The 128,815-nt window shown below is 35.2% G+C and overlaps 11 protein-coding genes across 13 annotated transcripts; 6 read left to right on the top strand and 5 right to left on the bottom strand.

The window, feature by feature from the left end:
- Positions 1–40,311: 40,311 nt before the first annotated feature.
- Positions 40,312–42,386, top strand: LOC141673016 (WAT1-related protein At1g44800-like). The gene is made up of 7 exons (XM_074479747.1): positions 40,312–40,618; positions 40,718–40,780; positions 40,933–41,049; positions 41,141–41,381; positions 41,510–41,671; positions 41,774–41,925; positions 42,042–42,386. The coding sequence occupies exons 1-7, from the start codon at positions 40,407–40,409 to the stop codon at positions 42,256–42,258; spliced, it is 1,164 nt and encodes a 387-aa protein (XP_074335848.1). The 5' UTR covers positions 40,312–40,406; the 3' UTR covers positions 42,259–42,386.
- A 10,954-nt stretch (positions 42,387–53,340) lies between these two features.
- On the top strand, positions 53,341–62,525 carry LOC141670915 (uncharacterized). 3 transcript variants are annotated; one of them, XR_012554818.1, is made up of 9 exons: positions 53,341–53,591; positions 53,929–54,067; positions 55,120–55,221; positions 56,209–56,333; positions 57,450–57,739; positions 57,827–57,917; positions 58,874–59,282; positions 61,133–61,480; positions 61,667–62,525. XR_012554818.1 is itself a non-coding variant. In XM_074476971.1 (8 exons), exons 1-7 carry the CDS (start codon positions 53,478–53,480, stop codon positions 59,255–59,257), a joined length of 1,245 nt encoding a protein of 414 aa, XP_074333072.1. In that variant the 5' UTR covers positions 53,341–53,477; the 3' UTR covers positions 59,258–59,282; positions 60,497–60,635. The 3 variants fall into 3 exon arrangements, 2 of the variants coding, with proteins under 2 accessions (XP_074333072.1, XP_074333071.1); XM_074476971.1 differs by lacking the exons at positions 61,133–61,480; positions 61,667–62,525 and adding an exon at positions 60,497–60,635; XM_074476970.1 differs by lacking the exon at positions 61,133–61,480 and having other exon boundaries at positions 53,342–53,591.
- LOC141670917 (flavonol synthase/flavanone 3-hydroxylase-like) lies at positions 60,361–62,333 on the bottom strand. The gene is made up of 3 exons (XM_074476973.1): positions 61,852–62,333; positions 61,172–61,499; positions 60,361–60,681 (listed from the first exon to the last, which is right to left on the bottom strand). Exons 1-3 carry the CDS (start codon positions 62,331–62,333, stop codon positions 60,469–60,471), a joined length of 1,023 nt encoding a protein of 340 aa, XP_074333074.1. The 3' UTR covers positions 60,361–60,468.
- A 578-nt stretch (positions 62,526–63,103) lies between the features above and the next one.
- Positions 63,104–68,414, top strand: LOC141670916 (putative aldo-keto reductase 2). The gene is made up of 5 exons (XM_074476972.1): positions 63,104–63,483; positions 65,393–65,593; positions 66,960–67,132; positions 67,221–67,323; positions 67,905–68,414. Exons 1-5 carry the CDS (start codon positions 63,259–63,261, stop codon positions 68,232–68,234), a joined length of 1,032 nt encoding a protein of 343 aa, XP_074333073.1. The 5' UTR covers positions 63,104–63,258; the 3' UTR covers positions 68,235–68,414.
- Positions 68,415–74,808: 6,394 nt separating this feature from the next.
- LOC141674632 (uncharacterized) lies at positions 74,809–76,109 on the bottom strand. The gene is made up of 2 exons (XM_074481342.1): positions 75,501–76,109; positions 74,809–75,372 (listed from the first exon to the last, which is right to left on the bottom strand). The coding sequence occupies exons 1-2, from the start codon at positions 76,107–76,109 to the stop codon at positions 74,809–74,811; spliced, it is 1,173 nt and encodes a 390-aa protein (XP_074337443.1).
- A 1,970-nt stretch (positions 76,110–78,079) lies between these two features.
- LOC141670918 (putative aldo-keto reductase 2) lies at positions 78,080–81,125 on the top strand. The gene is made up of 4 exons (XM_074476974.1): positions 78,080–78,306; positions 79,671–79,843; positions 79,932–80,034; positions 80,616–81,125. Exons 2-4 carry the CDS (start codon positions 79,671–79,673, stop codon positions 80,943–80,945), a joined length of 606 nt encoding a protein of 201 aa, XP_074333075.1. The 5' UTR covers positions 78,080–78,306; the 3' UTR covers positions 80,946–81,125.
- A 6,391-nt stretch (positions 81,126–87,516) lies between these two features.
- On the bottom strand, positions 87,517–88,817 carry LOC141674633 (uncharacterized). The gene is made up of 2 exons (XM_074481344.1): positions 88,209–88,817; positions 87,517–88,080 (listed from the first exon to the last, which is right to left on the bottom strand). Exons 1-2 carry the CDS (start codon positions 88,815–88,817, stop codon positions 87,517–87,519), a joined length of 1,173 nt encoding a protein of 390 aa, XP_074337445.1.
- Positions 88,818–90,786: 1,969 nt separating this feature from the next.
- LOC141671223 (putative aldo-keto reductase 2) lies at positions 90,787–93,833 on the top strand. The gene is made up of 4 exons (XM_074477378.1): positions 90,787–91,013; positions 92,379–92,551; positions 92,640–92,742; positions 93,324–93,833. The coding sequence occupies exons 2-4, from the start codon at positions 92,379–92,381 to the stop codon at positions 93,651–93,653; spliced, it is 606 nt and encodes a 201-aa protein (XP_074333479.1). The 5' UTR covers positions 90,787–91,013; the 3' UTR covers positions 93,654–93,833.
- Positions 93,834–100,227: 6,394 nt separating this feature from the next.
- Positions 100,228–101,528, bottom strand: LOC141674634 (uncharacterized). The gene is made up of 2 exons (XM_074481345.1): positions 100,920–101,528; positions 100,228–100,791 (listed from the first exon to the last, which is right to left on the bottom strand). Exons 1-2 carry the CDS (start codon positions 101,526–101,528, stop codon positions 100,228–100,230), a joined length of 1,173 nt encoding a protein of 390 aa, XP_074337446.1.
- Positions 101,529–103,500: 1,972 nt separating this feature from the next.
- Positions 103,501–106,545, top strand: LOC141671224 (putative aldo-keto reductase 2). Its single transcript, XM_074477379.1, has 4 exons — positions 103,501–103,726; positions 105,091–105,263; positions 105,352–105,454; positions 106,036–106,545. The coding sequence occupies exons 2-4, from the start codon at positions 105,091–105,093 to the stop codon at positions 106,363–106,365; spliced, it is 606 nt and encodes a 201-aa protein (XP_074333480.1). The 5' UTR covers positions 103,501–103,726; the 3' UTR covers positions 106,366–106,545.
- Positions 106,546–113,041: 6,496 nt separating this feature from the next.
- LOC141674635 (uncharacterized) lies at positions 113,042–114,342 on the bottom strand. The gene is made up of 2 exons (XM_074481346.1): positions 113,455–114,342; positions 113,042–113,410 (listed from the first exon to the last, which is right to left on the bottom strand). Exons 1-2 carry the CDS (start codon positions 114,340–114,342, stop codon positions 113,042–113,044), a joined length of 1,257 nt encoding a protein of 418 aa, XP_074337447.1.
- Positions 114,343–128,815: the final 14,473 nt, after the last annotated feature.

Below are 128,815 nucleotides of genomic sequence, written 5' to 3' on the forward strand. Positions count from 1 at the left end.
AAGTAGGACTCTTGAGGAAGAGGAGGTGATTCTACTGATGGGAAATGGAGCAAGAGTTGCTGCTGTAGATGTAGAATCATTTCATTTACATAGGCCTACGGGCAAGACTATTGTTTGAAATAATTGTTATTTTGTTCCCTCGATTGTGAGGAATATTATTCCCATGTTAGACTTGGCTGGATTTTCATTTATTATTGAGAATAATGAATGTTTTATTCTTAGAGATAATATTCTTTATGGACGTGGTACTTTAAATAATGGTCTTTATAAATGTGACATAATTTACTTCAGATTGAACAAACTAATAAAAGAAAAGGGATGATGAAAATCTCACTTTATAGTGGCACTGCAGTCTCCATTTAGTAGACATGGAGAGAGGGCTGCAAATTTGCTAGAAATGGTACACACAGATGTATGTGGACCAATGTCTACGCAAGCCATGGGTGGATTTTCATACTTCATTACTTTTATAGATGATAGATCTGGATTCGGATATGTGTTTGATGAAACACAAGTCTGAGGCCTTTGAAAAGTTCAAAGAATATAAGTATGAAGTGGAGAAACAACCAAACATAGTATTATAACTCTTCGATCAGATCGAGGTGGTGAATACTTTAATGGAATGTTTCTAGATTATCTCAAAGTAAATGGTATAGTCTCCCAGTGGACGCCTCCAGATTGGTATCTGAAAGGAGAAATCGAACTTTGTTAGACATAGTTCGGTCCGTGATGAGCTATGCAAATCTTCCAGTATTCCTATGGGTTATGCATTGGAAACCTCAGCATATTTACTGAATAAGGTGCCTTCCAAATCTGTTCCTCAAACTTCGTATGAGATATGGAAAGAAAGGAAACCGAGTCTTAAACACGTTAAGATTTGGGGATATCCAGCTTATGTCAAGTAAGTTGACCCAGATAAGCTGGAATATCGATCCGTAAAATGTAGTTTTGTGGGATATCCTAAAGAGACTTTAGGGTATTACTTTTGCACCGATCATCGGGTGTTTGTCTCCAGACATGCTACCTTCTTGGAAAAGGAGTTTATCCTTGAAGGAAACAGTGGGAGCAAAATTGAACTTGATGAAGTTCAATAAGCACAAACTACTACGGATCAAGTGGAAACACCTGTTCTGACTGAACAACCTTTTGTGGAACAGCCCATTCATAGATCAGGGAGAGTGTCTCACCAACCTGAGAGGTATTATGGCCTTGTCATTAAGAATGACAATGAGTTGTCGATCATTGATGATGACGACCCTGTTACCTATAATGAGGCTATGAGTAGTGTTGACTCAGAGAAATGGCATAGTGCCATGAAATCCAGAATGGAATCTATGTATACGGTATACAAAAGATAGATTATAGCAGATGGCCAGGTGGAGACCTATAAGGCCAGGCTTGTGGCAAAAGGATTCAAACAAAGGCAATGGATTGACTTTGATGAAATCTTTTACCTGTAGCCCTGTTAAAATCAGTTCGTATTTTGCTTGCGATTACTGCTTACTACTACTATGAGATCTGGCAAATGGCCAGATGGTTTTCTTTCCAAGGGAAATGAAAACCTAGTGTGTAAGCTGCTGTGAACCACATGTGGTTTAAAGCAAGCTTCTCGAAAGATGGAACATTCGTTTTGATGAGACAATCAAAGAGTTTGATTTTATCAAAAACGCAGATGAACCATGCGTCTACAAAAGGGTTAGTGGGAGCACGATAACATTTCTTATATTGTATTGAATTAGAGTTGACACACATAACAACATAGCAGACCCACTCACAAAGCTACTTTTTGAAAGTCACTTTGATCGTCATAAATATGAGATGGGTACTAGATACCAGAGTGATTGGCTTTAGTACAAGTGGGAGATTGAAAGGAATATGTCCTAAGTCCAATCATGTATTAGGATTTAGGAATAACTTTTCAATATCTGTTTTGATTTCATTGATAATTAATAAAAGACTTGTTTTGATTTTATTACGGGCTCTATCTATTTAAGTGTTTAAATAAGATATACCATAGTTTGGAGTAAAGCTTTTTATGGATTATGATGAGATCATAATAGTGAGACCTAAAAGATGATAACTCTAAACTTAAATAGTTTCTGGTCGTAGGATTACTAACTGGTAATTAATAATCCGCAAAGATCGGTACATACTATGCTTGCTTCATTATGAAGGATGTCTGTTCTCATAGACATTTTTGTGTTGACACTATAGCTAGTATGTAGGTGCTTATTATAGAATAAGTTCACTGAACATGACTCGCCCAGCTGAACAACTGATGGAGTTCACTCACGTGTCAGCAGTTGTTCGCTTAGTGATAGTTGTACAAGTATCCTTAGACTTGAGGTCATCATAGTCATCTTGTGTACACTGAACTATGCTTTGGTTTAGTTTTTAGTCTCCGGGGATAATTATTAGGGCTCTTCTGGGTATAGGAATTTGTACACAAAGATAGTGTATGATCAATAAAGGATCTACCCCTTTCAGTGAAGGAAGCGAATGTTCAAGGCTGATCCACTTATGCTAGTTCAGGAATCTCTTGCCAGAGTGAATGAAATTAGAAAGGAGTTTCTAATTTGCATAGAACTACGCATAGTAAATGGTAAGCAAGTGATTGAATTAGATAGGCTTGACACGAGATCCATGCCTTGTATTTAATCGGAACATTGTAGGGTAGAAGGAGTTTATTGTACGGTAACTATTCACTGACAGGTTCTTGGTATTCTAAGCAGTGAATTCATATTATCCGGATAGTCGCGATATGTTGAGAAGCATCACTCACGATGTAGAATAAATGTGATTAATTAATTAATCATATTTAATAAATTAGAGAATTTATATAAATAATGATAAAATAGTTTTATTATTATTTATTTCTACTACCGGCTTAATATTGAACCTACAGGGTCACACCATAAAAAGAGAATGATTTATTGGTGGAGGAATTAATTAATAATGGCTAATAATTATTTATTTGTGAAATAAATAATTATTTGGCAAATTTAATAATTGATTAAATGAGATTTAATTGATTATAAATTAATTAAGAAAAGTTCTTAATATTATTAATTAAGGATTTAATTTTTAGAAATTAAATCAAGAGAGAGAATTATTTCTAAAGTGTTTAGAAAAAGGATTAATGATTAAAAGGTGTTTTAATTATTAATGAGAATAATAAATGGGATAATAATAATAATAATATTTATGGGAAAATTTCAGCTGAAAATTTTGCCTATAAATACACTATTATAGACCCTATTTTTATTCCAACCCCAAAACCCAAAAAGTTTTAGAAAACCAAATTCTCTCCACCTCCTCCTCCTCCTAAAAGTCGTTTTCTTGGTGGATACCGGTGGAGTGCTTCACACTTGAGGAGAAACTGCTAAGGATCTCTGATCGTTGTCTCCGAATTATTTTAAAAGGTTAGATTCGATCCCTCGAATTTTTATTCACGATTTATATGCTTTTATTTGGATTTTGTATGTGTAAAAGTGTTTTGCCATGACCCCGCTGCGTTAAAAATCCTACACTATGTGCTACGTGTTATCTGATTAATGTGGTATATGCCTATGTGGTTATTGTTTGACCATTTTGGTCATAACTTTCAATCCGTAAATTGGATTTGGGTAAAACGAAGGGTAGATAAAAGTTTATGACGTCTATGTGACAATTAGAATATTATGAGATTGAGTATTGATAGATGATTGTGATGCCTAGCAGAGTAAGCGAGGCATAGAAAGAGAAAGTAAATGATCCGTAGATAGAATTGAAGCATAAAAAGAGAAGGCAAGTGATTGACGAATAGAAGCAAGGCATAGAAAAAGAAGAAAAGTGATTGATGAGTAAAACTGTTAGATGAGTATAATTAAAGTTGGAAATCATCGATGATAAGGCAAGTCTTTTTGAACCTTTCTTCGAGATATATTGCGAATATTTCTGAAATTTCTCATAACATGTTGCTATTATTCAAAATAAATCTTGTTTTATATTGCAAGCATTTTAAATTATTCAACCTTAAACCCTGATTCTTATTGATCTTGAGCTATAAGCCTTATTCTTCATAAACCATTAATTGTTGAATTCTCAGATACGAGCCAGACATATACGATGCTACTCCACAAATACATACACACCATAAACCAAGTATTTCAACAGAATTTCTTGAGTACGTAAAAACTTATACACCCTGGAATACCCTAACACATCAAAGGTCAATACCCTTTATTATCTTTGAACCATTGTTCTTCCGATACTTGATTTTTCATCAAGCTTAAAGTCGTTCTTCATATTTACACCTTGACATATCCTGGTGATACCTGTGAAATATTTTATGTACTGAGATAAATGTTTTATCAATGTTGATTATGATTCTGTTTTATTGAATTGCAATGGTATTTCCATGGGATTGTTTTAGAATTGGATGGTTTTATAAATGTGGACCAGATTCGTGGTCAGACCAGATTCGTGGTCATATTAGGCCAATACGTGCCTTGGATCCAGTATATAGAGCAAAGCCGGGAGCCTTGCTCGGGGTTAGTGCGTGACTGATTAGTAGCCTAACCTTTATTTTTTTAAAATGAAAAGGATATCCAATTCTATTCATTGCTTATCCAGAAACTTGATTCTTATGAATCATTTCAACTGATCATTGTTGAACCTCAGTTATTGCTATTATGACTTGCTGAGCTAGTTAGCTCACTCTTACAAATATGTCATGTTATTTTATAGTTAAAAAGAAAATGGTTGATAATGAGGATTCCCAGTCCAGTGTGCGAGCTAGGATTCCAGGATAAGATGGACCGAGTTAGCAGGAGTTTTATAATGTAGATGAGATATGTAAGATTGTAAGAATGATGTCATTATCAGTTGTAAGTGGAACTAGTTGGGATTTGTTAAGATGTAATAAAAGTTAAGGTTGTGGCTTGTTTTCATACTTTAACCTGTTACGATCCATGGTTATGGTAATAAGGGTCTTTGCATATATCACTTTCATAAGCAGGTATTTATATATATTGAGTGTGTGTGTGTTGTGAACCCCAAACCTCTGACCCGGGTTTGGAGGGCGTCACAAGTATGGAATCACTAAATTCCCTCAAGTGTTTCACCTCGACGCTTCAAGCTAACTCCATTCCTGCCAGGAGGGCTTCGTAATCTGCTTCATTATTGGTGAGGGCGAAGTCGAACAGTATAGCTTGACATATTTCAAACCGTCGGGGCTGGAGAGGATTAAGCCAACCCCACACTTTTTCCTGGAGACCGATCTATCCACAAAGAGCTTCCATTTACCCGGTGTCTAAATGAGTTGTTCCTCCGGTGTAAGGTCCATCGGTCCGGAGAATGTGCATTCGATCATAAAGTCAACCAAGGCTTGGGCTTTGATCGCCGTTCGGGGGACGAGCTCGAGGTCATATTCTCCTAGCTCGATGGACAAAGCTACAACCCTACCTGAAGCTTCTGACTTTGTTAGAATTTTCTTCAACGGCTGATCAATGACGATCTGAACTGTTCGGCCTTGAAAATAATGTCACAATTTTCGGGAGGCCATGACCAACCTATATGCGAATTTCTCGGCGTTATGGTACCTTGTTTCTGTATCCTTAAGCATATGGGATATGTAGAAGAAAGGATGTTGGTTCCCCTCATGATTTTTTACAAGTAGCGCCCCTAGTGTTCGGTCGGACACAGCCAAGTAGAGCTGAAGGGTTTTCTTCATATCGGGGCTCATTAAGAGTGGTGCCCTAGTGAGATACTCTTTCACTTCTTCAAATTCCTTTTGACACTCAGGACCCCACTCAAAATTCTTTGACTTCTTAAGCACGGAGAAGAAAGGGAGCGCTTTTTCGACTGATTTGGAGATGATCGCCGAAGGGCTGCCAGTCGGCCGATCAACTTTTGGATATCCCTAATACATTTAAGAGCTTCCATGTTAATAACTGCTTCAATATTTTGCCCGAATACCCAGCATATAGCTCAACTTTTTCGACTTCGGCGGCTGGCTCGGCAATCGAACTTGAAAGATCCGCCCCGAATTTTTCCAACTCGATGTTCAATGTCTCTCTACTTCCACCGGGTTAGGCCTTGACTCTTTTTCTTTTTCCAATTTCATCTTGCTTTCGTAGGCCTGATCTTTTTCAAAGTCCTCTAACATGATTATTCGGGCGGTTTGTTGATTGCCTTTTCATCTCTTCTACCCCTTTCTCAGTCGGGAACTTAAGCTTGGGGTGGGGTATAGACTCTACCGCCTCGAAGGTTGACAGGAACGACCTTCCCAAAATGGCATTGTACGAACTCTCAGCCTGAACCACGTAGAACTTTACTGGCTTTTCAACAGTGTATGTTAATTTACCCAAAAGGACGGGGAGAGTGATCGTATCTTTAAACTGTATTGGGTGTCCTCCGAAGGCGTAGAAAGGTGCTTCATTGTAGGGCTCTAGTTGTTCGGCCGCCAGGTTCATCTTACAAAAGGTTTTTTGAAATAGGATATTGGCCGAGCTACCAGTATCCACAAGCACCTTCCAGATTTTATTTTGCCTAATGAGAGAATTGATGATAAGGGGGTCTAATGACATCCTCATAATCTTCTATACTGAAAGTCATGAGCATATGGGGCTTCTCCTGGATGAACTAATAGAAGTTGTACACTTTTTGGGCATACTTCTTCTTTGCCGTCTTGCTAACTTTGTCCAGCACACTACCCCTAGAAATTGTCTTCACCTCACCCCTTATCCTGTCCCTTCATTCGGGATCCTCAGCTTCTGGTTCTTCTTGATTATCCTTCGGCCCCAATCTACCCCTCAGATCTCGGATGAATTGATTGAGTTCGCCTTCTTTGATCATTCGTTCAATAAGCTTCTTGAGATGGTAGCATTCATCAGTATTATGCCCCTTATCTCTGTGAAACTCACAGTACTTGTCGGGGTTCTTCTTGTGGTCCAGGACCTTCATTTTGGCTGGACGAACGAAACCAGAATTTCCCTTGATTTAATGGAGAATCTTGGAGATTGGTGCATTCAAAGGGATGAATACAGCCGAATCTCTATCTCGGCGTCGTTCGACCCCACGGTCGGTTTTCTTTCTTCATTCTTTCCTACTATCCCTTCGGTCACCCCGAATATTGAGCTATCATATCTTTCTGCTCCCTTTGACCGGTCATCCCTTCGGGAATCTTTATAACCCCCAATACTTTCCATCTTCCTCCGAATATTCTCTCCCCTTACATATATATCATTTAGGGACTTGGGGGGAAATCGTAAAGAGAGGAGGGAAGTTTTTTACCTTTATAGGGGTCCATCCCCGCCGTAAGGAAGCCCATCACCTTGACTTTATCCAGATTTGTAACCATTCCAGCTTCCTCCTTGAATCGGGCCAAGTAATCCCCAAGTTCCTCATTTGCCCTTTGTTTACAGTGGACCAAGGCCTCAATATCCTTCGCCTTTCGGCATAGGTGAGAATAATACATCAGGAACTTTCTTTTCAACTGTTCACACGACTCGATGGACCTAGGTTTGAGGGACTTGTACCACATCGAAGCCGATCCCTTTAGGTAGGTCTTGAACATTTTACAGAGCATGATGTCATTATGACCCATCCCAATCATCAGCAATTCGTATTTTTCACAATAGTCCTCTGGATCGCCTTTTCCATTAAACTCGCTCATCTTCGGCAACTATCTCTCTTCGCCCGGGGAGGTCGGTATTGCTCGATCTCTTCCGTCATAATCGGTTCTCGATCGACCCTTCTATCGCCGAACATGGATTTTTTCAAGCGAGTTAGTCTGATTTGGGACCCATCCAGTTCTTCGTCTGAATCAGATGAAAAGTGTTGCTTCATTCGCTTCCTCCCGGGGTGCGAATCAGAGTCAGACTCGTCTTCTTCGTCATACCCCCTTCGTTTTTTTCTTGGTTTGGTGGTTTTCTCTGGCTCATCATCTTGCATTACTTTACGCAGTGCTTTCTCCTGTAGCTCAATTTCTTCCTTCTAGAGCTGCAAGGCTTTCAGTCGTAATGATCTCCCTCTTTTCGCTGCGCCCGGGCCTCCGCTTCTTTCTTGTCTTGGTCATCTTTTGCTTTACCCTTCTCCGCGGCTAACTTTTCTGCACGGATCTTGAGGAGCAAAGCTTCCTCTTCGGGAGTTAACTTGTTGACTCCATCGGCATCCACCAAGTAAGATGTCTGTCCCCCGTCATGAGGAGTGAAACTAGGTGGTGGTGAGTGTTCATGAACTGTGTTTGTCATTTTCTCAGTATCTCGTTTGCGATCCTTGTAATTCCCACAGACGACGCCGAATGTTACGCCCAGATCTCCTTCGTACTTCAAAAACGGCCTTCGATTTCTACTTGAATAGGAAGAGAATCTGAGGGATTGTCCCCCCGATTCACCTCCGGAGTGAGAATAAGAATCTGGATGTAGGGTGGGTTTTGGGAATACAAGAATGTAGAGAGTAAGTGGGAGAATGAGTGCACTACGCTATAACTGGGCTATTGTAATGCCTAAATGGTATTATAATAGGCCCCAAAAGCGTTACAATAAGTCTATTGTAACACCAGGGGGCGTTACGTATACGAGCATTACAATAGATACCCTAATGTAACACTTCACTGATCTATTGTAACAGAGAGGAAAATGTTACAATAGGCACATACTGTAACACTAAAAGGCCCAAATATAACACAAAATGAGTGATACAATAGCTTGATCAATATTGCATAAGTGGGACCCACAAGGTTGGGTCCTACAACCTATTGTAATAGTTGTTTTATCTATTGTAACACCAATTTTTTATAATTAAGCAACACTACCATATGTAATATAACACTATATGTAAACATATATTACACTAGAATAGTCAAATATAACAATCCCATATATAATTAATAAAATATCAAATTTGCATACATGAGTCTCAATTTTTCGAACCAAACTATTAAATAATAGTCTCATTCTCCAAACCATACCACTATATAAGTGTCTCATCTCTAACACCAATAACTACAATATAACATCCAAGCTATCCTTGGATAAAAAAACTACTCTTCGACTATCCTTGGATATGAAATTATACAAAATAACCCAAGTAGAGAAGTACTTTTTCCCTTCTACACGTTCCTGATCTGGATACAAAATAACCACGTATAGAACTACTTATTCTCCCTCATTCCCCATTCCTTGCTCCTGTACACGGGTCACACCAAATTTCATAAGAATCAATACAAAATGCATTTTGGACTTAGACAGGGAAAATGAAGATTTTGTAATAGATGCTAGCTAAGCGAATAATATACTAAAAGAAAAATAAGTAAGAATCACACACAAAACTGAGGACTTAGACAGGGGCAAGGTGTGCATTTAGATTTCCTATGGTATATTCTCCCATCTGCTTCTACTGACAACGCCATAGGATAGTCCTTAATCCCTTGAATTTGTATCCTTTGTTTGTGGAAGATATATAATGTACAATAAACAAGGTGTTATTCCCAGTGAACTAACAATGAGATTTACAGAAGGGGGGTTGAATGTAAATCTCAAAACTTTTTCAAGTTTTGAGCAGTTTCTAGTCTATATATTTTGATGAGCAAGTGTGTGTGAATTGCTTTGAGCTAATGCAGACAGATATATATTCAAACACAAATGTAAAGAACACAACAGACTTAAAAACTTTTTTGGTGGATTTGTTGTTCCACCAGAGATGTGTTATTTCAGAAAATCTGTCATTCAAAGAATTAAATCACAGCTGCTTCCTAGTATAACTAGATGATTTTCTCTCTGGATTTTTCTAAATAGCTCTGGAAAATTCACGTCTAATTACTAGTTGCTACTTGGTTTATATATCACCAAGTTTACAAGTGAAGACAAAACTGTAAAATACAATTAAAAGATTCTTCACATGTTTCTTCTTCATTTCTCTATCCAATGCAATTTAGGTTTAGCTGTGAATCTTTGAATACTTCCTTGTTTGTACCAGAATGGAAATGCTGCATTTTCTTGATTCCTCCTAGAGGCTGCCACATTCCAGTTTATCTCTGTCAACCCATGTGCCTCTGTCAGCTTATGAATTGTCACTATCAACTGCTATTTGAACTAAACATCCATTGAAGCTTTTATTTGTTGATGACTTTATCCGTTGAAGCACTCATCCGTTGAAGCTTTATCCGTTGATGCATTAGCAGTTGAAGCATTATCCGTTGAATCACTCATCCGTTGATGGATGTTATTCGTTGAAGCTTTAGAGACATCCGTTGAAGCTTTGTTTCTCATCCGTTGAAGGCCTTTAATATCAGTTGATACTACTTCACTTATACAAAATTACAAGGCATGAAATATTTACAATTAGCCCTCCTATTTGTATATCCACTAGTAATCAACATGACTGATAACTTCCCACAACGTCTAAGAATTACAACCTAAATACAGAGAATAAAATGTGCTACAATACTAAACTTATTTCTAAGTAAAGCTACTCCTTCAACGGATAACCAAAATGGTCTTATCCGTTGAGGCTACAAACACTAGATTTCTACTTAAGTGTTTTGTTTAACTTATCATCAAACTAATGCACATATTCCTAACAATCACCCCCTATTTATGTCTACTAGAACTGTAGGCATAAATTTGGGTTTAATTTGATGATAACAAAACACTTAATAAACATATGAACTGAAATAAAGCAGAAATTCAAAAGTGCTGCAAAAGTGTGTATACCGAGATAGAATTGAAGAATTACATTATTTCCAAGGGTGCTCCTTTAGCCTGAGCAGATTAATTTCTTTTCCTTTGATCCCTTGTTTTCTTTCCTAGCCTCCTGTCATTCTCCTCTATTTGGAGTTGAAGTTGTCTGTAGAACTCAGCTTCATCTTCTTCATTGATGTTCAACTTAGATTGCATATCCTTGAGAGTTTCATTACTGGCAATCTTGAGATGATCTTCAAGTCTGAAAAATCTTCTGACTCCTTTATTGTCTCTGAACTCCATCAACCAATGAGGTGATTTATGAACTGTAATTCCTCTTTCTTGGATGAGTAATATTCTAGGCAAGGCATTGGGCTCCCACCAAGTCTTCCTTATGCTGGCAATCTTGTTGAGAATCTCAGTTTTGGCAGTCCTGGTAAAGCCAGAATCCCTTTTTATGGCTGAGTAGACTCTAACCAAGGTAGAGTAGCCTTCATTCAGAATCATGTAGAGAGGCCAAGTCCTTTCCCCACTTCCTTTATATTTGAACACTAGTCTTTCTGGAAGCTGTCTATAAGCATCTATTCCCCTTACTTCCTCCAGCTCATCCAGATAGAGTTCAATGTCTGAAAATTCCTTTATGTCACAAATGTGAACATAATCATCCTTTGAGGCTTAGGCTTCTGAGTGAATTTGATTGAGGTTAGAGGAGGTGTTGATTTGATTTTCCTTTTCTGTTTCTTTGATGGTGGAGAAGTGGTTAAGAAGGTGGGCAATTTGATGGTGTCCCAATCAATTGGTTCCTCCTTAGGAGTGATTGTTTCACCATGGATGTTTATGAAGGGGTCAGGCACAATGGGTTCAGGAATAGAAGGTAGTGGTGTGGATTTTGATTGGGTTTCTTCAGTCTCATCTACCATCTTTCCTTTTGCATTGGCCTTCTTTCTGTTCCCTTTCTGCCATTCCTTTCTTTCCTTACTTCTTTCTTCCACATCATCACTAATCATGTCCCCCATACCTGCATCTTCACTCTTGTCTTCAATTTCTTTCTTTTCTTCAGCTTGACTTGACTTTAGCTGTTTTTCAAGCTTTGCTTGTGCTCTTTTATCATCCTCTAGCTTTTTAGCTTCTTCCTTCAACCTTCTGGCTTCTTCCCTCTTGGCTATTGAGAATTTGGGATGTCCTTGTATCACACAGATACTCTTTCCTTCTCTAAAGATAATAGCCATGTTCATCCTTTCAACCACATCCTTGGTCTCCTTGTGCTTCATGATATTACCACCCAAAACCTTATCTTCATCAGGCTTTGGAAGAGGAAAGTCCACTTCTTTCAGCTGAGCAAGGCTTAGAGGGTTCTTTGTAGAGTCCTTATTGGATCTGTTGTTGGGCTTGAGAACCATAGGTTTCAGATTCTTGAAAGAAGTCTCTCCAACCTTATTCCTCCTTACTGGCTTGAGCTCCATAATGATTGGCTCCACCTTTGTGCTATGTTTCACAGATTGTGATTTAGAAGTTGTAGAACCAAAGATTTGTTGCATCCTTTCATCAATTTTCTTCATTTGCTCTTTGACTTTCATCTCAGCTGCTGCTATCTGGATTAGATCAATTCCATCAAGCTTTCCTTTGATTTGAAGAGTTGGAGAAGTGGTGATGGCAGGAACTAGCACTTTAGATATTTGAACTGTTGTTGATGGCTCTCCTTCCCCTTCCCTTTTATTCTCCCCCTTTTTGTTATCATCAAGGACAGGGGTCAAGCCTTGTGCTTTTGCCAGCTGCATTAGTAGATTTGTCTGAGATTGTTGATTTTGAAGAATGGTGACCACAGAATCTTCAATGATTTGAACTCTGTTTTCCAACCTGGCCAGCCTCTTGTCAGCATCAGATTCTCTCCTCAGTCTCAGCAACAAATCATGCGTAGTACCATAAGGCATAACTGAATCCAGCTTCTCAGAATTGTAGGATTTCAGATCAGCAATATCCCTTTTGAGTTCATCCACACTCAAATTCTGTCTGAGATGCTGCAACTGTAGGAGATGCAGAGAGTCTAGATGAGCTTGGAGAATAGCCTTTGTACCAGCATCTATAGTCTCCTGAAGGGCCTTTTGAATAGCCATTACTTGCTTGACCAAAGCTACACCAAACTGTCCTGGTGTAGATTCCTTTGTCCATGCCCATTCAGGTAAATTTGGAACAGAACTTGGGCCTGCATCTCCCCCTAAGTTCATGCTCCCATCCAAAGAATTAGAGTCATCATCATTAGAATTTACTTCAAATTCTTCAGATGGCTCACCAGCTTGAGAAGGCATCCTATTAACAGCAGCTTTATCTCTTTGAAGAGATTCTGAAGTGTGCACTATGTTCAAAGTCTACTCTGCCTCCACATTGCCCTGAACAGCCAACAGTTGATAGGCTGAAACAGGATGAGTAAAAGTGTCAGCATCCAAGGAAATGTTATCAATTTCAGCTTTGTAATGTTGCTGAAATTGTCTTCCCTTTTCAGCATCATTCACAATCATTGACTCACTAGCAATGGCTGGATCCACCCTTATAGCTTCTGTACCTGCTTTTCTCTCATTTTCTCTATATTCTTGCATCAGGGGCTCCCCCTAACTCACATACACCCTCACACCCTCACCCTCACCTACTAAGGTGGCACTCACCTCACTTACTTTTGCCATGCTGGAAGAAATAGCATGCATATTTTGACTCTCAACCTCTCCTTTTTCTTGGGAGCAACCCAGCCTCTCACTCAAATTATCACTCCCTTCCCTCAGTCCTAGAAGTGATTGTACAGTAACCATGTCTTCTACACTTGGAATTGAATCAGTTATGTGTGTAGAGACCATCAACGGATAGGGAGTATCCGTTGAAGTGGAAACTGATGATATCAACGGATAACTGCTGTTAAGCTTATCCGTCGAAGAACAACCACTTGTCAACGGATGAGAGATATCCGTTGAAGAAGGAAAAGATGTAGATATTGAAATTGACATAATTGTTGAATCTGTGTGGATTGATTTTAAGTGAGGTGACACAGATTCTTCAACTAAGTCTGAAAGAATTGGCTGATGATCCAACAAATCATCTAAAAGATGATGATCACCAGGATTTGAGTGGGGCTCCTCCCTGAGTTTTAGAGTGGGAGAATCAGGAATTGATGTGAATATCATATCCATATCCAGAGAGGGTGATGGAGAATTTGGTGATTGAAGTGTGTCTATTATGAGAGAATGGGGCTGTGACTCCACATTTGCTGGAGCCACATCAAGCTGAATTTGAGAAGGCAAAGATATAGGTGGATGTATCTGTGCAGTGTGTGCCCCCTGTGTGGAAACAAGGGTTTTAGTCTTCTTTCTTCTTGAAAAAGCTTTGACAGGTGAATGTGTGGCTTCAGTGTCCCTCCCTCTTTTGTTCTATATCCCTGGTTGGGGACTATTTTCAATAGCTACACCCTTTTGGGAGGATGCAACTAGGGATGTGTTTGACTCCTTTTGAACCACCACAGTCTTTTGAGAAACTGTGGCTTGGCTGGTTAGGGTACCACTCACCTCTCCCACTTTATCCTGGGGGGTTTCTTGATGTTCACCCCTCCCCTCACCACTCACACCATGTTCACTCCCTTCAGGGTTTTTGGTAGTTATTACAACTGTTGTCTTTTGAGAAACAACAGAGGTGGTTTTCTTTGACTTGTGTTTTGGAATTTTAGTTTCTGGTGGCTTTGGTAGGAATCTGTTGGGACAAAGACACAGATCCCATTGCCACACTAGAAGGCAAAGAAACAATGGGGGAGGGAGATGTAGGAGTTGAAGAAGTATTTACCTCACTTACCTGAGGTGCATTCATTATTGGTAAATATACCAATGGCACTTGGCTGTTGAGGTTGATTCTCAAAAGGTCTGCAAGGACCCTTTTCTCTTGTGCCCAACATTTTAGTTTATTGCTCTCATTAGTTATGACCAAACCTTCAGCAACATGGTTAGCCAATAACATAAAGAATCTAGCATAGTAGATGTTATGAGGTCTATTAGCTTTGTTACCTAACCTGGAACCTAATTCTAGCATGACATAGTTGCTAAAATTAAAGTACCTATCAGAAACTAGCATGTAGAGCATATTAACAAGAGATGAAGTTATGGCATCAAAATTGCTAATCTTCCCAGAGAAAACCTTGATAAAGGCATCTCCAAGAAAACTGCATTATTTCCTAAGGCCCTTTCTTCTAATGTTTCCTAAACTAGCAGAATCAAAAGAATAGCCTATGGAATCTAACATAGCAGATACATCTTTATCAGTGTGTGGTGTCATGGCATTATTCTCAGGCAACTTAAAGCAAGACTGTATATCATCACAGTTAATACAGTAATCCTTACCTTTGAGAGAGAAAGCAATGGTCATATTTGTGGGGTTAAACTCTGTAGTTGTCCAAATCTCCTCAATTACCTCACAGTAGATGGTTGGGGGTTCCAGCATTGCATAGCTTAGTTTGCAGTTTTTGATGAAGTCCATCATCTTGTGATAGTCAGAGTGGGCTTCATTCTTTTCAACCAAGGCTACGAAATTATTCTTTTCGTAAACAAATCCAGACTGAGACATAATTTTGACTACTGGTGCCATTGTTGTGAGTAGAGGTTGCAGAGAAAAACTTGAGAGTTTAGGGAGAGAAAGAGAGTAAAATTTGCAAGAAAGCGTAAAGTGAAAATAAGAATTCAATGGGCTTTTATACTTTCTTGAATTAAAACGTAAATGAAATGATTAAATGATACTTTTAAATAAATTACAGCCATTTGAGAATAAAGAAAACTATAGAAATTCTGAAAACTGCCATTAATACAAATACATACACCTGTGTATATATATCAACGGGTAAGTAAAAGAATCAACGGTTGTGACTCACTTAAAGTAACTGATGTGACACTTCAACGGATGAGGTAAATATTTATTCGTTGAAGATTAACACAGTTTTTATCCGTTGTAGGATAAAATTACCAGAAATGTATTTGTCTTTCAACGGATAATGAACATCCATTGATAGAGCAATTTTGGCTTTCAACGGATAGGGAATATCCATTGATAGGATAATCTTTTCTTAAAGCCAACTTTGTTCTTGCAGCAAATTTATTTCAGGCTTTAAAGCAGATTATAATAAATTTATGAATAATTAAGCATACCTAGCTCACTTACTAATCTTGTGAATGTTGATTCATTAAGTGGCTTGGTAAATATGTCTGCAATCTGCTTTTCACTTGGAACAAAATGAAGTTTCACTGTACCTTTCATCATATATTCCCTTATGAAGTGGTACTTGATGTCAATATGCTTGGTTCTTGAGTGCTGCACTGGATTTTCAGTAATGGCAATGGCATTTGTGTTGTCACGGAATATAGGAATTTTGTCAACAGTTAGTCCATAGTCAAATAGTTGATTCCTCATCCACAGTATCTGTGCACAGCAACTACCAGCAGCAATGTACTCAGCTTCAACTATTGATGTAGAAACAAAATTTTGCTTCTTGCTGAACCATGACACAAACTTATTCCCTAGAAATTGACAGGTGCCAGTTATGCTTTTCCTGTCTATTTTGCAACCTGCATAATCTGCGTCTGAGTAGCCAATTAGATCAAAACCAGACTCTCTAGGGTACCAAATTCCTAGATTTGGAGTCCCTTTGAGATATCTGAGAATTCTTTTAATAGCCACTAAGTGAGATTCTTTAGGGTCAGCTTGAAATCTAGCACAAAGACATGTAGAAAACATTATATCAGGTCTACTAGCAGTTAAATATAAAAGTGAGCCAACCATGCCTCTATAACTTGAAATGTCCACAGACTTTTCAGCCTTATTTAATTCAAGCTTGGTGGCAGTGGTCATGGGAGTTTTTATAGATGAACAGTCCATTAAGTCAAACTTCTTTAAAAGATCATAAATATATTTAGTTTGACTAATGAAAATTCCACCACTAACTTGTTTAACTTGTAAACCAAGAAAATAAGTTAGCTCTCCCATCATGCTCATTTCATATTTACTTTGCATTAACTTAGCAAACTTTTTACAAAGCTTATCATCTGCAGATCCAAATATAATATCATCTACATAAATTTGAACAAGTATTGTAGAGCCATTAACATTTCTAAAGAAAAGAGTTTTATCAACAGTACCTCTTGTGAAGTGATTATCTAGGAGAAATTTTGACAAAGTCTCATACCAGGCTCTAGGTGCTTGCTTTACTCCATAGAGTGCTTTCAACAGATAATACACATAGTCTGGAAAATTTGGATCTTCAAATCCTGGAGGTTGTCTTACATAAACTTCTTCCTCCAATTCCCCATTCAGAAATACACTCTTGACATCCATTTGATAGACCTTAAAATTGGCATGGGCTGCATAGGCTAGAAAGATTCTGATGGCTTCAAGTCTGGCAACTGGAGCAAATGTCTCATCAAAATCTATTCCCTCTTGTTGAGAATAGCCTTTAGCAACCAATCTGACTTTATTCCTTATGACAATGCCATTTTCATCCATCTTGAATCTGAATACCCATTTTGTGTCAATAGAACTCTTGTTCTTTGGTTTGGGTACCAGCTTCCATACTTTGTTCCTCTCAAATTGGTTTAGCTCCTCTTGCATTGCTAAAATCCAATCTGGATCCAATAGAGCTTCTTCCACTCTCTTAGGTTCCTCCTGTGACAGAAAGCTACTATACAGACATTCATCTTGAGTAGCCCTTCTAGTTTGCACTTTAGATGTAGTATCACCAACGATCAGTTCAAAAGGGTGATCCTAGGTCCATTTCCTTTGAGGTGGTAGATTGACTCTAGATGAGATTGCCTCAGTATTGTCATAATGTGAGATAGAATGTTGATTGGTTGAGACTCCCCCTGAGTTGCTGATCCTTTGAAAGGAATTGGGAGTTCTATCAACTGATGAAGTGAATTGATTATCCGTTGACAGACTATGATCAACGGATGCTTCATTATGAACTTCAACGGATGATGCACTTTGTCTTTCAACGGATGCTGCATTGCTTCTATCAACGGAAGCTGAATTAAGACTTTCAACGGATGCAGCATTCTGTGCATTATCCAAAGGCAGATTTTGTATTCTTCTCGAGGTGCCTTCTTCATCATTCTCATCTTCACTATCATCACAATATATCTCAATGTTGTCAAATTTGAGTCCTTCATGATGTCCCTCATCTGTTAGTCCATCAATCTTTTTATGATCAGACACAACATGCACATATTTCATGACAATGTTGGTTCTTAGATTGTAGACCCTATATGATTTTCCAGCAGAATAACCAACAAATATTCCTTCATCAGCCTTTGCATCAAACTTTCCTTTGTGATCAGGTTGATTCCTTAGAATGTAGCATTTACAACCAAAGACATGCAGAAAGTTTAAAGTTGGTTTTCTTCTCTTGAACAATTGATAGGGAGTCATGCCTTTTGCCTGATTAATTAGAGAAATATTCGGAGTGTAACATGCACAGTTAACAGCCTCAGACCAAAAGTATGTTGGGAGTTTTGACTCTTCAAGCATTGTTCTTGCAGCTTCAATTAGTGATCTGTTCTTCCTTTCCACCACACCATTTTGTTGTGGAGTCCTTGGAGCTGAGAACTCATGCATGATCCCATTTTCTTCACAGAACAACTTCATGGTTGAATTCTTGAACTCAGTTCCATTGTCACTCCTAATATTCCTTACTTTGAAATCAGGATGATTGTTGACTTACTTGATATGATTGATAATGATTTCACTAGCTTCATCCTTTGATCCAAGAAAATGAACCCATGAAAACTTTGAGAAATCATCTACAATCACTAGGAAATATCTTTTTCTTGAAATTGACAATACATTGACTGGTCCAAAAAGATCCATGTGTAGCAGTTGTAATGGTTCATCAATTGTAGATTCAAGCTTCTTACTGAATGATACTTTCTTTTTCTTTCCTTTCTGACAAGCATCACACAGCCCATCCCTTGTGAATTCTACTAGAGGCAATCCTCTAAATAAGTCCTTTTTAACTAGATCATTCATTGTTTTGAAATTCAAATGGGACAGCTTCTTGTGCCATAGCCAACTTTCAACTGGACTTGCTTTGCTGAAAAGACAAGTAATTGATTCTGCATCTGTAGAGTTGAAGTCAGCTAAATACACATTCCCTTTTCTAACTCCAGTTAGAACCACTTTGTTGTCCTTCTTACTTGTGACAACACAGGCTTCAGAATTGAATGAAACAGTATTCCCGCTGTCACATAGTTGACTGATGCTCAATAAATTGTGTTTGAGACCATCAACTAATGCAACTTCATCAATGATGACATTTTCTTTTGAAATCAAGCCATATCCCATAGTGAACCCTTTGATGTCATCTCCAAAGGTTATGCTAGGGCCAGCTCTTTCCTTAAACTCTGTGGGCAGGGTGAAATCTCCTGTCATGTGTCTTAAGCAGCCACTGTCCAAGTACCATAGATTCCTTCTTTTTCCCTGCACACAACAAAATCAATCAAGTTGATTTTGGTACCCAAGTTTCCTTGGGTCCAGCCTTGTTAGTCTTTTTCCTAGACTTCATTCCTCCTGCATCTTTTGACTTAAGTAACTTTGGGTCAACCTTGATCTCAGATGTAGTTGGTTGATAAGGCATGGATTGTGCAAATATATTATTCCACATAGGCATGTTGTATGGCATATGAGGCATACTGAATGCAGTAAAATAAGGATTATTAACATATGGCATGTTTACAAAATGTGCATGAGGATTCTGATGAGACATAACAGGCATAGCATGCAGAGGTGACATAGACATGTTAGGCATGGAGGGAATTAAAGGCATGGGAGCATTCTTAACAGATTTGCAGTTATCAAATAGATGATTAACACTTTTACAATGCACACAGCTTTTTCTAGGAGCATACTTATCAGGTGTGTAATTGTTGTGTTTATAAATCCCTACCTTCCCATTTCTATTAGATTTACTTTTAGTTTCCTTTTTATCCTCAACCAATTTAAGCCTATTTTTCAGCTGATCTAAAGTCATGTGTCCTATGTTCACCTTACTGGCATCTTTGGATGTGCTAGCTCCTTCTTTGACAAAGTTCTTGAAAGTTGAATCATCCTTCTTATTGAAATTTTTCTTTTTAAAATCACTTGCCTGTTTTAATGGATGAGCCTTCAACGGATGCTCTTTTTCTTCCTTCAACGGATAACTTTCATCATCTGTTGATTCCACATCTGTTGATAATCCATCAATTAATTCTAACTCCTTTTTGTTTTTCTTCCAGGCATTCTCACAGAATGATTCAATTTCCTGAACCTTGGCAATCTGAACACTAACATCCCTAGATGTTTTCCAGGCCTTGATTACCTCTTGCTCACTTTCTAACTGTTTAGAAAGAATTTCTACTTTCTTAACAGCTTCTTCTAGTTCACTCTCAACAATCAAGCATTTATATTTAATCTTTTCAAGCTCAATTACCTGATCCTCTAACACAACATTCCTATCACTTAAAAACACATTATTCTCTTTGATCCTTGTGTTTTCTTTAGCTAGTGATTTAAGGGAAACACGTAAATGATATAATTCATTGGACATATCATTTATGGCTTCATTGCATTCATTTTTAGAAAGCTGAGAGAGGACAGTAGTAATTAACTGGTTGCTTGATGAACTAGTTTTATTTTCATCAGAATTAGCCATCAAGGCTAGGTTGACATATTCCATATCATCATCTTCATTGGCTCCATCTGCTGCCCAATCATCTTGAGTGAGAAAAGCTCTTTCCTTTTGTTTGAGCAAATCAAAATACTTCTTTTTGTAATCAACTTGCTCAAATTTCTTCTTATCAGAGGTTGGCTTCCTGCACTCATTTGCAAAGTGTCCACTAATGCCACAGTTATAACATTTGAACTTAGATTTGTCCACCATATTTTTGTTTGACTTAGTGAATTTTGTATTTTTCCTGAATTTCATCTTTGCAAACCTCCTGGACAGAAAAGCCAGATGTTCATCAACATCATCAGAGTCATCTTGACTGGAATTGTCTTCATCCTCAGCTACTTGCTCTTTTCCCTTGCTTGATTCTGATTTGCTTGTGCCAATTTTGAGACTTGGCATTGTCTTCTCCTCATTCCTGGCTTCAATCTTCTCATTATCAGCTACAAGTGCAACTGATCCTCCTTTTCTCTTTCCCTTTTCCAACAGCTCATCTTGCTCCATCTCAAGTTCATAAGTCTTCAAAATTCCATATAATCTTTCAAGTGTGAAGTTCTTATAATCTTGAGAATTTCTTAGAGAAACAGTCATAGGCTTCCATTCCTTTGATAGAGACCTCAGAAATTTTAAGTTGGAATCCTTGACTTGGTACACTCTACCATACAGCTTCAATCCATTTAGCAGTTTCTGAAATCTGTTGAAGGTGTCATTTAATGATTCTCCTTCTTCAAAGTGAAAATATTCATACTATTGAATAAGAAGCTGCATATTGTTCTCTCTAACCTGCTCAGTACCTTCACAGATGATTTGCACAGTATCCCAAACTTCCTTTGCAGTTTGGCTATTGATGACATTGTCAAACATATCTTGATCTAAGCCATTAAACAGAATGTTCATGGCTTTCTTGTCCTTGCGAATTTCTTCCATGTCTTCAATAGTCCATTCTGCTTTTGGCTTGGGAATGGACTGTCCAACAGCAACTATTGCAGTAGCAGCTGTGGCCACTTTGTGAGGAATATGAGGACCATTTTCAATACAGTTGATGTAGCTTTCATCCTGAGACAGTAGATGTAAATGCATCTTCACTTTCCAGTGATGATAGTTATCTTTTTCCAGGACTGGAATCTTTATACCAATATCCTTCCTACTCATGTTGGTAGCAGGAGGATTCTTCTGTGCACTCATGATGTTAGCAGAATAGATCTTTAAACTCTTTGTATGTTAAGAGCTTGCTCTGATACCAATTGTTATTCCCAGTGAACTAACAATGAGATTTACAGAAGGGGGGTTGAATGTAAATCTCAAAACTTTTTTAAGTTTTGAGCAGTTTCTAGTCTATGTGTTTTGATGAGCAAGTGTGTGTGAATTGCTTTGAGCTAATGCAGACAGATATATATTCAAACACAAATGTAAAGAACACAACAGACTTAAAAACTTTTCTGGTGGATTTGTTGTTCCACCAGAGATGTGTTATTTCAGAAAATCTGTGATTCAAAGAATTAAATCACAGCTGCTTCCTAGTACAAACTAGATGATTTTCTCTCTGGATTTTTCTAAATAGCTCTGGAAAATTCACGTCTAATTACTAGCTGCTACTTGGTTTATATATCACCAAGTTTACAAGTGAAGACAAAACTGTAAAATACAATTAAAAGATTCTTCACATGTTTCTTCTTTATTTCTCTATCCAATGCAATTTAGGTTTAGCTGTGAATCTTTGAATACTTCCTTGTTTACACCAGAATGGAAATGCTGCATTTTCTTGATTCCTCCTAGAGGCTGCCACATTCCAGTTTGTCTCTGTCAACCCATGTGCCTCTGTCAGCTTATGAATTGTCACTATCAACTGCTATTTGAACTAAGCATCCGTTGAAGCTTTTATCCGTTGATAACTTTATCCGTTGAAGCACTCATCCATTGATAAATGTTATCCGTTGAAGCTTTATCCGTTGATGCATTAGCAGTTGAAGCATTATCCGTTTAAGCACTCATCCGTTGATGGATGTTATTCGTTGAAACTTTAGAGACATCTGTTGAAGCTTTGTTTCTCATCCGTTGAAGGCCTTTAATATCAGTTGATACTACTTCACTTATACAAAATTACAAGGCATGAAATATTTACAATTAGCCCTCCTATTTGCATATCCACTAGTAATCAACATGACTGATAACTTCCCACAATGTCTAAGAATTACAACTTAAATACAGAGAATGAAATGTGCTACAATACTAAACTTATTTCTAAGTAAAGCTACTCCTTCAACGGATAACCAAAATGGTCTTATCCGTTGAGGCTACAAACACTAGATTTCTACTTAAGTGTTTTGTTTAACTTATCATCAAACTAATGTACATATTCCTAACACAAGGCCTGCATGATAGAAACTGAAATGTACACGTATGAAACTGATTCTTAATTCTTGCATTTGCAAACAATTTTCTAACCTTATCAAACCATTTTTATGTAAAATCATGCAATAGCGTCTATTAGGTGGTTCAAAAATATACAGTAATGCTAAATGTCACTGGTTGCAGAAATGACAGATAACCAAAAAAGCAAAATACTGAAAAATGACATAATCTGTATACATCACCTTCATCAAAACTTTCAGGACCCCGAGCTTGTCCCTTTCTAAAAGTCACAGAACGAAATGCAACAAAGTTCAACTTGGAGCCACCGAGATGCAGTTATTAGATGCAGTGAAGCATAAATACACTACTCAGATTCCTGAATTCATCTTTTGACAAACTTGCGACCATATTTGAACTTCCTGACAGAAACCCTCATCCCAGAGGACTATAGGTAACAGTCTCGATGCCTAATTCTCTGAATAATAAAGAACCATAATAAGATAACATACAGTTTAAAGCATTTTGTAAATTTCCAACAGTAACAATCAATGTATGTAAGATGTTTGACATCAATTACTTCATTTTGTATGACTATCAGTACAATACAAGGAGTACCTGAATTTTACAAACCAAAGTTGTTATACAAATTATATTGGGTTATGTTTCTTCATGAAATAGTCTCATAAAGTTAGGTTGTGTTTACAAATTTAACTTTTCTTACTAGAAAAAATTAATTTAATTAAGAAAAACGTAAATGCACTAGAAAATATACAATCAGTTACATGTTACATTATTAGAATGAAACTTAAGCTACATTTAATTTTGAAACTTACCTTCCCCAAGTCATCTTTTGACAAAATCGAGTTGTCTGGTCCTGTACATCTTAGTCCAAACACAAAATCCCTCTTTCCCTTGCAAAGTATATATCAAACATACACTTTGAAGAGTTTCAGAGTGACAAAAAACAACATTAAATTAACATGCAGTTATTAGTAAGTGTCTATGTATGTGGGCTGACATTATAACTGCAATCAGTCCAAAAACTGATAAAGAAACATGCATCAATTGATATTACCCAATAGAAATGTTAATAGAAAATAGTAACAAAATCGAAATACCTGGAAATAATCATAGTTCAAAACTTAAAGAATCAAACCTCTAGCAAGAGCCTTTTGCAACCTATCCCCTGTTTGTTTTCCGCATTATTTCAAGAAATCACAGGCATCTTCTTTTGAAGATGATGTCCCTGGCATGCTAGGGTTCTCAGGTTGTTCCTCTGTCTTTAAACTACTCAAACCTCTTCTTTTCCTTCTCGAGTGCAATATTACCTTGTCCAGTATCCCCACAGACCAGATGATCTTTTTATAGTTCTTCCTCACCTGGTGTTCTCTTAAATGGGCCTTCAAAATATAGCATTAGAATTCAAATTTTTAGCTGATTACAGATAAGCACAAGGGTGCATGTGTCCGGGCACATGGACCAAATATAGATTAAATATCTAAGTCTAACAAGGAAGGATTGCATTAAACCTGAATTTAGATTATTAATTTAAATATACAATCCCCAGTAGAGAGGGATGGAGGGAGATGCTACCTTAGTGATGCACCATGCAACAAATATTATGAAAATAGATGTATACCCTGTACCTACATACAAAAACAAAAATAAAATTGATGGTAACCATTGGTCAATTATAAATGAACTCAACTACTGATCGCGCGAATAGTTGGCCTTGGTCATGACAACTCAGCTACTAATCGCTATCAATCCTATAAAATGCCATGATCGATAATCAAATGTTTTGCTGCTCGAAATCAGGGCAGATATATAATTTGATAATGTTTCCCATAATCAAATGCAGATATTAGGATTATTAATTCTACAACCTAAAATATTTTTCCTAACTAGTTGAATTCATATATTGCATTCATAGTATGACAAGGACATCACCCAGTTTAGCTTTGTTCTCAGCATTCATAGTACGAGCAATAAGATACGCAGCCGATTAAGCAGCAGCAGCCACGCCACTACGTAGCCGCTAGCTCTAACTTCAGTTGCCTGTATAGCATCGGCATCGCTCTGATCCACTGGCTTATCTCTTGCAGTTAGAGCAGTGATCTCTAAAGCCTCACTTGTAGTAACAGAATTACTACCTACCAGATAGTGTTCCAAGTGTTACTGCCTTTAGAATGTCAATTTCATTATCTGATCTCATACCAATAACATGAAATGCTCAGATGCTACATAATTAACAGTAAACCATACCTTGACATCCAGATTTAGTGCTCTTTAAATATGTATCAAAATTATATGTAATCGAAGTTGTAGGACTTCTGAGAAAATACCAGCAATAGATGTTATTGTAGACACCCATTCATCTACCAAAACTTTCCGTACCCAGCAAACCATAACAATAAGCTCAGAAGAAAGCGATATGCCTTCTTTTAAAGAAGTTTCAATGAACAATGCAGAACTAAACTAAGTAATGGATTGGAAGCCAGACAATCAATTCAAAACAAAACAAAACGACCAGAGAAACAAAACGGTAACTAACATTTATCTGTATGCCATACTTATATGAACAAAGATGAGATACATTTGTCTGCAGTTACTCAAATCACTTCAAATTAAATTATATATGATCTATCTTCAACAAAAAAAATAAAAAATTGAAGGGTCCTGAATACCAATCAATTATATAACCATCTACAACCAAGCAAGAGAAAATAAATTGCAAGAGAAGTCAAGAAAGCTATTGTATGATAAATATGTATGCATATTCTTATATGGGTATCTATCTCTGGTAAACAAAAAGAGGGGGTTACAGCTTATTATATTCTATAAAAAGAAAAAAGAGGCAGAATAAAATTTTGTGCGTACATGTATGTATAAAAAACAAGGAAAGACGAGAGAGACAAAGACAATACAAAGGGTAGCTAGCAAACAATATAAAAGAGAGAAAGAGTACCTGAGAAATAAGGAAAAGAGTGACTCTTTCAACTTCGTCACTTTCTATTATAAATTCAAAGATCTGAAGAAGTCCTGCACACATATATAAAGAGCGATTAGTTGAAGTTCAAGTAAGTAAAAGCCCTAATTTACAACTACTAGCATAAGTGGAATGCTTGTGTGGCCTAGTGCTAGTGGGAACTCTTATATTTTATTTAGCAAAAAAAAAAAAGCCCTAATTTAATTTAAAAATGAAGAAACCTATATTTTGAACTCAAATTCAAAGCCCTAATTTCAAAAACCAGCCTCATCCCATGAATTAATTGAGATCCTAGTTAAACATACGACGAGGTTGTAGAGACAGTGCGGTGAGATTACAGAGAGGCATTGTGCAGTGGTCGGTGAGGTTTGAAAGAGAGACAGAGACAAAGAGAGAGGTGTGAGCGAGACAGAATATCGGGGAGAGAGAGTCTTGAGGTCTGAGTTTGTTAACTCAATCATTGATTTAGGTGGGAAAAATGTCGCCCAATAATTCACCTAGTAAAATGTTTATCATTTTTTAATTATTTTCATTTTACTTTTTAATTTTAATTATTAAAATATTATTCATTAAATAAAAAACATACAAGTAATTTCAGATAAATTGGAAAATAAAAAAATCTTTGAATTTATGTATAAGAAATTTTAGATTTAAATCATATTATTTGTTACATTGATCATTCACTAGTAAATTAGAATATAATTTAATACTAATTTATGATAATATTTTTATTTTAATATTTCCAAAAATTAAAAAAGTATCTACTGTAACACCAGTTGTTGGTGTTACATGCAACACCGTAAATTCTCCGCAACACTAGTTTTATAACTATTGTAACACTGCAAGAGATGTGTTACAGTAGGCCAAAAATCTCTTAGCTAATGTAACCCTCATTGTAACATTTGTATTACAGTAGCCCACTTATGACGTAGTGGCCTGTGATCTGTTCCCAAATTTGACATTATTACTGGTCCGTTACACCTTCGTAATGAAAAGGAGTGAGAATGGACGTTATGATTATACAATCCCAATGGTTGGAGTAGAAATGAACCTCGGCCTGCGAAACTTTGTGGGCCTTCAGCCTAATAATGTGATCTTCTAATGGGACTTCATTCGGTTGGGACTTATTAGGCCATAGACATTTATCATTATTAATTCGAATGAATCAGACTACCATAACCACAAGCAATCACTTAACTTGTCCTTTCAACCTAAAACAAACCCTGCATTTACAATAATACAGATATCTAGCTAAACAGAGATAATAGAAACAAGAGGGACCAATAACACCAATTATTTCTCTTTTCCGCGTATGAATTAACATCAAGCTTGTCGTTTGAACAAAACAATAATAGCCAAAATCTTTACTGTCAATCTAAATTAGACAGCACTGGGTGGCTTTGCTCTATATAGTCTATAGCTTCGTGATAATGCCAATATATATATAATATCATTAATTTATTATACTTGTTGTTTGCCAATGTAAAAAGAGTTTGAATTTGATAGTCTTTAGTTATACAGGCTGATCAAGTACAGTTAATTTTATAGGGGGTTGGAATGTTTAGAACCACATCTCTCCATGATATATGAATTTATTCAAAGTGTGTCAGTCAAAGAATACACATACATATCTAAAGTTGGATTCCACCATTATTTGTTTTTGGAATCAAATCACTCTTAACATTTCCTGTTACATGGAAGTGCATCTTCCTTCTATTTTTTTACCACATTTTTCTAGTGCTTATAACTTTTTGGTAGTATATGGCAATAGGAACTAATGCTCTTGCAGCTAATTTGTGTTTGTCTTAGTTATGAAGTTACAACATTAATTACTGGTAGTCTAAAGATAGTTATAGTTATAGGTCTCATCGGATGCTAGCTCATGCATTTACACGGTCGGAAAATATGTTGTTTCTTGTAGTTTCACGTCTCATCCTATGGACGATTTTTTTTTGCAGCATGAATCAAACCCTCGACCTTCTTAAAAGACATGAACCAAAACAAATAAAAAATATCAAAAAAAATTACTAATCAGGGTCGGTCAAGAGCATCTCTCTGTCTCTCTCTATGGTTAGTGACTAGATACTTAAAGGATGGACATTTGAATACAATTATCTCATAATTTTGATTGAATGTAAATTTGTGTAAATCAACTAGAGGTCGATCATAATCTAAATCTTTTAGTGATGTTACATGTATGTTTTGTTTTCATGCATGAAAGGGCCTGGGGACATAAAGATCGATGGAGATGCAACAGATGATTCATAGCGTGGGCTGGGACGATATACATTCCGTGAGAGGATGTGATTGTGAAGGTGGATTGCTTTTTATAGGTCCCAACTTTTGATTTTTTTGTATATCATCACAATTAGAGTTATGAATTATATTGTTCATTGACGGGGGAGATGTATTCCAAACTACAATTGCTTCAGTGACTTCTTATGTTAAGATATTTTGATTAATGGTGTTCAAAGGTGACTAAAACTTATAGTGTGTTAAGGTAGGTGTGCATAATATTAATAGTCAAACTGTAATTGGTTTACAAAAAGAACGCTCCCAATTGGCAGATACAAGGTAATAGTTTGTTAACATATATGACTTTAGTTAGGTTTTGTTGTGTTCCAAAACTCTAGGCTCTTTTTTTAAAATGGAAAACTTTAGGGCTTTTTTGTTTTATGTGATAAAGAATTCAAAACATAAAAATATATAGAATTTTATAATTGTTTCACTTAGAATATAATGATGTAAATTATTTAACATTAATACTTTAAATAAAATATAACGGGTAATTAGACTCCTAAATAAAAGTTTTTTATTACATTTCATTGATAATATAGATTAATATTTACAAAATCATTTTTGTGAACATATCATAAGAGGCTAGGCATAAACTGGTCATGTGAAAAAAAAAAATTAAAAAAAATTTATACCATATTACTGAAAAATATATTATAATTGACAAAAAATATTGTATGTTGCAAAAATATATAAGTATATGTGCGGTACTATTGTACAGTTTATTATTTAATATGTGTAAATTAGATTCAAATTATAAAATTTAATTGAAAGGTTTAATTTTTAATATAAAAAATGATGATCATATTTAAATCTTGTAGTATATAATAACTAATAACGGTCACCTTTAAGTTTTCCAACATGATAATTATAATGCCTTATTTAACAAAGCTTAATTCTTAACTGGGAAACTCATTAAAAACATAGAAAAATAGCAAACTCATTAAAAACCATAAAAAATAGCAATAAACAATGTGTTCGAAACCTACGAATACATATATCATGATATTGGAGGTTCACGGCAGTCTCAGTTTATAGCTATGTTAGATCTTTAAGAATATATTAATCAAATATATAATTAATATAGATATAAAATAAGTTATTAATTCTTTCTATCAGAGCATTCTTTAATATTTTTACTTTATTCAAAGTATAACGTTTGTTGCTTAAAGTAATTAAATTTTTTATATATCTGCTTATTTCTTGTTTCATAAAATTATTATGGCACACGCACATATTTCAAATATACTTTCCTAATTTGCATATGTAGCATGTAATTTAGTATATTTATTTTAATAATTTTTTTGTTTAATACTTATACTTACTAAATTTGATAATTTGTTTTCATGGTCATTCATAGTTTTTTAGTTGCTGGTGTAGATTCTAAAATTTCACTTTTTGAAGTCATATGACCAATTGTATGATATGGTAGATGGGTTGTGTTATATTTTTTTTAGACGTGGTAAATTTAAAATATTTAGTTTGAAGGTGATCTCCAAAAAAAAGATTGAGTTTAGGGTATTAAAATGAGTATAATATGAGAAATAAAAGATTGATCTCCAAATTCAGGAAGAAAGGATTTAAATGATCCAATGAGTTAAGATTTTTACGACACACACAAGTACAATGCCAAGAAAAGGGCATAAATAAATCCAATGTGAATAAAAGCATGGACTGATGTATTTTCTCACTTACTTTTACTTATTTTTTATATATTATTATTTATCATTTTGTACCTATAACATAAGTGTACACACAAACAAAAATGGGATATCTTTTCGAAAAATAATCTCTTCATTCATTGTACCACAGTATCCTAAACGTTATTTATTGGGTACCTTTAATTAATTGACAACTAATCCTTTCTATACGTAAGACTCCCTTTTTCCACCATCTTAAAAAAGTGTTACTTGAACTGTGAAAATTTGTTTTTTACTTCTAAAAAGATGTTTTTCTCCCATAATACAAATGATGTAGTCATGTAACTGCATAACATGTCTGGGCTATCATTTTGTTAGTGGTTAAGTCACTAGCCAATGATAAAAATCACAACATCGACTCGCAACAAATTACTAGGAAAAACACTCAATTATTGTCATCACCTAAGCCAAAAATGGCACATTCATACGTTTGGAACATGAATGATGGTAATAATTATGTATTTTTACACACAAGCAATGGCAAAAATAACAATGAAATTAAGTGCAGATCACGAATCTCTCTCTCAATCAATATTGGAAGTTGATATCTTTACGCTAATGATGCGTTCATTATTAGCAAAAAAGCATGGCCCTACAATTGCATCATATAGGCACTAATTGAAGTTATTCGATCGTGCGTGGTCAAAATGTAACTAAAAAAGTAGTAAAATTGACAAAAGTATGTTTCCTTTTATTGGTAGCTACGTACGCGGCCTCGGCTTTCTCTGGGATTACAACTTAACACACGCACACACATGTATGTTTAGTAAGCAATTAAGTTAGTGAAGTTCATCGTTGGTATTTTGGTTTGCAAGTACTCCACACACACATTTAGATACATCAGACATCTGTTCTACTTGATCAAAAACTTAAAATATATAAATGACATTAAAATGCATAACTACAAACAATCGACAAGAGAATTAGTATACGAAATTGACCTGAACTTGATCAAACTTATCCGGTTGAATTTATCTATTTGAATTTAGCATGCCCGTCATCTCCGAGAAGATCACATATGTATGCGCTATATTTAGGGATAATATCTAAATTTCAACTACAACAATACTTTAATAAGCCAAAACATAATAATTTCTACAAATGGCGCCGAGGTACTCGGTGTCGCCGGCGTCCGGGTCCGATGAGATTCGGCCGTGGATGGATGAGAATGTATATGCTAAAACATGGGCATGCTCATTATCAGGGCTAACCCAGGATTCTAAACCTACGGGTAAAATATTTTTTTTCTAAATCCTATCTAAAGATAAGGGAGCAAACTAATCATAGAGTTTAAAAAAAAAAGTAATAAAGTACTAATTTACGTTGGAAAAATAAAGTAAGATATACTTGGAATAAAAAGAAATTTTTGACATAACACTCATTAAGTATATTAAAATTAAAATATACACATATTTAATTAAATGGTATATTTACACTCACATTCAATCACTTTTATTAGATTCAATTATAAATAAAAAGAAAACTAAATAACTTCAAAAAAAGGAACAAAATAAATCAATAAACTCAACTGATCATATAAATAAATAACTTACATCGTTAAAGAACAAAAATCGTTTCTAGAATGATTGATGAACAATATAATAACTGATAAAAAAACCTCTTTTTTTATTTGCGTGGTGTAGCCCCAGTACGTGTGCATGTATTTTTTTCTACTTTGTTTACAATATTAAATATGGTAATGAACTGCCTTATTTTCAAGATAATGGTCCATTTAGTTTTCATATTATTATGCAATGGCTGAAGATCTACTTGGCTATATACGTGGGGTTTCTCAAATATTTAACTAGACTAATCGATTGAAATCATATATAAAATTTTAATATGCTGCTAAAATTTTACCGGGCCTGGAGCAAACCCTAGCCATGGGCTAGGTCCGCCCATGCTCATTATCCGCGTGTTACTCAAGATGGTATTGCTTTTACAAGTAACAGTCGCCGCCTCGCCTCAAGAGACGTAAGTAACGACATGGGTGTTAAATTCAAAATATTTAGTTTGGAGCGGGATCTCTAAGGGAAAAATTGAGTTTATGGCATCAAAATGATTGCAATATGAGAAATAGAAGGGTCTTACGGACAATTACTTTTGGCCGATGATATTTTACGGAATAGGTAAGTCCATGTGAAGAAAACCATGGGGTGAGTTATTGTCTCGCTTACTTTTACTTACTTTTACTTACTTTAATATATCATTGTTTATCATTTTTTACTTAAAACACACATATTTGTATATTTGTGCACACACAAGCCGGGGGTTTTTTGAGAACATATTCTCTTCATTCTATAGAATGAGGGTAAGGCTGCGTACGTTATACCCTCCCAAGACACTGCCATAGACGATATTATTGGGTACGATATTGATGATGTGATAAATAACCAGTTTTTTTTAAAATCTTAATGTGCATGAAAGTCTAAACATGGCGGGAACATTACGTTTCTCATGATTCATGACACTCAAACCGGAGATCACTTTCTGAACTGAGTCATAATATCCGGTCATTTTTAAATCTTAGGTCACGTATGTTTTATGGGATTATAATCGTCACGATAGTTATCCGGGGATAATTAATTCCATCAAAATTAGGCATATGCATAAAATAAAACAATTCTATGTTTGTTTGGAAGGATTAAGTGTATGATTGGACTATAACCCTTTAAAATTGTATCATATATTTATTTTGAAGATAGTCACTGGGATTTGAATATAATCTTTTAAATTTTCCAATATTATGTTTGTTTCACATGTGATAACAATAAGGGGATTTCCTTTAAAAAATGACTTGCAAGAAAGGATAAAATAATACATTCTCCTACGAAGTATTAGAAAAGATTATAGTCATATCATCTACTCCACAAAAATAAACATGAGATAGGATAATTTAAAGAACTATAATTTTTGGATAACCCATAAAATAAACATGTGATTGAAAAATTTAAAGGATTAAAATTTTATCTTCTACTTAATAATATGAAACAAACATGACCTTAAGGTGTAAAAGAAGCTCTCAATATGGCTGGTACAACATAATTCTTATGATTGAGGGTACTCCAACCCGAGATCACTCCCTAGAACAAACTTTGATACAATGTTAAGTAATTTAATACTGTAATTAATCACACTAAAATTTTAAAATGTAAGAGGCTCAGTAGGATCTATACTCTTGAACTACATGCATGTATACATATTTGTTCCCATGTATATATTACAGCTTTTTTTATTTTTAAGATTTAATTTATACAAACTTTGGAAAATATAAATTCAACTAAATAATTCCATGAACAAGTTGATTTAATCTCACTCTCTAGCTCATGTTGACGGAGGAATTTGGGAGCAACAAAGTTTGAGGTTCGCAGCCGGAAACAAGATCTGTGATGGCGGTTCTCCGTCGGAAACGTGAACAGTAATCGGTCGATTCGATGAACAGTATTCGTCGGAAAAGATGAACAGTGTTTGGTGGTGATGATTATTGGGGGCTGAGATTGCTTAGGGTTAGTGGTGGCTCCTTTGCGCTCTCGCTTCTGACCCCTTACAATTTGCCTACGTACTCCTATTTATAGGGGATCAAGCTCACGTAGTTGTTGGGGAACAAGAAACTTAATGTGTTTAGATTTCTTATCCCGAGGCCCAGTAGAAAACCCACTGGAAACCGTCTTCTACTAGCTTTAGGAATGTCCGCCGATGAGGCCCAACCACAAAGGCCCAAGGCTCGTCCGTGGCTTCGAGACTTCACGGATTATGCATCTCCCTGGCCAAGGATAACCCTCCGCTACCAGCTGTTTCTCTAGTCCACGGACGCAGGTATAGCCGTGATTCACCCCAAATGTTGGACGCATCATTGTCCCCCGATCAGGAGCCCCTACCAGATTGCAGAACAAGTGATCCCAAGCTTTTGGGTGCAAAGTGCAGGATACTCCAAAGTCTCCCAACGAGGACACCCGTTGACTACAGAGACAGAGCTCCCAAATCACACACTAGATTTCACCCCACATCCCCAATGAGGACACTCATTGACTACAAGAGGAGGCCTTCAGTCCAAGCATACCCATGGAGGTCTCTGACCACGGACACCGCCTTTCCTGTAGATATGCTACATGAAGGAGTTCTTCAATAGATTACCTGCATCAAATAGGTTAGTAATAATAATCTCCATCTTCCTTGAATCTTCCAAAAAGTTCGTCCAAGTAGCATGTCAAAGTTGTATTATGTGCCAAGTAGAAGTTAAGGGTGCGCCCAAACATTTCTGTACGTTGGCGCCGCCCTGTGTCATCAGCCTTTGATCTCTTCTTTTGTCATTCTACATTATAGGGCGCGCCCTAAATTATTCAACGTTAGGGCTCGCCTTAACTCTGTCCAAGTAAAGCTAATGTATGAATCCGTCAAAGTAATCATGTCCGAGAAATCCGTCTAAGGAATCTGTCAATCAAATATTTAGGGCTCGCCATAACTCTTCCAATAAAAAGGGCTTGCCCTGACCCGTTCAAAGGTTTTGGCTCACCAAGCTGTCCAAGGTTTGGGCGCGCCCTAACTCGTCCAAGGTTTGGGCTAGCCCTAACTCGTCCAAGGTTTGGGTCGTCCAAGGTTTGGGCTCGCCCTAACTCGTCCAAGGTTTGGGCTAGCCCTAACTCGTCCAAGGTTTGGGCTCGCCCTAACTCGTCCAAGGTTTGGGCTCGCCCTAACTCGTCCAAGGTTTGGGCTCGCCCTAACTCGTCCAAGGTTTGGGCTAGCCCTAACTCGTCCAAGGTTTGGGCTCGCCCTAACTCGTCCAAGGTTTGAGCTAGCCCTAACTCGTCCAAGGTTTGGGCTAGCCCTAACTCGTCCAAGGTTTGGGCTTGCCCTAACTTGTCCAAGGTTTGGGCTAGCCCTAACTCGTCCAGGGTTTGGGCGTGCTCTAACTTTTCCAAGGTTTGGGCTCACCCTATCTTTTCTAGCAAAAAACCCATTTCTTTGGACGTCCTTCCTTGGTCATTCGTCCTTGGTCGTCCACCCTTGGTCGTCCGCCCTTGGTCGTCCGCCCTTGGATGTTCGCCTTCATTAAATTATGTTAACCCGAATTTGACCCGGATATCTCTTGTACCAAATTTTGGCTATAACAACTACCCCCCAAATTTCATATATCATTGGAAATGGGATTGGAATTTTTAACTTTCTTGGCTTCAAAAATTTGTATGCATCATTCTCTTAATAAGGTGTACCTATGTTGGTGTAGCTTTCAGGGCGCAGCCAAAGAATTTTAACTGATTAATAAGTCAATCATGGAAGACATTCGTCTCCATTATCTTTAAACCCAAGCAAAAATTTATGTTATCCTTAATCATGAGGGCGCGCCCTCCGCATTTTCATCTATGAAGGCGTGTCCTCGGTCTTGGCGTCTTTCCCACCCCTTTGAGGGAAATTCCTCTGTAAGAAGTGCATCTAACTCGACAAAGTCTTTAAACTTGAAGGGTGCACCCTCTCTTAAAGGAGCATTTTCATCGACAAGGTTTTTATCTCTGGAGGGCGCGTTCTCTATAAGAGGAGCATCTACCTCGACATGGTATTCATCCTTGGAAGGCGCGTCCTCTTTAAGAGGAGCATCTACTTCGTCAACGTATTCATCCTTGGAGGGAGCGTGCTCGGTCAGAGAGGCATCCACCTCGACAAGGGAAATCATCCTTGGAGGGCGCATCCTCTGTCAGAGACACATCCACCTCGATAAGGGAAATCATCCTTGGAGGGCGCGTCCTCGGTCAGAGATGCATCCACATCGACAAGAGAAATCATCCTTAGAGGGTGCATCCTTTGTCAGAGATGCATCCACCTCGACAACGTATTCATCCTTGGAGGGCGCGTCCTCTGTCAGAGACGCATCTACCTCGATAAGGGAAATCATCCTTGGAGGGTGCGTCCTCTGTCAGAGACGCGTCCACCTCGACAAGGGAAATCATCCTTGGAGGGCGCGTCCTCTGTTCGAGACGCATCCACCTCGACAAGGGAAATCATCCTTGGAGGGCGCGTCCTCTGTCAGAGACGCAACCACCTCGACAAGGGTAATCATCCTTGGAGGGCGCGTCTTCTGCAAGAAGAACATCTACCTCGACAAGGGAAATTATCCTTTGAAGGCGCGTCCTCTTTCAGAAACGCATCCACCTTGACAAGGGAAATCATCCTTGGAGGGAGCGTCCTCTATCAGAGACACATCCACCTCGACAAGGGAAATCATCCTTAGAGGGCACGTCCTCTGCAAGAACAACATCTACCTCGACAAGGTATTTTTTCCTTGGAGGGCGCGTCCTCTGTAAGAGGAGCATCTACCTTGAAGGGTCTTCCACAGAATATTTCACACCCCCTTGGCCTTGGGTAATTCTCCAATGAGATCAATTCCTCACAACGCGAAAGGCCAAGGACTGGTCAACAAAGTGATAGACGTTGCTGGTACATTTGAATAGTTGGAAAATCGTTGGCAACGATCGCATGCTTTAGCAAACTTGAAGGTATCCTCTTTCATTGTTGGCCAGTAATATCCTTGACTGAGGACTTTTAATGCCAACGAACCACCCCCCGAGTGATTATCACAAATGCCTTTGTGCACCTCCCTAAGGATGTAGTTTCCTTCCTCCAAGTCCACACATCGTAACAGTGGTTGGTTAAAACCTTTTTTTTGTACAATACTCCATCATGTTCGACATACCTCGCAGCCTGATGGTGAAGGCGCCGAGCTTGTGATTTGTCTTCCAGCACTGCTCCCTTTTGAATGTAATTATGAATGAGAGTCATCCAAGTCTCTTGGGAGATCACTTGAGTCTGGAACACCCCTATTTCCGGGATACTCGGGGTTTCTTGGATCCCCAAAGGGATTTGTCCAAGCAGCACGCTATCCATTTTTGATCCCATTTTAGCCAAGATGTCAACATTACTATTATCTTCCCGAGGCACACCTTCTAGTTTAGCACTTCCAAATTTCTCTAGCAGACGCCGCGCACAACTCATATATAGCTCCGTTCGAGGTCCTCGAGCTCGAAAACCCCCGTTGACTTGGTTTACTACCAATTCTGAGTCACTTCGAACGATCAGGTTCACAACTCCCAAGAAGAGGTGATTACTCCCGGCCCGAGTTTTTGGAACCACTGTTGAGCATTTTCCCTGAAAGTTGCCGCCGAGAGTCGGCATTGAGCCAAGTCCAGAACTTGATACACGTCCATCTATGTATTGAATCGGTCCAAGAATGTCAAAGGATCAGAGCTTTCGTGGAAACGGAGATCGCTAGTAGTGTTGCGATAGCTAGCCGGCAACTGAGCCTCTCTTACCACAGCAGAGAACGGAGAGGGGATTTCGGTCATGGCCGTTAACCTTCCTTCCAAGTGATTAAACAGCCTCTTTAGGTCATCCACGTTAAAAGTTCCCATGCCCGGGATAACCTGCATATGAAGTTATGGATCTTGGGGCTGAGGCGGAGGTATCACTACTCGATCACCACCAGGAGGAGCCTGTTGCTGATCGGTATTGTGGGTATTAGTTTGGAGAACCTTCTCCAGGCCTTTCTATTATTTTCTAGTTTTGCCCTCTATCTCCTCCCTGGGTTCCTCCTTGGCCTTGGCCGCGGCCACGAGGTGTTTCGTGATCATAATTTTGGGTTTCTCTCCGGCCATGATTCTTCGTGTTGTTGTATCTTTCAGCGTGGTCATAGGTGTGAGTGCCCCTATAACCCCCATAGTTGTCGCAGCGGTAGCCATCCGAGTACCGGCTTCGTCCTCCGCTTCTTCCCCTCCATTAGGATCTTCGCCAGCGGTCACTTCCATATCTTTGGCCATACCGATCCAACAACCCGCGAGGAGGAGCTCTCTCATGATCGCGGTGCCGCTCCTGATTCCCAAGGGAAGTCAGGGGCACACGCCTTATATCGTGGGGCGTCACATCTCCGCGGTCGGCTTCCTTTTGTCATTCGAACAGTAGCATCCTTAGATCATCATCTGCCAGGCGGATCCCCAAACGATCCTTCAAAGCAGCGAATCCCCGTTGCTCGTTCTCCGACATAGACTCTGCTTATCGTCGTTCCTCGAGACTACGCCCGGATCGATGAGGGTAAGTAATCACTTGATTATCTGTCTGCGGCCTCTCTCGACCATCCGCGTCATCATCAACTAGTTCAACGATCGGGGTCACATCGTTGGAGTAATTGAGGCGTTGCAGGGTTATTGGCATGCGCCCTCTTTCAGTTCGGCCGCGGCCGACCAAGTCATCTCTCTCAGTTATGAGAGTTTTTCCAAGTGCGTGGGCAGCACGATTATGACGAAGGCCCCTCCTGGTCTTTCGTCGTTCCACGGTGCTCAGCCTTGAGTCGAACCCGTTCAGATCATCTCCTATACGATAAAGTTGTTCCAGCAAGTCAGCGTTACTGATCGGCACATGTGGTTGTCCCCCAACAGCTGGGTGGGGCGATCAGTCATAGGCGAAACATAAGGCTCGTGATGATCATAGTCATGATCAGATTCTTCTTCAGAGCTTCCTTCATAAAAACTTCCATCACGGTATTGAGGCATCTCTCCTTCTAGATGCAGATCTTGATCGACCTCTCCTTCTAGCGCCAATTTGTTGACGGAGGAATTTGGGAGCAACAAAGTTTGAGGTTCGCAGCCGGAAACAAGATCTGTGATGACGATTCTCCGTCGGAAATGTGAACAGTAATCGGTGGATCCGATGAACAGTATTCGTCGGAAAAGATGAACAGTGTTTGGTGGTGGTGATTATTGGGGGCTGAGATTGCTTAGGGTTAGTGGTGGCTCATTTGCGCTCTCGCTTCTGACCCCTTACAATTTGCCTACATACCCTTATTTATAGGGGATCAAACCCACGTAGTTCTTGGGGAACAAGAAACCTAATGGGCTTAGATTTCTTATCCCGAGGCCCAGTAGGAAACCCACTAGAAATCGTCTTCTACTAGCTTTAGGAATGTCCGCCGATGAGGCCCAACCACAAAGGCCCAAGGCTCGTCCGTGGCTTCGAGACTTCACGGATTAGGCATCTCCCTGGTCAATGATAACCCTCTGCTACCAGCTGTTTCTCTAGTCCACGGACGCAGGTATAGCCGTGATTCACCCCAAATGTTGGACGCATCCTTGTCCCCCGATAAGGAGCCCCTACCAGATTGTAAAACAAGTGATCCCAAGCTTTTGGGTGCAAAGTGCAGGATACTCCAAAGTCTCCCAACGAGGACACCCGTTGACTACAGAGACAGAGCTCCCAAAGCACATACCAGATTTCACCCCACATCTCCAATGAGGACACCCATTGACTACAGGAGGAGGCCTTCAGTCCAGGCATACTCCTGGAGGTCTCTGACCACGGATACCGCCTTTCCTGTAGATATGCTACATGAAGGAGTTCTTCAATAGATTACCTGCATCAAATAGGTTATTAATAATATCTCCATCTTCCTTGAATCTTCCAAAATGTTCGTCCAAGTAGCATGTCAAAGTTGTATTATGTGCCAAGTGGAAGTTAAGAGCGCGCCCAATCATTTCTGTACGTTGGCGCCGCCCTGTGTCATCAGCCTTTGATCTCTTCTTTTGTCATTCTACATTATAGGGTGCGCCCTAAATTATTCAACGTTAGGGCTCGCCTTAACTCTGTCCAAGTAAAGCCAATATATGAATCCGTCAAAGTAATCATATCCGAGGAATCCGTCTAAGGAATCTGTCAATCAAATATTTAGGGCTCGCCCTAACTCTTCCAATTAAAAGGGCTTGCCCTAACCCGTTCAAAGGTTTTGGCTCGCCAAGCTGTCCAAGGTTTGGGCGCGCCCTAACTCGTCCAAGGTTTGGGCTAGCCCTAACTCGTCCAAGGTTTGGGGCGTCCAAGGTTTGGGCTCGCCCTAACTCGTCCAAGGTTTGGGCTAGCCCTAACTCGTCAAAGGTTTGGGCTCGCCCTAACTCGTCCAAGATTTGGGCTAGCCCTGACTCGTCCAAGGTTTGGGCTTGCCCTGACTCGTCCAAGATTTGGGCTAGCCCTAACTCGTCCAAGATTTGGGCGCGCCCTAACTCTTCCAAGGTTTGGGCGCGCCCTAACTCTTCCAAGGTTTGGGCTCGCCCTAACTTTTCCAGCAAAAAACCCATTTCCTTGGACGTCCTTTCTTAGCCGTTCGTCCTTGGTCGTCTACCCTTGGTCGTCCGCCCTTGGTCGTCCGCCCTTGGCTGTTCGCCTTCATGAAATTATGTTGACCCGAATTTGACCCGGATATATCTTGTACCAAATTTTGGCTATAACAGCTCATAAGTACAGTATATAGTATATAATTGATCGATGAAAAACTCTATAGTACACCTGCAATGAGCTAGAGTATATACCGTGAAACAAACATGAACAAGGAGCAAGGAGAATCAAGTCTAGAGGATTCTTGTTGAGTAAATAATGGCAAAAGTGGGGTTTTTAAATGGATAACGGAATCTAAAATATTTTATTGTGCATGCTTTTCCAAAATCCTAAGTGTAAAGAAAAGAAGCGCATTATGCTACTAGTAGTACTGTTGTGCAAACTTGGTTTTGCTTTAACATTAGCAATTAGCTACCTTTATTTCTGTCTATATAAAGCCCTCATGCACTATCTGTTAATACATGCACTACATTCCTTCTAAATTACAATTTAATTAAGGGGAGAGCTAGATCTCAAAAACTTCATTAAGATCAAGCTGTTGTTAGCCAGAAATGGCAGAACACTCAAACTGCGCGGCATTGAGCTTAATGCTCATTAAGATTAGACCATATCTGGCAATGGTGTCTCTCCAGTTTGGTTATGCAGGAATGTATATCATTACTATGCTTTCTTTTAAAAATGGGATGAGCCATTGGGTTCTTGTTGTTTATAGACATTTGGTTGCTGCCATTGCTATTGCTCCTTTTGCCCTTGTTTTCGAAAGGTCTAGCTAGCTTTATTCCACTCACTTACACGTTTACATTTACATAAATGTCTGCTGTTTTCTTAGACTTACATAAATTTGCTTGAAACAAAAATGCAGGAAAATAAGGCCAAAGTTGACACTTTCGGTGTTTGTTAAAGTCATGCTGCTTGGCTTATTGGAGTAACGCTCTAAACCCCTATCGATTGATTGAATTTTATTCCTACTGCTGTGCCTCAAATTATGCGTAAAATCAAGCATGCATGGCATTTTTTTGTCTTGTGATAATAATTTAGTTCAATAGTTTCTGATCAATTATATTTGTAATCTTTCAGGCCGGTGATAGATCAAAATCTGTACTACGTGGGAATGACGTACACATCCGCAACATTTACTGCTGCCATGGTCAATGCCCTCCCTGCTCTTACCTTTATCATGGCCATTGCTTTCAGGTAATCAATAAATCCTGGTTCCACCACTCTTAATGTGTTATGCATTTCACTACTATAATTTGTGTGTTTGTAATCTTGATAACGCTATCAGGATGGAGAGTGTGAACCTGAAGCAGAAACATGGACTAGCAAAGGTGATTGGTACATTAATAACACTCTGTGGAGCAATGGTGATGACTTTGTATAAAGGCCCAATTGTGAATATATTCGGATCCCACGAAATGAATGTCCATAGTTCTAGCTCTGCTTCTGGTGGTTCTCAGCATTGGGTTGCCGGGACAGTAATGCTTCTTTTAAGTGTCATCGGTTGGTCAGCTTTCTTCATTGTTCAAGTAAGTGTCTCTTAAACAATTTTCTTGATTATAGTACCTTAGTGCTAGCTTAAGTTTGAACATGATAATTTTTTGGTGTTTTGATTTAAAATATACTAATCCTAGTTAAAAATGTATTGTTGGATCAGTCAATCACCTTGAAGGAGTATCCAGCAGAACTTTCTTTAACAGCATTGATATGTGTGATGGGTACGGTGGAAGGTGGGATCGTGGCACTTGTAATGGAACGGAACAATATGAGTGCTTGGATTGTTGGTTTTGACTCCAGACTGTTTGCTGCTGTTTATTCTGTCAGTAAACTTCTCTGTTCTGTTTTGTTACCTATGCTCACTTGAATTCCAACTTAATTATACATTGTTACATGTAAAGCTAATTAACCTGCAAATACACAGGGTGTAGTCTGCTCAGGAATTGCTTATTATGTGCAAGGTTTTGTGAACAAGATTCGAGGTCCTGTTTTTGTCACAGCTTTTAGCCCTCTTTCCATGATTATCACTGCTATTCTTGGAGCCATTGTATTAGGAGAGCTAATTCACCTCGGAACGTAAGTAGTTTCTGCAATCTTAACCATACTCTATAATATTTTTCAGTGTGTATTAAAATTGTTTCGTGTTGACTCAAATTTTGAAAATGTAATAACTATAAGTTTGTGTGATTCAGTTTGATTGGAGCTACCATTGTTGTCACTGGTCTTTACTCGGTAGTTTGGGGAAAAAGCAAAGACGAGAACTTGGTCACTGGAAAAGGCAAAGCTCAAGAGTTGCCAGAGGTGTGGGAGGATGTCAGTAGACCAGGGAATTTCGTTGATGATGTTATTAACGGGCATCCTGAAAAACAGAACTTCGCAATGAAGCATCTTCATCCAGAAGAACCTTGATTTATGAAGAACATTACTGTTTGAAATATCTTGTAATCTGGAATTGAACTTGTGATGTGCTTTTCAGTTATTTGATGTACCACAACTTTGAATATTTGCTTCAGTAATAAAGTGCTTTGTTTTCTGTATCTGTTCGGGTTTCTTTGATAGTTGTTCATTCGAGTTTTTTACAATGTCAGAACTCAGAGGACTGATTTGTCACTGCAAGAGGACAAAAACAATGCTCTTAAAAAACAATACCTTAAACCTTGTATTCATAACTTTATCATGCATGAGATGTGAATCCAATACATTGCTACTTCCACGTTCAATACGGGATATAATTAATGTGAATGCTTAGATTTTTGGAACGGGAGTTAGGAATACAGGAAGGAATCGTAGATTCGATTGGGGGTTGCAGGATTGCTACCATTGTCAATTGACATAAAGCAACAACATACGAATGAAAAAACAGAGATGGAGAAAGCAGAAAAGTGATCTTAGAAAAAACGCAGACGCTGTTAATCCTCTCTTGTCTGATTTTGCAGATCATTCTACACACGCATTAACACGTATGGGGCTTATGTCCACTCAAAATTCCACCTGAATCACGAATCAAAAAGATCAATCGTCAATAAAATTACGCAAATGTGGAGATAAGATTCTCTGTAGCTCTACCTAAGAGATTCAAAAAAACTCTGGATCCCTTTGTAAAAGCACACAAGAAACCAATCAGTGTAACAATCGTGTATCGTGACACGAAAGGAAAAAAATGGAAGAAATTCCGGACAGGGAGATATGTACATCCTACGTTCTTTGATGCATACTAAGTGGATAATCTACTAAGAAAAAGGACTGGTTGTTAGCAACTTTGACAATCTGTGCAGGAAACAGACAAGCCTAGCTAGTGTATTTTCGTCGCAGATTCAGTTTCCATCTCTAGCATGACATGGAAATGACAAGACAGCAAGATAAAACACTAATTTGTGTCTTGAAAAATTGTTGTTAGCATGAACTGTCTTTGATCTTCAGGTCCCTGTACTATCTGATTGTCTAACTTGCCTGAGCCACAATGTCTGGGTTTTTTTTTATGAAATGCTATTTTCTTATTCCAATGACTCATTCGAGATACAAGATTTAACATTAACAGGGATAGATCTCCAGTCAAACACACGTCAGGGTATATATGAGAGACATGAGCTAATTCATGTACCGACATATTCGCAGACCGTGTAATGAAGTACACGACTAAAGTTCTACACTCCATTATCACCTTTCCATGTCTAGATAGCAGAGATGTAACACTTCTGATCAACTGAATAACTACTAAGAAAATTGACTCAATAGTGATAGTATTCTCCGTCCATTCCTTAGCCCAACTCAATACTTGTTTAATTGCCAAAGTTTCAGCTAAAGTCGGGTTCATTACCTCCGAAAAACATGTGGTTTTAGCCGATAACATATGGCCTGCATGGTTCTGCACCACCAATCTTATTCCTGAAGCTTCCTGGTTCTCGAAGACTGCTGCTTGTTGTGGCTTTACCCAGTAGATTGCACCATCCCCTGCAATAGGAGGTCGAAGAGGTGCCCCAGTATACCTACCCTAAGCTGCCGTCTACTGTGAAAGATACTCCCATGCCTTAGCAACAATTCTCATCGAGTTTCAGTTTTTATTATTCCACACCAAATCGTTTCTTACTTTCCAAATAGACCAGCACAAGTTGATGATCTTTGCAGTAGTTTGTGTCGGTTGTCCTGATAAATTCCTCTACATCCACTCAACAAATTTCATTATCTCACTCGTACTAATATTAGGATTATGGATTTGCCAACACAGAGTTGTAGCCTTACATTGCACCAAACTTTGGAAAACTGATTCAGCCTCCTCATGACAAACTGGACAAATATTGTTGATGTGAACATGCTTAGTCTGCAAGAGTATCTTAGTTGGTAAAAGTACGAGATCGCTCGCCAAACTGAATTTAGAACCTTTGGTGGAGCCTTAATCTTCCACACACTCTTCCAAATTAAATTATTATTAGCTGCATTCCACGCACTGAATACTGCCCAGAGTTTTCCAGCTTCGGTACAAAGTATCTTTATTTCTTGTTCCACCCTCGTGTTTGCAATATAGTGCCGACCTCTTGTGTCAAAAATATCTTTAATGATCTCCATATCCTATTCTTTAGTCCCAGTACGAAACAGAGATGCCACTCTTTGATATAAGAACGATGCTGAATTAGTAGAAATACTAGTTGGTAACCCGTGCGAAACAGGGTCCGAAATTAAAAAATAATAGTATCACATTATTATTTGCATAAAACTGAAACTCATAATCCGTGCAAAATACATATCTAAATATAATATATAAAATGCTTTTAAAATATGTAGTTAAAAAAATCGAAGTTATGTGTAACTCTAAAATTTCACCTTATAGTTCTAGTTATGCATTTACCTAATTATTTACTTATATAAATATGATATTTTAACTTACTAATACGATTATTTTAAAGTAAACCGACTCTTGGATGTTCAGCAACAAATAAAAATTTAAGGAAAATAAAATTTACAAAGAGTAAAAGTTAATTTTTGTCCGTTGAGATTTTATTACATAAAATTTTTAAAATAGTTGTATAATTTTCTAGTGAGTACCAAAATTTGGGACCTAAACATGATTTCGCTTATTAGTATAGATAGTTGATAACCCGTGCGAAACACGGGACCGAGACTAAAAATATTGAATTAATATTTGTAGAGAATTATTCATAATCCGTGCGAAATACGAATTAAAATTAATATATTAATATCAAATATTAAATTGGTACTCGCAAAAAATAGTTATGTAGTTAAAAAGAATCGAATCAGTTATGAAATTTTCCACTATAATTCTAGTTTTGCATTGTTTTACTTGTTATAAAAAAATCTAACATATAATTTTTTTTTGTGAAACGAATTGTATCTCTATCTTATGAACCAAATATATGTTCTTTAGAAAATTTAATATTAATTAATATATTTTGATAATTATCTTATAATTAGCCTTTTCAATATAGTTTATTTAATATGACATAATTATCGATAAAAAATAATTTACAAATTAAAAGTAAATAGATGTTATTAAACTTAATTTAATATTACTAAATATAATCTAAATACATGCCATAAATTTGTTAATGTTAAAATATTTTTTTTTTAATTTAAAATATATAAACATTGTGATGGATAGTAACAAATACGATCGTTAAATCAATAATTTTCAGTTTATAAGTTAATAAATGTTATTAAAGTCATTTGATCTTACTTAATTATTTTTAAAATAATACTACAGAAAATAAAGTTTACAAAGAATATAAGTCAATTCGTGTTAATAGTTTACTATGTAGTTATTACTTTTTCAAAATAAAAGTAAAAATAGGTTATTTTACTTAATTTAACGTAACTTAATAAATTTTTAATATAATTTATAAATAAATAAAGTTTGCGGAGAATATAAGTCAATTCGTGTTAGTAGTTTGTAGTTTTTCTAAAATTAAAAATAAATATAAGTTATTTACTTAATTTAACGTAACTTAATAAAATTTTAATATAATTTACAAATCGTTTAAAAAATATTTTTATTTTATAAATTAAAAAGATAATTGGATGAACACTAGCTAAAAAGAATATAAAATTTACAAAGAATAGAAGTCAGAGTTGTGTTAAAAACAAAATTGATAGAGAATAAAAGTCAACTTATGTCAGGTAAGTACCAAAATTTGGTATTTTGGTACATTAGAACTTTTAGCACCAAATTATACATGATTTCGCTTATTAATAAAGACTAACATAAATCCCGTGCGATGCACGGATTCCCATTAATATTTTAAATTTTTATTTATCCAGTTATATTATATTTTTAAAATATTTATATAAATATATAATGATTATAAATTTATAATAAAAATAATAGAATAACATGTGGTCGTAATTTAGTAAAATAAATAAACTATTTTTAGTAGTTTAACAATTTAGTAGTTTAACATATATATAACATTATTATTTATATTTTTTAATAATAGGATAAGTTGTATTCGTAGTTTAGTAGGATAATTATAATATATTTAGTAGTGGTTTAATAATTTAGTAGTTTATTATATATATAACACTATTTATCTATTTTGTATTAATCAAAATTAGGGAATTATCGTTGAACCAAACCGTTGAACCAAATTATCTCTATTCCGGTTATTATAGTATAGTATAGATTACACGACCCTGAAGAAATCACTTGTCTTGCTTTCATGATATTTCGCCAAATAAAACTAGGACTACTCTCAGCTTTACTTCCATAAATTCTGTGTTGGCAAAATATTTAGCTTTATAAGTTAAGGCCATCTGGATTAGTAATAAAATGCCAGTATTGTTTCCCAACATCCAAAGGTTTACATCTCGTAACTTTTTAAAGCATAACTCACCATCATGCTTGTGACGGGACATTCTTTCCCAGACCAATGTGATTTTAGAGTTGTATTTTTGTGAAGTATTTCAAAAGAACTTTGTCATTGCTTTTTTCATGTCACGAACAAGCTCTAATGGAAAAAGGAAGGCATTCATGGCATAAGATAGCAAGATTTGAGCCACTATTTTGATAAGGATTTCTTTTGCTGGTTTAAACACTTTCTTTTCATTTCAGCTATGGATACTGGCATTGACTTTGTCATTAAGTAGCCAAAGATTGTAGTCTGGGTTTTAGTATCACTACTAGATAAATGTTATAGTGCAACAGAAGAAAAAATAGATTTTTTAATTTGAATTTAACCATGGGAATTAATGAATTTTATGAAGGCACTTTGTAAAATTTGTACAAATTCATATATCAAATCAAATATGCTCCATAGGACTTCTTGGAGAATTTGTAAAATCACTAAAGGGTTGGTCGTTTGTTTCCTCTGTTCATTTTTATTATTATATTTTGTTTATTGATCAAATTGATCATTTTTTATCAAGGATAAATATAATTCGTATATTATATTAAAAATTAAAAATTATATATTTAAATAGATTAAATATACATTTTTAGGTTGTATTTTTTTATTTTATTCAATTATAAAATATTAATAAAATTCGGTCAAATTTTGATTAATTTGAGTGCTAAAAAGGTATGATCCACAAAAGTCAACTAAAAAATAGGGGAGAATATAGGTACGGAGTATATGAAATCATACATGATTTATTACGTACTAGCTCTATACCCCGCGGTGCACATGTTAATTTATAAATTATGTTTAACTGAATTTTTAAATATTAAGTGTTTTCCAAAAAAAATTGTCATTATAATTTATTAATTACAATTTTTGTTATCGTATTTTTCTTAAATTTTAGTTTTATATTTATTTAACTGTAATTTTTCATTTTTCTTTACTCCAGCTAACGACTAAGTTTTGGCCACTACTTTGACTCTTTTACATCAATTATATATAGTTAGCCGTGTGATGTATGAGATTATTTATATATTATTTTCATTCATTTTTTTAGAAATTTTTATTCTTATTTGCAAGAAATTCATCATTTCTTGGTTTACTCATGAAATTTATGTTTTTCGTAACTTTTAATTTATTAAAATTCTTATTTGTTTTTCACTCTGTAATTTTCAGATGGTGAATATTTTGAATTTCAATGTACTTTGTCTATTTTTATTATATTAAAATTTTTTAAATACAAAATATAAGGGTGAATTTTGGTACCTCCAATTAAATGTGAACTCTTATGTTATGGGAAAACTAATTTTGTGGTATGTTTATCAACCATATTTGCTTCTTTTTAAATATTTATTTTGTGTTTGTTTTCTGTTATGGGAAAAATAATTTTTGGTATGTTTAGATATTTGCTTCTTTTTAAATCTTTATTTAGTGTTTGTTTTGTGATTTTTTGTATTTCTACCTTTAATATTTTACAACTCTAGTACACTTTAAATTATCACATTAAATTGTTTTTTTTTATTGTTGTTTGTTTTTACTAAATAATAGAGACTATACTAATGGGAGGAATTTACCATCTTAACCGTGACGACCATACCATCTTACCGTATTAATATATTTTTCGTAATTTTTAATTTATTAAAATCCTTATTTGTTTTTCATTTCATAATTTTTAGATGGTAAATATTTTGAATTTTAATGTACTTTGTCTATTTTTTTATATTAAAAGTTTTTAAATAGAAAATATATGGGTGGATTTTGGTATCTCCAATTGAACTCTTCTATTATGGGAAAACTAATTTTGTGGTATGTTTATCAACGATAATTGCTTCTTTTTAAATATTTATTTAGTGTTTGTTTTCTTTTATGGGAAAACTAATTTTATTGTATGTTTACATATTTGCTTCTTTTTAAATCTTTATTTAGTGTTTGTTTTGTGAATTTTTGTATTTCTATCTTTTACGTTTTGCAACTCTAGTACATTTTAAATTATCACGTTAAATTATTTTTTTTGCTATTGTTTGTTTTTCACTAAATAGAGAATATACTTATAAGAGGAGTTTAACGGACTGTGACGCCCATATCATCTTACCATACCACCTAAACTCCCTTACACTAATTATATATAGGATATAATAGTTTCAGTTTCACTCTGTCTTTATTTCTTGATGACTAATTATTTATTTAATTATTGAATTTTTTTATTGTGTTACATTGTTGATATCGCCAAAATATATATCCTCTAATTTAAATATTACAAATAAATATTCTTTAAACTTTATTGTGGTATATTTAATAGACTTTCTTAAAACATATTTTATATTTAAAATATATTTCTATTTTATGCATCAATAATATAAATTAATATTTTAATCAAATTTTGTCAAATTAATTTCATTTTAATTAAAAGTAGTCATGCATATACATTCTACAATCACCTGGGATGTGCATGAAGTTGGCAATTCGTTCGTTTTATGTACTTTCGTGTCGTGTATTTTCGTATTTCGTTTCATGAATGCTTAATCCAAACCCGAACCGTTAATGATTCGTTTGGTTTCATGTTCGTGTACCTTCATTTCGTATACATTTCTTGTCATGTTTTGTATAATTTAAAATTAATAATAAGAATAAAGATAAATAAATTATATATTTAAATATTAAAATTTTACTACTCGAGACTTAAGTCAATAAGTCATAAAAACTCAAGAGCAGTCAAGTCTTATGAAATTTAGATTTGAATCTATTTTGTTTTTATTTTCTGTAAATATTATATGTAAAATATTATCATAATATATATGTATTCATTTCATTTTGATAAATTTATTTAAATATTTATTTATTTCATGTACTTTCGTTTCATGTCGTGTACCTAAGTGTCAACCCAAAACCGACACTAAATTAATTTGTGTACTTTCGTATTCGTGTATTTTTGCGTTCGTGTACCAAAAATGTCAAACCAAACCCATTATTTTCGTATCGTTTTCGTGTCGTGTTATCGTGTCGTGTAAGAAATTGTCAGCTCTAGATGTACATTCAATTATTAACCGTTGCAGGCATAAATCCAACTTATATTTCTTAAAAATTGGGTTAATCACCTTTTAATCCTCAAAGTATATATTATTGTACACACAAGTTTAAATTCAAGTAACATTATTCTACTCACAAGATTAAATTTTATTTTTAGAAAAATGTTAGAGGACCTAAATTGGATGTCAAACTTATTTTTAAATGTCATGTGACATCCTCTAATTGATTATGATATAATTAAAAAATATGGACCATGTATTTACATTATAATTACCAATTAAAATAATACATAATGCCGCGTCATCTAAATTTTTTTGGATAATCAATTTAAGGGGTCATTTGTTTTCTTATTAACCCTTCTTAATAAGTCTTATTAACGCTTAAGATTATTTGGGCTATCTTTTTAATATCTTAATGATTGAATAACATTATAATCGTCAAGGGCTATTTTTTTAATATCTTAATGGTTAAAAAACATGTTAATCGTTAAATAAAAAAAGAACGTCGAAGTGCCATACAAAGGGTGACACCTAGGGTTTTAATCGGGGATCTTTTCAAAAATACCGTATTTTTAAAAACTATTTCGAAAATACTGTAATTTTTTAACTTAATTTCAAAAATTCACCTTTTAAGTTTCTTTTTGAAAAATACGGCTTGCAATCTCTGCAACATGTTAAGCAATTTTTATTTTATTTTTTTCAAAATTAATTTTAAAGTTGCGGAGGTTGTAAACTTGAAACGCAACAAATGTAATCTTGAAATCAATATTTTAAAAATTGAAAATTTAGTTGCATAATAGGTTGCATAGCTTGCAAATCATATTTTTGAGAATGAAACTTAAAAAAAATTGTATTTTTCCAAATAACTTTTAAAATATTAGTATTTTTGTAAATAAGTTTAAAAATATAATATTTTAGATAATTTCCATAATATATATTGCCTCTCTCATATACACCTAATACATAAGAGAGGCCAACAAGAAATAAAGCAGTAGGTACGATCTTTCTTTTATTATTTATCTATACAATATTTATGATCTTTTCTCTAGTTTAAATTATGTGTGCACACAATTCTTGACTTCGTGAATTCATCAACATCTCATACTCATCATTATAATTTTGTTCTTTCTGTTTTATCATCTATTCTCATTATTGCATGATCATACTTTACTTAAGAAGTTATTGCACCGATCACACTTGACCAAAATAACAATATCTTAAAAAGACAGAGTGCCTATTTATTTTTATATAATATTATCATAATTAAATATAACATACCTGATTCAATAATATTTATGTATTGTATTATAAGGGGCAATGAAGGGCATACTTATCTATGCAATTATTTCAGTTTGTGAGCAAGCTTATTATAAAGGAAGAGGAAAAGGAATGCTACCAAAATGTACTACAAATTTGTGATTTTAATATGATATTTACATTTATTTGGGCTGGATGGGAGGGAATAGCATGCGATTCCAGAATATTAAAGAAAGTTATATCAGATGTTGATTCTAACTTTCATGTTCCATCTCTGAGTACGTGGATAGTCTTAATTATTATATTCTTTATTAAATATGCACATATATCAATATTTATTTTTTGCGGATAATATTATCTCTGTGATGCTGCTTATACAAACACTCATAGGTTTTTAACTTCATTCCGTAACATAAGATATTGGTTAACAGATTTTCGTAGACAACGTGCTTTAACTAAAGAGAAAATTATAATCATGCTCATGCTCAATTGAGAAATGTTATAGAACTTATATGGTGTATTGAAAATAAAATTTACAACATTGAAGTAGGTGGCTCTTTACACTTTCTCGACACAAAAGATACTCTTATTGCATGTTTTGTTGTCCACAACTTCATTCAGATGAGAAAATTGGAAGATAAATTGTTTGACCACCGACATGAATACTGACGAAGATGGAAATGAATAATAGTTTAATGAACCGGAAAATGAACTACACTCGACTTTGCAGGGATCACAATGCATGAATAATTGCATGATCAGATTGCTTTGAAACTTCAGTAAATGCTTAATATGTAGTCTTTTAAACATTACTTTAACATACAATTGATGAGAATTTGTTTTATTAATTTTTCGGTAGCATTCAGATATCTCCGCAATTTTTTATCAAATGTAATTATTTAGTCAGAATTCCGATTATCAATCATTCAGAAATATTAATAATTCAGAAATTTATGATTCAGATTTATTAAATGTCCCCTAGAATCTCTAGCACTGCTTTATTTTTTAACCCCGAAATACGAGTATTGCACCTCTTGAACATAATTTTGCGATATTATAAAAACACCGATACAAATTAGGATGATCAAATATGATATTTTGATCATTTTAATAATATTATCGTCCTTAATATATATAGCGATAAACTCTAAATTCTTGACATATGTAACAATGGATCCATCAAAGTCATACCTTTTTGTTTCCGAGTATAACAAAATATTCCCTCCCTCCCTTTTAATTTATCAAGAGTTGATTAAAATTTAACAGAAGTTTATTAATATTTTATAATTGAATAAAATAAAAAAAATTATATTATTGAAAAATATATTTAATCTACTTTAATATATATTTTTCAAAATTTTAAAATAATATAAGAGTAATGTTTAATTTTTTATAAAAAATTTATCAATTTGACCGGTTAAAAAATTTGACAAATAAAAAGAGTAATGGTGAAAATAACCATTTTTTGGTTTGAGTGTATGAAAATACCCATTTTAAATTGGGTTGGTGAATTATACCCATTGGAATATATATCGATGAATTGGGTATTATGTTACACTTTCCGTAAGTTAGGCATCAAGAAATTTTGTATTTTTTATATATTTGATACCCATCTATCACTTAAGTATCACATATTGGATCCTCATTTGCTACTTGGGTATCAGAAAAAATATAATTATATTTTTAATTTTTTAAGATACTCATTTGTCAAATATGTATCCAATATAAATTGTAACGCCCAATTCACAAATACATATCCCGATAGTTAAAAAACAACCAACTCATCTCAATTATTTTCAACGAAAAAATTATTATTTTTAACAATTTTCCCAACTAAAAGGGACATAGCAAAATAAAATGTCTCTGTTAAAATATCTTCAATAGAAATGCGTTCTTAGAAATGCGTTCTTAGCTAAAAATATGTCAAACATATCATAAATATATATTTTAGATATTTTGTAAAAAATTATTAGCTTCAATGGTGCATTCCCTTTAACTAAAAATTTAGCCATTCTCTCTATGTTGTCGAACACTTAACAACCTTTAGTTTTTTTTTTTGAAAAAATCTAACAACCTTTAGTTAAATTGCACATAATCTATTTGTTAACATATTTAAATAATACTTTTTATTTATAACAAACTGAAATAGTAAGAACATAATATTTTTTTTAAAAAAAAACTAATTATTATAACCAACTCCATCATAATAAATAACTTTATAAATTCAATAAATTTTAGATAATATATATTTTAAATTAATTAAACTAACAATTTTAACGATACCATTATAATCTCTTACCTCTCCCGTTTTGTGCTATATTTACTTTAGCGGATTAATATCAAGTGATACAATTATCCTACGTCGGGGGATCATTTATGATCGTATTTGAAAACTCGAACGTTTGACTGTTTTGGGACCGTAGTATTGACCCATTTACAGGGCTAGCGGGACCGTAAGTTGCAGTAATTAACTATTTTGAGCTTTAACCTAAATGAAGAAATGGCATCTGCTATTGGATGGTACGGACCACTAATTGACCTGTGCAATGCTTCTTCTCACGTCGGTGAATTTGTTCAGCTTATTGTTTTTGTTCACAAGTCTACTCCTGCTCAGGTCTCTCTCTCTCTCTCTGCTCAGTCTCTTGTTCTAATTTTCCAAACTTATTAACTTCTGTAAATATAAATAAATTCCGATACTTTGTGTTTTAGATGTTTGGTAATGCTTGCTCAATTTATGTGTTTTATGTGGTTTTTTTTAATAAATTTGATCAATTTGGGCATGAATTAGAGAAAATCATCAGAAAATGCACAGTTTATCAAAATTGATTATTAGGTTAATGCGCAGTTTATCCTTAAACTTACTGTTTCTTTCTTTATTAAGAGGTTGGATGTGATTAACTGATTACTCTTGTCATAATATTAGTTAATTTGATTTCGTCCTCCAAGTGCAGTATAAGTTATTACAAGGTGGAGAAGTAGTTAGGACAGACATTCATGTGGGTGATGACACACACCGATTTTTTTCTATTTCTGTATGGCAAAAGAAAATGGGATCAGAAATTGTTGCTGGAAGTGTTGGTTTGTTACAGAGTAAGCCTCTGTTAAACTCTATTTAGCATAACTTCACAGTTGTAATTTTTTAATAAATTGAAAATAGCATTTTTACATATCTGCATGTGGAATGTTACTCGGGCTATGTTTATTTCTCTAAAATTTGAATTAGCATCTCCAAACAACTGAAGCATGTTGGACAATCATATGTGGTTCTTTCTTTTTGCCATTAAAATATCTGAGTATAATCTCTACATTAGTGTGTATCATGTTCCGGATATGGTCCTACAAACATCAAATGCAAATAAAAGTTGTTTATGCCTAGCTGGCTTAGTGACACTTATATCTGATAAAGTTTAAAAGACTTTCAATAGAAAAGACTTCACTTTCCTACAGAAGAGGTCTAATCCAAATATTCTGGTCTAGAACACTAGATTTTGGAAGGTAAAAATGTTTGTTGGCGTCGCAGCTTCTAACTTCGGGTATGACACATAGTGGAGTTATATATGAGTTCATTCTGCAACTAATTGCAAGTGCATTCCAAAGAGAGATCAAAAGAAACTGAGATTTTTGACTTGAGTTGTGTACCCACTTTGGTAAAATTAAGAAGACTTAAGTTGATGGATGTATCAGGCAGACTATTTCCTTTAAAAGGAAATACTCAAAGGTTAGAGAGACATAACATAGTGAAGAGAAAAGCTCAGATTAACAAAGAATAGAGAGTGAAAGAGTACATAAAAGATAAACATTAAACTATCGTTCTAATTATAGGAGACTTATTTACCTATTGGCATTCCACACAGGATTATAGATATCTCTCCCTGTTGTTTTTTCACAGTTCAGTTAACACAAGAAATTTCCTGTATCATTATGCTATATACCTCAGACAGTTATGTGCACGGTGACCCCAGTTGGCGAAATGGCGTTAAGCATCTGTTCTATGCTAGACTCTTAGTGTCTTTGTTAAATCGTATTTTATTGGTAACTGTAATTAGAAAAAAACAGTTATTACGCCTATATATGATAATATGCAATTTTGTAATGCTACATTTTAAGTTGATAAATGATAACAAAATTGTTGCATCTTATAGATGTCAAAGTGACACGATTTGGGGATTTTGTTGAGGCCAGAACAGTTCAATGCTCATCTTTCCGGTGTTTAGTTGACTCACATAAATTTCTGTTCTCTGAAGGTAACTTTCTAGTTTTCCCCATTTATGATGCTACTTAATGTCATATTCAAATGAGGCTTCCATGCAGATAGATGAATACGGAAATAGTTCCCTAGAAATGTGACAACATGCTAAACTTTCAAATTGGAACAACTCTTATAGAATACTCCCTTTGTTTTCAATTTACAATTATTAGGCTTCACTTGTATTATTTTGGTGTCGATTCTCAATATCTGCAATAAGATGCGTGAACTTACTAAGCTCCAAGTTAATTTTAAGTGAAAATTGTTACATCAAGAACTGCTTATGACATTCCATGCTATAAAATTAGTGCATAGATTGAATAGTTATCAATAAAACTTTTTCTCTGCACTGCATCTGATCATAACTGGTGTTGCACTAATATTTGCTAATTCAGGTACCAAGACACAAGAGATATGGTACTGTTTTCAATTATGACCTCAAACCCCAATAATGTAAAACCTAAAGTCGTTCGTTAGTAGGTACTGGTACAATGATGTGTTAACAAATGAAACTTGAGAATATTTTATTTTGTATTACAGTCAATTGGAACCTGGAAGTACTCTATATGTTAAAAGGATTCACAAAATATGCTACTTATATATGTAATGGCAGCATATTGTTAGCCTCCTATGTATCAAACTCTTCTAGAATTGTTTAAAATCAACTGATAATATAAATACTTTTGTATAGTGTTTTTTAGATTATATTATATATTTAGTTATCATCAAACTATTAGTTTATTGCAAAACCAAATCGGGTACATGTCAGTATGCTCTTGTTGGTGTGTGTGTGTATACTTAGATAGATTACAAGCCTATACCTGTAGTTGTACCCTGTACTTGTCGCAGTACAACGACAATTACAATTTAGTAGAAAACTGTTCTAGTATTCATTTCAGTTAGATCATAAACCTATTTTCTCGTCAACCAATCCTAACTATATAAACGTTTGTTATGGAATATTTTCTTCAAACTGATTTCGTAGGAGCAAACAGCTTGATAGAGGAGCTTCGAGTCAGCATAGCAACGAAGGAAAAGCTCAGGAAAGTTGTTGAATGGGTGCGGCGATCTGAACCGACAATCAGCAATGTTGGATCACAACACGATAAAGTAATCATGTCATCCAACCAATGAATTTTGCTGCTAGTGTTGAAATGATGAAATGGCTGATGAGGACATTTTTTATTTGTTTGCATTAAGTGATAAATGTTTACAAAACGTAGTCATCCTAGAGCTAGGCCACAGAAAAGGCCAGATTGCCTCCACATTGTGGGTTATATGCAGATTGGGTTGGTCCTATGGATGATAGATATTCTACTTGAAAATGAAAATATTGCAGCAAAGCTTTAGTTCCTTGGATTCTTAGTGAAGCAGAATATAGAGCTCAGGTCTCCCGATGTCTGTGGGACAATAGCACATAGAAATAGGGTTATATCTCCATATATCTGTGAGATATTGTGGATTAGATCAGTTTTTAATACTATGTTAAATTTCATAGCCAAGTCCAACCAAGTTGTACGTGAATTGTGAAAGCAAGACTAGTATTATTTAGCAAGGCTTTACTGAACAAGGCAGATTGATATTTTGACATTTGATTTAGGAAACAACCAATATCATATTTTTTAGCATTTTGACTATAGAGGATCTCTTTGAATGTGATAGTCAGGATTTGTTGGAAACTTAGACAAAATTGATGCACGTTTTCTACACAAATGGATTTTAGGAACTATAACAGTATTGTACCCTTCCAAGATATCATTATTTGACATGTTGCTCTAGAGCACATTACATCCTGAACAAAAAATCCATGTTCTTAAATCTAGTAACCTTAGCATTGTAGCCTAGTGAACACCCCTCCCCTCTTGATAAAATACAAGAGCGGGTTCAAGCCTCAGTGGAGGCACGTATATGTCTGAGTATCAGGGTAAGGGTGCTTCAGAAACCGCTCGGTTTTAAGGTCTTGATCTAGTATCTACCTTCGCTCTAGAAATGGTCAGTTGGTATTCTCAGTTGTATATGAATAAATTTACAAAATTATACTATCATACCTTTTCAGTAACACTGGTGGGTCGAGATAATTCAGTGAAACCATTGGTTAGTCACTTAGTATAAATGTGATATGGCAAGGATACCTGATTAATAGGCTTCTCATACTTCCTGCTTCATTTTAATTTGTTGTTGCAATGTTGCACATGCATTTGATAGTTCCCTTTGTATAATATGCAGAAGAAGAAGAAGCTTACAACAATAAATTGGGCAGTTAACGAAGACACGCAATCTCAGTACTGTTTTTCACTATCAGATGTACTGAACATGACTAGTTCCTGTAAGGCAAACTTCTCTGCATCTGTTGGTGAAATATTTCTCCCAGTTACCTGGAAGAGCCTTAATGAAAATGAACAGGAACGGAGATTTATCAAGCAGAGATTATGCACAATGGGTGATAGCTATTTAGCAGATGATCTTATTTGCTCTGGCTGCCAGCACTGTGGCGCTCCTCTGAGTTCAGAGCTTGGGTATGAGAAGTTTCATATATTTTATTGTAGCACAAATTTCCTATTTTCATTGTATATTATTTTTTTTTTCATCCATCATTGGACCAGGTTCAATATTGCTCAAGGGACCAATCCACTCTATTGTCTGAAAAGCTCAAATCACATTCATACAATAAGCTTGATATATAGACCCTTCATGGTATGCTTTTTCTCAATTTAACTTCAATTACTATATTGCACTTTTCTTGCAATAAAAATACTTGCATTTGTCTCCACTTTAATTATAGATGAACTTAATACTAGAGGAAATCCATCCGAAATTGGTGCTTTTTCTGAATTAATTACTCTGTTAATATTATCTACAAAGAAATGTAGCTATGTTGGTGTAAATTTGTCTATAGTCATTAGTATTGGAGGGATTTAAGTTTTATATGTTTGACAAACTAATTACAGTAGAAATATACAAAACATGGTATTAACCATTATTTTATGTAGTCAAAGACACATTCAACTATCATAATGTGTAATACTTTTAAGAGTCTTGTTCCAACTTTTTTCTTTTGGGAGTTTGACGTGGCATTTTACATGTTGTCTAGAATGACTTGCGAACTTATCTGCTGTGGGTATGAAATGGGGACTATGATCTAGCAAGGCCTTTTTTTAAAGTATCTAGCGAGACCTTGATTTTCAGTTATAGAAAGAATTACCATGTAAGACAACTTAGCTTACCAAGAAACAGCTTATGATACTCAAGGCTGATCTGTTCTGAATGTAAACAAAAATCTAGGTCTTGTAATTGAATGTTTATAGTTGTGCAAACAAAATATGGACCCAGTACCTGCCACGCTTAGAAAAGGTTGTCCCGGACAAAGTTATCTCTTAAGTAATTTTTCGCAGGATACATGGCAGAAGATAAATTCCACATAGTTGCTAGGAATAGCAAATACTGATTTTATTAGCTCATTCTACCTTGAGTTTCTCTGGTAGTCCGGTGTTCGTACATCAATATTTTCCTATTCTCCTAACCTAATTCTTTCTCCGTTATTTTTTGTTAGCATAGTCTTCGCTGTTCCATGGATGGACTTCTAATCTGGTTTATTTATGTATCTTCTGGTACCATGTTGATTATTTCTTATATTTGTAATTTAATTGCAGTTGTATGTCTGGGATGACTTTGAATATATACCTCTTCTTGTAACAAATAAACAAGCTGAGGTATTATTTGGAAATATCAGTGCTGAAAATGTTTATTCCTCCTTTAGAAGTGTAAAAGATGTTCAAACCCTGGGTTACAGTAAAGTACAAGAGCAAAAACACACTGCTGCAAGGGCCATTTCTCAGAATGATGCTAAGGCACATCAGAAAAGGAAACATACTCGAAACATCTATTTGATTTGGTTAATCTTGCTGAAAACCATATTGCAACAAGGGAAAACCAGTCCTTTAAGGTTCCAAGTCAGAGTTGATCCATCCAAAGATTTAGAAAGTGGAAGGTTTGAGTTGGTCTCTATGTCGATACCTTGTCCGGTTGCAACATGACATTTCCATTGTTAAGCTTGACCAAGTAAGTCCAACCACTGATGAAGCTCCTTAGATTATAAATGACCTATATGAGTTCCATTTCTTTTATTTTTTTTGTTCTGTATGTTTAGGTTAGTTGGTTATCACCTATCAATAGTGAATACAGGTAGCAAACACTACTGGCTGAGCAGTTACTTAAAGTAGTTTTTAGTAGCAAAAAGTGTCTAAACAGCTAGAAGAAGATTTAGATAAGTGTATGGTATAATTGCAATTTGCAATCCTTCAAGATGCTTATATATAGTTATCAATCTAATAGGTTACGTTTGTTTTTATCATTTATTCACTTTAATATGGCTCACTCTGCCTAATCCCTTCATATAACTAATAAGCCACTGCATGCTATTGGTGACCAATAAACTGTCATTAACTGACTATGCAATTTACTATGCTACGACCAATTGTTGAAGAAAATGTGCAAACAGCTAGAATTATTTTTTTAACAATTGCAACAAGTCAGAGAATTGACATCTTAATTCCATATGCAATATGATATGACAACTAGTTTGAAGGAACATGCCATATTTAAGCTAAATGATGCTTATAATGGAATAGGAGAACTTGAATTTATTATCTTTTTTTTGTACCAGTGGGGTCTGGGATTTTTTTTAAAAAATTATCAAAATAATGGATCCAATAATATTTATATTGAATGCTTGAATAAATACATATATATTTCATATGAACATATTGCTTGCACTATTCTCATTTATATATGTATATGCTATATATAATAAAGAGAGTATTTGTTGTAGTATACTATTAATCAAGTAATTATTTATATCATTAGTATTACATTTAAAATCCTAGGTCAATCTGTTTTGTATCCATTTTTACAAATTAATATGATGAGAGTCCATGATTTATCAGTAAATTATATAATGTATACTCTCTTTGCCGCTCTCTTGGTAAATTGTGGTGTCATTCAACATTTTCTTGTATTGCTTGGGTTGTCTTTCCAACCCATTCTATATGTCAAAAAGAACCCACAATTTCTGTACTTCATAGGAAAAAAATTAAAATCAGAATGGAAAGTGCGTCATTTCTGACTGAGGGATCAGGGATTCAGCAAGTAATTTTTTTGACTTAAAGAATATTTTACCAAAGTGTCATGCAAACATGCGGAGGCATGCTGCGTGCATATATTTGTCAATGTTGATTGTAAAGTTTAGTTATTGGGGAATCTTGTTGAATTTGCAGTAAACATAATCACAGTACTTCTTGGTTTTATACTTTGCCGGATTCTCGTCGGTAACAAGCTTGGGATGTGGCCCTACTTCCATGTCCTCTGGTGGCTCCATGAACACTGGCCATGATAATCTTGTTTTCTCCTTGTTCACTGTTGTTCTGTGTAGCACTGCTTTATACTTCCCATTGCTTAATATCTACAAGTAATCATGTACTTATTCATAAATCCACGAATCATGTACCATGTAGAATAAATCATCAACTGGAATAGATAAAAGAGTTTTAAAGTTTGACATAAGAAATGATGTCAAGAAAGAGGAGAAATAAATGGCATTAGAAATAGAAAATGAGATACATATGTTAGTGTGATGTTTTAGAATTCTCTTTTGGTCATATGTTATTCGATATATGAGCTTTTCAAGTATACATGGGAATTGAGATTCAGAGTTAGACCTATCAGTTAGGAAGGGAAAGGGAGTCTTGTGAGTTGGTTATGAATCCTGCAAAAGTATTCTTTTGGGGTGGGGATAATGCATTGAATATCTTTGTTTTCTTTATTTATTTAAAGGCACCTGAACTACAGTTTTTTAAATGCTGTGTGCTTAATCTCCAGATGCTACAACTGACAATTTATAATGATAATTAAAGCTATAGAAACTAAAGGAGAAAGGTGTAATTGACTTGTACCTCAAGCTGATCACCTATGTGAATGACGAGAGCGTTGGGTATATACTGCGCATCTATCCAATTGCCTTCATGAAAAACTTGAAGCCCCTGTACATCATTTGGAACAAGAATTGTGACGGCAGACATGTCGGTGTGGGCCGGAACACCAAGTGCTAGGTCAGGTCGTGGGCATGGTGGGTAATAATTGATCTTCAAGAGGTAGACCAGATCATCTCCACCAACTGCCGTCCTTAGCTCATTCTCCTCCAGCCCTATCCCTTTTGACAAATAACTTAGCAGCCTCTCCTCCACCTTGTGCAAATACTTTGTGTACTCCTCATTAGCCTCCCTACAATTATTGATATTCAAAATATATATGTTTAACAAATTCTTCTGTATGAATGTATAGGCTAATTATTTGTTTTGTCAAATCTGAAAAAGAAAATTTATAATTCTAGAAAGAACTAAATTTGAATTATATTCTGATTTGTTCCTTCTTAATTTTTTTGATCACAGCGTGGCGGACACCATCTTCACTCGGTTACAAGAAGTTGGGGTTTAGTCTCGGTGAAGGCACGTGTGTGAGTATCAGTGCATGTATTAAAACCTTGTTTGACATTGAAAAGAGAGCGGCGGGATTCAGCACAAAGCATATAGTGGTGCAGCAGGGTGCTAAGCTTCAATAGAAGTCGAAGTTTTACCTGTAAGAAGGTGGATTGTCGGGCCAAAACTTATAATTAACAGCTGATGGAGGAGACAATATGTGAAACAAATGATCAACCCAACCTTTGATTCCATTAACTTCTTTTTGTAACTTAGTTCCATATCCCTCCACACTTTTAGCCCCAGGTGGCTTTGCATAAACTTCTTTCTCTTCTTGAGGTAACTCAAAAAAGGTTATCCCAACTTCTTTAAGTTTACTAATAACATCATTAGGAATCTCATGATTCACTATTTGAAAGAAACCCCACTTGCAGCTCACATCGTAGATTTGAGCCACAAGCTTTTCATCATCTTTGATTGAAAAATCAATGACCGGGACTTGAGGGAGGTCGCCCTTGTACGTGGTGAGTCCCGGTCTTTCATCTTCGGGCCGAATAAAGTCAGCCGGAATGGTATCGGTGGCATTGGCCACAGAAGCTACATCTTGAATCCTTTTCACCTCCTCTTTGCTGTCTCCCATTAGATGTTCTTGTATATGTTTATTTCTATGTATGTTTCCTACAAAGTTTGTAGGAGCGTTTAGTAGAAAATGAAATGAGGAATGAGAAAAATGAGGAGAGTAGTTGGAAACGGGGAAATGATGATCATACAGATACAACTGAATGCCGCTTAATTGTTAATTGTATCTGTGTGAAAAATATTTCTCACTAAATATGCGCCCAAACATGAAAGATGAATGAGAATATCCTTGCTTTCAGTACATATAAATACAACTATAGAAATATGTACGAACTTAGAATAATATATTTTAATAATTAAATTTCTAATTTTTTAATTAAGTACTGCAATTACAAAAAAATATCGTTCATGTATTTACAATAAAAATCCTTTGGACTGGCCCCTAAGCTTAACTAGTTTCTTAATTACCAAATTTATCCACTAGAATCCATTGAAATTTGCACTTGGAATAACTTCAAACTTCCATATCTACATATGTAATAAAAATTTATAAATAATTATTTAGCTAATCCAACTTCTTCTTAATAACAATCTCATACATTTCCATATAAATACAAAAAAACTATAATAAAATATAAATTTTATTGAATACTTGAAAATAAATGCAAAATAAAAATATGATCTGTATATATATTTTTTAAGGTTTCTGTATTTGGTACAATATGTTTGGTGGATGAAGCATAGTTTAGTGGAAAACACTTTTACGCTTTATAAATAAAATAACGCAAGCAATGACGTAGTTAGTTGTCGGTTTTCTTATCCTTGATGATTCCTTCTGGTGTTATAGTAATGTCTTTGTGTCCTTATCACCTAAATTAAAAACAGATCAGCTAAGAAAAAAAAAATCACCAACCAACACTCTCTCAAATCTGCTGATCAGCTCAGCTCAGCTCAATTCAACTCAACTCTTTGAAGTACACACAACAATGGGCAGTGGTGGAGCACAAGTCCCGAGAATGAAGTTAGGATCACAGGGTTTGGAGGTATCAGCTCAGGGTCTTGGTTGCATGGGCATGTCTGCTTTCTACGGCCCTGCTAAACCCGATGCTGATATGATCAAACTGATTCACCATGCTATTCAAGTTGGTATCACTTTTCTTGATACTTCTGATATGTATGGCCCTCACACCAATGAAATCCTGCTTTCTAAGGTCTCTCTCCCCCTTCTCCGTCTTTATATTTAACAGCTTCAATCCCGTGTAGGGCTGTTCACGAACCGAGCCGTTCGCGAACAAGCTCAGGCTCGGCTCGTTAAGGGCTCGTTCGGCTCGGCTCGTTAAGGGCTCGTTCGGCTCGGCTCGTTTAAGAACTCGAGTTCGAGCTCGAACATAAAAATATGTTCGTTAAGCAAAACGAGCTCGAGCTCGAGCCGAGTTTAAGTATGTTCGACTCGAGCTCGGCTCGAACTCGACTCGAAATTGTTCGGCTCGACCTCGGCTCGTCAAAACTCGAAAAAAATCACATTTTCTGAATTTTTGTAATTATACTTACACATCATAATTTAGATAGATACACATGGAGATGAAGAGAAACGTGAACAATGGTAGTTTACATTCACAACCAAATCAAAACCAAAACAAATATCTTCTAACATATGTTTACAAGCTCTTCACTTCTTGATAAAACCCAGAATAAGCCGTACTTTGTTGATAAATTCTCGAATCATAAATCACAATTAATTAAAATTAAGGAAGAGGTAAGTTACCTGCGGTGATTGCAGCTAACACCCATCTTAACAAACAATAGCTTGAAACTGGGATTTGGAATGGCAGGGACAGCAAGGGGTGGTGAGGTTGGGGGCTGTTGATTTTGATAAGATCTGTTTATGTTTATGTTATCGAGGCAAGTAAAAATGGCAAAATAAGAACTAACTGATACAAGCTTAGTCTAATACATAACATGGTTGGGCTGAAATTAAATGCTTAGAAAATTGGTTTGGGCTTCATTTGGTTAGTTTGGGCTAACCAGGTTGCTTCCCTTTTTTTATTTGTAAACGAGTTGTTCGGCTCGGCTCGTATTTGTTCGCGAACAAGCTCGAGTTCGGCTCGTTAGTTAACGAGCTCGAGCTCGAACACGTATTTTTGTTCGATAAAGAAGCTCGGTTCGGCTCGGTTCGTCAGAAAAAAAATAAAAGCTCCGCTCGTTTACGTCAAAACTCGGTTCGACTCGGTTCGACTCGGTTCGTGAACAACCCTAATCCCGTGGGATGCACGAGTTTTTGTAAATATTTAAATTTTTTATTTATCCCGTTATATTATAATTTTAAAATATTTATATAAATTATAAATTTATAATATAATCTGTGATCGTAGTTGAGTATGATATGTATACTATATCCAGTAGTTTAACAATTTAGTAGTTTAGCGGATATATAACATTATTTATTTATTTTTTTAATAATAGGATAGAATCCGATTGTAGTTTAGTAGGATAAGTAGACTAGTAGTAGTTTAATAATTAACTAATAATTTAGTAGTTTAACGGATATATAACACTATTTATTTATTTATTTATTTATTTATTTAATAACCAAAATCGGGGAATATGAGACTTAAGTACTTTTCTGATAACTGATTATTTATTTAATGTGGTACCGGAGCTCGATTTTGACCCTTCACTCGGCTAATTGTTTAATTTTTGTCTTTATTTTGTCTATCTGTTACTGTCTTGTCTTGATAATCCTGTCTTGTCTATTGATGGCTGTCTGATTGTCCGCTCATAGAAGTTAGCATAAGTGTTAATTGTATTACATCTTGAAGTGAACACTCAAAGCTGGCACTCATTTAGGTACGGAAAGAATAAGTGTTTCTCGCGGAATATTAAATATAACGGGATTGCCTACACTATGGTCGAATGAGTTTGTCTACAATGAAATCCTACTTTTAAAATTGTTCATTACGTGCAAATGTGTTCTGGAGCTTGAATTATCTAATGTATATGTTAATTGTTAGGATTGTTTTTACACTAGTTGTGTAAACAATAATGGTTCAGTTTTGTGCTGGATACTTCATTATATATTCCGGTGGGGCAGTGATCGAATGAGAGTTTATGTAATTGTAGGCTCTAAAGGATGGTGTCAGAGACAAAGTTGAACTGGCTACCAAGTTTGGGGTCAGGATAGATAGCCAGTTCAGAGAAATTCGGGGCGACCCAGAATACGTACGGGCAGCCTGTGAGGCCAGCTTAAAGAGGCTTCAGCTTGATTGTATTGATTTGTATTATCAGCACCGCGTTGACACTCGTGTGCCAATTGAAATCACGGTATGTTAGTAGTTAGTCTGTGCATTTTTGTATTTGTTTTTTCACAAATTAGTTGTCAAGTTGTTAGGCTTTTTTACTTTTGGTTGCAATTTTTTAGTTCCCGTATTTATGCTAAGACCAGTGCCCCTCAAACTGAAAAATCACAAAATCTCAAATATTTTTTGGGAATAAGGTCAATTACACAATATATTAATGTTCATATGCACTTATGGGTCACAACCGGCTTCAACCAGCAAACATGGGCAGCTCATCAAACTTACATCCTACCGCCCGAGTAGAGCTCAGCAATAAGCCACCTCCTAACAGGCTCACCAATCCAAACACCCACCACTGACCGGCAACATATACTCACCCACTCTCCTGCCACCAACTACTCCCGCAAATGTTATATGCTGAGAGTGGATCTGAACCCTCAACCTCATGAAACATGAGAAGAGGAAGTACGTAACAAGACCCCGTTGGTAGTTTTTAGTATAGCAATGATTCCAATTTAGTAATATATATTAACTGCTTATAAAGAAGAAATTCCTGTGCTGTTTTTATAAGCTCATGAATGACATATTGCGTTATGTCATTGACCATCAATTGTTGTATCTAATTTGATACACCTGGAACTTATCTTCGATATTATCAACCTTTCATAACTAGGTAAAGATGAAGTTCTGTTGTAGAATTATTAAATATAGGTAATCGTGTGATATCGGAATCAAATATACTTTGACCTAGCACTTTGCTGCTTCGCTCTCACTAATATCTACACCCAATCTACCCGAGGGTCCCCATTGAAATAAGTTATCCAGCATACTTAATTTTTGGGCACCTAGCCGTCCACTTGGGTCCTTAATCAACTTGAAAAGTTATTAACCTTGCTAAAAGTACTATTTTATATTACTATTCACAACTAGTATGTTGCTGGCAATAAGCCAATAACTATACAATTGAAAATTGATAAAAGTTTGTGTGATTATGGTACCATTCGCATAATTTGCAGATAGTAACTACTAAAATCACAAATATTATATATCCTTTTATTTCTGAAATGTATCATATTACTAGTAAAAATGTTTCTTCAAAACAAAAAAGCCTTCATAAGAGACATTATTAGAAAATCACAATAAGTTTTGCACTTGAAAGTTCTAATACTTGGTTTTCAGAGGCCAAGAGAATTGGGAGTTTAAAAGGGATGCCATGATGCTAATACGCTATAGAGTAAACTGAAATTATATGTCAGCTTCTGTCTACAATATTTTACATATTAGATTCTTACCTAAGTTTTTTTTTTTCCATTTCTACTAGCGTGATCTGTTTTTATTATTTTAATTCTTTATTTCTCTGATCATGCTTGAGTTGTTCATCTGTTTGACAGATGGGGGAAATGAAGAAACTAGTTGAAGAGGGTAAGATTAAGTATGTAGGATTGTCTGAGGCCTCTGCATCTACCATCAGAAGAGCTCATGCTGTTCATCCGATCACCGCAGTGCAGTTGGAGTGGTCTTTGTGGTCAAGGGACGTGGAGGAAGACATAATTCCCACTTGCAGGTTTGGTTTCTGTTAAAGAATCTTCCAACAGATTATCAAATATGAAAATATATTTAAAGACCAAGTTAACTAGTTTGTTATTACTCAGAGAATTAGGCATCGGGATTGTTGCATATAGTCCTCTAGGACGAGGATTTTTGTCAGGGGGTTTAAATATGGTCGCGAACTTGTCAAAAGATGACTTCAGGAAGGTAAGTTTCTACATTAAATGCAGCTTGAGTTTCATTAGTATAATGTAACATGTAACTGATCATCTAATTTCAGTGCATTGACGTCTTTCTTAAATAAATTAGTTTTTCATGCAAAGCTAGTAAGAGAAGTTAAATTTAGGGCTTCACCCTAGCTCTAGCTCTATGAAGCATAGGGAGATCTATCTAAACACAATTTAGTTAAAAAAAGGTTAAATTTGTAAACTGCATCTAAATTTTCGAAACTATTGCATTAAGAAACATAACCAGTATTTATTTTTTTAACAACTTTGGTTGCTGAATTGCAAGTACTCCGAGTCTTGAACTGATACTTACACAAAATGAAGTAACTGATGTTAAACATCTCTTACGGACATTGATTGTCTATGCTGGAAATTTGCAAAATGCCTTAAACTGTATGTTGTTTTAGTATTCTGGTTTTGAAGTGCTTCTAAGAAAACGGTTGTTGGCTTCATTAAAAATCAATACTCCGAGAGAAATGTTTTAAAAAATAGGGTCTTAGCTCGTTTTCATGTGGTTAAATTGACTAATGATCCTTTTCGCCGTCCCCCCCTTTTGTGTAGCATCATCCAAGGTTCCAAGCAGAAAATCTGGAGCATAATATAAAGCTGTTTGATCTGGTGAATGAGATTGCATTAAACAAAGGGTGTACTCCATCACAGCTAGCACTGGCCTGGGTTCATCACCAGGGAACAGATGTTTGTCCCATTCCTGGAACTACAAAGATTGAAAATCTCAACCAAAACATTGGAGCTTTATCTGTGAAGTTAACAGCAGAGGAAATGTCTGAACTTGAATCCATTGCTGGTTCTGTCCGGGGTGACAGATACTCGTCAATGACATCCACTTACTTGCATTCAGACACACCACCCTTGTCATCGTGGAATGCTTAATGAATAGTCGACTTGCAGTCCCTCTGACATCACAGAAATTCTCAACAAATACTGGAGATGTATTTTGCAGAATGGCTTTGTTTTCTTCTGGTTTTAGGGAGAACTTCAATTATGCGTGAATGGTTAATATTATTTAGAATTTAATATCCAAATAAAATTTAATTGACAACATATTAAAAATATGTGTTTTTTAAAGATAGTGATAAAAAATACAAAGAATTCATATATGAAATTTATTTAGGTAGTGTTAGTTAAGAAATGTGTTTTTTTGCCTTCTGACATGTAGCGAAGTTGGTTAAAGGGCGAAATAACCCTGGTCTTTTTTCTTTGAAATTAATTATTGCTACTCTACAAAATCGGCCGTCCTAACTTCACCCAACCCTACCTTCTTTTTCACCCTTTATACCTATATCTATCTCCATATTCATCTTCATCTTCTCCTTTTATTCACTTTTTCTTTAATAAAATCGAGATTTGTTTTACAAAACTCGAAAAATCTATTACAGTTCTTCACTTTAGTTTTCAGATCTACTAAGGTAAGAGTTTGGATATTATAATAAAATTCAGTTTTTGGATTCAAAATCTCTGATCTAACAACATATTACAATTTGGTGTTATTCAGAGATTTTTGAATTTTGGGTTTTTTTCATATTGTTCAGTTTAAGTTATTATTTGTGTGTTTGATTGTCTCGCTTTATGCGATGTGTCTCGTTTTGCGCGATGTGGTGGTTATGTTGAAAATGAATTAGATGGTGTATTGGGAGATCTGGATATCTCTCATCAACAACACTTTCGGCAGGTTTATAGCTGATGTTCGGCAGGTAGATAGTTGGGGTGTGTTTGGAACGGTGGTAAAAATCACATGTGCTCACCTCTCACAAAAAATATTTGTTCATAAAATGAGGCCTATAAACTCAGTTGTTGCAACTAAGTCCTCTGAACATTGAAATATCAATCGAATTAATGTGAGTGTAACACCCCAATTAAACAAGTAGAGGTTACACAAGATAAGTTTTATTTATTAATGGAAGTAAAAACAAGCTAAACATAATTTATTAAGCTAACAAAAGTTCAAAAGATCCAAAATAAAGTTGTCTAACAAGATCCAAAATAATATGGAATAAAACATGTCCTTGACTTTATTTTCAACCAGATCACTCATCACACCCCCGATTTACCCCCGACTACCTGTGAAAAGAAATAAATACGAGTGAGCCAAATACCCAGTACAAATTTATCATTAAAAGATAAAGCAAGAGAATATATTTGATTATAACAATTAGCCAAGAAGATGAGTAATATGACAGTAATTATTTATAATCAAGGAACAAACTAATCCAAACAAATTCAAAGAAATGGCTGAGAACAAGTAAGGTGGTTATTAATAAGGGCATCTTATAAAATCTATGCTCGCTAGTAAACACCAAGCAAAGCACAGTGCAAATAGTCCTTCTCCGGTTATCCCCAAGAAGGACAAAATGAAATGTATAAAACATTTTCCAAACAAACAAAATGATCATGATCTTAATCATGTCTCATACCCCAGAGACATGCTCGTATACTCACAGCACTATACGAGTTAGTGCCGACAGCGACTGCAAAAACTCCATGTGTCTCGTCTGTGATTTACCCACACAGGTAAGTTTAAGAGCCCATAACAAATTATTACAAAGTGTTGCCAATAATATTGAAAATAAAAGTTGCATGTGACAAATCAAGTATACTTATAGGCAACATAGATCAAAAGTGGTTAAGCAACAACAGGGATCAAAGATGGCTGAGCAAAAATTAACAAGTGTACAGATGATCACTATCTCATGCTATAGTATAAACATTTAACTAACAAATCTTTAAGTATATAACTTTATAAAAGTAGACAAACTTAAATTATACATTCATTTAACATATTAAATTATAACAACAATTTAAGAAAATGATAAAAATAAATATAACATGTTCTCTGTTTATCATACTGATAAGATTATCAAATTCATTTCTGCACATTAATACTACAAAATTACTTACAAATTTTAAATTATTATGCCCAAGTATTAGATACTATAATTAATAACATATTGGTTAAAAAACAATGAGACTAAGGTAACAAATATGTTATGAGGAAAACATAATAACATAATATGATTGACAAATGTAAACAATTTATAATTTTAGATAAACAAACAATCAATTATTAATTACTTAACTTAATTAACATAATATTTTGACTACATATGTCCTGTAAAATAAAATACTTTATATATCATTAGTCCCACAAATACATATTTTGTCAATTTTAATAATCTCAATAAACTAAATCTTGTAAAAATAAATTTTATTTTACAAATATTTTTACATATTAATAAACTAGCACAATATAACATGATAATTATTGTAAACAACTCACACACATAACTAGTAAATTATAATTAACAAAACTAGCCAGACACTAACAATATAAAAATATACCATATCACCCAATTAAAAAAATGTAAAAACCTGAGAATCATATAATTTCTTAAACCAACTTAATGACATAAAAATTAAAAATAAAAACGACAGGGAACATGACTAATTAGATTACTACTAATTAAACATCTTGTAGCCGGTACAAATAACAATTAATCAATTAAATCAATTAAACATGCATTAAATAATAACTTAACACCATATATAAACACATAAACAAATAATATAATTATTTGATAAAACTTATCTGAATTTAGAGCCAGATATAAGTATATAAAAAAAATATATACAAATAGTTATAAACCTGAAAATAAAAATGACTAATATTAGTATACAACATAAATAATAGTCATTAAATTATGTGGTGATTAAATTTTTAACTAAACCTCCACAAGGTGTACACTTCTTTGAAACTTTTGGTAAGGCTTAACCTAGCTTCCTTGTGAATCTCTTTCTCCTCCTTTGACAACCTTAAGCGTGACACTCTAACCAGTTAATTCTTTTCTGACCTTGTGGAGTTGTACGCCAAAACTTTCTTTTCTATGCAGCACCTCTTCTCTTGCTAGTAAGTTATATAATTCTACTATTAATAGTTTTCATTTCCGTTGGCTTTCATGTCCAATGAGATAAATTTTGAGTCATAGCACTAACATGGTGACTCTGTTTATATAATAAGCAACTCTAACAAATTATGAAACCGTTGTCCATAATTTTCTCCACATTTTTCCACATCATCTCCCCATTAGCTGTTTAAAAATATCTTATCACGTACTTAGTAGTTTGACTTCAAATTTTAAACAACTAAAAGATAGCTTACAAATTTAAATTTTTAACAACCAATTATCTAAATAAAAAATTCTCCATAATTTTAAATTCTAAAAATAATTAATCAAATATTTACTAAATTATCGCACCAACAATGTAACAAATAAAATATGGGGTATTATATTCTTCCCCCCTTAAAATAATTTCGTCCTCGAAATTCTAGTGAAGTACCTGATTCGAAGAGGTACGGATATCTTGCGCGAACTAAATCCTCAGTTTCCCAAGTAGCTTCTCGAACATCATGATTTTTCCATAAAACTTTAACAAAAGGGATCGTGTTCTTGCGCAACACTCTTTCCTCCCTCGCCAATATAGCTTCAGCTTCTTCTTCACAAGATAAATCTTCACGAAATGCATCTAAGGGATACTGAACAACATGATTAGGATGATATACATACTTCCTCAGAATCGATGCATGAAACACATTGTGCACCCGTGACAATTGTGGCGGTAAAGCGACTCTATATGCCACCACTCCAACCTTCTCAAGAATCTCAAAAGGTCCTATATACCTCAGACTTAGCTTACCCTTCTGACCGAATCGCTGAATGCCCCTCTGAGGAGATACCTAAAGGAAGACCTTATCTCCTGCTTTAAATTCATATTCTCGTCTACCCTTATCAGCATAACTCTTCTGTCTAGATCGAGCTTGTTCAAGTCTTTCTCGAGCAACTGCTACCTTATCTGTAGTGACTTGGACTAGACCGGGACCCCCTGAAAGCTTTTCTCCTACTTCATTCCAACAAATAGGTGTTCTGCACTTGCGCCCATAGAGTGCCTCAAAAGGAGCCATACCAATGCTGCTCTGCCAACTGTTATTATAAGCAAATTCAACCAAAGACAAATAGTCATCCCAATTTCCATACCATTCTAATGCACATGCTCGCAACATGTCCTCCAAGGTCTGAATTGTCCTCTCTGACTGCCCATCCGACTGTGGATGAAAAGCTGTGCTATAGTTCAACTTGGTGCCCCATGCCTTTTCAAATTCATTCCAAAATCTTGAAGTGAATTTGGGATCTCGGTTCGAAACGATCGAAACTGGAATCCCGTGTAGTCTAACAATCTCATTCCTGTATAATAGCGTTAAGCTCTCCAAGTTCATGTTCTCACGGATTGCCAAAAAGTGAGCATATTTAGTGAGTCTATCTACAATCACCCATATCGCATCATGTTTCTTAAAAGTCTTAGGAAGTCCTATGATAAAATCTATGCAAATATTCTCCCTCTTCCAAGTAGGTAACTCCAATGGTTGTAATAAACCACTTGGCCTCTGGTGCTCAATCTTCACCTGTTGACAAGTCAAACACTTCAAAACAAAATCGGCAATATCTCGTTTCATGCCACTCCACCAAAAGTGTTCCTTTAAATCTCGATACATATTTGTCTCACCTGGATGAATAGAAAACGGTGATCTATGAGCCTCTTCCATCAATTCCTCAATGAGTTCCTTGTTAGCAGGCACACATAGACGATTATACATCCATAGAATGCCATGATCATCAAAATGAAATCCTGGTTGCTTTTCAGGATCAATATTCTGGACAAAAGACCATAATTCTCCATCTCCATCTTGAGCTGCCTTAATCCTAATGATAAGACTAGGCTCGACATGCAAACTTGCTACCATACCAACCGTATCCCGATGATAAAACTCCAAACCAAATTTCTCAATCTCACGTTAAAGAGGAGGTTGTTGTGTCACCAACGCGGCTAAATTCTCAAAATCCTTTCTGCTTAAAGCATTTGCAACCTTATTAGCCTTTCGGGGATGATACTGAATGTTCACATCATAGTCTTTCAATAATTCAATCCATTGTCTTTGCCTCATATTAAGCTCTTTCTACGTGAATATGTACTTCAAACTCTTGTGGTCAGTAAATATCTCACACTTATCACCATACAAATGGTGTCTCCATATCTTCAATGCAAAAATGACGGCTGCAAGCTCTAAGTCATGTGTTGGATAATTCACCTCGTGAGGCTTTAAGTATCTTGAAGCATAGGCAATCACATTTCCATGTTGCATCAAGACATAGCCAAGTCCCTTCTTTGAAGCATCGCTATAAATCACATAGCTTCCCAATCCTGATAGTATTGTCAATACTGGTGATGTCACAAGTCTCTTCTTCAATTCTTGAAAACTAGTCTCACACTCATCGGTCCATATGAACTTGTTGCTTTTTCGAGTCAACTGTGTCAATGGCATCGCAATTGTCGAAAAGCCTTCTACAAATCGGTGATAGTAGCCCGCGAGTCCCAAGAAACTCCTCACTTCTGTCGCAGTGCTAGGTCTTGGCCAATTGGTAATAGCCTCAACCTTGGCTGGATCCACCTTGATTCTATCTGCTGATACAATATATCCCAAAAATGCAACTTGATCAAGACAAAATTCACACTTCTTGTATTTTGCATACAATTTGTTATTCCCTAGTATTTCCAACACAACTCGAAGATGCTCCTCATGAACCTCCACTGACTTTGAATACACCAATATATCATCAATAAACATAATCAGAAACTTGTCCAGAAAATCCTTGAATACCCTGTTCATTAGGTCCATGAAAACTGCAGGTGCATTTTTCAATCCAAAAGACATAACAAGAAACTCGTCGTGTCTGTAACGAGTCCTGAATGCTATCTTCGGAATATCACTTGCCTTCACTCTTAGTTGATGGTAACCTGACCGTAGATCAATTTTTGAAAAGTATTTTGCTCCTTGAAGCTGATCAAATAAGTCATCGATCCTCGGTAATGGATATCTATTCTTCACCGTGATTCGGTTCAACTCTCGATAATCAATATAGAGTCTCATCGAACCATCCTTCTTATTCACAAATAGAACTGGTGCTCCCCAAGGCGAAAAACTGGGTCTAATAAAACCCTTATCAAGTAACTCCTCCAGCTGTTCTTTCAGCTCTTGTACCTCTAACGGAGCCATTCTATAAGGTGCCTTGGAAATAGGTTGTGCATCTGGTAACAAATCGATAGAAAATTCTATCTCTCTTTCCGGCGGAAGACCCTCCAAATCTTCGGGAAATACATCTGAAAACTCACGAACAACAAGAACATCTTCTAATTCTGGCTGCACCTTGGACATGTCAATCACATACGCTAAAAATCCTTCACATCCATGAGCAATCATCTTCTTAGCCTTGATAGCCGAAATGAATTTTCCACAACCACTAGGCTTAGAACCCTGAAACACGAACTCAGGCGAATTGGAGTCCCCAAAAATTATTCTTTTTCCTGGACAATCAATTGTAGCTTTGTGTCGCTCCAATCAATCCATCCCCAGTATGATATCAAAGTCCCTCATCTGAATAGGTAAGAGATCAACAAATAGTTCTCTATCGTCTACTCTAACTACACAATCAAGATATTGAGAATTCACAAGTATAGTTACACCTATAGGAGTGCCAACAAAAAAATCCGATATAAGTGCAGTGGATGCAATGTCTAAGTGTTTAACATAAGATGTAGAGATAAATGAATGTGTAGCTCCAGTATCAAATAAGACTATAGCATTTCCATTACCGACAAAAAGTGATCCTGAAATGGTACTTGGAGTACTTGCAGCATCTTTTGCAGTGATGGAAAACACACGACCGGAAGTCTTCTGGTTGTTTTTCTCTCCCTGATCTCTACGATCCCAAGGATTCTTTGGTGGCATCTGACAGTCTTGAATAGTGTGACCCTTCTTTCCATAATTGAAGCATGCTCTAGTAGCCCAATAGCAAGTGCTTCCTCCATGCATCTTTCCACAATGCTCACACTTAGATACTTCCTTATTTCCAGTTTGGTTGAAAGACCTCTTTTGCTCATTTCCTTGATTTTCATTCTTTTGCTGAAATTCCGAGTATTATACCTCTGATCATTTGGTTTGAATCCACCTGAAGACCCACCATTTTTCTGAAATCCATGTCGACGATCGGAAAATTCCTCTTCCCTTTTTCTTTTCTTGAGAAAGTCAACCTGATGAAGCTCTTGATCTCTGACACTATCAACCAAGGTATCCATGGATGTGTAGCGGTTAGAGATGATATGGTTGCCGATGGAATTCTTTAATGCCCACATAAACTTCATGATTTTATCCGCTTCTGACCCAACCACATATCTCGCATAACCAGCTAACCTCTGAAATCTGACTTGAAAGTCTGCCACCGACTCATCATCTCTCAGAATAATACTCTGATACTCCCTTACATATTCCTCACGTATGCTGGCTGGAAAGTACCTCTGGCCAAACTGAGTTTTGAATATATGCCAACTAAGAGTATTTTCATAGCCAGGTGCATGCGAGGCTACCATAGACTTCCACCAAGTATTAGCATCCCCCTCAAGATGATATGTAGAAAATTGAGCCTTTTTCACCTCTGAATACTCCAAGACAATGAAATTTTTCTCCATGTGATATATCCAAGCTTCAGCATCCATGGGAGTCTTGGCCTCCTTAAAACAATTGGGTCTTTGCTTCATAAACCGATCAAACATAGTTTGACCATCTCGATCTTGCCCGTTAGCAGTGGGATTCTTCCCACGTTGAACTTCCCGCAACATCTCCATAAAAGTACTCCTATCCATAACAATCTACTGATTATCATTCCCCCCAATATTTCGACTACTACTACCTCTTGCCATCCTGCACAAAATTTTATGAGTGCACAAACACATATATCACAAAATCATAAATCTACCCGTATGAAGTCAACCCAAAACTCACAGGTCAAATCCTAAAGGACAGTCTACAGAAACTATAACCTAAGCTCTGATACCAACATTGTAATACCCCACTTAAACAAGTAGAGGCTACAAAAGCTAAGCTTTATTTATTAATGGAAGTAAAAACAAGCTAAACATAATTTATTAAGCTAACAAAAGTTCAAAAAGATCCAAAATAAAGTTCTCTAACAAGATCCAAAATAATATGGAATAAAACATGTCCTTGACTTTATTTTCAACTAGATAAACAAGCTAAAATCTGGGCAGCACTCATCACACCCCCGCTTTACCCCCGACTACCCGTGGAAAGAAATAAATACGAGTGAGCCAAATGCCCAGTACGAATATATCATTAAAAGATAAAGCAACAGAATATATTTGATTTTAACAATTAGCCAAGAAGATGAGTAATATGACAATAATTATTTAGAATCAAGGAACAAACTAATCCAAATAAAATCAAAGAAATGGATGAGAACAAGTAAGGTGGGTACTAATAAGGGCATCTTATAAAACCTCTGCTTGCTAGTAAACACCAAGTAAAGCACAGTGCAAAGAGTTCCTTCTCCGGTTATCCACAAGAAGGACAAAATGAAATGTATAAAACATTTCCCAAACAAACAAAATGATCATGATCTTAATCATGTCTCATACCCTAGAGACATGCTCGTATACTCACAACACTGATACGAGTTAGTGCCGTGAGCATCAAAGACTGCAAAAACTCCATGTGTCTCGTCTGTGATTTACCCGCATACAGATAAGTTTAAGAGTCCATGACAAATGATCACAAAGTGTTGCCAATAATATTGAAAATAAAAGTTGCATGTGACAAATCAAGTATACTGATAGGCAACATAGATCAAAAGTGGTTAAGCATCAACAGGGATCAAATATGGCTGAGCAAAAATTAATAAGTGTACATATACAAGATGTACAACTTAACAAAATAAAATATGATAAGATAAATATGATAGGACAATAAGTACAGAGGAAGAAAATATATTTTAAATGGAGAGAAATGGAGGATACTCGTACCTGAAATGAGTCTAAAATATTAAATCACTACCTAGCTCCAAATCAACTTCCAAACCAATCTATAATATCAACACAAATATAACTTATAAACGCCAAACTCTAAAACCCAAAAAGTAAGCTAATAAAATTATAATATTTTATTCGTGCTATAGTATATAAAAATTTAACTAACAAATAATCTGAATAATATACAAGCTGGTTCATAAAATATAAAAGATATTTTATTAATTTATAAAAGTAATGTAGAAATCTCTAAGTATATAACTTTATAAAAGTAGACAAACTTAAATTATACATTAATTTAACATATTAAATTATAACAACAATTTAAGAAAATGATAAAAATAAATATAACATGCTCTGTGTTTATCATACTAAAAAGATTATCAAATTCACTTTTGCACATTAATACCACTACATTACTTACAAATTTTAAATTATTATGCCCAAATATTGATGGCTGTCTGATTGTCCGCTCATAGAAGTTAGCATAAGTGTTAATTGTATTACATCTTGAAGTGAACACTCAAAGCTGGCACTCATTTAGGTACGGAAAGAATAAGTGTTTCTCGCGGAATATTAAATATAACGGGATTGCCTACACTATGGTCGAATGAGTTTGTCTACAATGAAATCCTACTTTTAAAATTGTTCATTACGTGCAAATGTGTTCTGGAGCTTGAATTATCTAATGTATATGTTAATTGTTAGGATTGTTTTTACACTACTTGTGTAAACAATAATGGTTCAGTTTTGTGCTGGATACTTTATTATATATTCCGGTGGGGCAGTGATCGAATGAGAGTTTATGTAATTGTAGGCTCTAAAGGATGGTGTCAGAGACAAAGTTGAACTGGCTACCAAGTTTGGGGTCAGGATAGATAGCCAGTTCAGAGAAATTCGGGGCGACCCAGAATACGTACGGGCAGCCTGTGAGGCCAGCTTAAAGAGGCTTCAGCTTGATTGTATTGATTTGTATTATCAGCACCGCGTTGACACTCGTGTGCCAATTGAAATCACGGTATGTTAGTAGTTAGTCTGTGCATTTTTGTATTTGTTTTTTCACAAATTAGTTGTCAAGTTGTTAGGCTTTTTTACTTTTGGTTGCAATTTTTTAGTTCCCGTATTTATGCTAAGACCAGTGCCCCTCAAACTGAAAAATCACAAAATCTCAAATATTTTTTTGGAATAAGGTCAATTACACAATATATTAATGTTCATATGCACTTATGGGTCACAACCGGCTTCAACCAGCAAACATGGGCAGCTCATCAAACTTACATCCTACCGCCCGAGTAGAGCTCAGCAATAAGCCACCTCCTAACAGGCTCACCAATCCAAACACCCACCACTGACCGGCAACATATACTCACCCACTCTCCTGCCACCAACTACTCCCGCAAATGTTATATGCTGAGAGTGGATCTGAACCCTCAACCTCATGAAACATGAGAAGAGGAAGTACGTAACAAGACCCCGTTGGTAGTTTTTAGTATAGCAATGATTCCAATTTAGTAATATATATTAACTGCTTATAAAGAAGAAATTCCTGTGCTGTTTTTATAAGCTCATGAATGACATATTGCGTTATGTCATTGACCATCAATTGTTGTATCTAATTTGATACACCTGGAACTTATCTTCGATATTATCAACCTTTCATAACTAGGTAAAGATGAAGTTCTGTTGTAGAATTATTAAATATAGGTAATCGTGTGATATCGGAATCAAATATACTTTGACCTAGCACTTTGCTGCTTCGCTCTCACTAATATCTACACCCAATCTACCCGAGGGTCCCCATTGAAATAAGGTATCCAGCATACTTAATTTTTGGGCACCTAGCCGTCCACTTGGGTCCTTAATCAACTTGAAAAGTTATTAACCTTGCTAAAAGTACTATTTTATATTACTATTCACAACTAGTATGTTGCTGGCAATAAGCCAATAACTATACAATTGAAAATTGATAAAAGTTTGTGTGATTATGGTACCATTCGCATAATTTGCAGATAGTAACTACTAAAATCACAAATATTATATATCCTTTTATTTCTGAAATGTATCATATTACTAGTAAAAATGTTTCTTCAAAACAAAAAAGCCTTGATAAGAGACATTATTAGAAAATCACAATAAGTTTTGCACTTGAAAGTTCTAATACTTGGTTTTCAGAGGCCAAGAGAATTGGGAGTTTAAAAGGGATGCCATGATGCTAATACGCTATAGAGTAAACTGAAATTATATGTCAGCTTCTGTCTACAATATTTTACGTATTAGATTCTTACCTAAGTTTTTTTTTTCATTTCTACTAGCGTGATCTGTTTTTATTATTTTAATTCTTTATTTCTCTGATCATGCTTGAGTTGTTCATCTGTTTGACAGATGGGGGAAATGAAGAAACTAGTTGAAGAGGGTAAGATTAAGTATGTAGGATTGTCTGAGGCCTCTGCATCTACCATCAGAAGAGCTCATGCTGTTCATCCGATCACCGCAGTGCAGTTGGAGTGGTCTTTGTGGTCAAGGGACGTGGAGGAAGACATAATTCCCACTTGCAGGTTTGGTTTCTGTTAAAGAATCTTCCAACAGATTATCAAATATGAAAATATATTTAAAGACCAAGTTAACTAGTTTGTTATTACTCAGAGAATTAGGCATCGGGATTGTTGCATATAGTCCTCTAGGACGAGGATTTTTGTCAGGGGGTTTAAATATGGTCGCGAACTTGTCAAAAGATGACTTCAGGAAGGTAAGTTTCTACATTAAATGCAGCTTGAGTTTCATTAGTATAATGTAACATGTAACTGATCATCTAATTTCAGTGCATTGACGTCTTTCTTAAATAAATTAGTTTTTCATGCAAAGCTAGTAAGAGAAGTTAAATTTAGGGCTTCACCCTAGCTCTAGCTCTATGAAGCATAGGGAGATCTATCTAAACACAATTTAGTTAAAAAAAGGTTAAATTTGTAAACTGCATCTAAATTTTCGAAACTATTGCATTAAGAAACATAACCAGTATTTATTTTTTTAACAACTTTGGTTGCTGAATTGCAAGTACTCCGAGTCTTGAACTGATACTTACACAAAATGAAGTAACTGATGTTAAACATCTCTTACGGACATTGATTGTCTATGCTGGAAATTTGCAAAATGCCTTAAACTGTATGTTGTTTTAGTATTCTGGTTTTGAAGTGCTTCTAAGAAAACGGTTGTTGGCTTCATTAAAAATCAATACTCCGAGAGAAATGTTTTAAAAAATAGGGTCTTAGCTCGTTTTCATGTGGTTAAATTGACTAATGATCCTTTTCCCCGTCCCCCCCTTTTGTGTAGCATCATCCAAGGTTCCAAGCAGAAAATCTGGAGCATAATATAAAGCTGTTTGATCTGGTGAATGAGATTGCATTAAACAAAGGGTGTACTCCATCACAGCTAGCACTGGCCTGGGTTCATCACCAGGGAACAGATGTTTGTCCCATTCCTGGAACTACAAAGATTGAAAATCTCAACCAAAACATTGGAGCTTTATCTGTGAAGTTAACAGCAGAGGAAATGTCTGAACTTGAATCCATTGCTGGTTCTGTCCGGGGTGACAGATACTCGTCAATGACATCCACTTACTTGCATTCAGACACACCACCCTTGTCATCGTGGAATGCTTAATGAATAGTCGACTTGCAGTCCCTCTGACATCACAGAAATTCTCAACAAATACTGGAGATGTATTTTGCAGAATGGCTTTGTTTTCTTCTGGTTTTAGGGAGAACTTCAATTATGCGTGAATGGTTAATATTATTTAGAATTTAATATCCAAATAAAATTTAATTGACAACATATTAAAAATATGTGTTTTTTAAAGATAGTGATAAAAAATACAAAGAATTCATATATGAAATTTATTTAGGTAGTGTTAGTTAAGAAATGTGTTTTTTTGCCTTCTGACATGTAGCGAAGTTGGTTAAAGGGCGAAATAACCCTGGTCTTTTTTCTTTGAAATTAATTATTGCTACTCTACAAAATCCGCCGTCCTAACTTCACCCAACCCTACCTTCTTTTTCACCCTTTATACCTATATCTATCTCCATATTCATCTTCATCTTCTCCTTTTATTCACTTTTTCTTTAATAAAATCGAGATTTGTTTTACAAAACTCGAAAAATCTATTACAGTTCTTCACTTTAGTTTTCAGATCTACTAAGGTAAGAGTTTGGATATTATAATAAAATTCAGTTTTTGGATTCAAAATCTCTGATCTAACAACATATTACAATTTGGTGTTATTCAGAGATTTTTGAATTTTGGGTTTTTTTCATATTGTTCAGTTTAAGTTATTATTTGTGTGTTTGATTGTCTCGCTTTATGCGATGTGTCTCGTTTTGCGCGATGTGGTGGTTATGTTGAAAATGAATTAGATGGTGTATTGGGAGATCTGGATATCTCTCATCAACAACACTTTCGGCAGGTTTATAGCTGATGTTCGGCAGGTAGATAGTTGGGGTGTGTTTGGAACGGTGGTAAAAATCACATGTGCTCACCTCTCACAAAAAATATTTGTTCATAAAATGAGGCCTATAAACTCAGTTGTTGCAACTAAGTCCTCTGAACATTGAAATATCAATCGAATTAATGTGAGTGTAACACCCCAATTAAACAAGTAGAGGTTACACAAGATAAGTTTTATTTATTAATGGAAGTAAAAACAAGCTAAACATAATTTATTAAGCTAACAAAAGTTCAAAAGATCCAAAATAAAGTTGTCTAACAAGATCCAAAATAATATGGAATAAAACATGTCCTTGACTTTATTTTCAACCAGATCACTCATCACACCCCCGATTTACCCCCGACTACCTGTGAAAAGAAATAAATACGAGTGAGCCAAATACCCAGTACAAATTTATCATTAAAAGATAAAGCAAGAGAATATATTTGATTATAACAATTAGCCAAGAAGATGAGTAATATGACAGTAATTATTTATAATCAAGGAACAAACTAATCCAAACAAATTCAAAGAAATGGCTGAGAACAAGTAAGGTGGTTATTAATAAGGGCATCTTATAAAATCTATGCTCGCTAGTAAACACCAAGCAAAGCACAGTGCAAATAGTCCTTCTCCGGTTATCCCCAAGAAGGACAAAATGAAATGTATAAAACATTTTCCAAACAAACAAAATGATCATGATCTTAATCATGTCTCATACCCCAGAGACATGCTCGTATACTCACAGCACTATACGAGTTAGTGCCGACAGCGACTGCAAAAACTCCATGTGTCTCGTCTGTGATTTACCCACACAGGTAAGTTTAAGAGCCCATAACAAATTATTACAAAGTGTTGCCAATAATATTGAAAATAAAAGTTGCATGTGACAAATCAAGTATACTTATAGGCAACATAGATCAAAAGTGGTTAAGCAACAACAGGGATCAAAGATGGCTGAGCAAAAATTAACAAGTGTACAGATGATCACTATCTCATGCTATAGTATAAACATTTAACTAACAAATCTTTAAGTATATAACTTTATAAAAGTAGACAAACTTAAATTATACATTCATTTAACATATTAAATTATAACAACAATTTAAGAAAATGATAAAAATAAATATAACATGTTCTCTGTTTATCATACTGATAAGATTATCAAATTCATTTCTGCACATTAATACTACAAAATTACTTACAAATTTTAAATTATTATGCCCAAGTATTAGATACTATAATTAATAACATATTGGTTAAAAAACAATGAGACTAAGGTAACAAATATGTTATGAGGAAAACATAATAACATAATATGATTGACAAATGTAAACAATTTATAATTTTAGATAAACAAACAATCAATTATTAATTACTTAACTTAATTAACATAATATTTTGACTACATATGTCCTGTAAAATAAAATACTTTATATATCATTAGTCCCACAAATACATATTTTGTCAATTTTAATAATCTCAATAAACTAAATCTTGTAAAAATAAATTTTATTTTACAAATATTTTTACATATTAATAAACTAGCACAATATAACATGATAATTATTGTAAACAACTCACACACATAACTAGTAAATTATAATTAACAAAACTAGCCAGACACTAACATATAAAAATATACCATATCACCCAATTAAAAAAATGTAAAAACCTGAGAATCATATAATTTCTTAAACCAACTTAATGACATAAAAATTAAAAATAAAAACGACAGGGAACATGACTAATTAGATTACTACTAATTAAACATCTTGTAGCCGGTACAAATAACAATTAATCAATTAAATCAATTAAACATGCATTAAATAATAACTTAACACCATATATAAACACATAAACAAATAATATAATTATTTGATAAAACTTATCTGAATTTAGAGCCAGATATAAGTATATAAAAAAAATATATACAAATAGTTATAAACCTGAAAATAAAAATGACTAATATTAGTATACAACATAAATAATAGTCATTAAATTATGTGGTGATTAAATTTTTAACTAAACCTCCACAAGGTGTACACTTCTTTGAAACTTTTGGTAAGGCTTAACCTAGCTTCCTTGTGAATCTCTTTCTCCTCCTTGACAACCTTAAGCGTGACACTCTAACCAGTTAATTCTTTTCTGACCTTGTGGAGTTGTACGCCAAAACTTTCTTTTCTATGCAGCACCTCTTCTCTTGCTAGTAAGTTATATAATTCTACTATTAATAGTTTTCATTTCCGTTGGCTTTCATGTCCAATGAGATAAATTTTGAGTCATAGCACTAACATGGTGACTCTGTTTATATAATAAGCAACTCTAACAAATTATGAAACCGTTGTCCATAATTTTCTCCACATTTTTCCACATCATCTCCCCATTAGCTGTTTAAAAATATCTTATCACGTACTTAGTAGTTTGACTTCAAATTTTAAACAACTAAAAGATAGCTTACAAATTTAAATTTTTAACAACCAATTATCTAAATAAAAAATTCTCCATAATTTTAAATTCTAAAAATAATTAATCAAATATTTACTAAATTATCGCACCAACAATGTAACAAATAAAATATGGGGTATTATATTCTTCCCCCCTTAAAATAATTTCGTCCTCGAAATTCTAGTGAAGTACCTGATTCGAAGAGGTACGGATATCTTGCGCGAACTAAATCCTCAGTTTCCCAAGTAGCTTCTCGAACATCATGATTTTTCCATAAAACTTTAACAAAAGGGATCGTGTTCTTGCGCAACACTCTTTCCTCCCTCGCCAATATAGCTTCAGCTTCTTCTTCACAAGATAAATCTTCACGAAATGCATCTAAGGGATACTGAACAACATGATTAGGATGATATACATACTTCCTCAGAATCGATGCATGAAACACATTGTGCACCCGTGACAATTGTGGCGGTAAAGCGACTCTATATGCCACCACTCCAACCTTCTCAAGAATCTCAAAAGGTCCTATATACCTCAGACTTAGCTTACCCTTCTGACCGAATCGCTGAATGCCCCTCTGAGGAGATACCTAAAGGAAGACCTTATCTCCTGCTTTAAATTCATATTCTCGTCTACCCTTATCAGCATAACTCTTCTGTCTAGATCGAGCTTGTTCAAGTCTTTCTCGAGCAACTGCTACCTTATCTGTAGTGACTTGGACTAGACCGGGACCCCCTGAAAGCTTTTCTCCTACTTCATTCCAACAAATAGGTGTTCTGCACTTGCGCCCATAGAGTGCCTCAAAAGGAGCCATACCAATGCTGCTCTGCCAACTGTTATTATAAGCAAATTCAACCAAAGACAAATAGTCATCCCAATTTCCATACCATTCTAATGCACATGCTCGCAACATGTCCTCCAAGGTCTGAATTGTCCTCTCTGACTGCCCATCCGACTGTGGATGAAAAGCTGTGCTATAGTTCAACTTGGTGCCCCATGCCTTTTCAAATTCATTCCAAAATCTTGAAGTGAATTTGGGATCTCGGTTCGAAACGATCGAAACTGGAATCCCGTGTAGTCTAACAATCTCATTCCTGTATAATAGCGTTAAGCTCTCCAAGTTCATGTTCTCACGGATTGCCAAAAAGTGAGCATATTTAGTGAGTCTATCTACAATCACCCATATCGCATCATGTTTCTTAAAAGTCTTAGGAAGTCCTATGATAAAATCTATGCAAATATTCTCCCTCTTCCAAGTAGGTAACTCCAATGGTTGTAATAAACCACTTGGCCTCTGGTGCTCAATCTTCACCTGTTGACAAGTCAAACACTTCAAAACAAAATCGGCAATATCTCGTTTCATGCCACTCCACCAAAAGTGTTCCTTTAAATCTCGATACATATTTGTCTCACCTGGATGAATAGAAAACGGTGATCTATGAGCCTCTTCCATCAATTCCTCAATGAGTTCCTTGTTAGCAGGCACACATAGACGATTATACATCCATAGAATGCCATGATCATCAAAATGAAATCCTGGTTGCTTTTCAGGATCAATATTCTGGACAAAAGACCATAATTCTCCATCTCCATCTTGAGCTGCCTTAATCCTAATGATAAGACTAGGCTCGACATGCAAACTTGCTACCATACCAACCGTATCCCGATGATAAAACTCCAAACCAAATTTCTCAATCTCACGTTAAAGAGGAGGTTGTTGTGTCACCAACGCGGCTAAATTCTCAAAATCCTTTCTGCTTAAAGCATTTGCAACCTTATTAGCCTTTCGGGGATGATACTGAATGTTCACATCATAGTCTTTCAATAATTCAATCCATTGTCTTTGCCTCATATTAAGCTCTTTCTACGTGAATATGTACTTCAAACTCTTGTGGTCAGTAAATATCTCACACTTATCACCATACAAATGGTGTCTCCATATCTTCAATGCAAAAATGACGGCTGCAAGCTCTAAGTCATGTGTTGGATAATTCACCTCGTGAGGCTTTAAGTATCTTGAAGCATAGGCAATCACATTTCCATGTTGCATCAAGACATAGCCAAGTCCCTTCTTTGAAGCATCGCTATAAATCACATAGCTTCCCAATCCTGATAGTATTGTCAATACTGGTGATGTCACAAGTCTCTTCTTCAATTCTTGAAAACTAGTCTCACACTCATCGGTCCATATGAACTTGTTGCTTTTTCGAGTCAACTGTGTCAATGGCATCGCAATTGTCGAAAAGCCTTCTACAAATCGGTGATAGTAGCCCGCGAGTCCCAAGAAACTCCTCACTTCTGTCGCAGTGCTAGGTCTTGGCCAATTGGTAATAGCCTCAACCTTGGCTGGATCCACCTTGATTCTATCTGCTGATACAATATATCCCAAAAATGCAACTTGATCAAGACAAAATTCACACTTCTTGTATTTTGCATACAATTTGTTATTCCCTAGTATTTCCAACACAACTCGAAGATGCTCCTCATGAACCTCCACTGACTTTGAATACACCAATATATCATCAATAAACATAATCAGAAACTTGTCCAGAAAATCCTTGAATACCCTGTTCATTAGGTCCATGAAAACTGCAGGTGCATTTTTCAATCCAAAAGACATAACAAGAAACTCGTCGTGTCTGTAACGAGTCCTGAATGCTATCTTCGGAATATCACTTGCCTTCACTCTTAGTTGATGGTAACCTGACCGTAGATCAATTTTTGAAAGTATTTTGCTCCTTGAAGCTGATCAAATAAGTCATCGATCCTCGGTAATGGATATCTATTCTTCACCGTGATTCGGTTCAACTCTCGATAATCAATATAGAGTCTCATCGAACCATCCTTCTTATTCACAAATAGAACTGGTGCTCCCCAAGGCGAAAAACTGGGTCTAATAAAACCCTTATCAAGTAACTCCTCCAGCTGTTCTTTCAGCTCTTGTACCTCTAACGGAGCCATTCTATAAGGTGCCTTGGAAATAGGTTGTGCATCTGGTAACAAATCGATAGAAAATTCTATCTCTCTTTCCGGCGGAAGACCCTCCAAATCTTCGGGAAATACATCTGAAAACTCACGAACAACAAGAACATCTTCTAATTCTGGCTGCACCTTGGACATGTCAATCACATACGCTAAAAATCCTTCACATCCATGAGCAATCATCTTCTTAGCCTTGATAGCCGAAATGAATTTTCCACAACCACTAGGCTTAGAACCCTGAAACACGAACTCAGGCGAATTGGAGTCCCCAAAAATTATTCTTTTTCCTGGACAATCAATTGTAGCTTTGTGTCGCTCCAATCAATCCATCCCCAGTATGATATCAAAGTCCCTCATCTGAATAGGTAAGAGATCAACAAATAGTTCTCTATCGTCTACTCTAACTACACAATCAAGATATTGAGAATTCACAAGTATAGTTACACCTATAGGAGTGCCAACAAAAAAATCCGATATAAGTGCAGTGGATGCAATGTCTAAGTGTTTAACATAAGATGTAGAGATAAATGAATGTGTAGCTCCAGTATCAAATAAGACTATAGCATTTCCATTACCGACAAAAAGTGATCCTGAAATGGTACTTGGAGTACTTGCAGCATCTTTTGCAGTGATGGAAAACACACGACCGGAAGTCTTCTGGTTGTTTTTCTCTCCCTGATCTCTACGATCCCAAGGATTCTTTGGTGGCATCTGACAGTCTTGAATAGTGTGACCCTTCTTTCCATAATTGAAGCATGCTCTAGTAGCCCAATAGCAAGTGCTTCCTCCATGCATCTTTCCACAATGCTCACACTTAGATACTTCCTTATTTCCAGTTTGGTTGAAAGACCTCTTTTGCTCATTTCCTTGATTTTCATTCTTTTGCTGAAATTCCGAGTATTATACCTCTGATCATTTGGTTTGAATCCACCTGAAGACCCACCATTTTTCTGAAATCCATGTCGACGATCGGAAAATTCCTCTTCCCTTTTTCTTTTCTTGAGAAAGTCAACCTGATGAAGCTCTTGATCTCTGACACTATCAACCAAGGTATCCATGGATGTGTAGCGGTTAGAGATGATATGGTTGCCGATGGAATTCTTTAATGCCCACATAAACTTCATGATTTTATCCGCTTCTGACCCAACCACATATCTCGCATAACCAGCTAACCTCTGAAATCTGACTTGAAAGTCTGCCACCGACTCATCATCTCTCAGAATAATACTCTGATACTCCCTTACATATTCCTCACGTATGCTGGCTGGAAAGTACCTCTGGCCAAACTGAGTTTTGAATATATGCCAACTAAGAGTATTTTCATAGCCAGGTGCATGCGAGGCTACCATAGACTTCCACCAAGTATTAGCATCCCCCTCAAGATGATATGTAGAAAATTGAGCCTTTTTCACCTCTGAATACTCCAAGACAATGAAATTTTTCTCCATGTGATATATCCAAGCTTCAGCATCCATGGGAGTCTTGGCCTCCTTAAAACAATTGGGTCTTTGCTTCATAAACCGATCAAACATAGTTTGACCATCTCGATCTTGCCCGTTAGCAGTGGGATTCTTCCCACGTTGAACTTCCCGCAACATCTCCATAAAAGTACTCCTATCCATAACAATCTACTGATTATCATTCCCCCCAATATTTCGACTACTACTACCTCTTGCCATCCTGCACAAAATTTTATGAGTGCACAAACACATATATCACAAAATCATAAATCTACCCGTATGAAGTCAACCCAAAACTCACAGGTCAAATCCTAAAGGACAGTCTACAGAAACTATAACCTAAGCTCTGATACCAACATTGTAATACCCCACTTAAACAAGTAGAGGCTACAAAAGCTAAGCTTTATTTATTAATGGAAGTAAAAACAAGCTAAACATAATTTATTAAGCTAACAAAAGTTCAAAAAGATCCAAAATAAAGTTCTCTAACAAGATCCAAAATAATATGGAATAAAACATGTCCTTGACTTTATTTTCAACTAGATAAACAAGCTAAAATCTGGGCAGCACTCATCACACCCCCGCTTTACCCCCGACTACCCGTGGAAAGAAATAAATACGAGTGAGCCAAATGCCCAGTACGAATATATCATTAAAAGATAAAGCAACAGAATATATTTGATTTTAACAATTAGCCAAGAAGATGAGTAATATGACAATAATTATTTAGAATCAAGGAACAAACTAATCCAAATAAAATCAAAGAAATGGATGAGAACAAGTAAGGTGGGTACTAATAAGGGCATCTTATAAAACCTCTGCTTGCTAGTAAACACCAAGTAAAGCACAGTGCAAAGAGTTCCTTCTCCGGTTATCCACAAGAAGGACAAAATGAAATGTATAAACATTTCCCAAACAAACAAAATGATCATGATCTTAATCATGTCTCATACCCTAGAGACATGCTCGTATACTCACAACACTGATACGAGTTAGTGCCGTGAGCATCAAAGACTGCAAAAACTCCATGTGTCTCGTCTGTGATTTACCCGCATACAGATAAGTTTAAGAGTCCATGACAAATGATCACAAAGTGTTGCCAATAATATTGAAAATAAAAGTTGCATGTGACAAATCAAGTATACTGATAGGCAACATAGATCAAAAGTGGTTAAGCATCAACAGGGATCAAATATGGCTGAGCAAAAATTAATAAGTGTACATATACAAGATGTACAACTTAACAAAATAAAATATGATAAGATAAATATGATAGGACAATAAGTACAGAGGAAGAAAATATATTTTAAATGGAGAGAAATGGAGGATACTCGTACCTGAAATGAGTCTAAAATATTAAATCACTACCTAGCTCCAAATCAACTTCCAAACCAATCTATAATATCAACACAAATATAACTTATAAACGCCAAACTCTAAAACCCAAAAAGTAAGCTAATAAAATTATAATATTTTATTCGTGCTATAGTATATAAAAATTTAACTAACAAATAATCTGAATAATATACAAGCTGGTTCATAAAATATAAAAGATATTTTATTAATTTATAAAAGTAATGTAGAAATCTCTAAGTATATAACTTTATAAAAGTAGACAAACTTAAATTATACATTAATTTAACATATTAAATTATAACAACAATTTAAGAAAATGATAAAAATAAATATAACATGCTCTGTGTTTATCATACTAAAAAGATTATCAAATTCACTTTTGCACATTAATACCACTACATTACTTACAAATTTTAAATTATTATGCCCAAATATTGATGGCTGTCTGATTGTCCGCTCATAGAAGTTAGCATAAGTGTTAATTGTATTACATCTTGAAGTGAACACTCAAAGCTGGCACTCATTTAGGTACGGAAAGAATAAGTGTTTCTCGCGGAATATTAAATATAACGGGATTGCCTACACTATGGTCGAATGAGTTTGTCTACAATGAAATCCTACTTTTAAAATTGTTCATTACGTGCAAATGTGTTCTGGAGCTTGAATTATCTAATGTATATGTTAATTGTTAGGATTGTTTTTACACTACTTGTGTAAACAATAATGGTTCAGTTTTGTGCTGGATACTTTATTATATATTCCGGTGGGGCAGTGATCGAATGAGAGTTTATGTAATTGTAGGCTCTAAAGGATGGTGTCAGAGACAAAGTTGAACTGGCTACCAAGTTTGGGGTCAGGATAGATAGCCAGTTCAGAGAAATTCGGGGCGACCCAGAATACGTACGGGCAGCCTGTGAGGCCAGCTTAAAGAGGCTTCAGCTTGATTGTATTGATTTGTATTATCAGCACCGCGTTGACACTCGTGTGCCAATTGAAATCACGGTATGTTAGTAGTTAGTCTGTGCATTTTTGTATTTGTTTTTTCACAAATTAGTTGTCAAGTTGTTAGGCTTTTTTACTTTTGGTTGCAATTTTTTAGTTCCCGTATTTATGCTAAGACCAGTGCCCCTCAAACTGAAAAATCACAAAATCTCAAATATTTTTTTGGAATAAGGTCAATTACACAATATATTAATGTTCATATGCACTTATGGGTCACAACCGGCTTCAACCAGCAAACATGGGCAGCTCATCAAACTTACATCCTACCGCCCGAGTAGAGCTCAGCAATAAGCCACCTCCTAACAGGCTCACCAATCCAAACACCCACCACTGACCGGCAACATATACTCACCCACTCTCCTGCCACCAACTACTCCCGCAAATGTTATATGCTGAGAGTGGATCTGAACCCTCAACCTCATGAAACATGAGAAGAGGAAGTACGTAACAAGACCCCGTTGGTAGTTTTTAGTATAGCAATGATTCCAATTTAGTAATATATATTAACTGCTTATAAAGAAGAAATTCCTGTGCTGTTTTTATAAGCTCATGAATGACATATTGCGTTATGTCATTGACCATCAATTGTTGTATCTAATTTGATACACCTGGAACTTATCTTCGATATTATCAACCTTTCATAACTAGGTAAAGATGAAGTTCTGTTGTAGAATTATTAAATATAGGTAATCGTGTGATATCGGAATCAAATATACTTTGACCTAGCACTTTGCTGCTTCGCTCTCACTAATATCTACACCCAATCTACCCGAGGGTCCCCATTGAAATAAGGTATCCAGCATACTTAATTTTTGGGCACCTAGCCGTCCACTTGGGTCCTTAATCAACTTGAAAAGTTATTAACCTTGCTAAAAGTACTATTTTATATTACTATTCACAACTAGTATGTTGCTGGCAATAAGCCAATAACTATACAATTGAAAATTGATAAAAGTTTGTGTGATTATGGTACCATTCGCATAATTTGCAGATAGTAACTACTAAAATCACAAATATTATATATCCTTTTATTTCTGAAATGTATCATATTACTAGTAAAAATGTTTCTTCAAAACAAAAAAGCCTTGATAAGAGACATTATTAGAAAATCACAATAAGTTTTGCACTTGAAAGTTCTAATACTTGGTTTTCAGAGGCCAAGAGAATTGGGAGTTTAAAAGGGATGCCATGATGCTAATACGCTATAGAGTAAACTGAAATTATATGTCAGCTTCTGTCTACAATATTTTACGTATTAGATTCTTACCTAAGTTTTTTTTTTTCATTTCTACTAGCGTGATCTGTTTTTATTATTTTAATTCTTTATTTCTCTGATCATGCTTGAGTTGTTCATCTGTTTGACAGATGGGGGAAATGAAGAAACTAGTTGAAGAGGGTAAGATTAAGTATGTAGGATTGTCTGAGGCCTCTGCATCTACCATCAGAAGAGCTCATGCTGTTCATCCGATCACCGCAGTGCAGTTGGAGTGGTCTTTGTGGTCAAGGGACGTGGAGGAAGACATAATTCCCACTTGCAGGTTTGGTTTCTGTTAAAGAATCTTCCAACAGATTATCAAATATGAAAATATATTTAAAGACCAAGTTAACTAGTTTGTTATTACTCAGAGAATTAGGCATCGGGATTGTTGCATATAGTCCTCTAGGACGAGGATTTTTGTCAGGGGGTTTAAATATGGTCGCGAACTTGTCAAAAGATGACTTCAGGAAGGTAAGTTTCTACATTAAATGCAGCTTGAGTTTCATTAGTATAATGTAACATGTAACTGATCATCTAATTTCAGTGCATTGACGTCTTTCTTAAATAAATTAGTTTTTCATGCAAAGCTAGTAAGAGAAGTTAAATTTAGGGCTTCACCCTAGCTCTAGCTCTATGAAGCATAGGGAGATCTATCTAAACACAATTTAGTTAAAAAAAGGTTAAATTTGTAAACTGCATCTAAATTTTCGAAACTATTGCATTAAGAAACATAACCAGTATTTATTTTTTTAACAACTTTGGTTGCTGAATTGCAAGTACTCCGAGTCTTGAACTGATACTTACACAAAATGAAGTAACTGATGTTAAACATCTCTTACGGACATTGATTGTCTATGCTGGAAATTTGCAAAATGCCTTAAACTGTATGTTGTTTTAGTATTCTGGTTTTGAAGTGCTTCTAAGAAAACGGTTGTTGGCTTCATTAAAAATCAATACTCCGAGAGAAATGTTTTAAAAAATAGGGTCTTAGCTCGTTTTCATGTGGTTAAATTGACTAATGATCCTTTTCCCCGTCCCCCCCTTTTGTGTAGCATCATCCAAGGTTCCAAGCAGAAAATCTGGAGCATAATATAAAGCTGTTTGATCTGGTGAATGAGATTGCATTAAACAAAGGGTGTACTCCATCACAGCTAGCACTGGCCTGGGTTCATCACCAGGGAACAGATGTTTGTCCCATTCCTGGAACTACAAAGATTGAAAATCTCAACCAAAACATTGGAGCTTTATCTGTGAAGTTAACAGCAGAGGAAATGTCTGAACTTGAATCCATTGCTGGTTCTGTCCGGGGTGACAGATACTCGTCAATGACATCCACTTACTTGCATTCAGACACACCACCCTTGTCATCGTGGAATGCTTAATGAATAGTCGACTTGCAGTCCCTCTGACATCACAGAAATTCTCAACAAATACTGGAGATGTATTTTGCAGAATGGCTTTGTTTTCTTCTGGTTTTAGGGAGAACTTCAATTATGCGTGAATGGTTAATATTATTTAGAATTTAATATCCAAATAAAATTTAATTGACAACATATTAAAAATATGTGTTTTTTAAAGATAGTGATAAAAAATACAAAGAATTCATATATGAAATTTATTTAGGTAGTGTTAGTTAAGAAATGTGTTTTTTTGCCTTCTGACATGTAGCGAAGTTGGTTAAAGGGCGAAATAACCCTGGTCTTTTTTCTTTGAAATTAATTATTGCTACTCTACAAAATCCGCCGTCCTAACTTCACCCAACCCTACCTTCTTTTTCACCCTTTATACCTATATCTATCTCCATATTCATCTTCATCTTCTCCTTTTATTCACTTTTTCTTTAATAAAATCGAGATTTGTTTTACAAAACTCGAAAAATCTATTACAGTTCTTCACTTTAGTTTTCAGATCTACTAAGGTAAGAGTTTGGATATTATAATAAAATTCAGTTTTTGGATTCAAAATCTCTGATCTAACAACATATTACAATTTGGTGTTATTCAGAGATTTTTGAATTTTGGGTTTTTTTCATATTGTTCAGTTTAAGTTATTATTTGTGTGTTTGATTGTCTCGCTTTATGCGATGTGTCTCGTTTTGCGCGATGTGGTGGTTATGTTGAAAATGAATTAGATGGTGTATTGGGAGATCTGGATATCTCTCATCAACAACACTTTCGGCAGGTTTATAGCTGATGTTCGGCAGGTAGATAGTTGGGGTGTGTTTGGAACGGTGGTAAAAATCACATGTGCTCACCTCTCACAAAAAATATTTGTTCATAAAATGAGGCCTATAAACTCAGTTGTTGCAACTAAGTCCTCTGAACATTGAAATATCAATCGAATTAATGTGAGTGTAACACCCCAATTAAACAAGTAGAGGTTACACAAGATAAGTTTTATTTATTAATGGAAGTAAAAACAAGCTAAACATAATTTATTAAGCTAACAAAAGTTCAAAAGATCCAAAATAAAGTTGTCTAACAAGATCCAAAATAATATGGAATAAAACATGTCCTTGACTTTATTTTCAACCAGATCACTCATCACACCCCCGATTTACCCCCGACTACCTGTGAAAAGAAATAAATACGAGTGAGCCAAATACCCAGTACAAATTTATCATTAAAAGATAAAGCAAGAGAATATATTTGATTATAACAATTAGCCAAGAAGATGAGTAATATGACAGTAATTATTTATAATCAAGGAACAAACTAATCCAAACAAATTCAAAGAAATGGCTGAGAACAAGTAAGGTGGTTATTAATAAGGGCATCTTATAAAATCTATGCTCGCTAGTAAACACCAAGCAAAGCACAGTGCAAATAGTCCTTCTCCGGTTATCCCCAAGAAGGACAAAATGAAATGTATAAAACATTTTCCAAACAAACAAAATGATCATGATCTTAATCATGTCTCATACCCCAGAGACATGCTCGTATACTCACAGCACTATACGAGTTAGTGCCGACAGCGACTGCAAAAACTCCATGTGTCTCGTCTGTGATTTACCCACACAGGTAAGTTTAAGAGCCCATAACAAATTATTACAAAGTGTTGCCAATAATATTGAAAATAAAAGTTGCATGTGACAAATCAAGTATACTTATAGGCAACATAGATCAAAAGTGGTTAAGCAACAACAGGGATCAAAGATGGCTGAGCAAAAATTAACAAGTGTACAGATGATCACTATCTCATGCTATAGTATAAACATTTAACTAACAAATCTTTAAGTATATAACTTTATAAAAGTAGACAAACTTAAATTATACATTCATTTAACATATTAAATTATAACAACAATTTAAGAAAATGATAAAAATAAATATAACATGTTCTCTGTTTATCATACTGATAAGATTATCAAATTCATTTCTGCACATTAATACTACAAAATTACTTACAAATTTTAAATTATTATGCCCAAGTATTAGATACTATAATTAATAACATATTGGTTAAAAAACAATGAGACTAAGGTAACAAATATGTTATGAGGAAAACATAATAACATAATATGATTGACAAATGTAAACAATTTATAATTTTAGATAAACAAACAATCAATTATTAATTACTTAACTTAATTAACATAATATTTTGACTACATATGTCCTGTAAAATAAAATACTTTATATATCATTAGTCCCACAAATACATATTTTGTCAATTTTAATAATCTCAATAAACTAAATCTTGTAAAAATAAATTTTATTTTACAAATATTTTTACATATTAATAAACTAGCACAATATAACATGATAATTATTGTAAACAACTCACACACATAACTAGTAAATTATAATTAACAAAACTAGCCAGACACTAACAATATAAAAATATACCATATCACCCAATTAAAAAAATGTAAAAACCTGAGAATCATATAATTTCTTAAACCAACTTAATGACATAAAAATTAAAAATAAAAACGACAGGGAACATGACTAATTAGATTACTACTAATTAAACATCTTGTAGCCGGTACAAATAACAATTAATCAATTAAATCAATTAAACATGCATTAAATAATAACTTAACACCATATATAAACACATAAACAAATAATATAATTATTTGATAAAACTTATCTGAATTTAGAGCCAGATATAAGTATATAAAAAAAATATATACAAATAGTTATAAACCTGAAAATAAAAATGACTAATATTAGTATACAACATAAATAATAGTCATTAAATTATGTGGTGATTAAATTTTTAACTAAACCTCCACAAGGTGTACACTTCTTTGAAACTTTTGGTAAGGCTTAACCTAGCTTCCTTGTGAATCTCTTTCTCCTCCTTTGACAACCTTAAGCGTGACACTCTAACCAGTTAATTCTTTTCTGACCTTGTGGAGTTGTACGCCAAAACTTTCTTTTCTATGCAGCACCTCTTCTCTTGCTAGTAAGTTATATAATTCTACTATTAATAGTTTTCATTTCCGTTGGCTTTCATGTCCAATGAGATAAATTTTGAGTCATAGCACTAACATGGTGACTCTGTTTATATAATAAGCAACTCTAACAAATTATGAAACCGTTGTCCATAATTTTCTCCACATTTTTCCACATCATCTCCCCATTAGCTGTTTAAAAATATCTTATCACGTACTTAGTAGTTTGACTTCAAATTTTAAACAACTAAAAGATAGCTTACAAATTTAAATTTTTAACAACCAATTATCTAAATAAAAAATTCTCCATAATTTTAAATTCTAAAAATAATTAATCAAATATTTACTAAATTATCGCACCAACAATGTAACAAATAAAATATGGGGTATTATATTCTTCCCCCCTTAAAATAATTTCGTCCTCGAAATTCTAGTGAAGTACCTGATTCGAAGAGGTACGGATATCTTGCGCGAACTAAATCCTCAGTTTCCCAAGTAGCTTCTCGAACATCATGATTTTTCCATAAAACTTTAACAAAAGGGATCGTGTTCTTGCGCAACACTCTTTCCTCCCTCGCCAATATAGCTTCAGCTTCTTCTTCACAAGATAAATCTTCACGAAATGCATCTAAGGGATACTGAACAACATGATTAGGATGATATACATACTTCCTCAGAATCGATGCATGAAACACATTGTGCACCCGTGACAATTGTGGCGGTAAAGCGACTCTATATGCCACCACTCCAACCTTCTCAAGAATCTCAAAAGGTCCTATATACCTCAGACTTAGCTTACCCTTCTGACCGAATCGCTGAATGCCCCTCTGAGGAGATACCTAAAGGAAGACCTTATCTCCTGCTTTAAATTCATATTCTCGTCTACCCTTATCAGCATAACTCTTCTGTCTAGATCGAGCTTGTTCAAGTCTTTCTCGAGCAACTGCTACCTTATCTGTAGTGACTTGGACTAGACCGGGACCCCCTGAAAGCTTTTCTCCTACTTCATTCCAACAAATAGGTGTTCTGCACTTGCGCCCATAGAGTGCCTCAAAAGGAGCCATACCAATGCTGCTCTGCCAACTGTTATTATAAGCAAATTCAACCAAAGACAAATAGTCATCCCAATTTCCATACCATTCTAATGCACATGCTCGCAACATGTCCTCCAAGGTCTGAATTGTCCTCTCTGACTGCCCATCCGACTGTGGATGAAAAGCTGTGCTATAGTTCAACTTGGTGCCCCATGCCTTTTCAAATTCATTCCAAAATCTTGAAGTGAATTTGGGATCTCGGTTCGAAACGATCGAAACTGGAATCCCGTGTAGTCTAACAATCTCATTCCTGTATAATAGCGTTAAGCTCTCCAAGTTCATGTTCTCACGGATTGCCAAAAAGTGAGCATATTTAGTGAGTCTATCTACAATCACCCATATCGCATCATGTTTCTTAAAAGTCTTAGGAAGTCCTATGATAAAATCTATGCAAATATTCTCCCTCTTCCAAGTAGGTAACTCCAATGGTTGTAATAAACCACTTGGCCTCTGGTGCTCAATCTTCACCTGTTGACAAGTCAAACACTTCAAAACAAAATCGGCAATATCTCGTTTCATGCCACTCCACCAAAAGTGTTCCTTTAAATCTCGATACATATTTGTCTCACCTGGATGAATAGAAAACGGTGATCTATGAGCCTCTTCCATCAATTCCTCAATGAGTTCCTTGTTAGCAGGCACACATAGACGATTATACATCCATAGAATGCCATGATCATCAAAATGAAATCCTGGTTGCTTTTCAGGATCAATATTCTGGACAAAAGACCATAATTCTCCATCTCCATCTTGAGCTGCCTTAATCCTAATGATAAGACTAGGCTCGACATGCAAACTTGCTACCATACCAACCGTATCCCGATGATAAAACTCCAAACCAAATTTCTCAATCTCACGTTAAAGAGGAGGTTGTTGTGTCACCAACGCGGCTAAATTCTCAAAATCCTTTCTGCTTAAAGCATTTGCAACCTTATTAGCCTTTCCGGGATGATACTGAATGTTCACATCATAGTCTTTCAATAATTCAATCCATTGTCTTTGCCTCATATTAAGCTCTTTCTACGTGAATATGTACTTCAAACTCTTGTGGTCAGTAAATATCTCACACTTATCACCATACAAATGGTGTCTCCATATCTTCAATGCAAAAATGACGGCTGCAAGCTCTAAGTCATGTGTCGGATAATTCACCTCGTGAGGCTTTAAGTATCTTGAAGCATAGGCAATCACATTTCCATGTTGCATCAAGACATAGCCAAGTCCCTTCTTTGAAGCATCGCTATAAATCACATAGCTTCCCAATCCTGATAGTATTGTCAATACTGGTGATGTCACAAGTCTCTTCTTCAATTCTTGAAAACTAGTCTCACACTCATCGGTCCATATGAACTTGTTGCTTTTTCGAGTCAACTGTGTCAATGGCATCGCAATTGTCGAAAAGCCTTCTACAAATCGGTGATAGTAGCCCGCGAGTCCCAAGAAACTCCTCACTTCTGTCGCAGTGCTAGGTCTTGGCCAATTGGTAATAGCCTCAACCTTGGCTGGATCCACCTTGATTCTATCTGCTGATACAATATATCCCAAAAATGCAACTTGATCAAGACAAAATTCACACTTCTTGTATTTTGCATACAATTTGTTATTCCCTAGTATTTCCAACACAACTCGAAGATGCTCCTCATGAACCTCCACTGACTTTGAATACACCAATATATCATCAATAAACATAATCAGAAACTTGTCCAGAAAATCCTTGAATACCCTGTTCATTAGGTCCATGAAAACTGCAGGTGCATTTTTCAATCCAAAAGACATAACAAGAAACTCGTCGTGTCTGTAACGAGTCCTGAATGCTATCTTCGGAATATCACTTGCCTTCACTCTTAGTTGATGGTAACCTGACCGTAGATCAATTTTTGAAAAGTATTTTGCTCCTTGAAGCTGATCAAATAAGTCATCGATCCTCGGTAATGGATATCTATTCTTCACCGTGATTCGGTTCAACTCTCGATAATCAATATAGAGTCTCATCGAACCATCCTTCTTATTCACAAATAGAACTGGTGCTCCCCAAGGCGAAAAACTGGGTCTAATAAAACCCTTATCAAGTAACTCCTCCAGCTGTTCTTTCAGCTCTTGTACCTCTAACGGAGCCATTCTATAAGGTGCCTTGGAAATAGGTTGTGCATCTGGTAACAAATCGATAGAAAATTCTATCTCTCTTTCCGGCGGAAGACCCTCCAAATCTTCGGGAAATACATCTGAAAACTCACGAACAACAAGAACATCTTCTAATTCTGGCTGCACCTTGGACATGTCAATCACATACGCTAAAAATCCTTCACATCCATGAGCAATCATCTTCTTAGCCTTGATAGCCGAAATGAATTTTCCACAACCACTAGGCTTAGAACCCTGAAACACGAACTCAGGCGAATTGGAGTCCCCAAAAATTATTCTTTTTCCTGGACAATCAATTGTAGCTTTGTGTCGCTCCAATCAATCCATCCCCAGTATGATATCAAAGTCCCTCATCTGAATAGGTAAGAGATCAACAAATAGTTCTCTATCGTCTACTCTAACTACACAATCAAGATATTGAGAATTCACAAGTATAGTTACACCTATAGGAGTGCCAACAAAAAAATCCGATATAAGTGCAGTGGATGCAATGTCTAAGTGTTTAACATAAGATGTAGAGATAAATGAATGTGTAGCTCCAGTATCAAATAAGACTATAGCATTTCCATTACCGACAAAAAGTGATCCTGAAATGGTACTTGGAGTACTTGCAGCATCTTTTGCAGTGATGGAAAACACACGACCGGAAGTCTTCTGGTTGTTTTTCTCTCCCTGATCTCTACGATCCCAAGGATTCTTTGGTGGCATCTGACAGTCTTGAATAGTGTGACCCTTCTTTCCATAATTGAAGCATGCTCTAGTAGCCCAATAGCAAGTGCTTCCTCCATGCATCTTTCCACAATGCTCACACTTAGATACTTCCTTATTTCCAGTTTGGTTGAAAGACCTCTTTTGCTCATTTCCTTGATTTTCATTCTTTTGCTGAAATTCCGAGTATTATACCTCTGATCATTTGGTTTGAATCCACCTGAAGACCCACCATTTTTCTGAAATCCATGTCGACGATCGGAAAATTCCTCTTCCCTTTTTCTTTTCTTGAGAAAGTCAACCTGATGAAGCTCTTGATCTCTGACACTATCAACCAAGGTATCCATGGATGTGTAGCGGTTAGAGATGATATGGTTGCCGATGGAATTCTTTAATGCCCACATAAACTTCATGATTTTATCCGCTTCTGACCCAACCACATATCTCGCATAACCAGCTAACCTCTGAAATCTGACTTGAAAGTCTGCCACCGACTCATCATCTCTCAGAATAATACTCTGATACTCCCTTACATATTCCTCACGTATGCTGGCTGGAAAGTACCTCTGGCCAAACTGAGTTTTGAATATATGCCAACTAAGAGTATTTTCATAGCCAGGTGCATGCGAGGCTACCATAGACTTCCACCAAGTATTAGCATCCCCCTCAAGATGATATGTAGAAAATTGAGCCTTTTTCACCTCTGAATACTCCAAGACAATGAAATTTTTCTCCATGTGATATATCCAAGCTTCAGCATCCATGGGAGTCTTGGCCTCCTTAAAACAATTGGGTCTTTGCTTCATAAACCGATCAAACATAGTTTGACCATCTCGATCTTGCCCGTTAGCAGTGGGATTCTTCCCACGTTGAACTTCCCGCAACATCTCCATAAAAGTACTCCTATCCATAACAATCTACTGATTATCATTCCCCCCAATATTTCGACTACTACTACCTCTTGCCATCCTGCACAAAATTTTATGAGTGCACAAACACATATATCACAAAATCATAAATCTACCCGTATGAAGTCAACCCAAAACTCACAGGTCAAATCCTAAAGGACAGTCTACAGAAACTATAACCTAAGCTCTGATACCAACGTTGTAATACCCCACTTAAACAAGTAGAGGCTACAAAAGCTAAGCTTTATTTATTAATGGAAGTAAAAACAAGCTAAACATAATTTATTAAGCTAACAAAAGTTCAAAAAGATCCAAAATAAAGTTCTCTAACAAGATCCAAAATAATATGGAATAAAACATGTCCTTGACTTTATTTTCAACTAGATAAACAAGCTAAAATCTGGGCAGCACTCATCACACCCCCGCTTTACCCCCGACTACCCGTGGAAAGAAATAAATACGAGTGAGCCAAATGCCCAGTACGAATATATCATTAAAAGATAAAGCAACAGAATATATTTGATTTTAACAATTAGCCAAGAAGATGAGTAATATGACAATAATTATTTAGAATCAAGGAACAAACTAATCCAAATAAAATCAAAGAAATGGATGAGAACAAGTAAGGTGGGTACTAATAAGGGCATCTTATAAAACCTCTGCTTGCTAGTAAACACCAAGTAAAGCACAGTGCAAAGAGTTCCTTCTCCGGTTATCCACAAGAAGGACAAAATGAAATGTATAAAACATTTCCCAAACAAACAAAATGATCATGATCTTAATCATGTCTCATACCCTAGAGACATGCTCGTATACTCACAACACTGATACGAGTTAGTGCCGTGAGCATCAAAGACTGCAAAAACTCCATGTGTCTCGTCTGTGATTTACCCGCATACAGATAAGTTTAAGAGCCCATGACAAATGATCACAAAGTGTTGCCAATAATATTGAAAATAAAAGTTGCATGTGACAAATCAAGTATACTGATAGGCAACATAGATCAAAAGTGGTTAAGCATCAACAGGGATCAAATATGGCTGAGCAAAAATTAATAAGTGTACATATACAAGATGTACAACTTAACAAAATAAAATATGATAAGATAAATATGATAGGACAATAAGTACAGAGGAAGAAAATATATTTTAAATGGAGAGAAATGGAGGATACTCGTACCTCGAAATGAGTCTAAAATATTAAATCACTACCTAGCTCCAAATCAACTTCCAAACCAATCTATAATATCAACACAAATATAACTTATAAACGCCAAACTCTAAAACCCAAAAAGTAAGCTAATAAAATTATAATATTTTATTCATGCTATAGTATATAAAAATTTAACTAACAAATAATCTGAATAATATACAAGCTGGTTCATAAAATATAAAAGATATTTTATTAATTTATAAAAGTAATGTAGAAATCTCTAAGTATATAACTTTATAAAAGTAGACAAACTTAAATTATACATTAATTTAACATATTAAATTATAACAACAATTTAAGAAAATGATAAAAATAAATATAACATGCTCTGTGTTTATCATACTAAAAAGATTATCAAATTCACTTTTGCACATTAATACCACTACATTACTTACAAATTTTAAATTATTATGCCCAAATATTGATGGCTGTCTGATTGTCCGCTCATAGAAGTTAGCATAAGTGTTAATTGTATTACATCTTGAAGTGAACACTCAAAGCTGGCACTCATTTAGGTACGGAAAGAATAAGTGTTTCTCGCGGAATATTAAATATAACGGGATTGCCTACACTATGGTCGAATGAGTTTGTCTACAATGAAATCCTACTTTTAAAATTGTTCATTACGTGCAAATGTGTTCTGGAGCTTGAATTATCTAATGTATATGTTAATTGTTAGGATTGTTTTTACACTACTTGTGTAAACAATAATGGTTCAGTTTTGTGCTGGATACTTTATTATATATTCCGGTGGGGCAGTGATCGAATGAGAGTTTATGTAATTGTAGGCTCTAAAGGATGGTGTCAGAGACAAAGTTGAACTGGCTACCAAGTTTGGGGTCAGGATAGATAGCCAGTTCAGAGAAATTCGGGGCGACCCAGAATACGTACGGGCAGCCTGTGAGGCCAGCTTAAAGAGGCTTCAGCTTGATTGTATTGATTTGTATTATCAGCACCGCGTTGACACTCGTGTGCCAATTGAAATCACGGTATGTTAGTAGTTAGTCTGTGCATTTTTGTATTTGTTTTTTCACAAATTAGTTGTCAAGTTGTTAGGCTTTTTTACTTTTGGTTGCAATTTTTTAGTTCCCGTATTTATGCTAAGACCAGTGCCCCTCAAACTGAAAAATCACAAAATCTCAAATATTTTTTTGGAATAAGGTCAATTACACAATATATTAATGTTCATATGCACTTATGGGTCACAACCGGCTTCAACCAGCAAACATGGGCAGCTCATCAAACTTACATCCTACCGCCCGAGTAGAGCTCAGCAATAAGCCACCTCCTAACAGGCTCACCAATCCAAACACCCACCACTGACCGGCAACATATACTCACCCACTCTCCTGCCACCAACTACTCCCGCAAATGTTATATGCTGAGAGTGGATCTGAACCCTCAACCTCATGAAACATGAGAAGAGGAAGTACGTAACAAGACCCCGTTGGTAGTTTTTAGTATAGCAATGATTCCAATTTAGTAATATATATTAACTGCTTATAAAGAAGAAATTCCTGTGCTGTTTTTATAAGCTCATGAATGACATATTGCGTTATGTCATTGACCATCAATTGTTGTATCTAATTTGATACACCTGGAACTTATCTTCGATATTATCAACCTTTCATAACTAGGTAAAGATGAAGTTCTGTTGTAGAATTATTAAATATAGGTAATCGTGTGATATCGGAATCAAATATACTTTGACCTAGCACTTTGCTGCTTCGCTCTCACTAATATCTACACCCAATCTACCCGAGGGTCCCCATTGAAATAAGGTATCCAGCATACTTAATTTTTGGGCACCTAGCCGTCCACTTGGGTCCTTAATCAACTTGAAAAGTTATTAACCTTGCTAAAAGTACTATTTTATATTACTATTCACAACTAGTATGTTGCTGGCAATAAGCCAATAACTATACAATTGAAAATTGATAAAAGTTTGTGTGATTATGGTACCATTCGCATAATTTGCAGATAGTAACTACTAAAATCACAAATATTATATATCCTTTTATTTCTGAAATGTATCATATTACTAGTAAAAATGTTTCTTCAAAACAAAAAAGCCTTGATAAGAGACATTATTAGAAAATCACAATAAGTTTTGCACTTGAAAGTTCTAATACTTGGTTTTCAGAGGCCAAGAGAATTGGGAGTTTAAAAGGGATGCCATGATGCTAATACGCTATAGAGTAAACTGAAATTATATGTCAGCTTCTGTCTACAATATTTTACGTATTAGATTCTTACCTAAGTTTTTTTTTTCATTTCTACTAGCGTGATCTGTTTTTATTATTTTAATTCTTTATTTCTCTGATCATGCTTGAGTTGTTCATCTGTTTGACAGATGGGGGAAATGAAGAAACTAGTTGAAGAGGGTAAGATTAAGTATGTAGGATTGTCTGAGGCCTCTGCATCTACCATCAGAAGAGCTCATGCTGTTCATCCGATCACCGCAGTGCAGTTGGAGTGGTCTTTGTGGTCAAGGGACGTGGAGGAAGACATAATTCCCACTTGCAGGTTTGGTTTCTGTTAAAGAATCTTCCAACAGATTATCAAATATGAAAATATATTTAAAGACCAAGTTAACTAGTTTGTTATTACTCAGAGAATTAGGCATCGGGATTGTTGCATATAGTCCTCTAGGACGAGGATTTTTGTCAGGGGGTTTAAATATGGTCGCGAACTTGTCAAAAGATGACTTCAGGAAGGTAAGTTTCTACATTAAATGCAGCTTGAGTTTCATTAGTATAATGTAACATGTAACTGATCATCTAATTTCAGTGCATTGACGTCTTTCTTAAATAAATTAGTTTTTCATGCAAAGCTAGTAAGAGAAGTTAAATTTAGGGCTTCACCCTAGCTCTAGCTCTATGAAGCATAGGGAGATCTATCTAAACACAATTTAGTTAAAAAAAGGTTAAATTTGTAAACTGCATCTAAATTTTCGAAACTATTGCATTAAGAAACATAACCAGTATTTATTTTTTTAACAACTTTGGTTGCTGAATTGCAAGTACTCCGAGTCTTGAACTGATACTTACACAAAATGAAGTAACTGATGTTAAACATCTCTTACGGACATTGATTGTCTATGCTGGAAATTTGCAAAATGCCTTAAACTGTATGTTGTTTTAGTATTCTGGTTTTGAAGTGCTTCTAAGAAAACGGTTGTTGGCTTCATTAAAAATCAATACTCCGAGAGAAATGTTTTAAAAAATAGGGTCTTAGCTCGTTTTCATGTGGTTAAATTGACTAATGATCCTTTTCGCCGTCCCCCCCTTTTGTGTAGCATCATCCAAGGTTCCAAGCAGAAAATCTGGAGCATAATATAAAGCTGTTTGATCTGGTGAATGAGATTGCATTAAACAAAGGGTGTACTCCATCACAGCTAGCACTGGCCTGGGTTCATCACCAGGGAACAGATGTTTGTCCCATTCCTGGAACTACAAAGATTGAAAATCTCAACCAAAACATTGGAGCTTTATCTGTGAAGTTAACAGCAGAGGAAATGTCTGAACTTGAATCCATTGCTGGTTCTGTCCGGGGTGACAGATACTCGTCAATGACATCCACTTACTTGCATTCAGACACACCACCCTTGTCATCGTGGAATGCTTAATGAATAGTCGACTTGCAGTCCCTCTGACATCACAGAAATTCTCAACAAATACTGGAGATGTATTTTGCAGAATGGCTTTGTTTTCTTCTGGTTTTAGGGAGAACTTCAATTATGCGTGAATGGTTAATATTATTTAGAATTTAATATCCAAATAAAATTTAATTGACAACATATTAAAAATATGTGTTTTTTAAAGATAGTGATAAAAAATACAAAGAATTCATATATGAAATTTATTTAGGTAGTGTTAGTTAAGAAATGTGTTTTTTTGCCTTCTGACATGTAGCGAAGTTGGTTAAAGGGCGAAATAACCCTGGTCTTTTTTCTTTGAAATTAATTATTGCTACTCTACAAAATCGGCCGTCCTAACTTCACCCAACCCTACCTTCTTTTTCACCCTTTATACCTATATCTATCTCCATATTCATCTTCATCTTCTCCTTTTATTCACTTTTTCTTTAATAAAATCGAGATTTGTTTTACAAAACTCGAAAAATCTATTACAGTTCTTCACTTTAGTTTTCAGATCTACTAAGGTAAGAGTTTGGATTTTATAATAAAATTCAGTTTTTGGATTCAAAATCTCTGATCTAACAACATATTACAATTTGGTGTTATTCAGAGATTTTTGAATTTTGGGTTTTTTTCATATTGTTCAGTTTAAGTTATTATTTGTGTGTTTGATTGTCTCGCTTTATGCGATGTGTCTCATTTTGCGCTATGTGGTGGTTGTGTTGAAAATGAATTCGATGGTGTATTGGGAGATCTGGATATCTCTCATCAACAACACTTTCGGCAGGTTTATAGCTGATGTTCGGCAGGTAGATAGTTGGGGTGTGTTTGGAACGGTGGTAAAAATCACATGTGCTCACCCCTCACAAAAAATATTTGTTCATAACATGAGGCCTATAAACTCAGTTGTTGCAACTAAGTCCTCTGAACATTGCAATATCAATCGAATTAATGTGAGTGTAACACCCCAATTAAACAAGTAGAGGTTACACAAGATAAGTTTTATTTATTAATGGAATTAAAAATAAGCTAAACATAATTTATTAAGCTAACAAAAGTTTAAAAGATCCAAAATAAAGTTGTCTAACAAGATCCAAAATAATATGGAATAAAACATGTACTTGACTTTATTTTCAACCAGATCACTCATCACACCCCCGATTTACCCCCGACTACCTGTGGAAAGAAATAAATACAAGTGAGCCAAATACCCAGTACAAATTTATCATTAAAAGATAAAGCAAGAGAATATATTTGATTATAACAATTAGCCAAGAAGATGAGTAATATGACAGTAATTATTTTGAATCAAGGAACAAACTAATCCAAACAAAATCAAAGAAATGGCTGAGAACAAGTAAGGTGGTTATTAATAAGGGCATCTTATAAAATCAATGCTCGCTAGTAAACACCAAGCAAAGCACAGTGCAAATAGTCCTTCTCCGGTTATCCCTAATGAAGGACAAAATGAAATGTATAAAACATTTCCCAAACAAATAAAATGATCATGATCTTAATCATGTCTCATACCCCAGAGACATGCTCGTATACTCACAACACTATACGAGTTAGTGTCGACAGCACCAAAGACTGCAAAAACTCCATGTGTCTCGTCTGTGATTTACCCACACAGGTAAGTTTAAGAGCCCATAACAAATTATTACAAAGTGTTGCCAATAATATTGAAAATAAAAGTTGCATGTGACAAATCAAGTATACTTATAGGCAACATAGATCAAAAGTGGTTAAGCAACAACAGAGATCAAAGATGACTGAGCAAAAATTAACAAGTGTACATATACAAGATGTACGTATACAGATGATCACTATCTCATGCTATAGTATAAACATTTAACTAACAAATAATCTGAATAATATACAAGCCGGTTAATAAAATATAAAATATATTTTATTAATTTATAAAAGTAATGTATAAATCTTTAAGTATATAACTTTATAAAAGTAGACAAACTTAAATTATACATTCATTTAACATATTAAATTATAACAACAATTTAAGAAAATGATAAAAATAAATATAACATGTTCTCTGTTTATCATACTGATAAGATTATCAAATTCACTTCTGCACATTAATACTACAAAATTACTTACAAATTTTAAATTATTATGCCCAAGTATTAGATACTATAATTAATAACATACTGGTTAAAAAACAATGAGACTAAAGTAACAAATATGTTATGAGGAAAACATAATAACATAATATGATTGACAAATGTAAACAATTTATAATTTTAGATAAACAAACAATCAATTATTAATTACTTAACTTAATTAACATAATATTTTGACTACATATGTCCTGTAAAATAAAATACTTTATATATCATTAGTCCCACAAATACATATTTTGTCAATTTTAATAATCTCAATAAACTAAATCTTGTAAAAATAAATTTTATTTTACAAATATTTTTACATATTAATAAACTAGCACAATATAACATGATAATTATTGTAAACAACTCACACACATAACTAGTAAATTATAATTAACAAAACTAGCCAGACACTAACAATATAAAAATATACCATATCACCCAATTAAAAAAATGTAAAAACCTGAGAATCATATAATTTCTTAAACCAACTTAATGACATAAAAATTAAAAATAAAAACAACAGGGAACATGACTAATTAGATTACTACTAATTAAACATCTTGTAGCCGGTACAAATAATAATTAATCAATTAAATCAATTAAACATGCATTAAATAATAACTTAACACAATATATAAACACATAAACAAATAATATAATTATTTGATAAAACTTATCTGAATTTAGAGCCAGATATAAGTATATAAAAAAATATATACAAATAGTTATAAACCTGAAAATAAAAATGACTAATATTAGTATACAACATAAATAATAGTCATTAAATTATGTGGTGATTAAATTTTTAACTAAACCTCCACAAGGTGTACACTTCTTTGAAACTTTTGGTAAGGCTTAACCTAGCTTCCTTGTGAATCTCTTTCTCCTCCTTTGACAACCTTAAGCACGACACTCTAACCAGTTAATTCTTTTCTGACCTTGTGGGAGTTGTACGCCAAAACTTTCTTTTCTATGCACCACCTCTTCTCTTGCTAGTAATTTATATAATTCTACTGTTAATAGTTTTCATTTCTGTTGGCTTTCATGTCCAATGAGATAAATTTTGAGTCATAGCACTAACATGGTGACTCTGTTTATATAATAAGCAACTCTAACAAATTATGAAACCGTTGTCCATAATTTTCTCCACATTTTTCCACATCATCTCCCCATTAGCTGTTTAAAAATATCTTATCACGTACTTAGTAGTTTGACTTCAAAAATTAAACAACTAAAAGATAGCTTACAAATTTAAATTTTTAACAACCAATTATCTAAATAAAAAATTCTCCATAATTTTAAATTCTAAAAATAATTAATCAAATATTTACTAAATTATCGCACCAACAATGTAACAAATAAAATATGGGGTATTATATTCATCCCCCCTTAAAATAATTTCGTCCTCGAAATTCTAGTGAAGTACCTGATTCGAAGAGGTACGGATATCTTGCGCGAACTGAATCCTCAGTTTCCCAAGTAGCTTCTCGAACATCATGATTTTCCCATAAAACTTTAACAAAAGGGATCGTGTTCTTGCGCAACACTCTTTCCTCCCTTGCCAATATAGCTTCAGCTTCTTCTTCACAAGATAAATCTTCACGAAATGCATCTAAGGGATACTGAACAACATGATTAGGATGATATACATACTTCCTCAGAATCGATGCATGAAACACATTGTGCACCCGTGACAATTGTGGCGGTAAAGCGACTCTATATGCCACCACTCCAACCTTCTCAAGAATCTCAAAAGGTCCTATATACCTCGGACTTAGCTTACCCTTCTGACCGAATCGCTGAATGCCCCTCTGAGGAGATACCTAAAGGAAGACCTTGTCTCCTGCTTTAAATTCATATTCTCGTCTACCCTTATCAGCATAACTCTTCTGTGTAGATCGAGCTTGTTCAAGTCTTTCTCGAGCAACTGCTACCTTATCTGTAGTGACTTGGACTAGATCGGGACCCCCTGAAAGCTTTTCTCCTACTTCATTCCAACAAATAGGTGTTCTGCACTTGCGCCCATAGAGTGCCTCAAAAGGAGCCATACCAATGCTGCTCTGCCAACTGTTATTATAAGCAAATTCAACCAAAGACAAATAGTCATCCCAATTTCCATACCATTCTAATGCACTTGCTCGCAACATGTCCTCCAAGGTCTGAATTGTCCTCTCTGACTGCCCATCCGACTGTGGATGAAAAGCTGTGCTATAGTTCAACTTGGTGCCCCATGCCTTTTCAAATTCTTTCCAAAATCTTGAAGTGAATTTGGGATCTCGGTTGGAAACGATCGAAACTGGAATCCCGTGTAGTCTAACAATCTCATTCCTGTATAATAGCGTTAAGCTCTCCAAGTTCATGTTCTCACGGATTGCCAAAAAGTGAGCATATTTAGTGAGTCTATCTACAATCACCCATATCGCATCATGTTTCTTAAAAGTCTTAGAAAGTCCTATGATAAAATCTATGCAAATATTCTCCCTCTTCCAAGTAGGTAACTCCAATGGTTGTAATAAATCACTTGGCCTCTGGTGCTCAATCTTCACCTGTTGATAAGTCAAACACTTCAAAACAAAATCGGCAATATCTCGTTTCATGCCACTCCACCAAAAGTGTTCCTTTAAATCTCGATACATATTTGTCTCACCTGGATGAATAGAAAACGGTGATCTATGAGCCTCTTCCATCAATTCCTCCCTGAGTTCCTTGTTAGCAGGCACACATAGATGATTATACATCCATAGAATGCCATGATCATCAAAATGAAATCCTGGTTGCTTTTCAGGATCAATATTCTGGACAAAAGACCATAATTCTCCATCTCCATCTTGAGCTGCCTTAATCCTAATGATAAGACTAGGCTCGACATGCAAACTTGCTACCATACCAACCGTATCCCGATGATAAAACTTCAAACCAAATTTCTCAATCTCACGTTAAAGAGGAGGTTGTTGTGTCATAAACGCGGCTAAATTCTCAAAATCCTTTCTGCTTAAAGCATTTGCAACCTTATTAGCCTTTCGGGGATGATACTGAATGCTCACATCATAGTCTTTCAATAATTCAATCCATTGTCTTTGCCTCATATTAAGCTCTTTCTACGTGAATATGTACTTCAAACTCTTGTGGTCAGTAAATATCTCACACTTATCACCATACAAATGGTGTCTCCATATCTTCAATGCAAAAATGACGGCTGCAAGCTCTAAGTCATGTGTCGGATAATTCATCCGTGAGGCTTTAAGTATCTTGAAGCGTAGGCAATCACATTTCCATGTTGCATCAAGACATAGCCAAGTCCCTTCTTTGAAGCATCGCTATAAATCACATAGCTTCCCAATCCTGATGGTAGTGTCAATACTGGTGATGTCACAAGTCTCTTCTTCAATTCTTGAAAACTAGTCTCACACTCATCGGTCCATATGAACTTGTTGCTTTTTCGAGTCAACTGTGTCAATGGCATCGCAATTGTCGAAAAGCCTTCTACAAATCGGTGATAGTAGCCCGCGAGTCCCAAGAAACTCCTCACTTCTGTCGCAGTGCTAGGTCTTGGCCAATTGGTAATAGCCTCAACCTTGGCTGGATCCACCTTGATTCTATCTGCTGATACAATATATCCCAAAAATGCAACTTGATCAAGACAAAATTCACACTTCTTGTATTTTGCATACAATTTATTATTCCCTAGTATTTCCAACACAACTCGAAGATGCTCCTCATGAACCTCCACTGACTTTGAATACACCAATATATCATCAATAAACATAATCAGAAACTTGTCCAGAAAATCCTTGAATACCCTGTTCATTAGGTCCATGAAAACTGCAGGTGCATTTTTCAATCCAAAAGACATAAAAAAGAAACTCGTCGTGTCTGTAACGAGTCCTGAATGCTATCTTCGGAATATCACTTGTCTTCACTCTTAGTTGATGGTAACCTGACCGTAGATCAATCTTTGAAAAGTATTTTGCTCCTTGAAGCTGATCAAATAAGTCATCGATCCTCGGTAATGGATATCTATTCTTCACCGTGATTCAGTTCAACTCTCGATAATCAATATAGAGTCTCATCGAACCATCCTTCTTATTCACAAATAGAACTGGTGCTCCCCAAGGCGAAAAACTGGGTCTAATAAAACCCTTATCAAGTAACTCCTCCAGCTGTTCTTTCAGCTCTTGTACCTCTAACGGAGCCATTCTATAAGGTGCCTTGGAAATAGGTTGTGCATCTGGTAACAAATCGATAGAAAATTCTATCTCTCTTTCCGGCGGAAGACCCTCCAAATCTTCGGGAAATACATCTGAAAACTCACGAACAACAAGAACATCTTCTAATTCTGGCTGCACCTTGGACATGTCAATCACATACGCTAAAAATCCTTCACATCCATGAGCAATCATCTTCTTAGCCTTGATGGCCGAAATGAATTTTCCACAATCACTAGGCGTAGAACCCTGAAACACGAACTCAGGCGAATTGGAGTCCCCAAAAATTATTCTTTTTCCTGGACAATCAATTGTAGCTTTGTGTCGCTCCAGTCAATCCATCCCCAGTATGATATCAAAGTCTCTCATCTGAATAGGTAAGAGATCAACAAATAGTTCTCTATCGTCTACTCTAACTACACAATCAAGATATTGAGAATTCACAAGTATAGTTACACCTATAGGAGTGCCAACAAAAAAATCCGATATAAGTGCAGTGGATGCAATGTCTAAGTGTTTAACATAAGATGTAGAGATAAATGAATGTGTAGCTCCAGTATCAAATAAGACTATAGCATTTCCATTACCGACAAAAAGTGATCCTGAAATGGTACTTGGAGTACTTGCAGCATCTTTTGCAGTGATGGAAAACACACGACCGAAAGTCTTTTGGTTGTTTTTCTCTCCCTGATCTCTACGATCCTAAGGATTCTTTGGTGGCATCTGACAGTCTTGAATAGTGTGACCCTTCTTTCCATAATTGAAGCATGCTCTAGTAGCCCAATAGCAAGTGCTTCCTCCATGCATCTTTCCACAATGCTCACACTTAGATACTTCCTTATTTCCAGTTTGGTTGAAAGACCTCTTTTGCTCATTTCCTTGATTTCCATTCTTTTGCTGAAATTCCGAGTATTATACCTCTGATCATTTGGTTTGAATCCACCTGAAGACCCACCATTTTTCTGAAATCCATGTCGACGATCGGAAAATTCCTCTTCCCTTTTTCTTTTCTTGAGAAAGTTAACCTGATGAAGCTCTTGATCTCTGACACTATCAACCAAGGTATCCATGGATGTGTAGCGGTTAGAGATGATATGGTTGCCGATGGAATTCTTTAATGCCCACATAAACTTCATGATTTTATCCGCTTCTGACCCAGCCACATATCTCGCATAACCAGCTAACCTCTGAAATCTGACTTGAAAGTCTGCCACCGACTCATCATCTCTCAGAATAATACTCTGATACTCCCTTACATATTCCTCACGTATGCTGGTTTGAAAGTACCTCTGGCCAAACTGAGTTTTGAATATATGCCAACTAAGAGTATTTTCATAGCCAGGTGCATGTGAGGCTACCATAGACTTCCACCAAGTATTAGCATCCCCCTCAAGATGATATGTAGAAAATTGAGCCTTTTTCACCTCTGAATACTCCAAGACAATGAAATTTTTCTCCATGTGATATATCCAAGCTTCAGCATCCATGGGAGTCTTGGCCTCCTTAAAACAATTGGGTCTTTGCTTCATAAACCGATCAAACATAGTTTGACCATCTCGATCTTGCCCGTTAGCAGTGGTATTCTTCCCACGTTGAACTTCCCGTAACATCTCCATAAAAGTACTCCTATCCATAACAATCTACTGATTATCATTCCCCCCAATATTTCGATTACTACTACCTCTTGCCATCCTGCACAAAATTTTATGAGTGCACAAACACATATATCACAAAATCATAAATCTACCCGTATGAAGTCAACCCAAAACTCACAGGTCAAATCCTAAAGGACAGTCTACAGAAACTATAACCTAAGCTCTGATACCAACGTTGTAATACCCCACTTAAACAAGTAGAGGCTACAAAAGCTAAGCTTTATTTATTAATGGAAGTAAAAACAAGCTAAACATAATTTATTAAGCTAACAAAAGTTCAAAAGATCCAAAATAAAGTTCTCTAACAAGATCCAAAATAATATGGAATAAAACATGTCCTTGACTTTATTTTCAACTAGATAAACAAGCTAAAATCTGGGCAGCACTCATCACACCCCCGCTTTACCCCCGACTACCCGTGGAAAGAAATAAATACGAGTGAGCCAAATGCCCAGTACGAATATATCATTAAAAGATAAAGCAACAGAATATATTTGATTTTAACAATTAGCCAAGAAGATGAGTAATATGACAGTAATTATTTAGAATCAAGGAACAAACTAATCCAAACAAAATCAAAGAAATGGATGAGAACAAGTAAGGCGGGTACTAATAAGGGCATCTTATAAAACCTCTGCTTGCTAGTAAATACCAAGTAAAGCACAGTACAAAGAGTTCCTTCTCCGGTTATCCACAAGAAGGACAAAATGAAATGTATAAAACATTTCCCAAACAAACAAAATGATCATGATCTTAATCATGTCTCATACCCCAGAGACATGCTCATATACTCACAACACTGATACGAGTTAGTGCCGTGAGCACCAAAGACTGCAAAAACTCCATGTGTCTCGTCTGTGATTTACCCGCATACAAATAAGTTTAAGAGCCCATGACAAATGATCACAAAGTGTTGCCAATAATATTGAAAATAAAAGTTGCATGTGACAAATCAAGTATACTGATAGGCAACATAGATCAAAAGTGGTTAAGCATCAACAGGGATCAAATATGGCTGAGCAAAAATTAATAAGTGTACATATACAAGATGTACAACTTAACAAAATAAAATATGATAAGATAAATATGATAGGACAATAAGTACAAAGGAAGAAAATATATTTTAAATGGAGAGAAATGGAGGATACTCGTACCTGAAATGAGTCTAAAATATTAAATCACTACCTAGCTCCAAATTAACTTCCAAACCAATCTATAATATCAACACAAATATAACTTATAAACGCCAAACTCTAAAACCCAAAAAGTAAGCTAATAAAATTATAATATTTTATTCATACTATAGTATATAAACATTTAACTAACAAATAATCTGAATAATATACAAGCTGGTTCATAAAATATAAAAGATATTTTATTAATTTATAAAAGTAATGTAGAAATCTCTAAGTATATAACTTTATAAAAGTAGACAAACTTAAATTATACATTAATTTAACATATTAAATTATAACAACAATTTAAGAAAATGATAAAAATAAATATAACATGCTCTGTGTTTATCATACTAACAAGATTATCAAATTCACTTTTGCACATTAATACTACTACATTACTTACAAATTTTAAATTATTATGCCCAAATATTAGATACTATAATTAATAACATATTGGTTAAAAAAATAATGAGACTAAGGTAACATATATGTTATGAGGAAAACATAATAACATAATATGATTAACAAATGTAAATAATTTATAATTTTAGATAAATAAACAATCAATTATTAATTACTTAACTTAATTAATATAATATTTTGACTACATATGTCCTGTAAATTAAAATACTTTATATATCATTAGTCCCACAAATACATATTTTGTCAATTTTTAATAAATCTCATAAACTAAATCTTGTGAAAAGAGATTTTATTTTACAAATATTTTTACATATTAATTACTAGCACAATATAACATGATAATTATTGTAAAAAACTCATACACATAACTAGTGAATAATAATTAGAAAAACTAGCCAGACACTAACAATATTAAAATATACCATATCACCCAATTAATAAAATTTAAAAACCTAAGAATCATATAATTTCTTAAACCAACTTTATGACATAAAAATTTAAAACAAAAACAACACGGAACATGACTAAGTAGATTACTACTAATTAAACATATTGTAGCCAGTACAAATAACAATTAATTAATTAAATCAATTAAACATGCATTAAACAATAACCTAACATAATATATAAACACATAAATAAATAATATAATAATTTGATAAAACTTACCTGAATTTAGAGCCTGATATAATTATGTAAAAAAAATGTGTACAAATAATTATAAACCTGAAAATAAAAATGACTAATATTAGTATACAACATAAATAATAGTCATTAAATTATGTGGTGATTAAATTTTTAACTAAACCTCGACAAGGTGTACACTTTTTGAAACTTTTGGTAAGGCTTAACCTAGCTTCCTTGTGAAACTCTTTCTCCTCCTCTAAATGCTTCCTTGTGAATCTCTTTCTCCTCCTCTAAATCTTTGACAACCCAGTACTTAACCGTGACACTCCAACCAGTTAGTTCTTTTCTGACCTTGTCGGAGTTGTACGCCAAAACTTTCTTTCCTATGCACCACCTCTTCTCTTGCTAGTAAGTTATATAATTCTACTAATAATAGTTTTCATTTCTGTTGGCTTTCAGCTGTCGCTCTGAGATAAATTTTGTGTGATAACACTAACAGGGTGACTCTGTTTATATGATAAACAGGTCTAACAAATTATGAAACTGTTGTCCATAATTTTCTCCACATTTTTCCACATCATCTCCCCATTAGCTGTTTAAAAATATCTTATCACGTACTTCGTAGTTTGACTTCAAATTTTAAACAACAAAAAGATAGCTTACAAATTCAAATTATAAACAACCAACTATCTAAATAAAACATTCTCCATAATTTTGAATTCTAAAAATAATTAATCATATATTTACTAGTTTATTACATTAACAATGTAACAAATAAAATATGGGGTATTATATTCTTCCCTCCTTAAAATAATTTTATCCTCAAAATTCTAGTGAAGTATCTGATTCGAAGTGGTACGGATATCATGCGCGAACTGAATCCTCAGTTTCCCAAGTAGCTTCTCGAACATCATGATTTTTTCATAAAACTTTAATAAAAGAGATCGTGTTCTTGCGCAACACTCTCCCCTCCCTCGCCAATATAGCTTCAGCTTCTTCTTCACAATATAAATCTTCACGAAATGCATCTAAGGGATACTGAACAACATGATTAGGATGATATACATACTTCCTCAGAACGGATGCATGAAACACATTGTGCACCCATGACAATTATGGCAGTAAAGCGACTCTATATGCCACAACTCCAACCCTCTCACGAATCTCAAAAGGTCCTATATACCTCGGACTTAGGTTACCCTTCTGACCGAATCGCTGAATGCCTCTCTGAGGAGATACCTTAAGGAAGACCTTGTCTCCTGCTTTAAATTCATATTCTCATCTACCCTTATCAGCATAACTCTTCTGTGTAGATCGAGCTTGTTCAAGTCTTTCTCGAGCAACTGCTACCTTATCTGTAGTGACTTGGACTAGATCGGGACCCCCTGAAAGCTTTTCTCCTACTTCATTCCAACAAATAGGTGTTCTGCACTTGCGCCCATAGAGTGCCTCAAAAGGAGCCATACCAATGCTGCTCTGCCAACTGTTATTATAAGCAAATTCAACCAAAGACAAATAGTCATCCCAATTTCCATACCATTCTAATGCACTTGCTCGCAACATGTCCTCCAAGGTCTGAATTGTCCTCTCTGACTGCCCATCCGACTGTGGATGAAAAGCTGTGCTATAGTTCAACTTGGTGCCCCATGCCTTTTCAAATTCTTTCCAAAATCTTGAAGTGAATTTGGGATCTCGGTTGGAAACGATCGAAACTGGAATCCCGTGTAGTCTAACAATCTCATTCCTGTATAATAGCGTTAAGCTCTCCAAGTTCATGTTCTCACGGATTGCCAAAAAGTGAGCATATTTAGTGAGTCTATCTACAATCACCCATATCGCATCATGTTTCTTAAAAGTCTTAGAAAGTCCTATGATAAAATCTATGCAAATATTCTCCCTCTTCCAAGTAGGTAACTCCAATGGTTGTAATAAATCACTTGGCCTCTGGTGCTCAATCTTCACCTGTTGATAAGTCAAACACTTCAAAACAAAATCGGCAATATCTCGTTTCATGCCACTCCACCAAAAGTGTTCCTTTAAATCTCGATACATATTTGTCTCACCTGGATGAATAGAAAACGGTGATCTATGAGCCTCTTCCATCAATTCCTCCCTGAGTTCCTTGTTAGCAGGCACACATAGACGATTATACATCCATAGAATGCCATGATCATCAAAATGAAATCCTGGTTGCTTTTCAGGATCAATATTCTGGACAAAAGACCATAATTCTCCATCTCCATCTTGAGCTGCCTTAATCCTAATAATAAGACTAGGCTCGACATGCAAACTTGCTACCATACCAACCGTATCCCGATGATAAAACTTCAAACCAAATTTCTCAATCTCACATTAAAGAGGAGGTTGTTGTGTCATAAACGCGGCTAAATTCTCAAAATCCTTTCTGCTTAAAGCATTTGCAACCTTATTAGCCTTTCGGGGATGATACTGAATGCTCACATCATAGTCTTTCAATAATTCAATCCATTGTCTTTGCCTCATATTAAGCTCTTTCTATGTGAATATGTACTTCAAACTCTTGTGGTCAGTAAATATCTCACACTTATCACCATACAAATGGTGTCTCCATATCTTCAATGCAAAAATGACGGCTGCAAGCTCTAAGTCATGTGTCGGATAATTCATCTCGTGAGGCTTTAAGTATCTTGAAGCGTAGGCAATCACATTTCCATGTTGCATCAAGACATAGCCAAGTCCCTTCTTTGAAGCATCGCTATAAATCACATAGCTTCCCAATCATGATGGTAGTGTCAATACTGGTGATGTCACAAATCTCTTCTTCAATTCCTGAAAACTAGTCTCACACTCATCGGTCCATATGAACTTGTTGCTTTTTCGAGTCAACTGTGTCAATGGCATCGCAATTGTCGAAAAGCCTTCTACAAATCGGTGATAGTAGCCCGCGAGTCCCAAGAAACTCCTCACTTCTGTCGCAGTGCTAGGTCTTGGCCAATTGGTAATAGCCTCAACCTTGGCTGGATCCACCTTGATTCTATCTGCTGATACAATATGTCCCAAAAATGCAACTTGATCAAGACAAAATTCACACTTCTTGTATTTTGCATACAATTTATTATTCCCTAGTATTTCCAACACAACTCGAAGATGCTCCTCATGAACCTCCACTGACTTTGAATACACCAATATATCATCAATAAACATAATCAGAAACTTGTCCAGAAAATCCTTGAATACCCTGTTCATTAGGTCCATGAAAACTGCAGGTGCATTTTTCAATCCAAAAGACATAACAAGAAACTCGTCGTGTCTGTAACGAGTCCTGAATGCTATCTTCGGAATATCACTTGTCTTCACTCTTAGTTGATGGTAACCTGACCGTAGATCAATCTTTGAAAAGTATTTTGCTCCTTGAAGCTGATCAAATAAGTCATCGATCCTCGGTAATGGATATCTATTCTTCACCGTGATTCGGTTCAATCTCATCGAACCATCCTTCTTATTCACAAATAGAACTGGTGCTCCCCAAGGCGAAAAACTGGGTCTAATAAAACCCTTATCAAGTAACTCCTCCAGCTGTTCTTTCAGCTCTTGTACCTCTAACGGAGCCATTCTATAAGGTGCCTTGGAAATAGGTTGTGCATCTGGTAACAAATTGATAGAAAATTCTATCTCTCTTTCCGGCGGAAGACCCTCCAAATCTTCGGGAAATACATCTGAAAACTCACGAACAACAAGAACATCTTCTAATTCTGGCTGCACCTTGGACATGTCAATCACATACGCTAAAAATCCTTCACATCCATGAGCAATCATCTTCTTAGCCTTGATGGCCGAAATGAATTTTCCACAACCACTAGGCTTAGAACCCTGAAACACGAACTCAAGCGAATTGGAGTCCCCAAAAATTATTCTTTTTCCTGGACAATCAATTGTAGCTTTGTGTCGCTCCAGTCAATCCATCCCCAGTATGATATCAAAGTCCCTAATCTGAATAGGTAAGAGATCAACAAATAGTTCTCTATCGTCTACTCTAACTACATAATCAAGATATTGAGAATTCAAAAGTATAGTTACACCTATAGGAGTGCCAACAAAAAAATCCGATATAAGTGCAGTGGATGCAATGTCTAAGTGTTTAACATAAGATGTAGAGATAAATGAATGTGTAGCTCCAGTATCAAATAAGACTATAGCATTTTCAATTACCGACAAAAAGTGATCCTGAAATGGTACTTGAAGTACTTGCAGCATCTTTTGCAGTGATGGAAAACACACGGCCGAAAGTCTTCTGGTTGTTTTTCTCTCCCTGATCTCTACGATCCCAAGGATTCTTTGGTGGCATCTGACAGTCTTGAATAGTGTGACCCTTCTTTCCATAATTGAAGCATGCTCTAGTAGCCCAATAGCAAGTGCTTCCTCCATACATCTTTCCACAATGCTCACACTTAGATACTTCCTTATTTCCAGTTTGGTTGAAAGACCTCTTTTGCTCATTTCCTTGATTTCCATTCTTTTGGTGAAATTTCGAGTATTATACCTCTGATCATTTGGTTTGAATCCACCTGAAGACCCACCATTTTTCTGAAATCCATGTCGACGATCGGAAAATTCCTCTTCCCTTTTTCTTTTCTTGAGAAAGTTAACCTGATGAAGCTCTTGATCTCTAACACTATCAACCAAGGTATCCATGGATGTGTAGCGGTTAGAGATGATATGGTTGCCGATGGAATTCTTTAATGCCCACATAAACTTCATGATTTTATCCGCTTCTGACCCAGCCACATATCTCGCATAACCAGCTAACCTCTGAAATCTGACTTGAAAGTCTGCCACCGACTCATCATCTCTCAGAATAATACTCTGATACTCCCTTACATATTCCTCACGTATGCTGGCTGGAAAGTACCTCTGGCCAAACTGAGTTTTGAATATATGCCAACTAAGAGTATTTTCATAGCCAGGTGTATGCGAGGCTACCATAGACTTCCACCAAGTATTAGCATCCCCCTCAAGATGATATGTAGAAAATTGAGCCTTTTTCACCTCTGAATACTCCAAGACAATGAAATTTTTCTCCATGTGATATATCCAAGCTTCAGCATCCATGGGAGTCTTGGCCTCCTTAAAACAATTGGGTCTTTGCTTCATAAACCGATCAAATATAGTTTGACCATCTCAATCTTGCCCGTTAGCAGTGGGATTCTTTCCACATTGAACTTCCCGCAACATCTCCATAAAAGTACTCCTATCCATAATAATCTACTGATTATCATTCCCCCCAATATTTCGACTACTACTACCTCTTGCCATCCTGCACAAAATTTTATGAGTGCACAAACACATATATCATAAAATCATAAATCTACCCGTATGAAGTCAACCCAAAACTCACAGGTCAAATCCTAAAGGACAGTCTACAGAAACTATAACCTAAGCTCTGATACCAACGTTGTAATACCCCACTTAAACAAGTAGAGGCTACAAAAGCTAAGCTTTATTTATTAATGGAAGTAAAAACAAGCTAAACATAATTTATTAAGCTAACAAAAGTTCAAAAGATCTAAAATAAAGTTCTCTAACAAGATCCAAAATAATATGGAATAAAACATGTCCTTGACTTTATTTTCAACTAGATAAACAAGCTAAAATCTGGGCAGCACTCATCACACCCCCGCTTTACCCCCGACTAGCCGTGGAAAGAAATAAATAAGAGTGAGCCAAATGCCCATTACAAATATATCATTAAAAGATAAAGCAACAGAATATATTTGATTTTAACAATTAGCCAAGAAGATGAGTAATATGACAGTAATTATTTAGAATCAAGGAACAAACTAATCCAAACAAAATCAAAGAAATGGATGAGAACAAGTAAGGTGGGTACTAATAAGGGCATCTTATAAAACCTCTGCTTGCTAGTAAACACCAAGTAAAGCACAGTGCAAAGAGTTCCTTCTCCGGTTATCCACAAGAAGGACAAAATGAAATGTATAAAACATTTCCCAAACAAACAAAATGATCATGATCTTAATCATGTCTCATACCCCAGAGACATGCTCATATACTCACAACAGTGATACGAGTTAGTGCCGTGAGCACCAAAGACTGCAAAAACTCCATGTGTCTCGTCTGTGATTTACCCGCATACAAATAAGTTTAAGATCCCATGACAAATGATCACAAAGTGTTGCCAATAATATTGAAAATAAAAGTTGCATGTGACAAATCAAGTATACTGATAGGCAACATAGATCAAAAGTGGTTAAGCATCAACAGGGATCAAATATGGCTGAGCAAAAATTAATAAGTGTACATATACAAGATGTACAACTTAACAAAATAAAATATGATAAGATAAATATGATAGGACAATAAGTACAAAGGAAGAAAATATATTTTAAATGGAGAGAAATGGAGGATACTCGTACCTGAAATGAGTCTAAAATATTAAATCACTACCTAGCTCCAAATCAACTTCCAAACCAATCTATAATATCAACACAAATATAACTTATAAACGCCAAACTCTAAAACCCAAAAAGTAAGCTAATAAAATTATAATATTTTATTCATGCTATAGTATATAAACATTTAACTAACAAATAATCTGAATAATATACAAGCTGGTTCATAAAATATAAAAGATATTTTATTAATTTATAAAAGTAATGTAGAAATCTCTAAGTATATAACTTTATAAAAGTAGACAAACTTAAATTATACATTAATTTAACATATTAAATTATAACAACAATTTAAGAAAATGATAAAAATAAATATAACATGCTCTGTGTTTATCATACTAACAAGATTATCAAATTCACTTTTGCACATTAATACCACTACATTACTTACAAATTTTAAATTATTATGCCCAAATATTGATGGCTGTCTGATTGTCCGCTCATAGAAGTTAGCATAAGTGTTAATTGTATTACATCTTGAAGTGAACACTCAAAGCTGGCACTCATTTAGGTACGGAAAGAATAAGTGTTTCTCGCGGAATATTAAATATAACGGGATTGCCTACACTATGGTCGAATGAGTTTGTCTACAATAAAATCCTACTTTTAAAATTGTTCATTACGTGCAAATGTGTTCTGGAGCTTGAATTATCTAATGTATATGTTAATTGTTAGGATTGTTTTTACACTAGTTGTGTAAACAATAATGCACTACAAGAAATTTGTAATCAGACAACACCTATGAAACAACGGTTGACAAAAAAACTGTTGCCCCAAATTCGTAGACAACTGTGAATTTCCTTTCCTCGAAAAACTGTTGTTGGAGTACATGTAGAACAACGGTTATAGCTGTTTTTTGAAAGACTTGTCTCTGTGGCATCCTCTTACCGAGATAGACAACAGTTCGGATTCTGCACTGTTGTCATAAATCTTTCACATAACAGTCAAAAACCGTTGTTAATAAGCTAACTTATGGTAGTGTGAGACCACAGTTTTTGGCCTTATGTTGTGTAATTTCGACAAGTGTTTATTATAACACTTATCTTATTGAACATCAAACAATGGATTTTACATACCATTATTAAAAGGAAAGCTCACAGACAATGGTTATTAGTAGTGTTGGGTAAATGAGGTTCAAACAACCGGTCTTGTGTCTTGTTGTCTGAACACCTTATTCAGATGATTGTTTTACACATTGTGACAGTAACCGTTGTATGTTGAGTAATGGTAAAAAAAAAATTGACTTGCATATATGCAAGTTCCCACAAAACAGATCCAAAAACATTTAACCAAGAAATTTCCAAACCATGAATCATTCGACCAACAAACTAACAATCAAAAAATCATGAACCAAATCAAAAACCAAAAATACTACCTCAAATGGACGAGTTCAACTATTAAACTAAAAGTTTGGCGATAAATACATACAAATCAAAGTGTACTCTCTTTATAGTAATACAAAGCTGCAAAATGCAATCTCCATTTCATGGAGACCGCATTTTGCAGCTCTTGCATTACTATAAAGAGAGTAAACCTGGACACGTATACATTCATCAACAAACTAAATATTTTTACAAATTTATAAGTTCATCTATGAATTGAAAAATACACAAATTAATCACAATGCCATAATACTACAAGTCCAGTGAAGAGCCTCCGGTAATTGGTTTGAGGTAATTATCATCATCACTGGTAACAAAAACTCTGGTTTACCAAATAAATGCTATAACAGAAACTTAACATTCCAATAACCTGGGAAGAAGCTATAGGAGCAGTCTCCCTCATATTGATTGCCTTTGTTCGTGAAGTTGCTGATGACCGAACAACCATAAAACCTCCACCACCAATCCCACTAGCCATTGCATTAACAACACCTAGGCATAAAGCAGTTGCTACTGCAGCATCAACAGCATGTCCACCCTGTCCAAGAATCGACACTCCAGTTTTTGAACACCGCGCATCATCAGCAGCAACAACTGCTTTATCCGATTCAACAACTTCACCATTTCCAAATGACAAGAAGCTATAAGAGCAGTCTCCCTCATATTGATTGCCTCTGTTCGTGAAGTTGCTGAAGACCGAACAACCATAAAACCTCCACCACCAATCCCACTAGACATTGCATTAACAACACCTAGGCACAAAGCAGTTGCTACTGCAGCATCAACAGCATGTCCACCCTGTCCAAGAATCGACACTCCAGTTTTTGAACACCGCGCATCATCAGCAACAACAACTGCTTTATCCGATTCAACAACTTCACCATTTCCAAATGACAGACCCTCATTACCATACTTTCCGCCTCCCTTAGTTATTCCAAATTCCAAGTAGCCAGTTAAAGTGAGGCCGGCAACTACATTAAATAGAATGATTAGTCCTTCCAACTACATCAAGATTCCAACTATGCTAGTGCCAGATAGTTCAAATCTTTTCATCTTATGTTTTTCTTAATATGATCAATGATTGACTATCTAAAATTGGAACATAACAAATGAACTAAACAAGTCTAATCTAAGCAGTTCTTGAAACCTGAAGACTTCAATTTTTGTCTTGAAGAAGGACTAATACACATAACAATTTACAAAACTGAAAAAAATAAGTTGCACATCCATCGAATAAATTTATATAAGATCCTACATTGAAAAATATAATAAATTAGCAACAGGATAGAGCCGAAAAGCTAAGATAAGATATGCTAAATAACTTACTTATGAACGGTATCTTTGAATTTCTCCTCGTCCAAGAATTGCTGTATCAAGAAAACTAGTTCCCGACTCAAAGACGACATGGTACCTGCTCCCGGGATCCGGAGATACTCTAGCAGAATGTAAGACTAAATTGTAGTGTCAGGTGTATTTATCTCGCATTTCAAATACAACCTTTATGTTTTGTTAAATAGGAATATGGGCTGACTACTCTCATAGCATAGCATAGAAATTGTCGAGTGTCGATGTAAGTCAAGGTGTTTTGTACAATCACTTTACTGAACTATATTTATTTGAAAAAGCAAGTGTCACTTGGTCACTAGATCTAGTCTTGTTGGGAATCTGATATTCAATAGTATCACTTATCCAGAATCATGCAGATAGCCTTGACCAGTTGTGACATGTTACTTGACTGCATATTTAGACAAACATAGATCAGGTTGAAACTGAGATAAACAAAGTAATAGTTTGCATGTCAAGAAAATCTTAAACCAAATTGAGAGTGAGATAAATAATATCATTGTTTAACCAACTAGAAAACTGTAATGCCACTTGCCAGGATACCTTAATAACAAATACATGCAGCTTTTGAAATTTAGCTACAATGCGGATCCAAGGATTCTGTTTCAGTTCAGAACTAGTTGCTAGAAAGCATCTTCCAGGCCAATGTCCTCTGTGATTTATATTTCATCCTCTAGTCCCATCACTGCTGCTACCTGTTGTAGCTCAGCTTCCAGGATCTAAAAAACAAATACGAAATTTAGTCACTTTTTCATATGATTCATATTTAAGTAGAAAACAATAGACTCCGGTATTCGACCTTTAGTCTTACTTATAACAACTACTACCTTATAGCCTGCTCCAAACTATCACTAAACTCCAACAATTAATCTCATCGTAACAAACAAATAAATGATACCAACTAACCACAATCAGAATCTACCTTACCAAGAAGAAAGACACAAACTTTCCTACAAAATGAGCCTATAAGCAACCCAAGATTTATCAAAAAAGCATTAAACAGAAAAATAAACAAAACCCATTAACACTAACTAAAATGCGTCATCAAAGAATCAATCTTTATCTCATTTCCACATACCAACAAAAAAAATTATTTGCTCTAAATTAGCAAGAAACAATAAAAGCCCATTTCAGATCCACACCCAATAATTCAAATTGCATGTAAAATAAAGATAAGGATTTGAAAAAAGAAGCTTACCTAGGAGCACCAAAAGTAACAGAGCTGGGGTCTTTACTTTCTAAAGCACTTGTTTCTTTTTATTTAATAGGAGCCCCAAATCGGAGCCATAGACATGTCCAGTGGAGAGAAAGAATTTCGGAGTCCTGAAACACCAAAAATTCATGCTTTCATAGAGAGAGTGGGAGAGAGGGAAAGAGAGCATCGATAGAGAAAAGACAGCGGCAGAGAGAGAAGTATTATTGAGGAGTTTTTTGTTTTGGGGGGAAAATGACCGCCCAACAATTCACTATAGAAGCCCATCACTATGTTATAATTGAAGATGAGGACTGAGATTGAAAGTAAAAGGGGGATACATTTTATCAGATTTAGAAGTAAAGGGGGGAAAAAAAATTTTGTGAAGGGGGAAATGATTGAGTGACCAAGGGAAAGAATTAAATGAAAGTGAGTATAATATTTTTTATTTTTTTATTTATTTTTATAATGATTAGTGTCAAAATATTTTAATATTTCTATTTATATCATGCAAGATGAATTTTAATTTTTTTAACAATTTTTTCATATGACTAAAATCGATATATCTTAACATCGGTATGATTGGATCATTGAGAAAATTATTTTAAAAAATTAATTTTGTAAATCGGGAACGAGTCTCATTTCGGGACTAGTACTTTTACTAGATTCTTCTAATCCTGACATGCAAGATGGATTTCAAATTTGTTAAAAAAAATTTCATATCACTAAAATTGATATATCTTAACATCCGTATGGTTCGATCGTCGAAAAAATAATTTCAAAAATTAATCTTGTAAATCAGGAACGAGTCTCGTTATCGTGAACGAGACTCGTTCCCGATTTACAAGATTAATTTTTAAAATGATTTTTTCGACGATCCGACCGTACGGATGTTAAGATATATCGATTTTAGTCATATGAAAAAATTATTAAAAAATTTGAAATTCATCTTGCACGTCAGGATTAGAAAAATCCGATAAAAGTACCCCTCCCGACAACGAGACTCGTTCCCGATTTACAAGATTGATTTTTAAAATGATTGTTTCGACGATCCGACCGTACGGATGTTAAGATATATCGATTTTAGTCATATGAAAAAAATTATTAAAAAATTTGAAATTCATCTTGCACGTCAGGATTAGAAAAATCCGGTAAAAGTACCCCTCCCGACAACGGGACTCGTTCCCGATATACAAGATTGATTTTTAAAATGATTTTTCGACGATCCGACCGTACGGATGTTAATATATATCGATTTTAGTCATATGAAAAAATTATTAAAAAATTTGAAATTCATCTTGCACGTCAGGATTAGAAAAATCCGATAAAAGTACCCCTCCCGACAACGAGACTCTTTCCTGATTTACAAGATTGATTTTTAAAATGATTGTTTCGACGATCCAACCGTACGGATGTTAAGATATATCGATTTTAGTCATATGAAAAAATTATTAAAAAATTTGAAATTTATCTTGCACGTCAGGATTAGAAAAATCCGGTAAAAGTACCCCTCCCGACAACGGGACTCGTTCCCGATATACAAGATTGATTTTTAAAATGATTTTTTCGACGATCCGACCGTACGGATGTTAAGATATATCGATTTTAGTCATATGAAAAAATTATTAAAAAATTTGAAATTCATCTTGCACGTCAGGATTAGAAAAATCCGATAAAAGTACCCCTCCCGACAACGAGACTCGCTCCTGATTTATAAGATTGATTTTAAAATGATTGTTTCGACGATCCGACCGTACGGATGTTAAGATATATCGATTTTAGTCATATGAAAAAATTATTAAAAAATTTGAAATTCATCTTGCACGTCAGGATTAGAAAAATCCGGTAAAAGTACCCCTC

The sequence above is a fragment of the Apium graveolens genome, chromosome 7 (genome assembly GCF_009905375.1).
Source record: "Apium graveolens cultivar Ventura chromosome 7, ASM990537v1, whole genome shotgun sequence".
Lineage (NCBI taxonomy): Eukaryota > Viridiplantae > Streptophyta > Magnoliopsida > Apiales > Apiaceae > Apium > Apium graveolens.

What these genes read in the sequence shown, in the direction of transcription:
- LOC141673016 (XM_074479747.1), top strand. Translation starts at nt 40,407, where the DNA reads ATGGCAGAACACTCAAACTGCGCGGCATTGAGCTTAATGCTCATTAAG. An exon ending in TTTGCCCTTGTTTTCGAAAG is followed by an intron (nt 40,619 to 40,717) that starts GTCTAGCTAGCT and finishes ACAAAAATGCAG; the next exon opens with GAAAATAAGGCCAAAGTTGA. An exon ending in GAGCTAATTCACCTCGGAAC is followed by an intron (nt 41,926 to 42,041) that starts GTAAGTAGTTTC and finishes TGTGTGATTCAG; the next exon opens with TTTGATTGGAGCTACCATTG.
- LOC141670915 (XM_074476971.1), top strand. Translation starts at nt 53,478, where the DNA reads ATGGCATCTGCTATTGGATGGTACGGACCACTAATTGACCTGTGCAAT. An exon ending in TTGGATCACAACACGATAAA is followed by an intron (nt 56,334 to 57,449) that starts GTAATCATGTCA and finishes TATAATATGCAG; the next exon opens with AAGAAGAAGAAGCTTACAAC. An exon ending in TGATATATAGACCCTTCATG is followed by an intron (nt 57,918 to 58,873) that starts GTATGCTTTTTC and finishes ATTTAATTGCAG; the next exon opens with TTGTATGTCTGGGATGACTT.
- LOC141670917 (XM_074476973.1), bottom strand. Translation starts at nt 62,333, where the DNA reads ATGGGAGACAGCAAAGAGGAGGTGAAAAGGATTCAAGATGTAGCTTCT. An exon ending in GACAATCCACCTTCTTACAG is followed by an intron (nt 61,500 to 61,851) that starts GTAAAACTTCGA and finishes CAATAATTGTAG; the next exon opens with GGAGGCTAATGAGGAGTACA. An exon ending in ACATAGGTGATCAGCTTGAG is followed by an intron (nt 60,682 to 61,171) that starts GTACAAGTCAAT and finishes GATTACTTGTAG; the next exon opens with ATATTAAGCAATGGGAAGTA.
- LOC141670916 (XM_074476972.1), top strand. Translation starts at nt 63,259, where the DNA reads ATGGGCAGTGGTGGAGCACAAGTCCCGAGAATGAAGTTAGGATCACAG. An exon ending in GTGTGCCAATTGAAATCACG is followed by an intron (nt 65,594 to 66,959) that starts GTATGTTAGTAG and finishes TCTGTTTGACAG; the next exon opens with ATGGGGGAAATGAAGAAACT. An exon ending in GACATAATTCCCACTTGCAG is followed by an intron (nt 67,133 to 67,220) that starts GTTTGGTTTCTG and finishes GTTATTACTCAG; the next exon opens with AGAATTAGGCATCGGGATTG.
- LOC141674632 (XM_074481342.1), bottom strand. Translation starts at nt 76,109, where the DNA reads ATGGATAGGAGTACTTTTATGGAGATGTTGCGGGAAGTTCAACGTGGG. An exon ending in GAGATCAAGAGCTTCATCAG is followed by an intron (nt 75,373 to 75,500) that starts GTTGACTTTCTC and finishes TCGGAATTTCAG; the next exon opens with CAAAAGAATGAAAATCAAGG.
- LOC141670918 (XM_074476974.1), top strand. Translation starts at nt 79,671, where the DNA reads ATGGGGGAAATGAAGAAACTAGTTGAAGAGGGTAAGATTAAGTATGTA. An exon ending in GACATAATTCCCACTTGCAG is followed by an intron (nt 79,844 to 79,931) that starts GTTTGGTTTCTG and finishes GTTATTACTCAG; the next exon opens with AGAATTAGGCATCGGGATTG. An exon ending in CAAAAGATGACTTCAGGAAG is followed by an intron (nt 80,035 to 80,615) that starts GTAAGTTTCTAC and finishes CCTTTTGTGTAG; the next exon opens with CATCATCCAAGGTTCCAAGC.
- LOC141674633 (XM_074481344.1), bottom strand. Translation starts at nt 88,817, where the DNA reads ATGGATAGGAGTACTTTTATGGAGATGTTGCGGGAAGTTCAACGTGGG. An exon ending in GAGATCAAGAGCTTCATCAG is followed by an intron (nt 88,081 to 88,208) that starts GTTGACTTTCTC and finishes TCGGAATTTCAG; the next exon opens with CAAAAGAATGAAAATCAAGG.
- LOC141671223 (XM_074477378.1), top strand. Translation starts at nt 92,379, where the DNA reads ATGGGGGAAATGAAGAAACTAGTTGAAGAGGGTAAGATTAAGTATGTA. An exon ending in GACATAATTCCCACTTGCAG is followed by an intron (nt 92,552 to 92,639) that starts GTTTGGTTTCTG and finishes GTTATTACTCAG; the next exon opens with AGAATTAGGCATCGGGATTG. An exon ending in CAAAAGATGACTTCAGGAAG is followed by an intron (nt 92,743 to 93,323) that starts GTAAGTTTCTAC and finishes CCTTTTGTGTAG; the next exon opens with CATCATCCAAGGTTCCAAGC.
- LOC141674634 (XM_074481345.1), bottom strand. Translation starts at nt 101,528, where the DNA reads ATGGATAGGAGTACTTTTATGGAGATGTTGCGGGAAGTTCAACGTGGG. An exon ending in GAGATCAAGAGCTTCATCAG is followed by an intron (nt 100,792 to 100,919) that starts GTTGACTTTCTC and finishes TCGGAATTTCAG; the next exon opens with CAAAAGAATGAAAATCAAGG.
- LOC141671224 (XM_074477379.1), top strand. Translation starts at nt 105,091, where the DNA reads ATGGGGGAAATGAAGAAACTAGTTGAAGAGGGTAAGATTAAGTATGTA. An exon ending in GACATAATTCCCACTTGCAG is followed by an intron (nt 105,264 to 105,351) that starts GTTTGGTTTCTG and finishes GTTATTACTCAG; the next exon opens with AGAATTAGGCATCGGGATTG. An exon ending in CAAAAGATGACTTCAGGAAG is followed by an intron (nt 105,455 to 106,035) that starts GTAAGTTTCTAC and finishes CCTTTTGTGTAG; the next exon opens with CATCATCCAAGGTTCCAAGC.
- LOC141674635 (XM_074481346.1), bottom strand. Translation starts at nt 114,342, where the DNA reads ATGGATAGGAGTACTTTTATGGAGATGTTACGGGAAGTTCAACGTGGG. An exon ending in CTTCAATTATGGAAAGAAGG is followed by an intron (nt 113,411 to 113,454) that starts GTCACACTATTC and finishes AAGAATCCTTAG; the next exon opens with GATCGTAGAGATCAGGGAGA.